General features: G+C 40.7%; 4 protein-coding genes across 5 annotated transcripts; 3 read left to right on the top strand and 1 right to left on the bottom strand.

Moving 5' to 3' along the window:
• The first annotated feature begins 241 nt into the window (after nt 1–241).
• On the top strand, nt 242–9,949 carry LOC121397220 (SLAM family member 9-like). Of its 2 annotated transcripts, none has more exons than XM_041573631.1 (3): nt 242–681; nt 8,571–8,834; nt 9,588–9,949. In XM_041573631.1, exons 1-3 carry the CDS (start codon nt 639–641, stop codon nt 9,767–9,769), a joined length of 489 nt encoding a protein of 162 aa, XP_041429565.1. In that variant the 5' UTR covers nt 242–638; the 3' UTR covers nt 9,770–9,949. The 2 variants fall into 2 exon arrangements, with proteins under 2 accessions (XP_041429565.1, XP_041429564.1); XM_041573630.1 differs by lacking the exon at nt 242–681 and adding an exon at nt 5,187–5,911.
• Nucleotides 9,950–19,403: 9,454 nt separating this feature from the next.
• On the top strand, nt 19,404–37,952 carry LOC121397219 (SLAM family member 9-like). The gene is made up of 6 exons (XM_041573629.1): nt 19,404–19,537; nt 24,252–24,299; nt 30,255–30,572; nt 33,169–33,420; nt 35,761–35,889; nt 37,747–37,952. Exons 1-5 carry the CDS (start codon nt 19,492–19,494, stop codon nt 35,877–35,879), a joined length of 783 nt encoding a protein of 260 aa, XP_041429563.1. The 5' UTR covers nt 19,404–19,491; the 3' UTR covers nt 35,880–35,889; nt 37,747–37,952.
• A 7,600-nt stretch (nt 37,953–45,552) lies between these two features.
• Nucleotides 45,553–56,098, top strand: LOC108699137 (SLAM family member 5). Its single transcript, XM_041573628.1, has 6 exons — nt 45,553–45,660; nt 50,091–50,402; nt 51,948–52,208; nt 52,355–52,485; nt 54,519–54,599; nt 55,767–56,098. The coding sequence occupies exons 1-5, from the start codon at nt 45,585–45,587 to the stop codon at nt 54,561–54,563; spliced, it is 825 nt and encodes a 274-aa protein (XP_041429562.1). The 5' UTR covers nt 45,553–45,584; the 3' UTR covers nt 54,564–54,599; nt 55,767–56,098.
• A 17,219-nt stretch (nt 56,099–73,317) lies between these two features.
• Nucleotides 73,318–109,327, bottom strand: LOC108699594 (SLAM family member 9-like). Its single transcript, XM_041573616.1, has 10 exons — nt 109,212–109,327; nt 107,918–108,247; nt 97,835–97,991; nt 96,327–96,433; nt 90,940–91,059; nt 88,126–88,172; nt 86,967–87,065; nt 84,063–84,152; nt 81,765–81,854; nt 73,318–73,471 (listed from the first exon to the last, which is right to left on the bottom strand). Exons 1-10 carry the CDS (start codon nt 109,258–109,260, stop codon nt 73,412–73,414), a joined length of 1,149 nt encoding a protein of 382 aa, XP_041429550.1. The 5' UTR covers nt 109,261–109,327; the 3' UTR covers nt 73,318–73,411.
• Between the last annotated feature and the right edge of the window lie 500 nt (nt 109,328–109,827).

Genomic DNA, 109,827 nt, shown 5'->3' with positions numbered 1-109,827 from the left:
TATTTATACATAGTTATAATATAGTGTAGGATCCAGTACAGAGGCCTGACACTCACTATTTATTGTTGCACAGGGAAGTGTATTTCTTACTCAGGATCAGAACAATCATTTCACAAGACAAGCAGCACAATCAATCACCCGTTATCTGAAAGGTATGATGTTAGCCAGGAAGGAAAATCATTATTATTTTAAAGGTTATCAAACTTAATTTTTAGTAAAGTTGTATGAGCACCACTGAGCAGCCCTCCATCTTTGCACTAGAGCTTCTCTTCTGTAAGAAATTGGCCAGACTGGGCAGCCTGTGGTGGTGCCATGTTGGCAGATCTGGTAGAGTCCTGGTTAGTAGCTTGGGTGACTAGGGCAGCACTGGGTGCATCAAAGATGGATTTTTAAAAGGTTAGAAGAGAAGGTGCCATGTAAATCACTTTACTGTATCAATCCCAACAGGAACCAACCACCCACATGTCTGTAACTGCCCAGACTCTCTTGTTTCCCATTATATCTCATATTGTTTTACTTATAGTTATCGCTACTTTAAAATAAAAGTCTACTTCCCCTTTCAATTTGTGTGGGTTTTGCTACAAGAGGGTTAGAGAGAGAGGAAGGCAGTTGAGAGAAGAGAGAGAAAGAGAAGAGGAATGGATCACATCAGATGGCTGCTGATCACTTTCCTACTGACAGGTAACTTTATACTGGGGAGGAAAGAGTTAATAAACTCACAGCCCATAGTCCTGTATTACTGGTGAGACTGGGACAATAGGATCTCAGCCCATAGCCCTGTATTACTGGTGAGACTGGGACAATAGGATCTCAGCCCATAGTCCTGTATTACTGGTGAGACTGGGGCAATAGGATCTCAGCCCATAGTCCTGTATTACTGGTGAGACTGGGACAATAGGATCTCAGCCCATAGTCCTGTATTACTGGTGAGACTGGGACAATAGGATCTCAGCCCATAGTCCTGTATTACTGGTGAGACTGGGGCAATAGGATCTCAGCCCATAGCCCTGTATTACTGGTGAGACTGGGGCAATAGGATCTCAGCCCATAGCCCTGTATTACTGGTGAGACTGGGGCAATAGGATCTCAGCCCATAGTCCTGTATTACTGGTGAGACTGAGGCAATAGGATCTCAGCCCATAGTCCTGTATTACTGGTGAGACTGGGACAATAGGATCTCAGCCCATAGTCCTGTATTACTGGTGAGACTGGGACAATAGGATCTCAGCCCATAGTCCTGTATTACTGGTGAGACTGGGGCAATAGGATCTCAGCCCATAGCCCTGTATTACTGGTGAGACTGGGGCAATAGGATCTCAGCCCATAGCCCTGTATTACTGGTGAGACTGGGGCAATAGGATCTCAGCCCATAGTCCTGTATTACTGGTGAGACTGAGGCAATAGGATCTCAGCCCATAGCCCTGTATTACTGGTGAGACTGGGGCAATAAGATCTCAGCCCATAGCCCTGTATTACTGGTGAGACTGGGGCAATAGGATCTCAGCCCATAGTCCTGTATTACTGGTGAGACTGGGGCAATAGGATCTCAGCCCATAGCCCTGTATTACTGGTGAGACTGGGGCAATAGGATCTCAGCCCATAGCCCTGTATTACTGGTGAGACTGGGGCAATAGGATCTCAGCCCATAGTCCTGTATTACTGGTGAGACTGAGGCAATAGGATCTCAGCCCATAGCCCTGTATTACTGGTGAGACTGGGGCAATAAGATCTCAGCCCATAGCCCTGTATTACTGGTGAGACTGGGGCAATAGGATCTCAGCCCATAGTCCTGTATTACTGGTGAGACTGGGGCAATAGGATCTCAGCCCATAGTCCTGTATTACTGGTGAGACTGGGACAATAGGATCTCAGCCCATAGCCCTGTATTACTGGTGAGACTGGGGCAATAGGATCTCAGCCCATAGTCCTGTATTACTGGTGAGACTGAGGCAATAGGATCTCAGCCCATAGTCCTGTATTACTGGTGAGACTGGGGCAATAGGATCTCAGCCCATAGTCCTGTATTACTGGTGAGACTGGGACAATAGGATCTCAGCCCATAGCCCTGTATTACTGGTGAGACTGGGGCAATAGGATCTCAGCCCATAGTCCTGTATTACTGGTGAGACTGGGGCAATAGGATCTCAGCCCATAGTCCTGTATTACTGGTGAGACTGGGGCAATAGGGTCTCAGCCCATAGTCCTGTATTACTGGTGAGACTGGGACAATAGGATCTCAGCCCATAGCCCTGTATTACTGGTGAGACTGGGGCAATAGAATCTCAGCCCATAGTCCTGTATTACTGGTGAGACTGGGGAAATAGGGTCTCAGCCCATAGTCCTGTATTACTGGTGAGACTGGGGCAATAGGATCTCAGCCCATAGTCCTGTATTACTGGTGAGACTGGGACAATAGGATCTCAGCCCATAGTCCTGTATTACTGGTGAGACTGGGGAAATAGGGTCTCAGCCCATAGTCCTGTATTACTGGTGAGACTGGGGCAATAGGATCTCAGCCCATAGTCCTGTATTACTGGTGAGACTGGGACAATAGGATCTCAGCCCATAGCCCTGTATTACTGGTGAGACTGGGGCAATAGGATCTCAGCCCATAGTCCTGTATTACTGGTGAGACTGGGACAATAGGATCTCAGCCCATAGTCCTGTATTACTGGTGAGACTGGGACAATAGGATCTCAGCCCATAGCCCTGTATTACTGGTGAGACTGGGGCAATAGGATCTCAGCCCATAGTCCTGTATTACTGGTGAGACTGGGGCAATAGGATCTCAGCCCATAGCCCTGTATTACTGGTGAGACTGGGGAAATAGGGTCTCAGCCCATAGTCCTGTATTACTGGTGAGACTGGGACAATAGGATCTCAGCCCATAGTCCTGTATTACTGGTGAGACTGGGGAAATAGGGTCTCAGCCCATAGTCCTGTATTACTGGTGAGACTGGGGCAATAGGATCTCAGCCCATAGTCCTGTATTACTGGTGAGACTGGGACAATAGGATCTCAGCCCATAGTCCTGTATTACTGGTGAGACTGGGACAATAGGATCTCAGCCCATAGCCCTGTATTACTGGTGAGACTGGGGCAATAGGATCTCAGCCCATAGTCCTGTATTACTGGTGAGACTGGGACAATAAGATCTCAGCCCATAGTCCTGTATTACTGGTGAGACTGGGACAATAGGATCTCAGCCCATAGTCCTGTATTACTGGTGAGACTGGGACAATAGGATCTCAGCCCGTAGCCCTGTATTACTGGTGAGATTGGGGAAATAGGGTCTCAGCCCATAGTCCTGTATTACTGGTGAGACTGGGACAATAGGATCTCAGCCCATAGTCCTGTATTACTGGTGAGACTGGGGAAATAGGGTCTCAGCCCATAGTCCTGTATTACTGGTGAGACTGGGGCAATAGGATCTCAGCCCATAGTCCTGTATTACTGGTGAGACTGGGACAATAGGATCTCAGCCCATAGTCCTGTATTACTGGTGAGACTGGGACAATAGGATCTCAGCCCATAGCCCTGTATTACTGGTGAGACTGGGGCAATAGGATCTCAGCCCATAGTCCTGTATTACTGGTGAGGCTGGGACAATAGGATCTCAGCCCATAGTCCTGTATTACTGGTGAGACTGGGACAATAGGATCTCAGCCCATAGCCCTGTATTACTGGTGAGACTGGGACAATAGGATCTCAGCCCGTAGTCCTGTATTACTGGTGAGACTGGGGAAATAGGGTCTCAGCCCATAGTCCTGTATTACTGGTGAGACTGGGGCAATAGGATCTCAGCCCATAGTCCTGTATTACTGGTGAGACTGGGACAATAGGATCTCAGCCCATAGTCCTGTATTACTGGTGAGACTGGGACAATAGGATCTCAGCCCATAGTCCTGTATTACTGGTGAGACTGGGGCAATAGGATCTCAGCCCATAGTCCTGTATTACTGGTGAGACAGGACAATGGGATCTCAGCCCATAGCCCTGTATTACTGGTGAGACTGGGGCAATAGGATCTCAGCCCATAGCCCTGTATTACTGGTGAGACTGGGACAATAGGATCTCAGCCCATAGTCCTGTATTACTGGTGAGACTGGGACAATAGGATCTCAGCCCATAGTCCTGTATTACTGGTGAGACTGGGGCAATAGGAGCTCAGCCCATGGTCCTGTATTACTGTATTGCCTTCTGAGCTGCTTTGCTTGGACTTAACATCATTGTTTTTGCTACAAAGAACTGGAGGCAAAACTTGGTGTGAAGGGGGAACATCCCTTAGCTCCACACTATTGCTGTCACAGCTCCGTATAACTGAGGAGCAGAACATGACACTCTACTGCTGGTACCTATTATATAACATCCTATATATTACATTGTATTTTATTACTGATAATTATGATTTAATGGTAATTCAGTGTTGCTAGTGTCTCTGTTGGAATTTGCTCACAGCCTTTAGACATGTATGATTGCTGAGCTTCCAATTTATGCGGCATCGCCTGATTCTCTTGCGTGGCACAGAAATTAGGTACCACCATCATTACTTATCCTATAAAGCTAAGCTTTCCCCAACCACAATATTTTCTGGACAAAGTCACGCAAAGCAAATACATGTGGAATGGACGAGACAGATAGTGAGCACAACAGGTCCATTTTTGCACAACCACAACAACCACAAAGAGGTCATAAACAATCATGTGAGGTTTTTTTAACTCTCATAAATTCAAATATATTCAAAATTCAATTGGGGGTTTATTTTATAAAAAAAATGAAATATCTATAATTCGCACTAATTTTACCGACTCTAAAACTCGATTCTAATTAGGCTAAACTCGATTTGAATTTTTTCTCTGGAAAAAAAAAAAACTTGAATGTCAGGAAGGCTAGTAACATGTCCAAATTGGTCCCTGGACCTCTCCTATTGACTTATATATGAGGTTTATGCAGGTTTTAGGTGGCCAATAGTGGAATTCGAATATTTAAAGGGCCAGAGTTTGATAATTTTTGAAATTGGAATTCTAATTTGAATTAAAATTTATATTGAGTTTGGATAATTCATAATTCGAATTTGAGAGTTTTGACCATAAAAAAACATTTGAAAATTTGAATTTTCAATTCGACCCCATAGTGTTATATTTATATAGTGTAGAAGTGCACTGGCCACCTCTGCAACTCTGCTGTTGTTTTTGATCTGGTTGCTATGCGCCACAGGATAGTTACCCTCTGTAACACTGTGGTGATAATATTCTTCTGCCAAGGGAATGGAAGTAAATATTTACAGTGGCATTTCTGAATGTCATGGCTTACAATATATTTGCCGGAGAGCAACAGGCACCCAGCGTGCGCTGATAAATATAGGGAGCTGCAAATAAAAGGCACAACGTTTGCCTGGGTCTAGTAACCAATGACAACAAGATGTTTGCTTTGAAATGGGTGAACTGCAGTATCCATGGTTTGCTTATGTTCCTCACGATGTGACAACGACACTGGAACAATATACAGTAAGTGATTGAAATCGGAGAAGGGTTGGGACTTTGGTGCTTATGAAATAAAATGTCTGTTTTCCCTTTATTAGATGTTTCATGTAACACCTCGTGTGGCCCCACAATACACGTGGCTGGCAAAGTAGGGGGACAAGCTACTCTACCAGTTAAATTAGAGGAGGAGGTAAACGAGATTATTTGGATTATAAGTGACGGTCGCAGACTGAATCATTTTGCTATAACAAAACCCAACGAGCCTGTTGATATCCGGGTTGATCAGTATGAGGGGAGACTGTGCAGTGAGACAGACGCCTCCTTAACCCTCACTGATCTGACCAATCAGGACCAGAGAATCTACTTAGCAAATATTTATCTTCAATCAAATCAGCGCTGTGTCCAACTGTATCAACTCCAAATCTATAGTAAGTCTGGATGTGGGACAGTCAGGGCCTGCACGGTGTTATTAACACAATCTCATACACAACGCAGATGAATAGTGATTCCCACAAAATACTTTGTCCTGGCCCATGGTTCAGCTCAAAGTCTAATGTCACACAGAGCAGTTTCTCATCCCATGTATTTCCTCTGGGGCGGGTTATGTATTTCCTCTGGGGCGGGTTATGTATTTCCTCTGGGGCGGGTTAGGTATTTCCTCTGGGGCGGGTTATGTATTTCCTCTGGGGCGGGTTATGTATTTCCTCTGGGGCGGGTTATGTATTTCCTCTGGGGCGGGTTATGTATTTCCTCTGGGGCAGGTTATGTATTTCCTCTTGAGCGGGTTATGTATTTCCTCTCGGGCGGGTTATGTATTTCCTCTGGGGCAGGTTATGTATTTCCTCTTGGGCGGGTTATGTAATTCGTCTGGGACGGGTTATGTATTTCCTCTGGGGCGGGTTATGTATTTCCTCTGGGGCAGGTTATGTATTTCCTCTTGGGCAGGTTATGTATTTCCTCTGGGGCGGGTTATGTATTTCCTCTGGGGCAGATTATGTATTTCCTCTTGGGCGGGTTATGTATTTCGTCTGGGACGGGCTACGTATTTCCTCTGGAGCAGGGTATATATTTCCTCCGGGGAGGGTTATGTGTTTCCTCTCGGGCGGGTTATGTATTTCCTCTGGGGTGGGCTATGTATTTCCTCCGGGGAGGGTTATGTGTTTCCTCTGGGGCGAGTTATGTATTTCCTCTGGGGCGGGTTATGTATTTCCACCGGGGCGGGTTATGTATTTCCTCTGGGGCGGGTTATGTATTTCCGCTGGGGCGGGTTATGTATTTCCTCTGGGGCGGGTTATGTATTTCCTCTGGGGCGGGTTATGTATTTCCTCTGGGCCGGGTTATGTATTTCCTCTGGGGCAGGTTATGTATTTCCTCTTGGGCGGGTTATGTATTTCCTCTGGGGCGGGTTATGTATTTCCTCTGGGGCAGGTTATGTATTTCCTCTTGGGCGGGTTATGTATTTCGTCTGGGACGGGCTACGTATTTCCTCTGGAGCAGATATATATTTCCTCCGGGGAGGGTTATGTGTTTCCTCTCGGGCAGGTTATGTATTTCCTCTGGGGCGGGCTATGTATTTCCTCCGGGGAGGGTTATGTGTTTCCTCTCGGGCGGGTTATGTATTTCCTCTGGGGCGGGTTATGTATTTCCTCTGGGGCAGGTTATGTATTTCCTCCGTGGAGGGTTATGTATGTCCTCTGGGGCGTATTATGTATTTCCTCTAGGGCGGGTTATGTATTTCCTCTGGGGTGGGTTATGTATTTCCTCTGGGGTGGGTTATGTATTTCTCCTGGGGCGGATTATGTATTTCTCCTGGGGTGGATTATGTATTTCTTCTGGGGTGGGTTATGTATTTCCTCTGGGGTGGGTTATGTATTTCCTCTGGGGCAGGTTAGGTATTTCCTTAGTGGAGGGTTATGTATGTCCTCTGGGGCGTATTATGTATTTCCTCTAGGGCGGGTTATGTGTTTCCTCTGGGGTGGGTTATGTATTTCCTCTGGGGCGGGTTATGTATTTCCTCTGGGGCAGGTTATGTATTTCCTCCGTGGAGGGTTATGTATGTCCTCTGGGGCGTATTATGTATTTCCTCTAGGGCGGGTTATGTATTTCCTCTGGGGTGGGTTATGTATTTCCTCTGGGGTGGGTTATGTATTTCTCCTGGGGCGGATTATGTATTTCTTCTGGGGTGGGTTATGTATTTCCTCTGGGGAGGGTTATGTATTTCCTCTGGGGAGGGTTTTGTATTTCCTCTGGGATGGGCTATGTATTTCCTCTACTCTACTCTACTGCTGGACACTGCTCGTACCCTTTGGCCCAAGAATGTAAATTCGAGTGAATTTCTGCCAGCAGAGAAACTGCCTTGTGTGACATCAGCCCAGGCATTTTATACATATAAAAAAGCAAGACAAAACCCAATGAATACACAACTGAGCATGCATCTCCATTCAGAAAAATACCAGCACCCAAACATGCTCCTCTGTAACTCATGGAGATCACCAATGTGCCCCTTTAGCCTGTCTTTAATACATAAAAGTCCCCCCATTGACACAAAGGAATCCAGGAATTATATTCAGCCTGGTCATTTTAAGGTTTCATTAGAGGGTCGTGCTGAAAAAAAAGCCTATTGGATAATAATTCAGTTATTGGTGCAACACTCTAATAGTGAAGATATTTGAACATAAATAGGAGAGTAAAATGTAAATCTGCAAGTGTTGTACCATGTCAGATGCTAATTTGCCTCCATATTGGTGCATCACATGAGATCAACTTACAATCCTTCATGCTATTCATTAGCTGATGCCATGTACCTGTAGCCCACTAATATTAGGTTGGTTGCCAGTCAGCCCAAATACACATAATAACTAGTGTGAGTCCATCTGAGTACATCAGCACCAAGTCAATCTTAATATGAGAATGATAAATAAACCCCATGTTCCACTTATACAATCTGTTGCTGCTTTCCCTGGGTTGACCCATTTTAAAGTTCAATTCCAGTTTGATGATATTTATTATATAATTATAGTATGTGACTTTCCCTTTATATAATACATACAGCTATAACAACTGTCCCCACATTCTCTTTCCATGTAGAAAATCTCTCATCAGAAGATATCCTGATCCACCCAAATGTCACCCACAATGGGACCTGTAATGTTACTGTGACCTTGTCCTGTGCTGTGATTGGATCAGATGTGACTGTCACCTGGAATAACACAAACAGCCCTGGTACAGAAGTGACCAATCACACGCTCCGTGTCTATAATGCTCAGTCACATGTTACATACACTTGTACCGCCCGGAACCCAATCAGTGAAGCCTCCAGAACTGCACATATTCCTGTCATTTGTCCTACAGGTGGGTTTTATATAGGAGACTCCTAGAATTTATATGGGACACTGGGAAGGTGGGAAGAGATTCGAAAAATTGGGACAAATGCTGCCTATCCCAGTGGTTCATATTAACCAAGTTACTATAATTTCACTTTTATAATGAAATCAATGCCTTATTGGTTGCTATGAGCTATGGCAGCTTTTATACCTTAATACATTACTCTGGTGAGTAGGTGGAAATGCAGAAACACCTACACATACAACTAAAATAAAATAATAAATTCAGCAGGAACAGTCCCTAAGTTTGCTCATAGTCTGTACAGAGAGATCCCATAAAACTATGGCAGCATAGGTATTCCCTGTACTAAGCACAATTCAGCAGGAACAGTCCCTAAGTTTGCTCATAGTCTGTACAGAGAGATCCCATAAAACTATGGCAGCATAGGTATTCCCTGTACTAAGCACAATTCAGCAGGAACAGCCCCTAAGTTTGCTCATAGTCTGTACTGAGAGATCCCATAAAACTATGGCAGCATAGGTATTCCTCTGTACTAAGCACAATTCAGCAGGAACAGCCCCTAAGTTTCCCCATAGCTTCTACAGAGAGATAGACCATTTCCCACTGATACAAATGCTGTGCCATACAATGTGATCTGTGTGGGACAATGTAATCACTAGACAATGTTAGCTTCATCTGTAAGCCGCATGAAAATATTTATGACATAAATGTGTAGTTTGAAATCTAAAGTTAAAATATTACAATGTACTCATTTTACAGAAGCACCAGTTGGAAATGATACTCAGCAGAACACGAGAGGTCTGCGTTGGACCTCATTGATACTGATAATATTTCTGGCTTTGGCCTCAGTGATACTGATTATTACTTCATATCTGATCGTCCGACACTTTCATGGCATGAAGAGGAAATCACAAGATCCGCAGCAACTTGTTGAATTGTGACTCCTCATGGGCGGGGCCTCTGAGCTCACATCTCTATTCTTGTTCCATCTTTGTTATTGTTTGGTTTCTGTCTATCTTTTTTTAATACAATGTTGAATATGTTGGCACTTAAAGTTATAATAATAGTTTAAAATTACAGAGATGCTTGTAACTGAGCTCTAATAAACAGGACCTTCTGTACCTCCTGTATCTGTCAGTATTTGTATGTTATATATATACTGCATGTTTTCCTTATATTGTCCAGTGATCTTGATGATGACAATGACTACGATGATGATGCATTGATGGATGGATGATGATTGGGTGGGTGATGATATATCAATGGATGGATGATGAATGGATGGATGATGATGGATGATGAATGGATGGATGATGATGATAAATGTATTGATGATAATGAATGGATGGGTATGATGATGAATGGTTGCATGGATGATGGATGGATGGGCGATGATGATGATGGATGGATGATGAATGAATGGATGATATAGAGGATGATGGGTGGATGGGTGATGATCAATGAATGGATGATGAATGGATGGATGGATGATGATAGATGGATGGGTGATGATGATGAATTAATGGATGGATGATGATATGGATGATAATGAATGGATCTATGATGATAGGTGGATGTGTGATGATGATGAAAGCATGGATGATGGATTGATGATGATGGTGGATTGATGGATGCTGATGGATGGATGATGATGATGAATGGATGGATGATGATATGGAAGATTGATGACTGATCTATGATGATGGATGGATGATGATGATGAATGGATGATGGATGGATGATGATGAATGGATGAATTATCATGAATGGATGGATGATGATATGGATGGATGGATGATGATGATATGGATGACGATGAATGGATGGATGATGATGAATGGATGATGATGATATGGATGGATGATGATGATGATGAATGGATGGATGATGATATGGATGACTGATGACGATTAATGGATGGATGATGATGAATTGATGGATGATGCTGAATGGATGATGGATGGATACAGATAATGGATGGATGATAGATGATGAAAGCAACATGAAATACAATAGACCTTTAGCCATCACATTACTCACAAAGAGACAAATAATTCCTGTTTAGTTCCTTGTTAATCTTAATTTCCTTGTTAATCTAAAGTCTCTGATATGTCTTTGGTAGCGTAATGCACTGTATGCTGCTCTGAATGGAGTTCCTGGATTTGCTAATGGAGAAACCCCACAGTCACTGGATCATGTGTGTGTCTGTAGTTACTATACATGGTTAGCTTGCTATAGTCACCCTGTTTTTTATTCACCTGATCCTTCCAGTTAAACACAAGACTTCCCTAGTAAAATACCCAAGGATATTGTGACTTTAAGGCTATGTACAGAGGGAACAATTCTGGATTCATCCAAGTATAAGGTGCCGACTATTTTTTTTTTCATTTTAAAGCTACAAATAGTGTATTTAACTAATTACTATAAATCACAAAAAATGTTTTACTTATTAAGTGATATATAAAGTGATTATATAAGGTGATATATTGTCAACTTGGCCTTGCCTCAGAATCTAATAACTACTGCTTTGCCAGTCTGGTATTTACTCTCTATATAAAATTAGAAATGAGATTCTAAGACCTCAAATCATTTAGCAATCATCTAACACTTCACCTAAAATCCTCGGTTTCCTTCCTTTTTATATTTTAAGCAGTTTTATATTCTTTGGAGATTTATTTCTAGATTTCTATATAAGCAGCCGGTTGCCATTCTGTTTGGTTGTGTATTATATGTTTCCTTCTTGATTCCTCAACACTGCAAAATCTCTGAAAGTAGGAAGCACCCCCCAGGAAGCCAGTATTTTTTTTATTTATTTAATATCATAACTTTCTTCAGTAGCCATGTCATTCTCATTTACTTTCTTACTTGTTCCCTTTTGCCTACTCTCTTGTATGGTACATGATAGTATTGTTACTAGTCTAGAGATCAGCAATAATCATACATATATTTTATTAACCTATGGGGAAAGATAGGAAAAGCACCAACATATAACTGAAAAAGCAGCACTTACGCAAAACCCTCAATTACAAACAAAGGGATAAGCTCAACTTTATAAATATTGTTCACTTATATCTGAAAGCAATGTATAATATTTAAAGGAATTATTTTATGGAAACATGTTCTACTGTGCTTCTGCCAGGACTCTAAAGGCCTCAGACCCTTCACAAAAGTGGCTTGCACTAGCATAGGAACTACTGACCACCTCCTTATGGAGTTTGAGAATCAAACCAATGCTGGTATTTACCTTCGGGGCCCTAAGTCACATACCTGGACTGCACAGTGAGGCATACAGTGGAAGGCAACAATAGGAGATATGGAGGAATGGTAGGACAGAGAAGGAGATATGGAGATATAAAGGAATGGTAGGGCAGAACAGGACATATGGAGGAATGGTAGGGTAGAACAGAAGATATTAAGGATAGGAATGGTAGAGCAGAACAGGACATATCGAGATATAAAGGAATGGTAGGACAGAACAGGAGATTTGGATGAAAGGTAGGGCAGAACAGGAGATATGGATGAATGGTAGAACAGAACAGGAGATTTGGAGGAAAGGTAAGGCAGAACAGGAGATATGGAGGTATGGTATGGTAGAACAGGAGATATGAAGGAAAGGTAGGGCAGAACAGGAGACATGGAGAAATGGTAGGGCAGAACAGGAGATTTGGAGGAATGGTAGGGCAGAACAGGAAATATGGAGAAAAATTAGGGCAAAACAGGAGATATGGAGGAAAGGTAGGGCAGAACAGGAGACATGGAGGAATGGTATGGCAGAACAGGAGATATGGAGAAAAATTAGTGCAGAACAGGAGATATGGAGGAAAGGTAGGGCAGGACAGGAGATATGAAGAAAAAATAGGGCAGAACAGGAGATATGGAGGAATGGTAGAAGAGAAGAGGAGATATGGAGGAAAAATAGGGCAGAACAGGAGATATGGAATAAAAAAAGGGCAGAACAGGAGATATGGAGGAAAAATAGAGTAGAACAGGAGATATGGAGGAATGGTGAGGCAGAAGATGAGATATGGAGGAATGGTAGGGCAGAACAGGAGATATTCCCTCGGTATAATAACCATCTAAAAGTATCCCTTGCCCCTACTCCAGCTGGTGGCCCTGAACCCTTGTGCTAGTTGCATGCATGTGGGCGTACATATCCCATGTCAAGGGATGATAAGTAAATATTTTCAGTGCAAAAATTTGGCATTTCCCAATTACAGGGCACACAATGTATTTGCTGAAGAATAACAGGTACCTAAGGTGAGCTGATAAATATCGGCAACTACAAATAAAAGGCACAAAGTTTGCCCAGGTTTAGTAACCAATATCAACCAGAAGTCTGAAATGTGATATTTGATATTTAATGTATATGGCACCTACTGATTGTACATCACCAGGCAAGTAGCAGACATTTCAATTTTTATTATTATTTGCCCCAAATAATAATAAATTATTTGCACCAATTAAATGTAAGGAGATATAGAAAGCTTCATTATATCATTGTAGTGAGTTTCCAATGAATGAGCTTCCAGTGAATCCCCACCAAGCAGTGAAGCTTTCATGAGTACATTGGGTAGAAATCTAGAGGCCCCTGTCATTTTTGGCAAATGGAAAACCCATATTTAGTATGTTTTTAACATGCCATAAGGGGTCCTGGACCATGGAGGAAAAAGAGTCCTGCCACTCTCAGTCCTGCAATCATGGACCACAGCTTCCTAAGAATTAGGGTGAACAGCCATATTAACAGTTTGAGGATGATCCTTTGGATGTTGGGCATGTGTGCTCATCAAAGCAAATTTCTGGTTTTCTTATATTACATATTTCATGTAACACTCGATGTGGCCCCACAATACACGGCTGGCAAAGTAGGAGGACAAGCTACTCAAACCAGTGAAGTCACAGGAGAAGTTAAAGGACATTGTTTGGGTTATAAGTGACGGTGAGAGACTGAAACATTTTGCTACGACAAACCCCAATGAGCCTGTTGATATCCTTGATGATCAGTATAAGAGGAGATTTCGCTGTGAGACAGACGCCTCCTTAACCCTCACCGATCTGACCAATCAGGACCAGAGAATCTACTCGTCAGAATAGTCGCGCACATAAACATTGTTGCGTGTCAAAATAATTCAGACACCCATTGACTTTAATGCATTTGCCCAAAATAGGCGTGCATATAACAATCGTCGCAGGCTTTGAAATTGACACGCGTCAGAATAATTTTGATCCCCATAGACCTCAACGCGTTTCACAAATTTTTCGTCTAAGCTAATGGGACAAATTGGCCCATCAGTAGCCACGTCCTTAGAGCAAAATCTAGGCTCACAAACTCTTCCTCACTCCTACCCCTTTATATCATTGCCATATGTTTCTTCTAGGGATGCACCGAATCCACTTTTTTGGATTCGGTCAAACTCCTGAATCCTTCGTGAAAGATTCGGCCGAATACTGAACCGAATCCAAATCCTTATTTGCATATGCAAATGGTATGGGAAAACATTATTTACTTCCTTGTTTTGCTTCAAAAAGTCATGTGATTTCCCTCCCCATCCCTAATTTGCATATGCAAATTAAGATTTGGTTCGGCCGGGTAGAAGGATTCGGCGAATCCAAATTCTGCTGAAAAAGGCTGAATCCTGGCCGAATTCTGAACCGAAAAACCTGGATTCGATGCCTAGTTTCTTCTTCCAGCTCCATTCCTAATAAAAACAACAAAGCACCAGTTTAACCATCTCATAATTGCCTCGTGTCTTGGCTTTCTGTGATTCTGATATTTATATGTTACATATGGAACCTGCGAGGAATTGTGTCCTCTTGGTCAGAACCAGCAGCAAAGAGAAAAGAAAGGGACCCACAGATACTGACTCTGATAACAGTTACATTTACAAACAGCCTAAAAACTATTGTCATTTAATAATATATATATTTCATATAAACAGATATGAGACCTGTCATCCAGAATACTCGGGACCTGGGGTTTTCCGCATAAGGGATCTTTCCATAATCTGGATCTTTATACCTTAAGGGGCAGATTTACTAAGGGTCGAATATCGAGGGTTAATTAACCCTCGATATTCGACTAGGAACTAAAATCGTTCGACTTCGAATATCGAAGTCGAACGATTTAGCGCTAATCCTACGATCGAACGATCGAAGGATTATTCGTTCGATCGAACGATTAAATCCTTCGAATCGAACGATTCGAAGGATTTTAATCCAACGATCGAAGGAATATCCTTCGATCAAAAAAACTCAGGCAAGCCTATGGGGACCTTCTCCATAGGCTAACATTGAGTTCGGTAGCTTTTAGCTGCCGAACTAGGGGGTCGAAGTTTTTCTTAAAGAGACAGTACTTCGACTATCGAATGGTCGAATAGTCGAACTATTTTTAGTTCGAAACGTTCGATTCGTAGTCGAAGTCGTAGTCGAAGGTCGAACTAGCCCATTCGATGGTCGAAGTAGCCAAAAAACACTTCGAAATTCGAAGTTTTTTTAATTCGAATCCTTCACTCGAGCTTTGTAAATGTGCCCCCTAGTGTACTAAGAAAATTTAGAATTAAATTTGCTTGCATTATACAAATGTTTGGGGTTTAGAATCCCATTCAGTGGCTCTTTTCCAAGTTGCACATCTTGACTTTAAGGGGCATATTTATCAAGGGTCGAATTTCGAATTGAAAAAAGGTCGAAATTTTAATTCAAAAAGACCACCCGAAATTAAGTCAAAGTTTTGTTTTTTTGGTCGAATAGGTCCGTTTTCGATCAAATAGGTCCTTATTCAGCCGAATTCGAAACGTACGAATCGAATCCCCAAAAAAACCTTTGATTTGTCAAGTTCACCAAATGACTCCAAATAGGTTCTAGGAGGTCCCCCATAGGCTAAAACAGCAATTCGGCAGATTTTAGATGGCGAACTGTCGAAGTCAAATTTTTATAGAGACAGTACAGGATAAATTTCCATATTCTAATTTTTGAATTTTTTTTAAATTTAAATGGAATTTGGACTATTCCCTAGTCGAAATACAAAATGCAAAAAAAAGCTTCCGGCTTTATAGCCACGCGCCTGCTTCCCCCGCCCCTTTAGTGACATCATCGGCACGGGTCTATAAAAGGAAGCCGGTAGGCAGGTGTGGGCGGGTGTGGGTGGAGGGAGCTCAGGCTTCGGGCAGGTGCGGGTCAGGAAAAAAACTGACCCACGCATCTCCACCCATTCTCCCCATACCTTGTCATATTTTGGGGGCACCCCCTTGCAGTGTAGGTGTGTTGTATTACTGGGAGAAGGGCTCTAAGTAGTTGAGCCAGTTAGCCAGTTAGATTTATCAAACGTCGAAGTGAAAATTCGAATTTAAAAAAATTTAATTTCGAGCTAATTTTTGTGTACTTCGACTAGGGAATAGTACAAATCCGAATTTGAAAAAAAAAATAGAAAATTCGAATTTTGAAATGTATCATGTAGAGGTCGAAGTGAAAATTTGAATTAAAAAAATTCGAATTTTGAGCTAATTTTGAGAGATTTCGCATTTCGAAATTCATGATGTACTGTCTACTTAAAAATTCGACTTCGACCATTCGCCATCTAAAACCTGTCGAATTGCTGTTTTAGCCTATAGGGGACCCCTTAGAACCTATTTGGTGTCAATTGGTGGACTTTGAAAAATCAAAGGTATTTTTTGGGAAAAACTTTGAATCGTAATGATGTGAATGTGTTATTACTTCGATTCATACAATTCAAATTCGATCGAAAACTGACCTATTCGCCCAAAAAAACCCTTCGATTTAATTTTAGTTGTTTTTTTTTAATTTTCAAAGTTTTTCAAATTTGAAATTCAACCCTTAATAAATCTGCCCCTTAGGGGCAGATTTATCAAAAGTTGAGGTGAAATTTTGAATTGAAGAAATTTGAATTTTCGCGCTATTTTTTGTGTATTTCGACTAGGGAATAGTCCAAATTCGATTTGAATTTGAAAAAAATTTGGAAATTCGAATATCGAAATTTATCATATGTTTTTAAAAATTCGACTTTGACCATTAGCCATCTAAAACCTGCCAAATTGCTGTTTAACCTATGGGGGACCTCCTAGAACCTATTTGGAAACAATTGGTGGACTTTGAAAAACTTCAAATCGAATTTGCTATTACTTCGATTCAGACGATTCAAAATTTGACCCTTGATAAATATGTCCCTTAGGGGCAGATTTATCAAGGGTCGAATTTCGTATTTGAAAAACGTCGAAATTTGAATTCAAAAAGACCAACTGATATTAATTTGAAGTTTTTTTTTTGGCTGAATAGGTCAGTTTTCGATCAAATTCAAATTGTATGAATCAAAGTAATAGCGCATTTGATCAAATTCGATTCAAAGTTTTCCCAAAAAAAATTTTGATTTTTCAAAGACGACCACTTAACTCCAAATGGGTTGTAGGAGGTCCCCCATAGGCTAGAAACGTCAATTTTCCAATTAAAAAGTTGTTTTTTTTTTCAAATCCTGTGAATGTTGATTTGTTCCTACAGTCCTAACTGATGTTGAACTACAACTTGGCACTCAGGTGTTTTTTCCTTTTGGAGTTGTGCCTAGGGATGGGCGAATTTGATCTGTTTCGTTTCGCCAAAAATTAGCCACCAGCGAAATGTCGCAGACGCTCATTAAAGTCTATGGGCGTTAAAAAATTTTTGTCTCGTGGCGAAATTGTTTTGACGCACGGCTTTTTTTTTTGTCGCACGCCGCCATACAAGTCTATGGGCGTCATTTTTTCGGCGAAACGAGGCTAAAAAATTCGCCCATCCCTACCCTCCTCATCATAATATATTTATAAATAAATAAATAAACCACTAATTTTATTTTTTATATTCTGGTGATGGATAAATATGTATTGTATTCAGCTCCATTGAACTTAATAGACCCGGTTGTGGTTTGGTTGGGAAGAATAACACAAGTAATTAAACACACAAAAACACACACACACCAAACATTATAAAAGAAAAGTAATTTAACATTTCCCAGAATAAAGAATAAGACAAATAAATGGGTGCCAGTTATCAGTTTTGAAAGCAGGAACAGGGAGTTCTACAGACATTGAACGTAATACACGTATGGGACATGTTATTAAGAATGCTCAGGACCTGGGATTTTTTGGATCCTCGTACTTTAAAGGAGAACTAAAGCATAACTAAAGAATTAGGGCAGAAATTTTGTGCATTATGGGGCAGATTTATTAAGGGGCAACTTGCGTTTTCCACAAAAAAAATCAGTTTTCAAGCTGATTTTTACAATCAAAAATCTTTTTTTTCCCAGGGTTAAAAAAAACAACTAACATTTTCCAGATTTTTGGAAAAAAAAACCAAAATTTTTTTGAGATTTATTATAATGAAAATTCATCATCTAAAACCTGTCGAGGCCATGTAGAAGTCAATAGCAGAGGTCCCTTGAACCATTTGAAGATGTTGATAGCCTTCATGATTTTCAAGTTTTTTTTGGAGGGTTTCACTCTAAAACTCGAATAATTTGAGCGATTCAAGTTTTTTCCAACAGAAAACTTTAATTCAAGTTTTCGGATTGTTGACCCCAAACCAAAACTGATTTGGGGTTTTTCCGTTCGAGTTTTTTCTTAAATTAGAAACCATTCGAGTTGTAACATATATTCGAGGTTTAAAAAGATCACATAACTCTAAGGGGGTTATTTATCAAAATCCAATTTTTTAAGTAAAAAAAGTCCAACCAAATTAGAATCCACTATTTGACTTACTGTATTTATTGTTGAAAAACTGTAAAATTGGTTCTGGAAAAAAATGCAGTATTTAAAAGGGGGCATTTTTAGGGTTTTGTTCTCTTTTAAGTCTACTAGAAAATCATGTAAACATTAAATAAACCCAATAGACTGGTTTTGCTTCCATTAAGGATTAATTATTTCTCAGCAGGGATCAAGTACAAAGTACTGATTTATGATTACAGAGAATACAAATTTGTAGAAGAAATTCGCAGTGAATTTCCTCGTTTTGCCCTGGTCTAATGAATTGGCTAAACTTCCGTTAAAATTCACAGGCGGAAAATCTGGTGTCTAAATAATTTGGCCACGTGTCAGAATAGTCATGTGCATAAACATTGTCATGCGTCAAAATTATTCGGACGCCCATTGACTTTAATGCATTTGGCGCCCATTCGCCCATTCACTTCAATGAGTTTCAAAATATTTTCGCAGTTTCACGAGAAATTCGCAAATTTTTTGGTGAATCGAAATGGGACACATTTGCCCATCACTACAAATTTGCATTATTTGGACAAAATGGAATCTATGGGGTAAGGACTTTCTGTAATTCAGAGCTTTCTGGATAACAGATCTCATACATGTAGCACTTTTTTTACACAGATACAAAATCTTTGCCAAATAACCTTTTTGAGAAAAAGAATTGATGGAAGAGAATAAATAACCCACTTAAATTGCTGATGAGGCTGTTTTTCTAATAAAGTATATGACATCTCACATCTACTCAGGTCTGGTTAATTTTTTCCCTTAGCTATGGGAGGGATTCAAGAGAGGTGGGCAGGACAATATTATTTTAGTACAGAAGAAGGTAACACGTTTAGTATCTGGAATCACAATTCATACGACACTAATACAGTGTGGGGAGCTGACCAAATAAATTCTGTATAAAGAGAAAGAAGAAGAAGGAAATGATTCCTCTGTACCGGAGCCTCCTGCTCTTTATTCTGCTGAAATGTGAGTTTTCCTCTTGCACTGTATTTGTATATTCTTGGCTTGAGTTGTACTCAATGTGTATAACAACAGTACTGCCAGGACGGTTAATGGGAACAAGTTTATAAACCTGTTACATGACAATTTTATGGCACATGTTGTCGAAGAGCCAACCAGAAAAAATGCTGGATTTAGTGATCTCAAATAACCCAGAACTTATAGCAAATGTGCAAGTCATTGAACCCCTGGGTAATAGTGACCATAATGTTATATCTTTTAATGTCTGGTGCAAAAAACAAAAATATACTGGGGCAACAAAAACCATGAATTTCAGAAAAGCTAATTTTAGTACCTTGAGGGCTGCCCTTCAGAGCATTGATTGGGGCATTAAGTTTTCGGCTAAAACACTTAACAGAAATGGTTGTCATTTAAAATGATATTAAATTATTACTGTTCTCAATTTATTCCCTTAAAGAGTTAAAAAGAGGTATAAGAAACACTCTATGTGGCTTAATATAGAGGTAAAGAAGTTAATAGGAATAAAAAGAAAGGCATTTAACAACTACAAGTCTGTGGGGACAGAAGCTGCATTTAATGAATATAAACACTATAATAAATGTTGTAAATCAGCAATCCATAAGTCAAAGAATGGAAATGAGGAGCTCATTGTGGCAGAGGCTAAGACTAAACCCCCCCAAAAACTATAAAGTATGAAAAAAGTATATCAATAGTAAAAAAATGCGGGTTGAGAGTGTTGCTCCTTTAAATAATGGTACCAGTATGGTTGAAACAGATACTGAAAAGGCAAATGTGCTAAATCAGTTATTTTCTTCAGTGTATACAATAGAGGAGTCAGAGTTCCTAGACCCACCTCATAGCTGCACAGTTGGCTCAGCTCAGTCTAGTCAGTGGCTGACTCAGGATAATAAGTACATAAATCTTTAATAGAAATTAATGTAAACAAGGCACCGGTGCCAGATGGAATACACCCCCGGGTTCTAAGAAAACTTAGTTCAGACCGGTGCCTATTTCTGATTTTCTCAGAATTGCTTTCATCTGTTATGGTACCTATGGATTGGAGGTAAGCTGTCATTTCAATATTTAAAAAGGGATTACGATCTCATCCTGGCAATTATGGGCCTGTAAATTTGACATCCATGGTGGGCAAATTATTTGAAGGCTTGTTAAGGGATCACATTAAAAGTTTTGTCCTAATAAATGGCATTATGAGCAGCAATCAGCATGGCTTTATGAAGGATAGGTCATGTCAGGGCTGTTGGGCTTAATGAAGTTATTTGCACATGGATAGGAAACTGGCTACAGGATCGGGTACAGAGGGTGGTTGTTAATGGGACATTCTCTACTTGGAGTAAGGTTCTTAGTGGGGTCCCCCAGGGCTCAGTATTGGGGCCACTTTTATTTAACTTGTTCATTAATGACTTAGGGGAGGGTGTTGTAAGTAATGTATCAGTGTTTGCAGATGACACAAAACTATTCAATTAATTCCATCCAGGATGTGGCACTTGCAAAAGATTCTTGGAAAACTGGCAATATGTGTGACTAAGTGCCAGATGAGATTCAGTGTTGATAAATGTAAAGTCATGCACCTGGGATGTAACAATATCCACTTATACCTTAATGGGACTGCACTAGGCAAATCCATTATGGAAAAGGACCTTGGAGTCCTTGTAGATGATAAACTTGGCTGTAGCAAGCAATGCCAGTCAGCAGCATCAAGGGCAAATAAGGTCTTGAGTTGTATTAAAAGGGGCAGAGAGTCACGGGAGGAGGGGGTCATTCTTCCACTGTATAGAGCACTGGTAAGGCCCCATCTAGAATATGCCGTACAGTTTTGGTCTCCATCACTCAAACAGGACATTATTGTATTAGAGAGGGGACAGAGAAGGGCAACTAAGCTGGTAAAAGGTATGAGGAAAGACCGGCCAAATTGGGGATGTTCATGCTGGAAAGTTGCTTAGACTTGGCCATTCTATAACATACTAAAAGTTAACGTTTATAGGTTTTTTTTAAAAAAAAACAAAAATTGCACCGAAGATTCAGAAATTCTCTATAGTGGTAATTTATGAACACAAGTGCAGGGTGCAAAGTGCAATTTTAAGTCTCAAAACAACATATATTTTTAACCATAATTCAGCATTTTTATTTAAAGGAGAATTCAAACTGTAATAAAAAAAACCCTCCCCCTACCCTGGGTAGACCCCCCTCCCTCCTCCCCCCCAGCCTACCTGACCCCCTCCCAGGGAAATGCCCCTAACTTTTTACTCACCCCTCCGTGCAGATTCTGGCCTCGGAGTTCACGGCAATCATCTTCTTCTTCTCCGGTAATCTTTGTGTCTTGACACAAACAATCCTTTTGGGTTTATGTTACGTGATTTTATTGCAGACTTAAGGCATGGTGATCCAAATTTAAGAAAGATCCCTTATCCAGAAAACCCCAGGTCCCGAGCATTCCGCATATTAGACCCTTACCTGTACTGTTTAATGAATAGGGAGGTAGTTAATGAGATCTCATGGGAGCAAATCAACAGTGCAAAGGCCAACATAAACTTGGGAGTAAGCCCAAATGAAGCCACCAATGAAAATACAAATACTGATTAAATTTAGTGAAGCCAGGATGGAATGATAAGGGTGAAGGGATGTTTGATAAACAAATTATATTGTTGATTTAACCAGGACAGAACCAAATGTCATCCTGGTCAATAGGGTAAAGTTCACTAGAAGTGTTGTGCATGTCAGCAAAAAAACAACAAAAAAACAGTTTATTGATACAAAGGGATAAGAAATATTATCATTGACTTAAAACTGAAATATAAAAGTGCAGATTTAGATAGAAGGATCCCTACCCAATAATACACACGTTCCCTGTATAACTCAACCTGCAGCCTTATGCCTTTATATGGTCACAGAACAACCCCTCAGTGACTTCTAATATCCTTATCATTTACAGTAGGGGGTACATTAGCCCTTATAATACATGAGCGATACTCAGAGTTCCCTGTATAACTCAGCCTGCAGCCTTGTGTCTTTATATGGTCACAGAACAACCCCTCAGTGACTTCTAATATCCTTATCATTTACAGTAGGGGGTACATTATCCCTTATAATACATGAGTGATACTCAGAGTTCCCTGTATAACTCAGCCTGCAGCCTTGTGCCTTTATATGGTCACAGAACAACCCCTCAGTGACTTCTAATATCCTTATCATTTACAGTAGGGGGTACATTATCCCTTATAATACATGAGTGATACTCAGAGTTCCCTGTATAACTCAGCCTGCAGCCTTGTGCCTTTATATGGTCACAGAACAACCCCTCAGTGACTTCTAATATCCTTATCATTTACAGTAGGGGGTACATTATCCCTTATAATACATGAGTGATACTCAGAGTTCCCTGTATAACTCAGCCTGCAGCCTTGTGTCTTTATATGGTCACATACGCCCTCAGTGACTTCTAATATCCTTATCATTTACAGTAGGGGGTACATTATCCCTTATAATACATGAGTGATACTCAGAGTTCCCTGTATAACTCAGCCTGCAGCCTTGTGTCTTTATATGGTCACAGAACAACCCCTCAGTGACTTCTAATATCCTTATCATTTACAGTAGGGGGTACATTATCCCTTATAATACATGAGTGATACTCAGAGTTCCCTGTATAACTCAGCCTGCAGCCTTGTGTCTTTATATGGTCACAGAACAACCCCTCAGTGACTTCTAATATCCTTATCATTTACAGTAGGGGGTACATTATCCCTTATAATACATGAGTGATACTCAGAGTTCCCTGTATAACTCAGCCTGCAGCCTTGTGTCTTTATATGGTCACAGAACAACCCCTCAGTGACTTCTAATATCCTTATCATTTACAGTAGGGGGTACATTATCCCTTATAATACATGAGTGATACTCAGAGTTCCCTGTATATCTCTGTCTATAATCATTTGCCTTTATATGGTGTAAATATTCCTTGGTGACATTCTAATAATTTCCTGTAGGGATATGCTAGTACAGGTATGGGATCCATTACCTGGAAACCCTTTAACGGAAATCTCTGAATTATGGAAAGTCTGTCTCCCATAGACTCCATTTTATCCAAACAATACAAATTTTTAAAAATTATTTCCTTTTTTTCTGTAATAATAAAACAGTAGCTTGTACTTGATCCCAACTAAGATATGATTAATCCATATTGGAGGCAAAACCAGCCTATTGGGTTTATTTAATGTTTACATGATTTTGTAGTAGACTTAAGGTATGAAGATCCAAATTACAGAAAGATCTGTTATCTGGAAAACCCAAAGTCCCATGCATTCTGCATAACAGGTCCCATACCTGTATAAATATATACACATGACAATATAAATAAATGCATATATATATAGTGAATAAAGTACCCCCTCTTGTAAAATATAGGGATATTATAAGTCACTGAGGAGTTTCATGACCATATAAAAACACGAGGCCGAAGGCCGAGTGTTTTTATACAGGTCATGGAACTCCGAGGTAACTTCTAATATCCTCATATTTTGCAACTGGGGGTACTTTATTTATTATAATACACAAATTTCAATGAACCATGTGACAGAAATGACATCAGAACTCACCGTTTATAACTGATGACATCAGAACTCACCGTTTATAAGGATATAATTTACAGGATATTCATGGCTTTTGTGTATTATATATATATAATTGTATGTTTCCTTTACAGGTTATTTCCCAGAAATGAATCTGTTCCCCGGATGGGCCAATGCTTCGGGTGAGTGCTTTTCCTAATGATGTTACATAATAAAATGCTTATAGCTCAGTAAAGCTCAGATGAACTGAATTGAATTAGCTGCTATTCTGGCCTATTTCAAAGTTGAGGACACAAATACAAAAAGTGATGACAATGGAGGTGTTTAAACCCCAAAGGGCCTAAAACTATAACTTTCATCACTTTAGATTCTGGATCAAATTGTACCAGCCAACATGCTAGCAGCCCTCTTGGAGCTAAAGGCCTAGGGTTACTAACACATTCTTGCCAGCATGTCCCACTGAGTGAGTTTATGAGCAGATGAAAGGTAATCTAGCTAGAATCTCAGCCATAAAGCAGGACAGGACTGCTGCTTACAATGGGGATCAGATAAGATCTGTGCAGCCACTGGGACAGAATGTTCTGTTATACAGATAGCTAGAATCTCAGCTGCCATAAAGCAGGACTGGACTGCTGCTTACAATGGGGATCAGATAGGATCTGTGCAGAACTGGGACAGAATGTTCTGTTATACAGATAGCTAGAATCTCAGCTGCCATAAAGCAGGACAGGACTGCTGCTTACAATGGGGATCAGATAGGATCTGTGCAGCCACTGGGACAGAATGCTCTGTTATACAGATAGCTAGAATCTCAGCTGCCATAAAGCAGGGCAGGACTGTTGATTACAAGGGGGATCAGTTAGGATCTGTGCAGCCACTGGGACAGAATGCTCTGTTACACAGATAGCTAGAATCTCAGCCATAAAGCAGGACATGACTGCTGCTTACAATGGGGATCAGTTAGGATCTGTGCAGCCACTGGGACAGAATATTCTGTTATACAGATAACTAGAATCTCAGCTGCCATAAAGCAGGGCAGGACTGCTGCTTACAATGGGGATCAGTTAGGATCTGTGCAGCCACTGGGACAGAATGTTCTGTTATACAGATAGCTAGAATCTCAGCTGCCATAAAGCAGGACAGGACTGCTGCTTACAATGGGGATCAGATAGGATCTGTGCAGCCACTGGGACAGAATGTTCTGTTATACAGATAGCTAGAATCTCAGCCATAAAGCAGGACAGGACTTCTGCTTACAATGGGGATCAGATAGGATCTGTGCAGCCACTGGGACAGAATGTTCTGTTATACAGATAGCTAGAATCTCAGCTGCCATAAAGCAGGGGAGGACTGCTGCTTACAATGGGGATCAGATAGGATCTGTGCAGCCACTGGGACAGAATGTTCTGTTATACAGATAGCTAGAATCTCAGCTGCCATAAAGCAGGACAGGACTGCTGCTTACAATGGGGATCAGATAGGATCTGTGCAGCCACTGGGACAGAATGCTCTGTTATACAGATAGCTAGAATCTCAGCTGCCATAAAGCAGGGCAGGACTGTTGATTACAATGGGGATCAGTTAGGAATTTTTTTATTAGTGAAAACTTAACAAATACAATATTACTTTCAATTCAGAAAGAAGCTAAATATTCAGACCATTTTCATAAAAGTTAATCATTTTTCAGGTTTCCCATCATACAAAACTTTCTCAGAGTCCTTCTGTCCATGAAATAGATGTTCAACCCGACCACAAAGTCCCAAGTCCGACTTCCTATTATTAGGCCGTCACACCACCCTCCTCCCTTTCTCCATACACAAAGCTTTGCATTCACACAGGCTAAGATATAAATGATACAAATAAGTCGGGTCTCCTGATGGAAAAACACCTCTGCGCTTGAGTTTGCCAAACTTTCAAAAGCCAGAAACCTAGACCTCTGGACTTTAACGCTACAACCATTTGAGGCAAGAAATCTAATTGGAGACAACGCCATCATGTACTTTTGGCAACATTTTAGTCCTTCTTTCTTTTGCTGAAGAGTCAGCCTTGTCTCCATATCTTTTTACCTGGGGCCCAAAGGGAAACTGTCCCTCATCTGCATCACCAGCTAAACTTTCCACTGGATTTTGGGAAATATCTGCAGTGCCTCCTATACCTTTTTTACTCACTGGCTGTTCACCACCTTCTCTAGTTCTCTTTTTTGAAGCCAGTTGGATTTCCATAAGCTCAGGCTCCAACTCTCTTTGCTCTCCCTCATTCTCTGTCCCCTCTTCCTTCTCCAACCTCTCAAACTCCTCTCGTTCTTCCTTTTCTGCCCTATCACCCCAGGACTCAATGTCTAGCACTGAGAATTTATTCCCAGTACTGAGTGAGAATGCAAGTACCTCTGAGCCACCTTCTCCTGGATCAAGCTGATGGGCATATTTTTGTTTTGTTTTTCTTTTTTGATAGATTTTCCAACCTGCTCCTTCCACATTCTCTTCACTTGCAGCCTTAACTTCCTTCCCTCTTACCTCCTTTTCTGGCCTCTTTCCTCTTTTCTGACTATTTACAGGTTGTTTAGCTCTTTGCTTTTTGGAAACACCTTCCTGTGATAGGGGCGGCTCTGTGTCCTGTTCCTGTTCTCTTTCTCCTCCCACCGGCTGCATTTCCCTTCTCATTTCCCTATCTATCTCAGGGAACAGCTTGACAATATTGTGGTAGGCTTCAGGGCACCTTCTATGGGAATGGCCCATTCTGTTACACAAATTGCACCTGACTCGGTCACAGCTTTCTGCCTCATGGCCTGTCGCATTACAAAGTGCACATTTTAGAACTTTACAGACTCTTGCCAAATGATTTCCAGCCCCACATTTAAAGCATCGGCGCGGCTGGCCAACATAAAAGCATGTACCTTTCTCCTTGCCTATGAAGAAAGAATTGGGCAGATGAGTTGGTACATTGCCTACTACTTCTAACTTCACCTGCGTGCGCCAAGCACCTGCCCAGACATTGTCTTCATCATATATTTTAACTAAAGGAGTCAAAACAGTGCACTGGCGCCGTAACCAAACCAAAATGTCCTCCTGGGGAATTGCATCATTTTTCATGACTATTGTTATATTTTTGGTTTCTGGCTTGGTCATCGGTATGACCACTAAATCATCCCAGTTTTGATGACCTGCTCTCTTTTGTACATTGTATATCTTCCAGAAATGGTCTAATGCTTCTGGCAATTTAAATGTAACATCAAAATCAATCTCTGTCTGTGCCATAACGGCCGATAAGTCATCTGGTGAGAACCCCATTCCATCTAATATGAGGGATCTTACAATAAAGCGCCTGGGGGGGGCATCCTCTTTAGTGCCATCCCACTTTATCTTAACCCAGTTCTTTCTCTTAAAGGGCTCATTGTCTGACAAATCTGGAACTGGGAACAACCTTCTTTTCTCCCAAAAGGATGCAGGGTTTCTTTGTACAGTATCACCACCTACTTGGATTGATTATACTTCTACAGAAGCTGTTTCTGTCTGATCCACCTGAACTTGCCTATTACCTACTAATTCCCTAGTAGAAGGGTTACCTGCATTCCCATTCACTTGCACTTCCACTCTTTCACTCTCACAGCTCCTTCCTTGCACCCCTTCACCCATCACACCATTCAAACCACTCTCCACTGCGCCACTCTCCATTGCGCCAATCTCCATTGCGCCAATCTCCACTGTGCCACTCTCCATTGTGCCGATCTCTATTGCACCGATCTCCATTGCACCGATCTCCACTGTGCCGATCTCCATTGCAGCAATCTTTACTGCACCACTCTCCATTGTGTCACTTTCCACTGTGCCGTTCTCCATTGCACCGATCTCCATCGCGCCACTCTCTTTCACATTTGGAGATGATTTTGTTGAAACTTCCATTCCACTTTCTTCTCCTGCTTCCAGGACTCCTTCACGCTGTTTCTCACTTCTCACAGAAGCAGACTTGCATGATGACTTCACATTAAGTTTGCCTTTAACCTTTGGTAAATCTGGAAAATCTTGATCCGATGATAACTCAAAAGATCTTTCAATCAGCAGATCTTGTTTCTGTTTATTTACTTTAAAGGTTTTAATTACAGATTTGCTCTTTTCCTGATTATCCACATCTTGCTGATCAAAAGCCATGTTTTGCCAGTTTACCTTTCCTCTGTCCCTTTGCATTTTTGGGGGTAACGGTTTGATAAACTCCGTTTCACTCTCGGATGAGCCGGGGCTATTGGATGTACTTGCTTGGTGGGATTTCTGCAGAACAGGCTTTGATACAGAACCACGGATATTAGATCCCATTGTTTCAAATCGCTGTTTATTTTGGTAGATCTCTTTCCATGGACCGACATCTTTATACAGCTCACTTATTTGAAAATCAATATCAGCAAGTTCACCCCTTAACTCATCTCTCTTCCTTGCATTTAATTCTTTCATGTCGCCTTCAGAAATTGCTAACACATGAGTTACAGATTTGATTGCCAACCAGTTTTTTCTTTTTATTTTGCAAGGTGGCTAGTTCCTTTAAGGCTTCAGCTACTTTTTCAGCAGTTAGCGTTTCTTTAACTTTGCCTTTAATTTTTGGTTCTTTTGTGTCTGTACCTTTAAGAGACAGTACCTTCTCTTCAGTCAACCCCTCTCCACACAGTCTATGTGCTTTGCTGAGTTTGCATAAACTGGGCTCCTGTACTGGCTCTTGTGCTTTACATACAACACCAGTGCAAGGTCTGGCAGCTGTATCTGGGGTCTCAGTCTCTTGGCAAGTCGGCTGTAACACATGCACTGGAGGGTTAATTGCTGCACCTGACTCCTCCCCCACCTGGCCAACTGATTCCAGCTCACACAGTGGAGCCTCTGCTTGTTTCTCAGCACAGCCCTGGATTCCCTGCTGCTCACAGGCCCCAGTCAAACACTTCTGGGGGGGATTTTGGCCAAGGTTTAATTTCTTCTGCACAGTTTCTTTATGCTTTACATTAATATCAGTTTGTGATACAGACACAGGTTGTTTCCCAGACACATCCACACTCACTATTGGCAGTTCATTTACAATTAAAGGTACAGATTGTGTTTCCATACCTTTGTGCTTTATTCCTTCATCAGTAGCCATTCCTTGTTTTCCTTGCATTTCTTTACTTTGCTTTCCATCCACTTTAACCAGAAGCTCAGTCTTTGCTGCTCCAGGGGGATTGATCCTTCCCTGTGGGGCACCTCTGCGGGCTTCCACCTCCTGAGCACCAGCTGCTGCTGCGCTTCTTTGCTTCTGCCTCCTGCTCTCAGCCACAAACTTCTCCACCTCCATCTCACTCTCACTGCTGGTTTTCCCCCGAGGTGTTGTTGGGGTCCCAGCAGATGAGGATCTTAGCCTTGGCCTTGAAACTTCAGCCACATGGCTAGGCCCCAAAGCCTGGGCCTCAGTTTTCCTGGTAGCCCGACCAGCCCTAGCAGGGCCTGGGCTTGTTCCAGACATTTACAGAGCTCACTGATACACCACCTCTTCCACTGGGGATCAGATAGGATCTGTGCAGCCACTGGGACAGAATGCTCTGTTACACAGATAGCTAGAATCTCAGCCATAAAGCAGGACAGGACTGCTGCTTACAATGGGGATCAGATAGGATCTGTGCAGCCACTGGGACAGAATGTTCTGTTATACAGATAGCTAGAATCTCAGCTGCCATAAAGCAGGGCAGGACTGCTGCTTACAATGGGGATCAGTTAGGATCTGTGCAGCCACTGGGACAGAATGTTCTGTTATACAGATAGCTAGAATCTCAGCTGCCATAAAGCAGGACAGGACTGCTGCTTACAATGGGGATCAGATAGGATCTGTGCAGCCACTGGGACAGAATGCTCTGTTATACAGATAGCTAGAATCTCAGCTGCCATAAAGCAGGACAGGACTGTTGCTTACAATGGGGATCAGTTAGGATCTGTGCAGCCACTGGGACAGAATGTTCTGTTATACAGATAGCTAGAATCTCAGCTGCCATAAAGCAGGGCAGGACTGCTGCTTACAATGGGGATCAGAGAGGATCTGTGCCAATGTGACATGGTACTTTGTGTCTATGTGTTGTTTGTTTTAATTTTACGCTGGAATTATTCAAACAGCAATTTTCTCTGCATTTTTAATAGCAATTAGCGAAGATAATCTATGTGGGCCCTTATCACATATAATAGTCAGAGAAGGAGGAGAAGCGATTCTACCAATACACAAGTCAAGGACAGGAACTTTTACTTGGCGATTTGATACCGGAAACTTCTTTGAAAGCTTTGCTAAAACAGAAGCCGGAGGGAAGATTTGGGACATAAAGGATCAATTCAGAGGGAGACTGAGCAGCACAGAGAATGGATCTTTAATCATCACTAATGTAACTATGAATGAACGAAATCAATACATGGAATGGGCAGACAAAGGTAGCTGTGTCCAAGCGTTTCATCTAATAATCTACAGTAAGTTGCACTAATTGATTCATCTATTATTCGTCGTTTAACAAAAAAAATAAAAATGCTTTTATACATTAAGGGGCCCATTTACTTAGCTCGAGTGAAGGAATAGAGGAAAAAAAACTTTGAATTTCAAATGTTTTTTTTGGCTACTTCGACCATCGAATGGGCTACTTCGACCTTCGACTACGACTTAAAATCGAACGATTCGAACTAAAAATCGTTCGACTATTCGACCATTCGATAGTCGAAGTACTGTCTCTTTAAGAAAAAACTTCGAAGTCAATGTTAGCCTATGGGGAAGGTCCCCATAGGCTTAGCAATCTTTTTTTGGTCGAACAAAAATTGTTTGATTGATGGATTAAAATCCTTCGAATCGAACGTTTTTTTCCGATTTTTTGATCGAACGAATAGCACTAAATCCTTCGACTTCGATATTCGAAGTCGAAGGATCTAACTTCGACAGTCGAATATCGAGGGTTAATTAATTAAAATATTCGACCTTAAGTAAATTTGCCCCTGGAGCTCATTTACTAAAGCAGTGCGTTGCACAAAGGGAAAAATGCCATGTTTCTTTTAACCCAGCGAGCTCACTGCATAAGAGGCATTGAGGGGATCAGATTGTTCCTCCAAACTAAATCAGTGTATTGTAAACTCTTCCTTATCTATAAGCCTGAGACACAAACAGCACTCATGGGAGGTGGCAATAATACCCACGGGGGCAGATTTATCAAAGGCCGAAGTAAAAGTTTGAATTAAAAAAAATTGGAATTTCAAGCTCATTTTCGTGTACTTCGACTAGGGAATAGTCCAAATTCGATTCGTATTTGAAAAAAAATTCGACTTTGACCATTCGCAATCTAAAACCTGCCGAATAGCTATTTTAGCCTATGGGGGACCTCCTAGAACCTATTTGGAGTCAAGTGGGGGACTTTGAAAAATAGAAGGTTTTTTTGGGAAAAACTTTGATTCAAATTCGATTGAATGCGCTATTACTTTGATTGGTACAATTCGAATTCGATCGAAAAAAGGACCTATTCACCCCAAAAAAAAAAAAAAAAAAAGAAGAAGATTTTTTGATCAATAACGATTGGCCTTTTTTAATTTGAATTTTGAAGTTATGGAAGTTCAAAAAAACTCCCATTACTGCAAAATTTGACCCTTGATAAATCTGCCCCATAGTGTAGATGCCGGCCTAAAGAACCCAAATTTGCTTCCATAATACAACGTCATTATACATACCTCCCAACATTTTGGAAATAGAAAGAGGGACAAAAAAATTTGCTGCGTGGAGAGCGGCGACAATTTTATGACCACCCCCATCTTGTGGCCACACCCCCTAATTACCATGTTCATTATACAAAATTGGGCAGGTTATGAAAGTTTGTGCATCCCTAGTAACAATCCAGGACTGCAGGTTGAGTTGTCAAAATTGGGACTGTCCTGCAAAAATGTGACAGTTGGGTGGTATGCCTTATACAGTATTAAAGGTTATCAAGGAAACTAGGAATATATGACAGCTGGGAAAGGTAATAACAGAATGACGGTTGGATAATCCCTTATGTAATCTCAAAATCTGCCCAGGTGCAAAACTGCAGCAAACTTTGCACCTTATTATGACAGAGCAAAGTGGAGGTCAGATGAGGAGAAGGACTTCCACTAATCACTGGGATCAGGAGTCAGGAAGGAGTTAAAGGGATACTGTCATGGGAAAAAAAATTTTTTTTCCAAAATGAATCAGTTAATAGTGCTGCTCCAGCAGAATTCTGCACTGAAATCCATTTCTCAAAATAGCAAACAGATTTTTTAATATTCAATTCTGAAATTTGACATGGGGCTAGACATTTTGTCAATTTCCCAGCTGCCCCAAGTCATGTGACTTGTGCTCTGATAAACTTCAATCACTCTTTACTGCTGTACTGCAAGTTGGAGTGATATCACCCCCCCCCCAGCAGCCAAACAAAAGAACAATGGGAAGGTAACCAGATAACAGCTCCCTAACACAAGATAACAGCTGCCTGGTAGATCAATTTTCTCCTAAAGTGCAGGCACAAGTCACATGACTGGGGGCAACTGGGAAATTGACAAAATGTCTGGCCCCATGTCAGATTTCAAAATTGAATATAAAATAATCTGTTTGCTCTTTTGAGAAATGGATTTCAGTGCAGAATTCTGCTGGAGTAGCACTATTAACTGATGTGTTTTGAAAAAAACATGTTTTCTGATGACAGTATCCCTTTAAGGGAGAAAGGCCGAAAATCAGCCAAACTTTAGCGTCAAGGTGTAGCACAGCCAGTCCCGGACTGGGGTCAATATATATTCTTATAATACACAAAACCCATGAATATCTTGTAAATGATATCCTTATAAACGGTCACTAGTGATGTCATCAGTTATAAAAGGTGACTAGTGATGTCATTTTTGTCACATGACTCACTAAAACTTGTGTATTATAATAAATAAAGTTCTACTTGTTGGAAAATATGAGGAAATAAGAAGTCACTGTGGAGTCCAATGACCTGTATAACTCCTTGGTGACTTATAATATCCTTATATTTTACAATATTCAGTACATAACAATTTATTTGTATTTTTGGCACAGAACCATTAGAAGCTGAAGATATCCTGATCCGACACAATATCACCGGGAAGGAAATGTGTAACATTACACTGACCTGTGCTGTGACTCAACCACAAGTGACCGTCTCTTGGGATGAAACAAATCGGACTGAGGTGGAAGGGGACACTCTACACCTCTATAACGTGAATTCCAATGTGACTTATAGTTGTACAGCACAGAATCCCATCAGCAGAGCCTCCAGAACGATCAATCCTTGGGATCTCTGTTATAAAGGTATTTGACTTCTATTCCACCCACCACCAAAACATAATGGTAGTCTTCCTTGTGAGGCAACTTTGGGCGACTTCGGAAAACCGAAGCAACGCTTATGCCATCCTTCCGGCGATTCACATTCTTGCTGGCGGGAAGGCATTTCAGGGAGATTAGCCGCCCGCCTGTCTGCCACCGCTCTTAGGGAGACTGAGGTTGTGAGATGCACTTTAGGGGGTTATATCCACAGTTGTCGTAGGCACTTTTATAGGTATACATTTTGAACAGGCTGCTTAAAGGGATCCTGTCATCGGAAAACATGTTTTTTCAAAACATATCAATTAATAGTGCTACTCCAGCACAATTCTGCACTGAAATCTATTTCTCAAAAGAGCAAACAGATTTTTCTTTTTGTCAATTTCCCAGCTGCCCCTGGTCCATCAAATATTAGACATTCAATTTTTTTCTAAAATGACCTCCCATTCAAGTTGTGAGTATATTTGAATTTATTAGAGCAAAAAAAATTCACATGAATTCAAAATTCAACCTTTGATAAATCTGCCCATTAGGGGCAGATTTTTTAAGAGTGAATTTGAATTCAAATTTTTGTTTTGGTGTCAAAATTCACACATTTGAATTTTAAACCCCCAATTTGAGTGTAAATTTGAATGTGAGATTTTTCAGACCTCCGCCATGAAATCAGTTCTAATTTGAATATTCAACACATAAAACCTGCTTTAGAAGCCAGTGGCTTGTAAATTGAATCACTTGAATATGTTAATTGCCTTCTTGACATTCGAGTTTTTGAGGAGGGAAAACTTGATTGGAATTCGATTCGATTTTCGGGTCTGGACTATTCGATCGAAGTTCAACCATTGATAAATCTGCCCATTAAGGTCAAATAGTAAATTGGAATTCCAATTTTTGGTGTCAAAATTCACACATTCTAATTTTAATCCCCCAATTTGAATGTGAGATTTATCACACCTCGACCATGGAAACAGTTCTAATTCAAATATTCCCCACCTAAAACCTGAGTTCATTTACAAGTCAATGACAGAATCCCATTGAAGCATTTAAATATGTTAATTGACTTCCGTTGAAGCATCGAATATTAGATCGAATATTAAACGTTGAGATTTCTTCTTAAATAACCTCCCATTCAAGTTGTGAGTACATTCCAATTTATTACAGTAAAAAATAATTCACAGAAATTTGAAATTCGACTTAATAAATCTGCCCATTAAGCTGCAGTTCCCAAAGTGGGGTGGAGGGGAAGAGGCAGTGGTTTGGAGGTCGCAGCTTGAGATTTTGAGAGAATGCCTATTTTCTAGATGCTTCTAGAAGCCCAGTTTGAAGGTTACAAATGGTGAGATCCAGTGACTACTTATGTGCTTCCCTAGATATTTTTGTGACTATGATTGAATGACAATATACCCCCCTTAGTTGACAATTGGGAATGGGATCATGGACTACTGCTTCATGAGATCCACCAATGGGCACCCTTATATATTTATAGGCAGTGGAGTGTTTATAAATTCTGGGACTCTGGATGGTTCTCAAGGCATGGTCCACACTCATCCATTGTATCTTGTTTAATTCTCATCCAGCGAGTCGTGTATCACCAGAACCATGAATATTCCAGCAGGAGCACCATTCTGGATGGTCTTAATCTTCTTTAAGAGGAACAGGCATTATAGGAGGTCAGACAGTGGTTGGTGTCCAAACAAAATAGAAAAGCCCAACAGGAAAGTAGGTTGACTTTAAGAGGTGGGCAAAAGGACCAATGAGGAAACAGTATGGGGTCTATGCAGATAGACGAAGCTGCCCAGCAATGAGGCCTCCACCTGGGAGCCCATCTCTATTATGTCTATGTACATATGTTTCATAGCTACTTAAATGCCACATGTCTCTGGGCCCTGGGCAACCCTTCTTATAATCAATCACTCTTTGTATTAGCACATTACTGGCACCTACCTGCTTTGCGTTGGCTTGATTCAACCATTGTAGGAGAGTCTCGGTTTGTAAATATGTATAATGTTGGAATGTCTGTTGGCAGTGAGGCACCATGTTCCTGATGTATTAATATTTGTGCAAAGCCCTAGGACTGTTCGTTCTACTTTGTTTGCAGAAGAGCTAAGAACTATCATAGGTCAGTGCCCCAGTACATCGTGTGTGTTGCCAATAACTGCTGAACACCAGCTTAACAAAGGCATTGGAATGACATGACATTAAAGAGATACTGACAGTTTTTTTAAAAAAAAAAGAATTATGACAAATCTGGAGATAAATGGGAATAAATGATCTGTGCTACTGTGCATGAGCTGCTATGGGAACCTACTTATTTGACCTGCCTGTTATTAGGAGCGGAACCTGAGGAACTGAGTCCTCCAACAGTTGTACCTCTGTTTGGGATTGCGTTGGATACCATAGACGTGAAGACAGGCCAGGGGTCCCTACCTCTACCTCCAGGAAACGTTTAATTTTTGTAAGGTAAGACTTCCTACTCTGGTTGATGGAGAACTAGAACAGAACTAAGAAGTAGGGCAGATGTAGCCCACCATTGAGTGTGTGAAGTTACAGTGTGTGGACAGGATTATGTTGCTTATGTGGTACCACTGACCCACTTGTACCACGGCGACTCCCGGTACCTTGTGTGCTCCTCAGGGCAGAATGAATTCCTGTCACAGGGATTTCCTTAATTGTTTATCAACAGTCAACCACGTACGTGCAATTAGTAGTCGCTTCTACTGCAATAGTGAAAGATTCCTCCCAGAGGTAAAGTAGACAAAGTATAGGTTAACACACTCCTCCCTGAGAGTAAAGCACCATCCTCAGCCTGGGGTCTTATATTTTGGCACCCTTAATATTATGTTTAAAAATAGCCCCTTTATTTGAGCTCCCTATAGATGTTCACTGGTCCCTGTTTCAAATGAGGGGTGGTCGTGTCCTAACAATCCCTGCCAGACGCACAGGAGGAGAGGGACAGCCAATCACAGCCCTGCAGTCACACAAGCAAAGACAGGTTTCAGTTCCCTATCAGGTCCTGCTAGCTGCTGATTGGTTCCTATTCTACAGTGTCGGCTCCCCTGCACAGCCTGGGAAAGGAGGCAGCAGGAAGTGGAACAAATGGGAGGGACTAGTGGGGATTTTGCAGACATTTTCAATAAAGTAATCAGAAACACAACTTTTTCAAGCACATTCCTTCTATATCTAAAAGAGTTTAATGCACTGGCAAATTCTTGTTTTATGAATTATTAAAGGGATCCTGTCATCGTAAAACATTTTTTTTTCAAAACACATCAATTAATAGTGCTGCTCCAGCAGAATTCTGCACTGAAATCCATTTCTCAAAAGAGCAAACAGATTTTTTTATATTCAATTTTGAAATCTGACATGGGGCTAGACATTTTGTCAATTTCCCAGCTGCCCCCATCTTGTGTTAGGGTGCTGTTATCTGATTACCTTTAGTGATGGGCGAATTTATTCGCCAGGCGCAAATTTGCGGCAAATTTGCGCGATTCACCGCCAGCGAATAAATTTGCGAAATGCCCGCGAAAATTCGCGGAAAAAATTCGCCGGCGGCAAAAAAATTTTTCCTAAAAAACGGGCGCCGGCATCAAAAACGGGCGCCAGCGTCGGAATTTTTTTGCCGTTTCGCGAATTTCGCAAATATTTTTGCCCCGCGAAACGGCGCAAATTCGCCCATCACTAGTTACCTTCCCATTGTTCTTTTGTTTGGCTGTGGAAAAAGGGAGGGGTGATATCACTCCAACTTGCAGAACAGCAGTAAAGAGTGATTGAAGTTTATCAGAGCACAAGTCACATGACCAGGGGCAACTGGGAAATTGACAAAATGTCTAGCCCCATGTCAGATTTCAAAATTGAATATAAAAAAATCTGTTTGCTCTTTTGAGAAATGGATTTCAGTGCAGAATTCTGCTGGAGCAGCACTATTAACTGATTCATTTTGAAAAATTTTTATTTCCCATGACAGTATCCCTTTAAAGATAGAACTGTATCTATATTATTTAGGGATGCACCGAATCCACAATTTTGGATTCGGAATCCCGAAACGAACCGACCCCTAATTTACATATGCAAATTAGGGGCGGGAAGGGGAAAACATTTTTTACTTCCTTGTTTTCTGTCAAAAAGTCACGCGTTTTCCCTCCCCGGCCCTAATTTGCATATGCAAATTAGGATTCGGATTCGGTTCGGCCCGGACAGAAGGATTCGGCCAAATCCTGCTGAAAAAGGCCGAATCCCGAACCGAATCCTGGATTCGGTGCATCCCTAATATTATTAAAAATAAACACTGAAAAATAACACAATTTTCTTTCTTTTTAGGGAGAAAAGGATGAAATAGAAAGAGTTCTGCTTGTTCTCAAGGACTGGCAGCCGCACTATAGCTGCTTTACTAGTAATTGTACAGCATATTCTGATATATTGATCTGAACTGATCATACTCTGTCATTGTATTCAGCACATATTACTTGTCCGTGACCCAATCCCTCAAGCCTTTGGGAGAGGGAAAATAAATGTAATAAAAATTATTTGTCTCTAATAATTTTATATTTTTCCCATTTGTCCATAAAGTATTTATAAATCGTCTCCTTACCTTGTATTTCTGGAACATGGGGCAATGCTGCATTGTGGCTAGCTCAGGTTAAGGGCTGGCTACATCAGCCCCATGTTCAGGTATCATGGGCGGGCAGGGAACAAGTGAGACCAATGGCATTAAGCAATGAAAGTCTCAAAGGTTTGGTTGCACCAACAAGTAATTAGTCAAGAGCTGATTTAGTGAGCTCCACTTTCACTGATGGTAATGGACATATTCCAAGCAAGTATCATGTGATCAGAAGTGCTGCCTTCTTGATTCTATATTCTTTATTGTCTCTGAGGGGCCCAGACATTTTAGTCATCTGTTCCATTGGCAATGAACAGTAACACTAACAACTGAAAGTGGTTTCAAATAATGAGAATATAATGCAGTGTTTCCCTGCACTGGTATAACTGGTGTGATTGCTTCAGAAACTCTACAATAGTTTATATAAACAACTGTATCCTGTGCTTGAATGGCTGCCCCATGGTTACACAGCAGCTTGTTTATATAAACTATAGTAGTACTTATCTGTTATCTAATGTGTATCATGTGCTTGAATGGCTGCCCCCAAGGCTACACATCAGCTTGTTTATATAAACTATAGTAGTACTTATCTGTTATCTACTGTGTATCCTGTGCTTGAATGACTGCCCCATGGTTACACAACAGCTTGTTTATATAAACTATAGTAGTACTAATCTGTTATCTACTGTGTATCCTGTGCTTGAATGGCTGCCCCCATGGCTACACAGCAGCTTGTTTATATAAACTATAGTTGTACTTATCTGTTATCTACTGTGTATCCTGTGCTTGAATGGCTGCCCCCATGGCTACACAGCAGCTTGTTTATATAAACTATAGTAGTACTTATCTGTTATCTACTGTGTATCCTGTGCTTGAATGGCTGCCCCCATGGCTACACAACAGTTTGTTTATATAAACTATAATTGTGGTTCTGAACCCACCAATGTAGGGCAACAGTACATATATATATTTTCATTTCTTTTAAACACTTTAATTTTTTGGTGTTCCTGTTGCTTTAAGATTTAATATTCAATATTGAAGCAGATAAGGTGACTGTAAGGTTACTTTTGGTCAAGTTGACCCGTTATCATCTGCTAAATAGCCCATAATTTGTCCCTAAATTGTGGGAAAATATGGTCCTAGTCTTTACAAAAAACATCGGAAACCCAAAATAATGGAAAACTGTGGGTAAAAACTAGTGTATTCTAACCCTTCTGTGAAACAGGGTCAATGGGCAACACCAGTCTTCATTGATGCCCCTTTGTCACCCCTTTCTGCTGCTGAATTGGCAGAGAACCTGCACACTTCAGAGTTAGGATCAGAGCAAAGGAAAGATTATTTTGATTAATTTCACCTAGTCTTCCTCATTAGCCCTCGTTCTCTCTTTACATTGTGACACATATGGTCCTTGTTTAAACACAAAACCCGCCACCTCCTACGCCACTGTGAAACGAACCTTAAATATAAACTTGTTTTGGTTAATTTTACCCAGTCTTCTAAATTAGCCCATTTTGGTCACTAAAATGTGAAAAATTCTGGATTTCACATAAAACATTAGGACCCTCCAATGCCGTTGTGAAATAAAGATCATAAAATCCATGGATTTCTGTTGGTATATTTCACCCATTATCAGAACTTTCAACTTTGTGGTAGGGGGAAATTGATGAAAATTTCCGGGTTTGTGACATCATGGGAAGTGACATCACGAGAGTGTGCAGAGCCTCTCCTGAAGCTGCAGAAACTGTTCTGCTGATGTCACTGAAGTAGCCAACGATCTTCAGAAATGAGGGGAGACGGGAGACCGGGGGAGACATCGTAAAATCTGGTAACTCCCGATACAATAGGGGGAGTTGACAGCTCTGCATTATATTCTCCTAAATTAGACCAGAATTTGTCCCTTAATTGTGAAAAATATTGCCTGGTCTTCACATTCGACACCCAACAAGACTCAAACAACTATAATAGTCTGAGGGTCACTAGGGTGCAGCTGGTGTGGTTTAACCCCTCTGTGTAACAGGGAAAACCCCAACACCCTTTTCAACCCCAGAACTTTGTGCTGTGGAAATGAGTGGGAATCTGCACACGCCACGGAATAAGGAGAATTTTGGGCTGTATGTGGCTATATAAGTGGTCCTTTGGATTTGGTTTTATGGAGGCGCATCTTCCCTCAGCATATTCCACATCCTAATACAGAGAGCAACCCACTCATTGACGCTGATACATCACACAACTACAAGTCATTCTATTCCCAATAGAGGGGCGCCCTCTGTTGTATTTTGGCCATACTAACAATACCCTGGTTATACATAATCATTCCATGCTGTAGAGCAGGGATCCCCAACCTTTTCAACCCGTGAGCAACATTCAGAAGTAAAAGGAGTTGGGGAGCAACACTAGCATGAAAAATGTTCTTGGGGTGCCATATAAGTGCTGTGATTGGCCATTTGGTAGCCACTACATTGAGGCTCTGTTTGGCAGTACACCTGATTTTTATACAACCAAAACTTGTCTCCAAGCCTGGAATTCAAAAATAAGCACCTGCTTTGTGGCCACTGGGAGCAACATCCAAGGGGTTGGAGAGCAACATGAGCTACTGGTTGGGGATCACTGCTGTAGAGCATTGAACAAATCTTTCCCCTCCCCCTTTATAAAAATATAAGTGGCTTCCAAAAAAGTGCTATGGATGAATGACTATGAGTGACAGTGACTCACAGTAAGGTGATTCTTAAAGAACACACACAATTCATGCAAAGTAAATAAATAAGTGCTACATTTTATATTTACTTTTTGCTGCAGTTCAGTTTAGGAAAAATATTGACAAAGTTTCGGGGGCCCCTAAAATGGTTGTGTATGTGTTAAAATGATACATTCATTCCAAAGGGCCACCATAATAAATACTGAGCTCACGTGTTTTAAATAAGAACAGATTTGGTCCAGGGATGTAATTTACAGTATTAATACAGGGGAGGTTTCACACTCTTCAGCACCTTAGCACTTGCTCCTGTGGCAATGATAAATGAGCCCTTATTTCTTGATCTAGATATGTTGAAAGAATCAAGATTCCAAAGTTGAAACTGGAAAATGTCAAAGTAAATCTCCTGGAGGCCTTGGTGGGGCTTGCACTAACTGCCACCATTCTATACTATATTTCACTATATTTCATATTTCAGTCCTCTTTCACCAGGCACCTCTCCCTGGTTTCCAGTAAGGTGTCCCCAATATCTTATGGTTCTGGCTTCTTCTTTAGTGAGGCCTTCTGCATCAGATTCTCCAGCAATATAAACCCCTCCATAGAGAGGCGACAAAGAGCAAAAACGAAAACCCCCTATTTCTGAAAATGTCTAGACTTGCACAGAATGACTTACTTATAAAACTTGGAGCCAACGAATGTGTATTGATCAATGTCTTCTAGAAGAATTTTGGTTGGTTGATCTTACTACCATTTTATTAGGCTAAGAGGGCTCTCACAACACCTTTGGTATTTTTATTTATCTATGCAGCTGTTGATTTTAATACAGTTAAAAACAGATTTTTATATATGGTTTGCCAAAACCCAGAACAATCCATATGGTTCCAGGCTTGGCTCACTCCTCCACTTATAACAATCAACTTTTGCTTTGGGAGGAGCCCTCAACTATATTTTAGATGCCGCTAGGCCTTAAAGTGAGAGGACCAAGTGGGAAAGAGTGTTGTAGAAGAACAGGCCAAGGTTGATACCAATCAGACAGTGCAGTACTGAATCAAAAGTTAAAGACGTAGTCAAGGTCACAAGTCAGGGTCAGAAACAACAGTAGCGCAGTACAAAATCATGATCCAAGAGAATGGTCACAAACAGGCAAGTGTCAAGACAGGCAGAAAATCAGAGAAGGTCAGGAACAGCCCAGATACACTTGAACCGCAAAGATAAACTATTAGAAATAGAACTACATTGGACAATGAAAATTTTACTTTGGCTACTAGTACAGGATGTGGCTTTCAAGAAGAATGACAAGAAAATGAGTATGAGAGAGAAATGGGTATGTCTCTTGGATGTAGTCTTCATCTTGGTCCTAATAGTCTCTTGTTTTTTTACAAAGGTAGGACATAATTCCTGCAGGTGCCTAGGGTTGTGTCTCTTCTGTCTTTGCTACATTAAAATGTTTGCATACAGTTGAGAGTAGGTTTACTAAACTGTTTATTTAAGCAGCAGGCTTTGCTTGAGGTCCATGTGAGATCCATTGTCTTCCTCCTTCTGTTTTAAGGCAGGGCAGACAAAGAATACCTTTGGTAAAAGTACAGAGTTGATATTATTGCCCTGTGCCCAAGCTTTAGCATCTGCCGGCTGTACCCATAATAGTAAAAGAGGCCTTCTGAGTAATCCAATAGCTCCTAAACTTTGTGGTTGGCCTCTCACAGCATTGGCTTAGGTGGCTGAGCCTGGAGACCAGTTAAGATGATCTAAAGTGATAATGCACCGTTATACCCCTAGATATTCAATTCCAATATAGAGGTTATCTTATGGGTGAGCTTTGGAGTGAACACTGTCATTGTCATAGTTGTCATGTTCCAAATTATTTTATCCTTTGTATCACATTGGCTTCGTCATAAGAATGGTTTAATAATCTGTGAAACAGTGCTTTACAAGGAAGCCCAGGGAAAGACAACAAAAAGAAAAAAAATATAGGAATATAGTGTAGTAAGTTATCTCCAATTTGGCCAATTCTTTGTTTGAGTAGTCAATTATTTGTGAAACCCACTCCAGCATTCACCATAGTTTCTAGGGGATCACCATCAGGGCAAGGTGGGAACTCATAAAGTTTAAGATTATTTTGCACCTATCTGGTGATTCTGTTATCCTTGTTATGCAAAGATCAATCCGGATATGCTATGAGAGATGTGCTTCATATAGTGTAAAAAAGTTTTTTAATAAATAAACGTAGGTTAAAAGTTACACTCACATAAAAACATGCAAAATGGGCACTTAGCAGTTGTTTCCAGTTTCCAAGCGTCTCTACCTGATCCGTTGTGTTGGGGTTTAAGTATGTTCAAGCTGGCATATTCCCCATAGGACCCCACCAAAAAATTGGTGGCCAAAATTGGTCACCCCCCCACATTCTAAGAAAATTGGTGGCCAGGGCCCCTTAAACGTCCATGCCTTCCCGAAGTCAGCAGCTGTCAGAAAGATGGGGGGCCCCGCTAATCAAGTAAGTGTGGCATGACCGGGCCCCCCTTACCCTCGGGCCCCCTACAACTCTCCCCCCTGTCCCCCCCTGATGGCTGCCCTGGACCTAACCGTCACCCCTAACTGGGGTGATAAAGTATTACACAAGTCTACATGAGTTTTAATATAATTTCAGATTTTTGTATTTCCTTCAAAACATGAAGGTTTATTGGGACGGCAATGGGCTCTGCTATGTGTCACCCACAATTAAGACTTCCTGTAACTGTTGGTACCTGTTGGAGCTGGAACTTGGATTCTACCATTAGTGATGGGGGCGAACACATTCGCGAGACACCAATTGGCACAGATTCACCCATCACTACCTGCCACCCATTGTTACTAACGATTAGTAGACCAGAGAGCTTACAATCTAAAACTGGCACTAGCTCCATTAACCTAGTGTTTTTGCCCTGCTAAAAATATACCCAGCAGTAGAATGCAAATGCCAACTAATATCTAAAATACAATAAAACAAAAGCAATACATTCCCCCCCCCAACGAGTGAGCTTGGTGGTCGAAAATCCCAGTTTCTATCACTTTAAAAATAAAAATTAAAGACCAGTTCAAAAGTTGCTTTCTATAACATACTAAAAGTCATCTTATAAGAGGAAACCCTTTAATAAAAAAAGGTCATACACTTCTTCAGCCTGTGCAGAAATAAAACAGGAAACATTTAGGGGCATATTTATCAAGGGTCGAATTTCGAATCGAAGAAACTTTAAAATTCGAATTCAAAAAGACCAACCGAAATCAAGTCGAAGTTTTTTTTGGTCGAAATGGTCCGTTTTCGATTGAATAGGTCCGTATTTGGCCGAATTAGAATCGTTCGAATTGAAGGAATAGCGCTTTTCATTGATTTCGATTCAAAGTTTTTCCCAAAAAACACTTAGATTTTTCAAAGTCCACCAATTGACTCCAAGTAGGTTCTAGCAGTTCCCCCACAGGCTAAAACAGCAATTCGGCAGGTTTTAGAATGGTAGAAGTCGGATTTTTAAAGAGACAGCACATGATAAATTTCGATATTTCTAATTTTTTTCAAATTCAAATCAAATTTCGACTATTCCCTAGTCGAAGTACACAAAAAATAGCTTGAAATTCATTTGAATATTCACCTCGACCTTTGATAATCTGCCCCTAAATATTATCATCTCATGTCTGGTAATTCAGAAACTGCCCATAAGGAACAGATGGAATGAGAAATCACATTTATCTAGCAGCCAAATACCAGAAATGCACAATATTCTGTCTCAGACTGTAAATAGCCTCAAGTGAGGTCATGGGAGGCCTTTTGATTGATTGGGGCTGGGGCAAGTAACATACTCACCAGTTCTTAAATAAATAGTGGAGGTTGTACAGAAGAACAGGAACGGCGATGGGCACATACTGTATCACAGAACAAAAAAGGAAAAATCACTCAGGTTAACTACAAAGGAGAAATTGTTATAGCTTAACCTGTCAAGGTCACCTTAATGGACTTATCTCTGCTTTCTTCTACATCACATTTACCATTCTGCCAGGTGTGACGTACGTTATTCCAGCTAAAGAGTCAACTTGCTATTTTCTTCTTTCTCTTATCAGCTGTGTTTTGTACTGCACTATGTGGGCCTTCAATAGGAATAATAAAAGCTGAAGGAGAAGATGCCCACCTACAGGTGAATGTGACGGGCACCATAGACGTCTACTGGAACATTATTACACAAATTTGCGGTGAATTTCCACATTTCGGCACAAGCAAATTAATTTGCGTGTCAGAATTGGCGTGTGCATAAAAATTGTCGCACGTCAAAATTATTTGGACGCCCATTGCCTTTAATGCATTTTGACCAAATAGTCACGTGTATAAAAACTGTCGCTTGCATCAAAATTATTTTGACGCCCGTTCAATAGGTTTCACAAATTTTGCGGCACAGATTCGCCCATCACTACCTGCCAACCATTGTTACTAACGATCAGTAGACCAGAGAACTTACAATCTAAAACCGGCACTAGCTCCATTAACCTAGTGTTTTTTCCCTACTGAAAATATATTGTAAGACCAAACCATGCTGGGCCAGTGTTAGTGAAGGTACGTCGGACCCTGAGTTGGTCCGTATGGTGTTTATCTCCTCATACTCATATCACAGAAGCTTGATGATAAGGAGAAACTAAGTGCAAACAGGAAAGGTTGTGGGAGCACTCCATGGCTTAATAAAAATGTAGTGAAATACAATGGAAGTGCTACTGATCTGGCCAAATTAACTACAAACATAGAGAAAAAGAAGAGAAACTTTTCTTGTGACTCTACAGTAAGTGCTGGGGAGGCAGGCTGTTTAAAAGAGGAAACGGAAACCAACCCTACATCATTTCTGGCTAAATCAGATGAGGGTACAACGCAGCATGTCTTCATTCTTTGTCTACTTCTTCTTCATTGTCGTACACATATCCCTACCTAAATGTAAGTACCAGCTTTTGACTGAGGCTTCAGTCTGATGGGCTTCACATAGCAGTACATTTTAACGGGTCCGGAGGGGGACTGTAAGATGGAGAAATGCGGTATGGACCCAGACGCATCACTGGGAGTGGCTATAGGCAATAAAGTAGAGGTGCACTTCATTGGTGCAAGTAGATAAGTCCAAAACTTAAATAACAGGCTGGAAAATAGATCTTAATGCTGGGAAGTTAACTTCTCTCTGTCGACTGCTTGTGGCTTAGCAAGTGCATCGAGATATTACAACACACAAAGCAGGGGCTGCCGTAAAGAGGAAGATCATAAATTATATCTGTTCTGCACCTCGGAGACTGACATGATCTAAGTGTCTTTGCAAATGATCCTAATTTTACTTTTTTATACTTATCGAGTTTAGTTGGACTGCTTAGAGGGGTTCCAGGCTACAGTTTCAGTTTGACCGAGTCCTGGACTGATTCAATTGCCTTGCGTATAACCCAAACTATTAACACTCACATTCATACTATTAACACTCCACTCAAAAAAGTATTTTGCATAATCAAAGAAAATATTTCTAATTCTAATCAACTCTCCATTATACATTTGTGGAGTACAGTACCTTTTTAATAATTGACGCCCTCCAAGCACCACTTATCCCATTCCCAACTACCAGATTTCTCTTGAGCTTCTGCCATTCATGGACATCTCTACCATCACCTATAATCTCTACCATCAACCTAAGCCCTCTCAGTATGGTGACGGAGGTTTTCTTATTGGCCCAGAGGTACTGAGTGTAGTTTCTGTTTTATATTCTATATAAGGGGAGGGAGCACCTGGCACTGGTTCTTTGGGCTCCAATTGGTGCCAGAGTGGGAAGTGCTGGAGGGCTTGAGGCAGGAGTCCTCAGTAAGAAGAACAAGTCTTAATGTAACCAAGGCTGTAGTGAAGCTGGGAATATTTGGTGTACAAACCAAGTACCTTACTGTCCAATAACTCTACAGTTCCGGTGCTACACCCTTTAGAGCAGCTGGAGGAGTGTATTATGTCTAAAAAAGGGTCAAGCTTCCAAACACTCCCAAAAACCCATCTGTTTGAAGAAGTCCTTACAATATACCCAGAATCAGCAGAACTCAACATGCCTTAAAGGAAAATAAACCTCTCACTCTGCTTTGGGTGTTATCCCGCCTTTGTAAATCCCTTTTGTATCAGGGAGAAAGGATTTGGACAGGTGATAGAGCACGGTGCTGCTTCTGGGCTGTACTGAGCACTATCAACCCCATAAAGCAGAATGGTGATCCAACTGTTCACAGTAAATTCATTTTTATATATATATCAGAAGGTTCATAAACATTTATATTATTTTCTTAATGTTTCTTCCTTTTAAGACCTTTTTCTATTCTACAGTGTTATTCAAACCCCATGCCTGGTTACTAGATCAAGGCAATCCTAGCAACCAGAAAGCACAGCTGCAGAGCAAGTCATTAAAAAAAAATCTAAAATAAGAAATTAAATAACGGCTACATTGTAAGAACTAATTGTAAGGAGCATTTAACATTTAACAGAAAACAGAAGTATTCTCTTGCACAACTGAGTTTTCAAGTCAAGGCAGCCTGTGGCCTTCTGTAATGTTGTTGAACTATGATTCCCTGCACCCACCCTTCTGCACATGAAAAACATGAAAACAAATTTGTTCTTTCAGCGGAAACAGTGTCAGCTAGAAGCGGTTGTGTGGGTGGGTTGGAGGAGCTAATGAAGAGAGGAGAATAAAGCACAATTAGCCTCTGTACTATTTCTCTGAGTGATAGGGAAATGTATAAGGGACTAAACTAAACTGAGCTCTGTGACTTGTGTCTAGTGATGGGCGAATTTGCGCCGTTTCGCGCGAAAAAAATGTTTTTGACGCCAGCGAATTTTTTCCACGAAGTTTCGCGGGCTTTTTGCGAATTTATTCGCTGTCGGCGAATCGCGCAAATTCGCTGCGAATTCGCACCTGGCGAATAAATTCGCCCATCACTACTTGTGTCTGTGGAGTAGATAGGAAACTACTGAATATAATTTCTTTCACTTTCAGATGGCATAGGGAAGTGAATTTAATGATTCAAGGTCATTTCGTTTTAGAAGCAGCACTTAGCAATTACATTTTTAGATTCTAGCTACGTTTATTACAGAGCATTGAATCACAGGGACACCGACTGTATCAGAAACCCATTATAAGCGGCCAAATAAGTCTAGTTTTATGCAGATTCCTGACTTTTAGAGATAAAAAAACACCCAGCAGTAGAATAATGAATTTTCAAAATGTTGCTCCAGAAATCTGAAAACTTCAGATCGCAGGGCAGAAAACAAGTTTAGCCCTATAAACAGGTATGGGACTTGTTATCCAGCATGCTCGGGCCTGAGGGTTTCTGGATAATGAATCTTTCCATAATTTAGATCTTCATACCTTAAGTCTACTAGAAAATCATAGTTCAACAACATTACAGAAGGCCACTGACTTATATACTGAACTTTACCAGCTGTGAAAACTCAGTTGTGCAAGTGAATACGTCTGTGTTCTGTTAAATGTTAAATTATCCATACAATTACAGGTATAGGATCCCTTATCCGGAAACCCGATATCCAGAAAGCTAAGAATTACGGAATGGCTGTCTCCCATAGACTCCATTTTATTCAAATAATCCAAATTTTTAAAAATGATTTCCTTTTTCTCTGTAATAATAAAAGAGTAGCTTGTACTTGATCCCAACTAAGATATAATTAATCCTTATTGGAAGCAAAACCAGCCTATTGGGTTTATTTCATGTTTAAATGAATTTCTAGTAGACTTAAGGCATGAAGACCCAAATTACGGAAAGATCCATTATCCGGGAAACCCCAGGTCCCGAGCATTCTGGATAACAGGTCCCATACCTGTAGTTCTTACAATGTAGCCTTTATTTAATTTTCTTGTTTTAGATGATTTTTTTAATGACTTTTTTAATGATTTATACTGTCATGCGTTCTGGGGTATTATACATGGAACTGGCACTGGATTAATACTTTGTGATTAGTCATATCCTTTTCAGCCTATGTAGAAATAAAACAGGAAACATTAAAGATTATCATCTCATGACTGGACCACTTTCATTTTGACTCTTAAAGGGGACCCTTCGCTCAAAACAATTATTCAAAATCCTATTTTATCACATTAGTCAAGCAAAATTAACTTTAATTATACTATAAAAATTATTTGAATCTTCTTTCCTTCGTTCTGGGAACTCATAATGATAGCAAGCAGGCAGCAGCCATTTTGTGGACACTGTTATTAAGACAAGTCTTGTATCATCTCAGAATCTTGTTTGTGCACCAGAATGGGGGACCTGATGTCCATCCCCATGTCCTGGCTACACAATTAAATGGTGAAGAGAACGGGGGGAATGTGGGGAGAGCAGTGACATTTAGAAAGTGCTGAACAGGGTCAGACTGGGAGGGCCCGGGGCCCACCGGGACTAATGTCCAGGGCCGCCTCCAACCTCCCGCCCAGGCCTGGACTGGGAGTCAAAATAGGCCCTTCCATTTCAAGTACACAGAGGCCCAAACAGCCCCCTACCAGCCCACTATATGGTAACTTTCTATGGAACCATACAGCAGCCCCTCTGGCATTTGCCAGAACCCACAGATTGCCAGTCCGGGCCTGCTCCCGCCCCCCTACTATGACACGTCAAGAGTGCCTGTGTGAATGCCTCGGGAGAGGGGACTGGGGTTGGGAGAGGGGACCATTAAGGGTCGGGGCCCACCGGGTTTTTTCCGGTATCCCGGCGGGCCAGTCTGACACTGGTGCTGAATGGAAAGTGAAAGTAATTGTCTGCCCTGCCCCTGAGGAGGGGCAGGCAATATTTGATTGACAGCTGAGATTTTCAAATGAGCTTACAACAGCTATGAATACTTTAATAAAAAATAGAAATTGGATTTCATGTTTAATTTGAAAAGGACTTTTATTATACAGCTTTTTGTGTCTGGGTGACTGGTCCACTTTGATTCAGAAACTGCCCATAAGGAACAGATGGAATGAGAAATTACATTTATCTAGCAGACAAATACTAAAATTGGACAATATTCTGTCTCAGACTGTAAATAGCCTCAAGTGAGGTCATGGGAGGCCTTTTGATTGATCGGGGCTGGGGCAAGTAACATACTCACCAGTTCTTAAATAAATAGTGGAGGTTGTACAGAAGAACAGGAACGGCAATGGGCACATATCCCAGCAAAAAAAAAAAAGAAGGAAAAATCACTAATGTTTTCATTATTCAACTACAAAGGAGACATATCTCAACCTGTCAAGGTCACATTAACGTACTTATCTCTTCTTTCTCCTACATCACATTTACCATTCTGCCAGGTGTGACGTACGTTATTCCAGCTAAAGAGTCAACTTGCTATTTTCTTCTTTCTCTTATCAGCTGTGTTTTCTGTATGTGGGCCATTAATAAGAATAATAAAAGCTGAAGGAGAAAATGCCCATCTACATGTGAATGTGACGGGGACCATAGACGTCTACTGGAACAGTATTCCCGGGGATAGAAACTTTGCCAAAACAAAACCTAATGGTGAATTGGAAATTCTAGATGATCGGTATCAGGGGAGACTTCAGGGCTTGAAAGATAGTTCCTTAGTTATAAGAAATGTAACCAGGAGGGACGAAGCCAACTACACCGCAGATATAAACAGAGGAGAATCCAAATGCAACCAGAACTATTTTCTCCGAGTCTACAGTAAGTATTTTACTCAAGTGATTGGCCCAATTGGCTTTACTGGATTGTGGGAAATCTTTGTATTGTTTGTCAATACTTGCACTTCCTACATGGTAATGCTTGCCAATCTGTGAAGTGAACCATGTGCAAAGTTTAACTGGACTCAATGCCACTATTTTACTTTAATCCATCTCTAACCTCTACTTCTAAAAATGCTCCAAAAACTGGTACATTATTCCATAAAACCCCTATTTATATAGTGGCCTGTACACCGTAATTGGGACAATACAGCAAATTTGCAGCACATAACACGAATAGTTAACTGCCCTTAAACCTTAAACCCTCCCCCCACGGCCTACTGCCGCCCATCATTTAACACATGGTATCTACTGTTAGCTACTGTGTGTTAGCCACAGGGCTGCAACTTCCAACCTCAATGAATTTCCTACAACAAATAGGATGGAATGTAACCTGTATTTATCCTGCCTTGTTTTCTGGGTATTATACATGTAATTGACACTCTATTTATCCTGCCTCGTGTTTTGGGGTATTATACATGGAATTGGCACTGTATTTATCCTGCTGTGTATTCTGGGGAATTATATATGGAACTGGCACTGTATTTATCCTGGGGTATTATATATGGAACTGGCACTGTATTTATCCTGCCTCCTGTTCTGGGGTATTATCCATGGAATTGGCACTGTATTTATCCTGCCTCCTGTTCTGGGGTATTATACATGGAATTGGCACTGTATTTATCCTGCCTTGTGTTCTGTGTATTATTCATGGAATTGGCACTGTATTTATCCTGCCTCGTGTTCTGGGGTATTATACATGGAATTGGCACTGTATTTATCCTGCTGTGTGTTCTGGGGTATTATACATGGAATTGGCACTGTATTTATCCTGCTGTGTGTTCTGGGGTATTATACATGGAATTGGCACTGTATTTATCCTGCTGTGTGTTCTGGGGTATTATACATGGAATTGGCACTGTATTTATCCTGCTGTATGTTCTGGGGTATTATACATGGAATTGGCACTGTATTTATACTGCTGTGTGTTCTGAGGTCATTATACGTGGAACTGGAACTGTATTTATCCTGCCATGTGTTCTGGGGTATTAAGATGGAATTGATTCTGTATTGATCCTGCTGTGTGTTCTGGGTTTCATAAATGGATCATGAAGGAGTCTGTAAAGAAAATCCCTTTAATCCGTATCACCAAATACAAAAATCACCCCCCATCTATGTCTGCCAGTACGTAAGGATTATAGCACATGGCCCCTTAGAGACTTCTAGTTCTTGGCCTGAATGTGTTCATTTTGGGGCTGAGATCTGCTTGTTCTCATAGTGACATGTGATTCCCACTGAAGGCAGTTTTGGGCACTTCTCCACCCTCTAACCTACTACTACCACCCACAGGCCTGCCACCTGCCCCTATATAGAGCAGAACTCATTGGGGTCATAAAACTTCTTCCACCAATTGTCTTACTTGCCCTTTCAAACTAAAATCAATTTGAATTGACTCTCCTTTGTGTGTTGTGTGTCATTTGTCATGTAGAAGTACTAACAGATAAAGACATCCAGATTTATAATGAATCCAGTGGAAACGAGACCTGTAACGTCACCTTGACCTGTGCAGTAAATGGGTTGGTTGGAGCAGATGTAACGGTAACTTGGAATAACACAAACAGGGAAAACACAAAGGATCCCACTATTCATCTCTACAATGGGGAAGCCAATTCTACTTACACCTGCACTGCGACAAATCCAGTTAGCACTGCCTACAGGAGTATAGTGCCATCAATATTCTGCCTGAGACGTAAGTTGATGTACCTCCTCTTATCAGTGCTTCCATGTTTCTAATGTTTGGTTGGCCAATCATGTTTGGACCCCAGCAATTTATCAATTAAGATTTCTTGAATTCCTCCTTTTAAACTTGCTTCATTATTTTTAATTTGGTTCCAGTGACTGATGATACTTCTTTAGAGAGGAAAGAAAGTCCAACAAAAAGAAAAAACAATCGTTATTATATATCATCGATTCCTATAGTTCTGATTTTGGTCGTCATTGCAACTCTATGTTGCTGGAGACAGAGGGTAAGTTGCACGTATTGCACTAATTCTTTTTTCTTTTCATCTGTGGATCTCATTTTGATGTGAATAAAATTTATATTGAGACTTGTAAGTGGATAATCTTCATCGTCAAGCAGATAGTGATCCATTCCCAGAGATGGTTTTGATTTTTTATTAAAAAATTCTTTATAGTTTGCTATATTGCTAATAAGAGCAGTTCTTTCATTCAGTAAGATTACTGTATGCATCCTTTGGCTTAGTGATTCCCAAAATTTTGGCTTGCTCTCCTGGGGGCGGGTGGAAGAGCAGCAGCTGAAGGCAAGGCCAGTTAATGTACGATTTAAAAAGAGTATTTTCATATATACCCTTCAGAACCCAGGAAGAAGGTCAGGTAGGGGTTTTCATATATCGGTGTTTATTAGTAGCACCACTTTGGGTTTCGACCGAACACTGAACTTCTTGTCTGCGCCACAACTGCCCTAGGTGGCAAGAAACACAAAGGCGATGCGGCTAATGGCGGAGCTCACCCGTAGTACGCCGGCTCCTGCTGAGTCGCAGCTCTCGCTATACATCTGGCTCCTTCTAGCCGGCTTAACACATACTTCAATGGTATCGCTACGGAGCGCCGATCAAAGCAGTCACGGAGTCAGGCGTTTGAATATCAAATTGTTGGCTTTATTAAGCGCATTAAAAGTACAGTGGAGGGGGATTACAACTAGCTGCCTTTCACACCCGTGGGAAGCCCCATTGACCTGACTTGCTTCTAGATAGCACCTAACAAGGAACAACCTAACCAACTGAGCAGGCTTTAAAGTCGATACCTCCACCAGTTGAGTCTTAGGCCAAAGAAGAAATGATTCTTTTTCAACATCCCTATGTAGGTTCTGGAACCTCTAGAAAGTTGGAAATCCCCTGCAGAGCCAAGCTGAAGGGTTGCTACTACCTGCTGGACAAACAAAGCATGATGGATACAAGAGCTAGACATATCCATCTTTTCTTGCTAACATACTCATGTTTTGACACCACTATAGCTTCTTCTCAAGACAGCTTCATGGAACTGTTACCTCCTTGCAGTTCATTCTCTAGATCAGGGGTCCAAACAGGGGCGATCCTGGCCCCTCCGCTGCCTGAGGCAACAGCAGTTGCTGCTGCCCCCCCTCCCCTGAAAATTCGCTCTTAAAGTAAAAGGAGCAGCATTTTTGCTGCCCCTGGTACCTAGTGGGGGGCTGCCGCCTGAGGCGACAGCCTCAACTCGCCTCATTGGCGTAGCACCCCTGGGTCCAAAACCTTTTTGACTCTTGAGCAACATTCAGATTTAAAAAGAGTTGGGGAGCAACACAAGCACAGAAAATGTTCCTGGGTGGTGCCAAATAAGGGCTGTGATTGGCTATTGGTTGCCTCTATATGGAATGACAGCCTACAGGAGACTCTGTTTGGCAGTACATCTGGTTTTTATGCAACCAAAACTTGCCTCCAAGCCTGGAATTTAAAAATAAGCTCCTGCTTTGAGGCCACTGAGAGCAACATCCGAGGGGTTGGAGAGAAACATGTTGCTCACGAGTTACTGGTTGGGGATCACTGCTCTAGATAGACAGTATTAGATGAACAACCTGTTTTATCCTCTTTTCTACGGTTTCAGAGTTGTTATTGCTTGAGTTGCTTACTATATGCTCTCTACAATTTGATGAGTACACAAGCAACTTAATAGGCAACAAAATGAGCTCAAAGGTTAGACATATTCAGCTTTCGTGTTACACCTTCAATCTTTCAATTAATGGAATGCCTTACGCCTCCCAAGGCCCTCATTGATTCACCGATTGTTTTCCTAACTACCTCTCCTATTCCCTCTCTACTCTCTTTTCTTTGCCCACCCACCCACTACATCACTTTCATCCCACTTATCTCCTTACATATATCTTGTCTCCTTCTTTTTCCCTCCTTTACTAAAGTGCAGTGGGAGCTCCATTGTGCCATTTTCAAAGTTTACTATGCAAGACATGTTAGACAACAGATTCCTTTAAAATTTAACTTTATCTTAATGTTTTAATTCTCCCTAGAAAAGAATTGATTGTCAATCCTATGATATCCAAAGGCAACATTAGTGTTGTTTCTTAATCAAGAAACACTTGTTAAAAAAGGTAAGTCTCCCCAATGGAACAAAAAGCATTATCCAGATTTTTATATCAGCAAACCTCAGTCCTCTCAAGTTCTGGCAGCAGATATTGTTTCCATTGATGTCCTTTGTAAGCACTGGAGCCCAAAACTGCATGGCATAATCTAGATGGGACCTTACCAGTGTTTTGTGAGGAGGAAGAATAACCCTCTCCTCCCATGAGTCTGTAGCCCTTGTTATACAGGACAGTATGCTGCCAGCCCTTCCTGCTACTGACTGGCATTGCTTTCTGCAGCCAAGTTTATTATTATTTAGTACCCCCAAGGCCATCTCCACAATGCATTTTCCTAGTTCAGTCCCATTAAAGGAAAACTATACCCCCAAAATGAATACTTGACCTAACAAGTATAGTTTGTTTGGTATGTTTATGTGCACTGTGAATCGTACAATCCCAAGGGGCTGCCCTTATTATTTGTCAAGATCATGTTGCAAGTGCCACATCCTGGATGGAATTAATTGGGCTGATAATTTTGTGTCATCTGCAAACACTGATACATTACTTACAATTCCCTCCCCTAAGTCATTAATGAACAAGTTAAATAAAAGTGGCCCCAATACTGAGCCCTGAGGGACCCCACTAAGAACCTTACTCCAAGTAGAGAATGTCCCATTAACAACCACCCTCTGTACCCGATCCTGTAGCCAGTTTCCTATCCATTTATTACAACTTCTTACTTACCTCATCATAAAAATCAAATTAGTCTGATATGACCTATCCATCATAAAGCCATGCTGATTACTGCTCATAATGTCATTTACCAGGACATACTTTTGATAGTGATTCATTAACAAGCTTTCAGACATCTTTCTCAATTCAGATGACAGACTTACAGGCATGTAATTGCCAGGCTGAGATTGTAATCTATTCTTATATATTGGACATGCACACATACACACTTTCCTCAAATCCATAGGTATGAGACTCAGAGAAAAAAAGGAAAAATGGTCTGTCTAAAAGCTTTTAGGGTGTATTTCAGAAAAGATTTGTATTTCCATGTTATGGGCCTGGCTAAGAATTTCTGAATTAGTAAAATTAGCTCTGAAAAATAAGCAGAATATCGGTTACTTGAATACTTACTGATACCTATAATGAATAAATGGAAAAAAATCATCTGTATTTTTATTCTTGTAGCTACACCAAAAACAGAAGATACAAAAGGATTTCAAAAAATTTAAAATCCTGGATGTACTAGATGACAAATTGGAATGGACATGGTATTCTGAAGAAGAAAGATGCAAAATAATACAAGGGTAGAAACCTCAACAAAATATGTTCTAGCTACTTAAACTTTTTTTTTGGGGGGGGAGGGTAGTGTGTTCATAATGATATTCCATAATTAACAGAGAAAAGAAAATCATAAATACACAAAGTGCTGGAGCTGAGGGGAGTTGTACCTTTTTTTTAAAGGATTGCCAATAGCAGGGGACAGGCTGGGTTCAGTCAGAGAATAGGGATGTAGCGAACCGCCGATAATGTGTTCGCGAACGCCATTCGCGAACACCGGCAAAAAATGCGAACAGTTCGCGAACAGTTCGCGAACTTCGAACATCCGAAAATCGTTCGATTCGAACGATCGGAGGATTTTAATCGTTCGATCGAACGATTTTCGTTCGAATCGAACGAAAATCGTTCGATTTTAGCGATCGAATGGTCGAATGGTCGAACGATTTTGACGCGAACGCCTATTGGCGAACGTCGCGCGACGTTCGCGAACTTGCGGCGGACGCGAACAGCCGATGTTCGCGCGAACAAGTTCGCCGCCGAACAGTCCGCGACATCCCTATCAGAGAATTAGGCATCGCTGAATCTAAATACAGACATGCACTGAAGGTGGCAGTAATTCAAGGGATCCTAATGTGGGCTGCATCGATAGGCACAAGCACATTTGTGTGTTATAATGCAATAGACACAATTGTACCAAGGGCAAATCCACAAATGGCTTCAACCACGCTGGAACTGTAATGGAAATTCTTTATTATTATTAACATGTATTTATATAGCGCCAACATATTGCGCAGCACTGTATTATGAGTGGATACCATTGCAGATTTTGCCCGAAGTTGCACTTTGCAAGGAGAGTTTTAAGATTAATTGGGCAGCTGGGACAGGCCTGGGACCCCATTGCTTATGTTCTGGAGGTGGATTTGGTTTGCACCAGGTGAGAACTGCATTTGTTAGATTGTGTCATTGCTATTTTAATTGTTTGTTATACAAACTGTTTTGTTTGGTTTATGCTAAGCTACCTGTTTGATATAACTTGCTTCTTGGAAGATATTGGACCACTTCTTTGTAAAATAAAATGTTTTGCAGCTTTTTTTTATTGTGCAGTATTTATTGTGGGGGTGTTGGTGAATCCATCAATGGGATATAAGCAGAACAACTACATAACTTGCCTATTTGCTCTCATGACTCCTTAATGGGTTATTCAGTGTTGCCTTTGCCTGGGTCTTCTCAAAGTTCTCTTCTACAGGTCAATATAGTATTTTATACATGATTCTCCACTGGCGATATTTAGAATTGGGGCCACATGCTCCGTACTGCATTTCTTGGTGTGAACAGGTCTTCTCTACAAGTGAGGGTCAAATGCCTCTGGTCTGGTGCTTCTTAATGTCCTTCTTTGGCAGAGATCCACTGAGGTACCATCTCCATTACATCCTCATCAAACCCAAAGCTTAGCCTATCTCTACCAAGCAAGCTATTTATGGACCAATCCTAATGCTAAATAACCCTCATTAACAGGGTCTCTCCTCCCAGCTTACTGTAAGGTGCTTTTTGACACTAGTACCTGTAATGAAAGGAATATTGTCACTCAACAACTTACTTGGATCAACTGCACTTATCAGTTGTAAAAGAACCTTCAAATACTCCCTTCACAAAGGGTAAACATGTGGGTAAGTGATGTTTAGCCTTAGTATAAAGGAAACTTTTATTATAAGCCCCTATGCAGGGCCCAGGGAGCTATTAAAACTGGCAGCATTTGTGATCCTGCCTGAACTAGGAGAGCGTAGGCAGAAGAGATATGTGCCCAACCCCCCACAGTACTAAGCCCTAGGCACGTGCCTCTTCTGCCTTCCCCTAGTCCCTGCCCTTTTCCAAAGCTCAGAAATAAAATTGCTATATTTTGGAAAATGCATCTTTCTTCTCTTCAGCTGTCAGTGGTTGTCAGGTCCTCCCACCAGGCTCCATGGAAGGTGGTACTTGGTACAGTTGCCAATAATCACACTTCTGGGTTGTAAAGAATTGTAGTTTATGGACAGACAAAGCAATATGGAGCCACATCACATCATGTTATCTATACTAACCAGCAGGTCCTTCCCATAGGATATATATTATAGAAGTCCCATGATCTGCTTCCTTTATAGTTATATCCCTGTATCTATGGCAGTACTAATCTGACTTCATTATTTTATGAAGTTAGTGATTCAGAAAAGGTCATTTGGTCACTGTGAGGCATAGGGAAATTTTCTCAAAAAGTACTCATCATTGAATAAAAATCAGAGGTTTATTTAATTTTGCAGACCTCCATATAAAAAAAAAAAACCCACAATAAGCAATTGATATTTACATTATACAGTAACGCTTAGAACCAACACTTCCAACTTGTGCTTTACAAATGACTCCCCCTGCTTGCACAGCCCTCCAGCCTTTTATAGGAGTCAGAACTCCCACCATGCACTGCAGCATTCCCTTTAAATTCCAGGAAGTGCTACTGGCCTGCCTCTTGAGAAGTGCAAGACACCACACTTGGCTGGATCATCGGTATAGTAAAATTTTAGTGCTCTTACTGACGAGCGTTTTTACCTGCGCTCCCCTGCGTTCCGTTTTTCTGCGTTCAGCCGCAGGGGAGCGCAGGAATAGACGCATTACATTTCTTCCAATGGGGCTGTACTCACACAGGCGCGTGTAGGCGCCGAACGCAGGTGGAGACGCAACATGCTACATTTTTCCTGCGTTCGGCGCCTACACGCGCCTGTGTGAGTACAGCCCCATTGGAAAAAATGTAATGCGTCTATTCCTGCGCTCCCGTGCGGCTGAACGCAGAAAAACGGAACGCAGGGGAGCGCAGGTAAAAACGCTCGTCAGTAAGAGCCCTTAACTTGAAAGCTGCAATTAAGCTGTATTTTAAAATCCTTCACAATATAGCTAACACAAAGCATTCCATTCCCTTTACATATATGTACACTATAGCATTTACCTTACACATTTAAATGTAACACAAATACAAGTAAGGTTTTTAACACACGCTATTTAATTACATACATGGTGCTGACAGATTCAGTGTAAAGAAAGAAAAGCGCATTAGGAGGCCAGCCTAATGGAGAAAAGGAAAAGTAACAAGAAAGGAATACCATTCACCTAGCATAGGTCTGTCCGTCCATGTGAACACTTGCATTAAAACCAATGTGACCGATTTTAGTACATATTACAAACAGAATGAAACGGTACCATTCACTTCTCCACAGTCACAAATGAAGGATCTGCACATTTTGGGGGAGTGCCCAAAGACATTACAGCTAAAGTTCAGACTATTCCCTGTGCCACATCAATCACAGACTAAACTTGATGTTCTCCATACCCTGTACTTTACCTGGATATTGGTACCAGGCTTGTTTGTTGAGGTAAAGAGAATGGGAAGAGGGTAAGTTGTTGAAAGAGGGGGGTAATGTGATGTATTGGGGAGGAGAACAGATTGGGAAATGCTAGTGTGCTTGAAAGAGAAACCGAGGGAGGAAAAGCCTGATATATTTGTGGGAGACAGAGAATAAGGTTGGTGTTGAAGGAGGGAGATACAGGGAAGTGCTGGATTGAGTGAAGGATGACAATGTTGTTGTGTGTTTTGGAGGCAGAAAAATGAAAAATCTAGATAGACCCTTATTAAAGGGACTGACTGTTCTATGCTGCACCCCTCACCATTATATTTGTGTTGACCAGTGATAGTAATCTGTACCCCAGCCTAGACATCCTCTCTTTCTTACTAACATTCCCCCTGCTCAACAGGTTGTGTCCTCCCCTTGTATCTCCAGCACCTGCCCACTTACATAACTCTGGAGAGGTGGAGATTTACTGTAGGGACTAATAATGAAGGAAGTCCTATAAATACATAAATGGTCAGCCTGGAAAATATTAAGGTCAGGATTAGGGCTTACAAGCTTTAATGAAGAAACTCCTCCATGGCAGAAATCGGAAACCTGATTGTGCCTTTTGTTATTGGCCAATTTCACCAACTCTTGTTCAACCAGCACTTGGAATTTACCCATAGGGGACATTGCATATAAATTGGGAAGAAAGTCTCATACCCAATGCAATGTGTATGGAAGTGTATTCCCAGGGGTAGTTTGTACATACAGTACTTCTGCAGTAAACTTTCTGAATCAGTGAGAAATGCCGGCCCATTAATTAGTTACCTTCTGCCCTACCACAACTTTATTCTCATTGCTATCTCCTCATCTGGACAATCAACTGAATGACATGCTGAAGATGTATAAACAAGTCTGGGTGCCATTATTATTATTATTATTATTATTATCTAATGAAGTAGCAAAACAGCAACATGATGAGTAGGGGTAGACTAACCTTTACTTGCGTAGGGATGAGGGCAATTAAGGATAAAGGTTCAATCTTATATTTCCAAAGCCTCCTTCCTCCTCTCTTTGATACGTTGCAGCAATCTTGCCTCCAGCTCTTTTAATTATTTCCATTTGTCATCTGTGATTGTTTGTCCCCCTTTGCTTGGGAGTTTTTTGACCTCCTGTTGTCCAAAGTGCTTGAATCCCAAAAGTCCACTGTAAGGGCTCTGTCTTTAATGCAAAGGATTCATTGTTTCCTAAGGATGTCTCCTCTGAACGATCCATTAGTTGTGCTTCTGCATTCTATCCATTAGAGGGCACTCTTTACACCATTACTTCTTGTACCCATCTAAATGCAATTCATAGGAAACAGTGGCACTTTCTGTATAGTCTTTATTTATATTAGATTTCCGTATGATTTATTTCTGTTCATGTAGATTGTGCTGGTTTCCTTAGGATTCATATTAATCTTGGGGAGTATGTATTATTATTATTATTATTATTCAGATTTGACTATGAAGATTTTCATTCATCCAGGTCATGGTATATCTAGTATAGGTCAATCTAAAAACCGAAAATGCCGAAAACTTCCCACACCAGTCAGTTGAACTGAAGAAGCTGCTCGGATGAGTCTTCATTGATGACTCAGCAAGTCCAGTTGTTTTTAGATTGACCTATACTAGATATTATTCAGATTTACTACAGGTATAGGAATTATTCTCCATAATGTTCGGGACCTGGGGCTTTCTGGATAACAGATCTTTTTGTAATATGGGTCATTATACCTTTAATCTATTAGAAAAACATGAAAACATTAAATAAACCCAATGGTCTTGTTCAGCTTTTAATAAGGATTAATTATATCTTAGTTGGGATCAAGTACAAGCTACTGTTTTATTATCACACAGAAAAAGGAAATGGTTTTTAAAATTTGAATTATTTGCATAATATGGAGTCTATGGGAGACGTCCTTTCCGTAATTCGTAACTTTCTGGATAACGAGTATAAGCTGTATGTGTTATGCCCCCTTGCCCTTTATAGCCTGATCACGGATTTCTGGGAATAAAATCACTAATTTTTTTACCCAGTACCATAAAAAAACGCACCGGCCAGAGCACTGTGCCAACGTTTGAGGGATGATTTGGGTCTCCCTGTTCTGGTGTATTTTTACAAGAAAGAAGTAACAGTCTGGGGTAAAAAAGTAATTTTATTAATTGGGGGTACCTAACAAATCATTCCTCCTTCCACACAGTGAATCTGAGTTCCATTGGTTAGATTTCCAACCTTCACCTAAATTCATAACTAAAGCATTTTTATCAAATCCCCAGTTGGAGGAGGCAACATGTGAACCCAAAGAGAGTTAGAACCTGGGGAGCAGCAGGTTGGACTAGGTCCTGGACTAGGATTGCCACCTTTATGATGGACCTTTACTGGTGTATAGAGTGGGTGCTAATAAATGATGTCATGGAGTGGGAGGATTGGCAGGTCTATGACATCAGGGGCAGGAAATGGGTGGTTCTGGGAGAATGTAAGTGGTTGGAGAGAGGAGGAAGGGTTTAGCAGAGAAACACTATCAGTGTCGCTAAATTCAGGCAGGGAGGAAACCCAAATCTGAACTCATTTTTATCTGAGATTATGAAACATTTGCAGTATACCCTGTCCCTCTCCAAAACCACTTTCCATGTCATGAGAAACCATGTGCAAGAAGAATGGGTGGAGGGTTGGGACCCCCAGGAGTTGCAGAACTTTAAGAACCCAACTATTGAGAAGATCTCAAAGATCTGAAAGACCAAAGGGCAGATGAACTAAAGGGCAAAGTCACTTTTTTAATGAAAATTCGCCAAAATGACCATTCGCAGGGACATCACCAATTTACTAAAAGGCGAAGCGGACAATTTGCTAGCGAAAAAACTCAGTGATAGAGAAGTTCTGCGCCAATTCGCCAGGTGAATTTTTCGCTCAGGCAACTGATTGTTACTCTGCAGATTAATCAAAGTACGACCTCTCCAATATGTTACTCTTTTCACCAGGTTCTACCAGGCGAATTGATAAGATGAAGCTAAATCGTCAATATTATTGTCAGTGACATCATTTCCTGTATGCCGAAAAGTCATAAAAAAAAGACAAAACGCTGGTGTTTTTTCATATTTTAATGAAGGATTATCTTTACAAGTAACTGTAATTGTTAAATATATGTTATTTACACATTTTTTTAACCATTTGAAGCTCATGCCACATTTGTTTTAGGGTGGGCTCATGTCTAGGACATTAAAGGATCTCTTTTGCCTTTATTTTGCTTCCTTGGGCATTTTTAATAATAAGTCGTCACTTTCAGCAATTTCACCAACACTAATAAAGAAATTGCCCCAAATCAACGTATAATAGGGTCTAACCCTAGTTCAGTAACCCACAATAACCAATCAACAACAAGCTATAAACACTTAGTTAGAACTAATATGAAAATGGTAGATGATGTCCTTCTGTGTGCAGAGAAGAGAAGAAATAGAATATGAAGATGGGGGGCTGTTTAGCATGTGGTCAATGAAATTCTTATGCACATTTTGCAACATTAATTCCTCTTCCCATGAAATGTTCCAGTTATAGAGAATGAATGAGTGACATCTACAGAAAGCTTGAGCAGTGTTACCAGATAATTGGCGCTGACACCTCTGTACAAGGCCTCAAAAAACCAGTATAAAATATATTCACCCTTTTAATAACTCCTGCCTGTGACTGGGCAAATACATTACCATAGCCCAAATCTCCATGCTAAATCCACTGCAGTTACTAACAACAGGTTGCATGGCAGTGAAAGTTAGGGGACTGTTCCTGCTGACTTGTGCTTAGTACAGAGGGAATACCTATGCTGCCATAGTTTTATGGGACTTCTCTGTACATACTATAGGCAAACTTAGGGGACTGTTCCTGCTGAATTGTGCTTAGTACAGGGAATACCTATGCTGCCATAGTTTTATGGGATCTCTCTGTACAGACTATGAGCAAACTTAGGGACTGTTCCTGCTGAATTGTGCGTAGTACAGGGGAATACCTATGCTGCCATAGTTTTATGGGATCTCTCTGTACAGACTATGAGCAAACTTAGGGACTGTTCCTGCTGAATTGTGCTTAGTACAGTGGAATACCTATGCTGCCATAGTTTTATGGGGCGTCTCTGTACATACTATAGGCAAACTTAGGGGACTGTTCCTGCTGAATTGTGCTTAGTACAGAGGAATACCTATGCTGCCATAGTTTTATGGGATCTCTCTGTACAGACTATGAGCAAACTTAGGGACCGCTCCTGCTGAATTGTGCTTAGTACAGGGGAATACCTATGCTGCCATAGTTTTATGGGATCTCTCTGTACAGACTATGAGCAAATTTAGGGGCTGTTCCTGCTGAATTGTGCTTAGTACAGGGGAATACCTATGCTGCCATAGTTTTATGGGATCTCTCTGTACAGACTATGAGCAAACTTAGGGACTGTTCCTGCTGAATTGTGCTTAGTACAGGGGAATACCTATGCTGCCATAGTTTTATGGGATCTCTCTGTACAGACTATGAGCAAACTTAGGGACCGCTCCTGCTGAATTGTGCTTAGTACAGGGGAATACCTATGCTGCCATAGTTTTATGGGATCTCTCTGTACAGACTATGAGCAAACTTAGGGACTGTTCCTGCTGAATTGTGCTTAGTACAGGGGAATACCTATGCTGCCATAGTTTTATGGGATCTCTCTGTACAGACTATGAGCAAACTTAGGGACTGTTCCTGCTGAATTGTGCGTAGTACAGGGGAATACCTATGCTGCCATAGTTTTATGGGGCGTCTCTGTACATACTATAGGCAAACTTAGGGGACTGTTCCTGCTGAATTGTGCTTAGTACAGGGGAATACCTATGCTGCCATAGTTTTATGGCAGTGGTCCCCAACCAGTAGCTCGCGAGCAACATGTTGCTCTCCAACCCCTTGGATGTTGCTCCCAGTGGCCTCAAAGCAGGAGCTTATTTTTTAATTCCAGGCTTGGAGCCAAGTTTTGGTTGAATAAAAACCAGGTGTACAGCCAAACAGAGCCTCCTGTAGGCTACCAGTTCACATAGGGGCTACCAAACAGCCAATCACAGCCCTTATTTGACATCCCCATGGACTTTCTCATGCTTGTGTTGCTCTCCAACTCTTTTTACATTTAAATGTGGCTCACGAGTAAAAAAGGTTGGGGACCCCTGTTTTATGGGATCTCTCTGTACAGACTATGAGCAAATTTAGGGGCTGTTCCTGCTGAATTGTGCTTAGTACAGGGGAATACCTATGCTGCCATAGTTTTATGGGATCTCTCTGTACAGACTATGAGCAAACTTAGGGGCTGTTCCTGCTGAATTGTGCTTAGTACAGGGAATACCTATGCTGCCATCGTTTTATGGGATCTCTCTGTACAGACTATGAGCAAACTTAGGGACTGTTCCTGCTGAATTGTGCTTAGTACAGGGGAATACCTATGCTGCCATAGTTTTATGGGATCTCTCTGTACAGACTATGAGCAAACTTAGGGGCTGTTCCTGCTGAATTGTGCTTAGTACAGGGGAATACCTATGCTGCCATAGTTTTATGGGATCAACTCTGTACAGACTATGAGCAAACTTAGGGACTGTTCCTGCTGAATTGTGCTTAGTACAGAGGAATACCTATGCTGCCATAGTTTTATGGGATCTCTCTGTACAGACTATGAGCAAACTTAGGGGCTGTTCCTGCTGAATTGTGCTTAGTACAGGGGAATACCTATACTGGCTCTTGTTCATCCCACCATTTCTACCATGTCCCACCTTGCCTAAGGTGATACTCCTGCAGGGGAAGCAGAAAAAGTAATTTTACCCACCAAGTCAAATTTCCCACTTCCTGAAAATATTTCTGTATTTACGCAGTGTCTTCTCTACACTAGTGAAAGTCTCCGGCACCCGCCACCAATAATAAACTCAGAAGAGGAAGCAAATGCTGGGGGAGTTCTCTCTGCTGTAAATAAACACAAACCATAGTAAATGGCTCTATTTAGCCCTGGTACTCAAAACAAATCTATTCTTTTTATCTGGAAATGGTGTTGCATTTACAAAGGCCGCATATACTGGCAGTGAGTTGGACAAGAACCCATTTGTTAAAGCCATTCCAAGTTATATAATGAGATTAATACAGATCTGTCATATTGGAAACCTACTTACATTTAATGGTTGGGAAGCTTAAACAGGTCCTAGAATTTCCCAGACATTGATGTTTAAACCTAAGATACAAATAGGTCTGGATTTACGGAGATCACTTGGGGTGGTCAGTTCCCTTCTGGTATAAGACTGGGCCTCTTAGGGGCCACATCGATGGTTCACCATTATATGGAAGCAGTGGCAAATGATATACAAGTTATAAAGGCTTATGGTGAAAATTACAAAGGACTAAGGGGCCCCACTAGGAGATCCTCTGCTTTTCTACAAGTTCAGTCCAACCTTGTGCTCTACCTTGGGATAGAGAAGGAGGAGATGCCGCTGCTCTCATGGCTGAATTTGGATTAGGAAGGTTGGCCTGAGACTGTGATTTTTTAGTAGGGATCCACCGGATCCACTATTTTGGTTTCAGCTGAACCCGGGAATCCTTCATAAAAGATTCGGCTGAATACCAAATCCTAATTTTCATATGCAAATCAGCGAGGGGGAGGGAAAAAGAGATCAGTGTGCAGAGTACGTGGCAAAATAATGTTTTTACTTCCTTGTTTTGTGACAAATTTGGTTCGACTAGGCACAATGATTTGGCCAAATCCAAATCCGCTATCTCTACCTGGATGTCGCAACGCTACCTTAAATTAAACCTCTCTAAAACTGAAATGGTTCTCTTTCCTCCAACTAACACCAGTAGCATCCCCGAAGTATCCATCATAGTTAACAATTCCACTATCACCCCCTCTCCCCAGGCCCGGTGCCTTGGGGTTATCCTAGATTCTGCCCTGTCATTCACTCCTCATATCCAGTCACTTATTAAATCATGTCACTTCCACCTAAGGAACATATCAAAAATACGATCATTTCACCCAAGACGCTGCCAAAATTCTTATTCACTCTCTCATCATATCGCGTCTAGACTACTGTAACTCTCTTTTAATTGGCCTTCCCCTCCAGAGACTGTCACCTCTCCAGTCCATAATGAACACTGCTGCAAGGCTCATACACCTCAGCAACCGCTCCTCCTCTGCCTCACCATTCTGTCAATCCCTGCACTGGCTTCCGTTACCTTTCAGAATCAAATTCAAATTAATGACCCTGACATTCAAAGCACTTCATAACTCTGCCCCACCCTACATCTCTGAACTCATCTCTATATACTCACCCAATCGCTTACTACTCTCCTCTACTGACCTGCTACTCAACTCTTCTCTCATTACCTCCTCACATGCTCGCATTCAAGACTTTGCAAGGGCTGCACCCCTCCTCTGGAACGCTCTCCCACGGTCTATCCGACTTTCTCCCAACCTTTCTGCTTTCAAAAAATCTCTGAAAACGCACTTCTTTTGAGAAGCCTACCCTCACTCTGCTTAACTACCAAACACAACACCACATACAGTACCACATTTCTCACCCATTTACTTCGATCTTGCCCGCCCCCACACCTTGTGTATTACTCCCTTCCCTTTAGACTGTATGCCTATGCATAGGGCCTTCCTCACCTCTTTGTACCTGTATTGATTGTGATGTTTGTTACTCCATATGTTCTATATATGTAATACATGTGATGTAGTTGTATAATCACATTTACTTTACAGTGCTACGGAATATGTTGGCGCTATATAAATACATGTTAATAATAATAATAATAATAATCCTTCTGAAAAGGGCTGAATCGTGGCCGAATACCAAATCGAATCCTGGATTCAGTACATGCCTAGTTAATAGCTTGCTGCCTGCTGCTTCCCTCTCTCTCTCTCTCTCTCTCTCTCTCTCTCTTTCTCTCTCTCTCTCTATATCAGGGATCCCCAACCTTTTGAACCTGTGAGCAACATTCAGAAGTAAAAGGAGTTGGGGAGCAACACAACCATGAAAAATGTTCTTCGGCTGCCAAATAAGGGCTGTGATTGGCCATTTAGTAGCCCCTATGTGGATTGTTAACCTACATTGAGACTCTGTTTGGCAGTACACCGGGTTTTTATACAACCAAGACTTGCCTCCAAGTCTGGAATTCAAAAATAAGCTCCTGCTTTGAGGCCACTGGGAGCAACATCCAAGGGGTTGGAGAGCAACATGTTACTCACGAGCCACTGGTTGGGGATCACTGCTCTATATCATCAGAACACCACAATGTGGTGAAGGTTCCTGTTTGTGCTATTCTGGGTTTCCTTCCTTTTAGTTGCAATAACAAGTAAATATATAGGCAGCTGCACATACAAACATATCCAGGTGCAGATACCAACACAGTCACATAGAAACTTGTGTATATATACAGGCACAGAGACACAGAAAACCAATGAGTGTGAATGGTGTAAATAAAGCTCTGTCCCTAAAATGAATTAAATTAAATTTCAAAAAGTCTTGAGAGAAGCAACATATGGTCTCACTACAGAAACCCCAGTCTAAGGTTTGTCAAATCATTATGGTGTGGAGACCAATAACCGTGAAAACAGTAGCAAAAGTATTTCTAACAATGTTCTTGGACACTATGGGCACATGAGTAAGTCCCCATCGGCATGAAACGCGTTAGGTTTAACGTGTCCAAATAAATAACATGATATTTATAAATATTTTTGCTACTGTTTTCACTGTTATTGATCTTCATACTTTAATGACTTTTTCACAGTGGCACATACACAACTAATACAATGCAAAAAATACTGCTACACATACAAAGAAATACGGACACAGAAACATACATCCAGGGTACACACATAAAATGTGGCTAATGGGACTAAATGAGGCAAGTTTTCTCTAGTTTAATGCAGGTCCGGACTGAGAATTAAAATAGGCCCTGGCATTTCAGGTACACAGAGGCCCAATCAGCCCATATAGAAGCCCAAACAGCCCCCACCAGCCCACTAAATACTGACTTTCTATGGGACTTTATAGCAGCCCCTCTGGCATTTTCCAGAACCCATAGATTGCCAGTCCGGGCCTGGTTTAATGGGACAAGTTATCTCCATCAAAAATATCACACTACAACCTTTGTCCTTGGCCTTTTATATGTGAATAATCATCACACGGCTTTGCTCATAATCATGTTACATACAACAAAACTTCCTGACCTGCTCAAGTACAAGTCTTGTGACAAAAAAAACACATGTTGTGGCTTTGGTAGAGCCACAACTCTCTGCAGATGAATTCAGAGCTGGTTTAGAACATGAGCCTACTTTTCTTTTGTAGGAAAAGAACTTTGCTCAACCCATTCCAGTTTTCTTACATTTTCTCCTATGGGATCCAGGCTACATCCCGGAGTCAACGTCACCGGCCAAGATTAAGTTTAGAATCAAAAAACACCTTTTTCATGTAGATGCCAACGCCACTGGATTTTAGGGTAAAGCTGCCCATCAGTTTGTGATCTACCAGTAGCTCCTAAACTGGTAATCTCAATTCATTCACCTTTCTGGGCACTCACTATTTATTCAGATATATATTTTTAATGATTCTTAGGCAATGGGTGGCTATGGATGGTAAGGCATCATGTGATCACTTTAGTAAATTAGATCCCACATAGGTAAAGTCTTCATATCCAACCCTTGTGTGGTTTAACATTCCATAAACTATTGTCATGAAGTTCTCTCTGCAGCCTTGTAACAACAGAACAGGAACACTTTACTTTCATACCTCGCCCATCTCCTCCATCATCCTCCTTTGATTCAGGTCTCCCTTACAGAGTTTACATATGAGACACACTAATCGTGGAAGAAATATAGGACAGCAGATAAGGGTTCATCCAAATTTCTTCCTAAATGACTTTCAGGCTGGAGCTTCAAGGTCAGAGAAACCATTCACAGTCTGGGAACATATTGGGGATTATTTATCAAAATCCAAATTTATCGCTATTTTCTGAAATATGCTCCCCTTATTTATTAATATATTCTCCTGAAAAAATTCCAGTTCAGGATAAAAATTCCAAAAAATTTTTGAAAATCGTACGAAAATTTGAATCGAATTAGAATTTTTCTGATTTTCTGCCTGAATATTCTGATTTTTCAGATTTTTGCCTGAAAACCACAAAATCTTCGGATTTTTGCACGAAAGGCAGTGCAGATCTTTGTTACTTCTCCCATTGACTTACAGTATATACAGTAGGTCTGAGATGCCGAATTTTCGGATTCAGACTTTTTCCATCTTCGGGCTATAATAAATTCCGATAAATTCGAGGGTTTTTTTTCCCACTAAAAATTTGGATTTCATAATAAATAAAACTAGAATTTTTCGAGTTTTTGGAATTCACACTTTAATTAATAACCCCCGTAGTGCCTGTGTATGATTGAGCATTAGAAGCAGTAGTCATAAATGTGACACACAAAGTCAGCATAGCGGCTGGAAAACTCAGTATCAGTAGAGGAGACCACAGACCATCAGAAGCAGTGAAGTTTGGTAGCTGTGAAAAGTCATTTCAGGTAGGGTGTGGGGTTTCTCAGAATCCTAGTAGATTTACTGTTACAGTTTTTCACACAGTGCACTGAATGGGTTTCCGTTTTAGCACCAGCACTTTCGGTTCAGTAAGCCTTGTGGTCATGTGCAGTTCTGCCACAATCTATGCAGCTCATGTCAACAATTTTCAGCTTTCTACCTTAAAGGAGAAGGAAACCCCCTGGGCGCAAAAACCCTCCTGTGTGTTGCCCACCCTCCCTCCTCCCCCCTGGCCTACCCGTCCCGCTTGGCAAATGCCCCTAACTTGTTACTTACCCTTCTGCGCAGGTCCAGTCTACGGAGTTCACAGACGCCATCTTCTTCCAAGTGATCTTCTTTCTGCTTTGACCGGCGCATGCGCAGTAGGATCATTTCGCCGGTACGATCTACTGCGCATGCGCCAAAAGTCACGAAGTGAAATCTGAAAACATTGTGACTTTTGGCGCATGCGCAGTAGATCCGTACCGGCGAAATGCTCCTACTGCGCATGTGCCAAAAACACTGGTCAAAGCAGGAAGAAGATCGCGTGGAAGAAGATGGCGTCTGTGAACTCCGTAGTCTGGACCTGCGCAGAAGGGTAAGTAACAAGTTAGGGGCATTTGCCCAGCAGGACGAGTAGGCCAGGGGGGAGGAGGGAGGGGGGGCATCACAGGGGAGGGGGGGTTTCCTTCTACTTTAAGGGTATTCTGTCATGATTTTTATGATGAAGTTGTTATTTCTAAATGACACTGTTTACACTGCAAATAATCCACTCTACAATATAAAATGTCATTCCTGAACCAGCAAGTGTATTTAGTTGTAATATTGGTGTGTAGGTGCATCTCAGGTCATATTGCCTGGTCATGTGATTTCAGAAAGAGCCAGCACTTTAGGATGGAACTGCTTTCTGGCAGGCTGTTGTTTCTCCTACTCAATGTAACTGAATGTGTCTCAGTGGGACCTGGATTTTACTATTGAGTGCTGTTCTTAGATCTACCAGGCAGCTGATATCTTGTGTTAGGGAGCTGCTATCTGGTTACCTTCCCATTGTTCTGTTGTTAGGCTGCTGTTGGGGAAAGGGGGGGGAGGCAGATATCACTACAACTTGCAGTACAGCAGTAAAGAGTGACTGAAGTTTATCAGAGCACAAGTCACATGTTAGGGAAAAATCCAAAGACCAGAGATCACTTGAGATGAAAGGGTTAACCAAGTTTATTATTTATATAATTAACATACACAAGCTACATGGATCCTGTACTTGAGAGAGACAGAAGACAGAACAAAGGATTGACCAGACATTTTATACCCTCTGGTACGAAACGTCATGGGAAGGGAGGTAGAAGGGAGTAGAAGGGAGTACATTTCAGTGTCCAATTAACTCGTATGGGAAAAAGAAAAGAGTAACTTCAAGGATGATTCACCTAGGAATAAAAAACAATTCAGGATACTGATAAGAACCGACTTGGCAGATGTTACCTTGAAACAGTTTCTAGAAGGGCCTCATGAGCACTTAGAAACTGTTTACTCCACTAAGGGGGGCAGGAATCTGCAGGTAAAGTGTGGCCTGCAGAACGTTTCATCCACACACATGACTGGGGGCACCTGGGCAACTGACAATATGCCTAACCCCAATGACAGATTTCAAAATTAAATATAAAAAAAAATCAGTTTGCTCTTTTTAAAAATGGATTTCAGGTAAGAATTCTGCTGGCGCAGTACTAGTAACTGATGTGTTTTGAAAAAAACATGTTTTCCCATGACATTTTCCCTTTTTCTACCTGCAGCTGAATGAAAAAAAAGTAACCACTGATTGGTAGCTATGGGTTACTGCCCAGGTGCAAATATGCCCAGTGTTTATGAATGAGCCCCACTGTGTCCCTCATATTTGTTCTTTCCTTTGTGTACTTCTGCACAATACTCAGCACCCTCTCCCTACTCCATGGGAGGAAGGTTAGTGGTGGCGGAGCATCCAGGAGGGGGTTCAGCTTTGCCACCACAGATTCCAAACAGTCCTGGCTTCTTATCACTGCCCCCTGGAATAAGAATGCATGTACATAATGCCGACATAATGGTTCCGGGTGCAGGCGGTTTTATAGAGGTGACACTGTTAACACTTTTAGTGTGAAGGATGATGTGCAATTTACCGTACTCTCAGTTTCGTTTTCAGAATTTGCCTTTGAAACTTCTTTGAAACGTTTTTGAAATTTGAAATGTGCTTTGATAGCAACTACTGTCCTGTGGATGAGGAGATTAGAAATAACTGTCAAAGACAGTTTTAAAGGGGTTCACCATCTACTAGAAGCACTGTTCCATTGATATGCCAAGAGGCAGACCTGAGGCCCCCTAAAAAACCAATCCAGAAGAGTCTTTTAGAGTCATTCTTGAAGTACTCCAACAATGAGTCCCTTTAAAAGAAAACTAAAGAAGTAGGTAGAAATGTTGTACATGATGTTTTGTGCTTCTGTACCAGCCCAAGGCAACCACAGCCCTTAAGCAGTAAAGATCTGTGTCTCCAAAGATGCCCCAGTAGCTCCCCATCTTCTTTTCTGCTGATTCACTGCACATGCTCTGTGCTGCTGTCACTTACTGAGCTTAGGGACCCACTCACAATATACAGTACACATAGAATAGAAATGTCACAATATAAGGCTGATTAGTAATTAATACAGATAATTACTACATGGCAGCACAGAAACCAGTGCAATTAGCATCAGAATTTAATAATCAGCAAACCTGTAGCATCAGCTTATATTACAGCCAGGGAAGCTCATTTTCTGCTGGATAATTAGTGACGAGCCCTAAGCTTAGCTTCTCAACAGCCAATCAGAGCCCACTGAGCATGTGAGTGTCACAGACACTTTCCAAGATGGTGACCCCCTGTGACAAGTTTGAAGTCCTGGATCATTGCTGCTATTGACAAGCTGAAACTTTAGCCTCGTGCAATAAGTTCACTATATTCATACAGTATTTAGGGTTTAGTACTCCTTTAAGAAAATCTAATGGTAAATTATAGAGATGCAAATCCCTAAATTCTTATTCTGGGCAGATTCTCAATGAAATTAATCATTTCATAACATAATTACCATAATTACACCTGTAACACTATTGGGGCTGCCCTACTTTGGACAGAGGATACAGGGGCTCATTTATACACTGGGTAGTAACCCATGGCAACCAATCAAAGGATTCCTATTATTGTATAGCCTGCAGCTGCCTGAAAAAGACAGTCACGGATTGGTTACTGCCCAGGTGCAAATTAGCCAGGTATAAATGAGCCCCACTGTATTACATGCACTCAACCCAGCAAGGTGAGTGGCAACTCAAAGCAACTCCAAGCAGAGTGACAAAGTGAGTGAGGTAGTTTGGGCTGGTCTGCCTTGGATTTCTGGGTAAATAAAGTTACCATTTCTTATAAATGTGATTTTAAAGGCAAAGAACATGAACATGAAATATTCACTCAACGTGCACTGAGTCTAATGCCCCCAGTGAAGTTGCATTTGTTGACAGACGAGAAGGATGAAATTTTAGCTTGGGGAAGTTTTACATTGGAGGACTTACCCCCTGACTTTATTATTCTTCACTTACGTACACTCCCAAACCTCAATACTGGACTTTACACTACTTCGTTGTAGTACGGTTTCATAGGACTATTGCTTGATGGGTCATTGTGTGCCTGTCAAAATAAAACATTACATTGTTATTGACAAGAAACCAATGCAGGTCAGTAATGTATTTTAGACCATATTAAATTGACACCCAAAACATTTATTATGTGTCAGTGCCTCACTCCCTCCATGTGGCAGAATTGCCCTGAATTACGGAAAGGCATAATCCATAATCTTTGTAATAATAAAACAGTAGCTTGTACTTGATCCCAACTAACATATAATTAATCCTTATTGGAGGCAAAACCAGCCTATTGGGTTTATTTAATGTTTACATGATTTTCTAGTGGACTTACATTTTAAAGCTTTAAAATAAGTGAATATAAATTTGATGAGGGGGCTATTCTAAGAACTTTGGTAATTTACATTCATTATTTATTTATTTTTTATTCCAAGATATCATGGGATATATGTACTGTTAATATGAATGAGTTTTGTTACAACAGCGCCACCTGCTGGTCAGTTTCTGACCAGTCTGACCACCAAGTAGTTAAGGAAGTTGTCAGGAGAAAGAAAGAGGCTGCTCTGATGTTCTTCTGCTTAGGAAAGATGTGAGAAAAGTTTCTAATTCTTTCCTAAGCAGAAGAACATCAGAGCAGCCTCTTTCTTTCTCCTGACAACTTCCTTGACTACTTGGTGGTCAGACTGGTGGGAAACTGACCAGCAGGTGGCGCTGTTGTAACAAAATTCATTTATATTAACAGTACATGTATCCCTTAATATCTTGGAATTTAAAAAAAAACAATGAATGTAAATTACAGAATTTAGAATCAATTTTACATGCACTTAAATTAAAGGTTTACTTATCCTTTAAGATCCAAAACCCGGGTCCTGAGCATTCTGGATAACAGGTCCCCTACCTGTATTTGCTTTCAAAATGATGTCTGGTAAATGCTGGTTACTTGCCCTGATGCTTATTTATATGTCATTTTACTAATTTATAGTCATTTCTGGGGTCAAAAAGCAGATTCATTGTGGACTAGATTATTGTAATTATGTTCTTTTACAAACAGTACTATCTGAAGCGTAAGCTCTTGCAGGCAAGGAGCTCTCCGGAGTTATTCCAGCTTCATGTATGTTTAACATTGAGAATGGCGCTGGGTTCACAATGAATACATATTTTTTTAAAACTGAAGATGGGAGTTTCATAATATTTCTTCTGCAAAGGAAATCAGAAGGGCTGCAATATAATTATTTGCGGTTGGTGGTGTTTTGGAAAAAGTTGATCATATCAGCACCCTGAACTACTATACTAAGCTTGTTAAGCCATCCTGGTAGATATCCAAAAACGTGAATTGTAAACCTAAAAAACGAAACCTTTATTCAAATACCAAGAAATTATATTCACAACTATTAGTTGAGGTCTGACGGATGTCAGAAAAAACAAAAATTATTTTAGAAAAGAAAAAGAAACCCCACCAATTGTTATGATTCTAAAATTGGCCAGAAATACTGCAACGTGATTTATTACACTTGTTTACTGACAACAATTCATAGAGAATTGTAATAGAATTAATAAAGTGCTAGTGCTGCTATAAATTCATCCATAATTAGAAAAATTCATGGATTTAAGTAAAGTGCTGTGCAATAAATTAGAATATTAGACCCCAAAGAAAAAAATCAATTAAAAATATATATAGAAAAATGACCAACTTTAGGTAGTGGGTTAGCAATTGAAGTCACAATCCATAAATTTAGATTACAGAAAATAGAAAAAATAGATGGTGGAGTTGTCCCATAAACTAACTGCCTGATTTTTTCTAAAGCCTGGGACACCACAAAGATAAGGCAGGACAGGGTAACCGGGGCTGTGGCCTTGGTATTTAACTTGCCCTAAGTGTTATTAAGAGGCTAGGTATCCCTAAAAAGCCACAAACCGTCGGTCCCTTAGAAAGGAAGGAAGATTGTAAGAGGTTGTATAGAATAAAGAAGGATTAGACCCCGAGCTCTCTTGCCCCCACTTCCGTTGAAAAACCCAGCCCAAATATTTCCTATAGATCGATTTAGCAAAAATTCAATTTGACCACAAGAGGATCACTAAAAACGCCGACGTACGTTTCGCTGAATAGCTTTGTCAAGGCGAGAATGGCGAGCATACCCGGTGTGCGTGTAGAAATAGACTTCCGCAATGCGCATCACTGATCTTGCCTCTCGCGTGATTTGCGTCCGTGATCTCGCGTCTCGCGAGATTACGCTTAACACGCATGCGCCGAACTTAGTTCAGTAGTTTATTACCGGTATACTCCATCTTAGTACACCCATTAGAGTCAAACAGCGCATTGGTGTACTCCTCATGAGGACTCCTGCGGGAGTACAAAGATGGACTCTCTCAGCCATTATACTTGATTATGAAGATGGATTAAGGTTCCTAATATTAATTTAACCAATTAAAAACAGATTTATTTATTTATTTCAAACCATAAAAATAACTACTGAGTAGTATTCTGTATTCTGAGTTTAAAAAACCGGTGAACCTGATTTATAAATTATATAAAAACCCATTGGGGGAGAAACAGTTTACACATATGTAAAAAAGGATCATATGTATATCACTATAATTAGATAAAAGCAGTATACAAAATATTTTCGTTCATTCCCTTTGGAGCAATGGTATCTAATTTAAATATCCAGTGGCTTTCTCGTCTTAGAAGCGCTTGCTCCAGATCACCTTTACGTACCCCTAAATTGATTTTCTCTATCACCCCAAAATTTCAGTGCTGTTGGATCCCTATTATGATATTTTAGAAAATGATGGGCTACTGTGGATAATGTTTTATCCTTCTTAATTGCATTTTCTGCAGTTCTTATTGTGCTACAATGTTGTTGTAGTCTCTGTTTTACCATTTGAGATGTCATTCCGATGTATTTCTTGTGGCATGGGCATTCAATGCAATAAATCATACCTTGTGTCCGGCAATTTATGTAACCATTCACCCTGTGATGTTTGCCAAAACGGTCTTCAAAAGAATCCATTTTTAACATTTTGTTGCACATATTGCAATTTCCACAGGGGAAACAGCCCCAATTTTTATGTTTTATTCTTGAGTCAGATATCTGAAAATGGCTTCTTGTAAGGATATCTTTTAAGTTTGGACTTCTCCTATAACATATAGAGGCTCTTTCCTGTAATGAGTTTTCCAGTGTTACATCCTCTAACAGTACGGGCCAGTGTTTGTTTAGGATTTCCTGAATTTGGGGGCTGTTAGTATTGTAAGTGGTAATGAATCTTACAATATTATTTTCCTTAGTTTTTGTTTTCACTTGCAGAAGTTCTGCTCTCTCAGTCCGTAGGGCTCTATTATAAGCCTTTTTGACTATTTTGCCAGAATAACCTCTATTTTTTAGTCTCAATTTCAGGTCTTTGGCCTGTTCTTTAAACGAATCCATCGAAGAGCAATTCCTTTTGAGTCTCAGGAATTCGCCCGTAGGAACTGCTTTTTTTACTGGATGGTGATGGAAGCTAGAGTATGTTAGGAGGGAATTAGTTGCTGTAGATTTCCGATCCCTCAGATCCCTCCCCTGTCCTAAAAAAATCGGATACTTGGTGATCTCAGTATTAGTGTGTGTAGGCTTTCCTATAGGAACTGTGGCAGTTCCTGGAGTGGGGAGGAGACCTCGATTATCGACTACTGGATGTTCAACAGAGGATACATCCTCTCCCGAGGAGTTATAAGGAAATCCTGGGAGATCCTACTGAAAATTTCTTGGAGATTTACAATACTATGCTGAATGAAGCCTTAAAGGACAATCTCATTTCTAAAAAAGAGAAAGTATTTTTAACTGTAAACAACCCTAGAGTAGCAACTTTTTATTTACTCCCTAAGGTTCATAAGAATCTTCAGAAACCCCCAGGGAGGCCTATAGTATCTGGAAATGGCAACCTTACGGAAAAGGCGAGCCAGTATCTAGACTTAAGAATACGCCCAATTGTGGAAGGTCTAGAATCTTATGCAAGGGATACCTTAGACGTCCTATCTCAGATAGAAGGTATGGTAGTGAGTGACACTACATTGCTTATTACATTGGATGTCGAGTCATTATATACATCCATTAAGCATGATTTGGGTTTGGAAGCCCTGAGATTCTTTTTAATGGGTTATGTGAGCGATAAGAATGACATGGTGGATTTCCTGTGTAAAATGATGAAATTTGTGTTAAGTTACAACTATTTCACATTTAATGGCAGGTTTTACCTACAGACACAGGGAACCGCCATGGGAACGTCATGTGCTCCCTCCTACGCGAATCTTTTTTTGGGCTTTTGGGAACAGACCATAGTACAGAGTCAAACAATGTCCTTATATCAATCCAAAATCCGTAAATGGATTAGATATATCGACGATATCCTGGTGATCTGGGAAGGTACACGGAATGAAGCCTTTGACTTTATTAACCAATTAAACCAGAATCACCTTAATATCAAACTTACCATGGATATCTCTGACCATACAATCTCATTCTTGGATCTAATGATTGAGATAGATAAAGAAGGACATTTGTCGACCAAAAACTATCGGAAATCTACAGCAACTAATTCCCTCCTAACATACTCTAGCTTCCATCACCATCCAGTAAAAAAAGCAGTTCCTACGGGCGAATTCCTGAGACTCAAAAGGAATTGCTCTTCGATGGATTCGTTTAAAGAACAGGCCAAAGACCTGAAATTGAGACTAAAAAATAGAGGTTATTCTGGCAAAATAGTCAAAAAGGCTTATAATAGAGCCCTACGGACTGAGAGAGCAGAACTTCTGCAAGTGAAAACAAAAACTAAGGAAAATAATATTGTAAGATTCATTACCACTTACAATACTAACAGCCCCCAAATTCAGGAAATCCTAAACAAACACTGGCCCGTACTGTTAGAGGATGTAACACTGGAAAACTCATTACAGGAAAGAGCCTCTATATGTTATAGGAGAAGTCCAAACTTAAAAGATATCCTTACAAGAAGCCATTTTCAGATATCTGACTCAAGAATAAAACATAAAAATTGGGGCTGTTTCCCCTGTGGAAATTGCAATATGTGCAACAAAATGTTAAAAATGGATTCTTTTGAAGACCGTTTTGGCAAACATCACAGGGTGAATGGTTACATAAATTGCCGGACACAAGGTATGATTTATTGCATTGAATGCCCATGCCACAAGAAATACATCGGAATGACATCTCAAATGGTAAAACAGAGACTACAACAACATTGTAGCACAATAAGAACTGCAGAAAATGCAATTAAGAAGGATAAAACATTATCCACAGTAGCCCATCATTTTCTAAAATATCATAATAGGGATCCAACAGCACTGAAATTTTGGGTGATAGAGAAAATCAATTTAGGGGTACGTAAAGGTGATCTGGAGCAAGCGCTTCTAAGACGAGAAAGCCACTGGATATTTAAATTAGATACCATTGCTCCAAAGGGAATGAACGAAAATATTTTGTATACTGCTTTTATCTAATTATAGTGATATACATATGATCCTTTTTTACATATGTGTAAACTGTTTCTCCCCCAATGGGTTTTTATATAATTTATAAATCAGGTTCACCGGTTTTTTAAACTCAGAATACTCAGAATACTACAGAATACTACTCAGTAGTTATTTTTATGGTTTGAAATAAATAAATAAATCTGTTTTTAATTGGTTAAATTAATATTAGGAACCTTAATCCATCTTCATAATCAAGTATAATGGCTGAGAGAGTCCATCTTTGTACTCCCGCAGGAGTCCTCATGAGGAGTACACCAATGCGCTGTTTGACTCTAATGGGTGTACTAAGATGGAGTATACCGGTAATAAACTACTGAACTAAGTTCGGCGCATGCGTGTTAAGCGTAATCTCGCGAGACGCGAGATCACGGACGCAAATCACGCGAGAGGCAAGATCAGTGATGCGCATTGCGGAAGTCTATTTCTACACGCACACCGGGTATGCTCGCCATTCTCGCCTTGACAAAGCTATTCAGCGAAACGTACGTCGGCGTTTTTAGTGATCCTCTTGTGGTCAAATTGAATTTTGCTAAATCGATCTATAGGAAATATTTGGGCTGGGTTTTTCAACGGAAGTGGGGGCAAGAGAGCTCGGGGTCTAATCCTTCTTTATTCTATACAACCTCTTACAATCTTCCTTCCTTTCTAAGGGACCGACGGTTTGTGGCTTTTTAGGGATACCTAGCCTCTTAATAACACTTAGGGCAAGTTAAATACCAAGGCCACAGCCCCGGTTACCCTGTCCTGCCTTATCTTTGTGGTGTCCCAGGCTTTAGAAAAAATCAGGCAGTTAGTTTATGGGACAACTCCACCATCTATTTTTTCTATTTTCTGTAATCTAAATTTATGGATTGTGACTTCAATTGCTAACCCACTACCTAAAGTTGGTCATTTTTCTATATATATTTTTAATTGATTTTTTTCTTTGGGGTCTAATATTCTAATTTATTGCACAGCACTTTACTTAAATCCATGAATTTTTCTAATTATGGATGAATTTATAGCAGCACTAGCACTTTATTAATTCTATTACAATTCTCTATGAATTGTTGTCAGTAAACAAGTGTAATAAATCACGTTGCAGTATTTCTGGCCAATTTTAGATATCCAAAAACATATTGGACAGTGATCAGCGTTACCCCAAATCTCACCCACCCAGCTTCAAAAACAGAAATTAATCTTTCAACCCACATGTCATGTTAAAGGGACGGTACATCTTTAAGTTAACATTTAGTATGTTATTAAATTCTAAGCAACTTTTTGATTGGTCATCAGTATTTATTGTTTATAGTTTTTTAATTATTTCCCCTTCTGAGGCAAATTGGAGAGGCTTCAAATTGGGTTTTTTTTTTGCCTTCCTGTGGATCAACTGACAGTTAGGCAGGTTAAAATAGAGTTCAAAGGTTGACCTTGATGGACTTGTGTCTTTTTTCAACCTAATTTACTATATTACTATGTTACTATATTACTATGTAGGTTTGCTTCTTCTTCTGACTCTTGGGGAGTCACTGACCCCATCTAATACTCTGTAAGGCTACAATGTATTTTTATTGCTATAATTCATCTTACTATTCAGGCCTCTCCTATTCATATTCCAGTCTTTTATTCAAATCAGTGCATGGTTGCTAGGGGAATTTGGACGCTAGCAACCAGATAGCTGCTGAAATTGAAACTGGAGAGTTGTTGTTTAAAAAGCTCAGAAACCACAAATAATAAAAAAAATGAAAACCAATAGCAAATTATATCAGAATATCCCGCTCTACATCATACTAAACGTTAACTCAAAGGTGAACAACCCCTTTATTTGGTCATCAGGTCATTAGTTTACTCCTTTTGGGACCTGTATCCTTGTATCATCCATTTATTTAATTCAACAACAATAACAACAACAATAATCTTAGAAGATGGTCAGCCCATTACCACATAGAAACTAGAAGTAACCAATCGTCACCAGTTTCAACTTACAGATATGTCAATGGGTAACAGTCTGCAGTAATTAAAAAGATATAGCCCCTTATTTCCCTGACTGTTATGTATAGGAAACCCAGATTGGCAAGTCATGAAAATAGTTGGGTGAGCACCTTGTAATGGGATACATAAAAAGGAACTGTATATTTCCATAACATATACAGGACATTAATTATTGTATTAGAGAGGGGACAGAGAAGGGCAACTAAGCTGGTAAAGGGAAAATCTTAGCTATGAGGAAAGACTGGCCAAATTGGGGATGTTCACGCTGGAGAAGAGGCGCTTAAGGGGTGATATGATAACTATGTATAAATATATAAGGGGATCATATAATAATCTCTCTAATGATTTATTTACCAGTAGGTCTTTCCAGCTGACACAAGGTCACCCATTCTGATTAGAAGAAAGGAGGTTCCAGCTAAATATTGGGAAGGGGTTTGTTACAGTGAGAGCTGTGAAGATGTGGAATTGTCTCCCTGAATCAGTGGTACAGGCTGATACATTAGATAGGTATAAGAAGGGGTTGGATGGTGTTTAGCAAGTGAGGGAATACAGGGATATGGGAGAGAGCTCATAGTACAAGTTGATCCAGGGACTGGTCCCATTGCATCTTGGAGTCAGGAAGGAATTTTTCCCCTCTGAGGCAAATTGGAGAGGCTTCAGATGGGTTTTTATCTTCCTCTGGATCAACTGGCAGTTAGGCAGGTTAAAAAAGTAAAAAGGTTGAACTTGATGGACGTGTGTCTTTTTTTTAACCTTACTTACCATGTTACTATGTTACCATCATAGACCCTTGACATTATTTGTATTGAAATAGGTACAAAGAGAAGTAACGTAGAATTACCTGGATCAAAGCATAACATGATTCTAACTCTTCTGTCTTCTCTTTGGTGTATGGGTTGTCCTCCCTTCTTTCAGCTTGGTTGCCCGGGCCCTTTAATTTTAAAAGACCATTGTGTCACTATGTGTTTCTTTGGAACAAACACTACTATCAGCAATATCAATGGTCAGACATGTGCCCAAGGAAATTAGGGCTTATTTACCAAATACAATCAAAATTATCAAAAGTATTAAAACATGACTTTGGTGCAAATCTGCTTATTTGTAAGTTTTATGTCTTAAACACTGCACAGTTGGAATTTATTTTACATGCGCAACAATTTTTCTTGCTCCAAATGCCGGTGGGAGTTTTTTCTTGTGGCAACTTTTTTTTTGTCCCTGCGACTTTTTTGTCCAAATGCATTAAAGTCAATGGGCTTTTTTCTTATGGCGACTTTTTTGTCCAATCGCATTAAAGTCAATGGGCTTTTTTCTTATGGCGACTTTTTTGTCCAATCGCATTAAAGTCAATGGGCTTTTTTCTTATGGCGACTTTTTTGTCCAAATGCATTAAAGTCAATGGGCTTTTTTCTTATGGCGACTTTTTTGTCCAATCGCATTAAAGTCAATGGGCTTTTTTCTTATGGCGACTTTTTTGTCAAAATGCATTAAAGTCAATGGGCTTTTTTTCTTATGGCGACTTTTTTGTCCAAATGCATTAAAGTCAATGGGCTTTTTTCTTATGGTGACTTTTTTGTCCAAATGCATTAAAATCAATGGGCTTTTTTCTTATGGCGACTTTTTTAGTCCAAATGCATTATAATCAATGGGCTTTTTTCTTATGGCGACTTTTTTAGTCCAAATGCATTATAATCAATGGGCTTTTTTCTTATGGCGACTTTTTTGTCCAAATGCATTAAAGTCAATTGGTATTTTATTTATGGCGACTTTTTTGGCCAAATGCATTAAAGTCAATGGGCTTTTTTCTTATGGCGACTTTTTTCTCCAAATGCATTAAAATCAATGGGCTTTTTTCTTATGGCGACTTTTTGTTCAAATGCATTAAAATTAAGGGGCTTTTTTCTTATGGCGACTTTTTTGTCCAAATGCATTAAAGTCAATGAGTTTTTTCTTATAACAACATTTTTGTCTTATTTTTGTAGAATTTTTCTACTGCGGCTGGTGAAAAAATGTGCTCATCACTAGTGCCAAGCTATGGAAAGTCAACTGAATGTGGAGTTTGGGCAGGTCACCAATTTAGCAGAAGTTTCGCAAGAGATTTGAGATTCCATAACTGCCTGGTGGAAGCCATGTGCTAAAGTCTAGGGTTGCTGGTGATCTGCTGCTGGCATATGGTCACTATTAGAACTTCTGTCAAAAACCGAGTGGAATGATTGAGGCTTCCGTGTGGCTTTGATCCCTTTCTACAATAGCCTCATTGCATACAGGAGAGTCATTACTGTCATTACTGTCTTCTTCATTAAATAAGCAGCCAACCAAAAGTGCAACCATCTGTATGTAAAATCTTGTAGAATGTGAGAATATATTATATTGTTGCATACTGTATGAATACATAGAGAAGACAGGATTGGCTATGCTAATATGTAAATGTGTGACTTTGCTGGTGGCTTGCTCAGTGGTGGAATATATAGGCAAAGCTTCCTAAATGAAGGCGTCCTAAATTAAATGCATGACCTCATGGTGCAAAAATCTATTTTGAAGTGACATGACTTGACATCAGGTATAACCACTGGCAAAGCATTAAAGGAAATCTATACCTCCAAATAATGTAGGTCTTCATAAAAAGATATTGCATAAAACAGCTCATATGTAACACTTTATGTAAATAAATAATTTTCATAATATTATAATGTTTTTAGCAGTATGTGCCATTGGGTAATCCTAAATAGAAAATCGCCATTTTAAGTACTAAGTACCGCCCCCTGTGATCCTACAGTCCATAGAAACAAGTCAAGGTATGGATGCCATCGGGGTGGCAGTTGTTTCGGGCCTGGTTGATTTCAAGTGTAAAGGTGGGAAATAGCTCATAGTACAAGTTGATCCAGGGACTGGTCCCATTGCCATTTTGGAGTCAGGAAGGAATTTTTCCCCCTCTGAGACAAATTGGAGAGGCTTCAGATGGGTTTTTATCTTCCTCTGGATCAACTGGCAGTTAGGCAGGTTAAAAAAAAAGTAAAAAGGTTGAACTTGATGGACGTGTGTCTTTTTTTTAACCTTACTTACCATGTTACTATGTTACCATCATAGACCCTTGACATTATTTGTATTGAAATAGGTACAAAGAGAAGTAACGTAGAATTACCTGGATCAAAGCATAACATGATTCTAACTCTTCTGTCTTCTCTTTGGTGTATGGGTTGCCCTCCCTTCTTTCAGCTTGGTTGCCCGGGCCCTTTAATTTTAAAAGACCATTGTGTCACTATGTGTTTCTTTGAAACAAACACTACTATCAGCAATATCAATGGTCAGACATGTTCCCTAGGAAATTAGGGCTTATTTACCAAATACAATCAAAGCCAAAAGTATCAAAACATGACTTTGGTGCAAATCTGCTTATTGTAAGTTTTATGTCTTAAACACTGCACAGAATTTATTTTACATGCGCAACAATGACCTCATGGAGCAAAAATCTATTTTGAAGTGACATGACTTGACATCAGGTATAACCACTGGCAAAGCATTAAAGGAAATCTATACCTCCAAATAATGTAGGTCTTCATAAAAAGATATTGCATAAAACAGCTCATATGTAACACTTTATGTAAATAAATAATTTTCATAATAATATACTTTTTTTTAGCAGTACGTGCCATTGGGTAATCCTAAATAGAAAATCGCCATTTTAAGTACTAAGTACCGCCCCCTGTGATCCTACAGTCCATACAAACAAGTCAAGGTATGGATGCCATCGGGGTGGCAGTTGTTCCGGGCCTGGTTAATTTCAAGTGTAAAGGTGGGTCCGGCTGTGCTGCACTTTCCAGATTAGTCGGCCCCCCAGGAGATCGCCGAAGAGCTGAAGCTGCCCTAGAGTTGAAGCTGCTGAAAAGCCACTGAAGAGATGAAGTTTAATCTGCCAAAGAAAGCCAAAGCCACAGAAGAAGCTTCCATCACTGATGATAAGGACGAAGACTGCACGACCAACCTTATAAGTAAGATCCACCAATTATTTTTTGATTAACCGACTGGCCACTAATTTCTTTTTTAAAATCTTTTATGACACCCCTGACCACCAATATTTTTTAAAATCTTCTATGGGGCCTTGGCCACCAATGTTTTTTGTTTAATCTTCTTTTATGGTGGCCACTGACCACCAATTGTTATTTATTTAACTTATAGGTTTATAGGGGGACCCTGGCCAACAATGTTGTCTTTTAACTTTTATGGGGGGGCTTGACCACTAATGATTTTTTAACTTGTAGGGTGAGGGCCTGGCCACCAATGTTTTTTTTTAATTTGTAAGGTGGGACCCTGGCCACCAATGGATTTTTAGAGCTCATGATTTGGCACTTACTGTATGTTTGTGTGGCTTTTTTACTTCGGTGTGGGGTCTGTGGTGGGGCCTGTGGTGGGGGTAGAGGAGGCAGGGGTCCCAGAAAATCGTATGGGGGCCCCGTGATACATACATACATGTTAGGTCACATGAGCCACTGACTGTACAAAGTTCTGACTTTTGCGCCCACCATTCTCTATTTACAGTTAGAGCTTCATTATTTCTGGGGGATCTCTGAGGAGCACACAGACCATCATAAAATGGTGGCTCATGGGAAAATATGTAAAAGAGCAATAATTACTTAAATATATATTTCAGTTTGGTGAGATTCTTTAATATGCCATTTAATATGATATAAACTATCTAATTCATTCTGGGGGTATAGTTATTATTTAACAAAAATATTCAGAATACTTCTTTTGGAGGTCTGTAATGGAGAAATGGATTCGGCATAGACTTCATAGACTAGACACAGAGTTTCATTTATCTCTTTGTTTGGGCTTCCTAATTGTATTTGCCAAAAATGGAAAGATCTAATTAGCTTTTTTATATTATACTTTATAATTCACAGTGAAGAAGTTCAAATATTAATGTGAAATATTTTGTTGGGGCATGAGAACATCCTCACCAACAAGTGTTTCTTCATTTTCACACTTGAGTTTTGCAACTCCCTTGGTACATATCTGTAATACAAAGTGCAATGTTTTCCTAAGTGTGGTTAACCATAGTAACCAATCAGCTGTTGCTTTTCAAATAGATAATGAATATATATAGTTCTGCTGATTGGTTGCTACGCCTGAATAGACCTTTGTACCTTTCATCACTTTACCCTCCCGTGTGTCCTTCAAAAAATATAACAATGTAATTAAATAATAATAATAAAAAAAAATAATTACATGTATGGGACCTGTTATCCCGAATGGGGGATAGCTGGGGTTTTCCGGATAATGGATCTTTCCAGAATTTGGATCTTCATCCACTAGAAAATAATTTAAACATGAAAAAAACCCAATAGGCTGTTTTTTACTTCCAATAAGGATTAATTATATCTTAGTTGGGATCAAGTACAAGCTTTGAATTTGGATTATTTGGGTATAATGGAGTCTATGGAAGATGATTAGTGATGCACGAATTTCTCCCATTTCCAGTGAAATTCATGAAACAGCGGAAAAATGTGTGAAAAAAAGTGAAAATTGACGCCCGCGCCCAGTTTTTGTGAAAAAGTCGCTCGTGTCAGTTTTGACTCTGGCGTTAAAGTCAATGGGCATCTGAAAAGTGTTGACGCGCAGCGAGTTTTTGATGCCAGCAACTTTTTGGACGCGCGTACAAAATTTTTTGATGACGGCGAATTTTAGCCGGTGATTCGCTAATTTATTCACCGACGGCGACATGATTCATTAATGCCAGGCGAATTTATTCGCCCATCACTAAAGACGACCTTTTCATAATTCGGAGCTTTCTGGATAATGGGTTTCTGGATAACAGATCCCATACCTGTCTTTAAAAGCTGTGCTATGTAGGAGTAATTCTCTCATATAAAAAGTGTACACGGTCCTGCTTCGTGTTTCCTTGCCAGAAGCCCGACATGAAGGGGCTGAATTAAACATGAGGAATTTTATATTTCTTTGTCCATCTCTGCTTCCAAGGCTGAAATGGATGGAAATTGGATTAACAACCCAAAACAAATGAATTCACTTTAATGTTCTGTTTTCTTGCCTTTGGTAATTGAACTTCACTATACAAAGTTACTACACTCTCATCTCTTTCATCTTCTGTGCCAGAACCAGATCCAGTCTCTCTCTTGTGCTTTTGGACCTGCAAACAAAAAGAATGGGATATGATATTAAACTACATACATATTTATATTTAGCGGGATAGTCTTCCTATTTAATGTAAATAGAAATCCTCTGAAACCTCTTTCTCAGACACACCCCGTGTAACCACTTCTGCATTTATGAGCTTTATGAGAAATTATACAGACTAGTTATGAAAGCTTTACATATTCGGAAGGGCTTGCCGTGGTCAGTTGGTCAGTGTTACTCCTATAACTTGGATGATAGGAAGCTCCATTAATATTTATAGAATATGGCAAATAAAGAGTGCATAAAGAATCTTTCTGTTAAGACAAGTCTATAGATAGGGGTGGATGGGGGGATAGATAGGGGTCGCAGTTATCACATCTCTGGGAGCAGAGAAGAGACTATAAAAGCCTCTGTAGATGTTCTGCTGGGATTCTACAGCCAGATGCTAAATCAGTGCTAAGCAGGGACCTCATCAATACTGACTGTATCACAATACTTTATAGGGTAGCAAATTGCCACAAGCTTTCCAGTGAAGACTTTGTGCAGGCTCAACTCCTCTGATCACCCCTAGAGCCTGATAATGGGGCTCATGCAAGTAGTTCATAATGAAGCCGATCACATAGGGTAATGCTGGGTGACCCAATCCATAGAGTTTACTCGCCATAGACAGAGAAATGTACTCAGGTTAGGACTGGGCCCGCGGGACACTGGGCATAATCTGGTGGGCCCCACCAACCTAGACCTGCTCCCCACCTGAAACCATGGGTGCTGCACCTTGGCCACAAGAAGAGAAAACAAGGTTTGTGTGGGGGGGAGGGAGGATGCAGTTGGGGCAGGGGACCCCCAGTCTGACCCTCATTGTATTTAATGTGTTTGCTTTCCTTTCTTTGTTATGCATCACTTTAGAACTACACCTCTTACCCAAGCTTGATGTGGCTTTGCCTAATGAACTCCAACATACAGAACTGATTTAGGGCACCCCCTTAAATGGCATCTTCTGTCTATCTGCCTAGCTTAGTATATACATGTCGCTTCTGCTCCACCTCTCCATATAAACATCATGAGCTATTTACCTCAGCATTGACAGTCTGCCCTTTAATTGCTGCCGGATTCTGCTGATCTAGAATAAAATGAAAAAGTGAGTTTAGACTTAATTAGTTTCATTAATAACAAGCACCCATTGCTATAAAATGCAAGCACAATATGGTACACTAAGCACTGTTACTCAACCACTTAAATTGATTACAAATAATATATTATTAAGGTTTAAGGAATGGTTGTATACTTAAAGCAACATTAAACATTTTACTAGCTCTCCAGAACCAACAGCCCCATTAAAATACAAAATAATCCTCCAATGAGAATCCTACCTGATCTGTGTAAATCTGACTTCATGCAACTGGAGTTGGAAACATTAATCACAGTTTCTTAGCACTGAACCAGTCTGTAATTTATCCCCCATGTCTGATTACAGGGTACCGTAATGCCCCAAAAATGTCTCAGTAATCCCTATTTATCAGATAACAGCAAGATACGAATTTTTATTCTCATTAGTGAATTCTATGCTTTGCCCAGCTTCTTTAGAGAAAGTGGTGCAAGTGGTACAGTCTAATGGAGGACCTTAAACACCATTGCCAAAGTTAAGCAAGTCAAGTCAATAAGCATTACATAAATAATTGTATTAAATACTGGTATATCATTATATGTATAATACTTCCTTAGTATCAAAGTTTTAGCCGCCTGTATTAAAAAGCGTAAAAAAAATAAAATAATTAATTTATTGTGTATCACCTTGTGGGTAATTGTATAATACTGAAGAGTTATCAGCACAGGCCTGTCAACTTGTGAATGTATTAAGTTTTAGGGGTTATTTACTAAACCCCAAATTTTTCTGGTTGGGCAAAAACTTGAAATTTTCATGGAAAAAAAAAAACCTTGAATTTTTCGAGATTATTCCCCGATGCTGCAAAAGTCTGAATCCGAAAATCCAGCATCGCAGACCTGTCAAGGTCCTTTATAAGTCAAGGGGAGATGTCCCTATCCCAATTTGAAGATATTGTGGTTTGAGCTGGGTTTAGACCGATAATCAGCAAAATGTGGGGTTTTCCGGCAAAAACCTGAAAAAAAAATCAATCGATTCGGGAGAACATAGCAACATAGTAACATATAAAGTTAAGTTGAAAAAAGTTTTTTACCGATCCGTTATTTTATTAATAAATAAGGTAAAACCAGGGATGAGGGTTTGGTTGAGCTTTTTTTAATTTAAATTATGAGATAAATTTAGTAAATAACCTCTAGCCCCTAACTGTTGCATTTTATCAGCTACCTCCTTCCAAAACATTTTAATCTTTGGAAAATCTCTTAATATTTCCACTAGACTAAAATAACTTGAACATAAAAACCATGAAGGTGAAACTTATTGAGGGGGAACCAAAGGGCTAGTAGTGCTAGTATTAGTAATAAGTAGTGCACTAGTAGTGCATGTATTATTTCTATAAATAGGGACTAAAAAGGTTCGCTTTGACCCTAGTCCATGAGGAAAGAGTGCTCAGTTACGACTGTCCCAATGTTTTTTTTCAGGGCTGGAACTAGGGGTAGGTAGAAGAGGCAGCTGCCAAGGGTGCAATGACAGGGGGCACTGGGCAGCAACCTCTAATTGTCTTCTTCCTTCCCCTAGTCCACACCCCTCAGTCTTAAAGTGGCCATACACAGAGAGATCCGCTCGTTTGGAGATGTCGCCAGGGCTCTAGGGCCCAACGATCAGATCCTAACGCATGGGAACGGGCGGTCGGATCGCGGGGCCGCATCAACAAACAGATCCGGCCACGATCCAACGGGATTTATAGTCCCATCCGATCGAGATCTGGTGACTTTCAGCCAGATCTCAATCGGGGAAGCCCGTTGGGGGGCCCCATACATGGGCCAATAGGCTGCCGACTCGGTCTGTCAGTAGCTTTTATCGGGCCGTGTATGGCCACCTTTACTCCGCTTCCTTCACTCTGTCACTCACCCCTCCGTCATTCTCCCCTCCCTTGTGTCACCCCCCCCAGTCCAACGATTCCTATAATGTTGGCCGATATTATGAATAATTGTGCAGTGGAGCTTGCACAATTTCAGGCACTCAGTGTTTAAAGGATGTATACTTGTGATTCTCAAGGTGCAAGTCTGCTGTGCCTGTTGACGCAGAATCTACGGAATGGCCATAGCTCCTGGGCTACCATATATAAAAAGGGACTCTGCATACAATTCATCACAACAGACTGGACGGATGCAATTGCATATGCCTCAAAGACAGGGATGAGTTAGGAGTGTGTTTAGGCACAAGTACCTAAATGAATGTGTCAATACATGGAGATATTGCACCCATTTCTGCACAGAAACAATTGCAGCAGGGTTCATAAATGAACCCTATGGTTTCCCAATGCAGGGAATCAGGGAGGGCACAAGGATGAGGAATCCCCATTAAAAACAAGGACAGTTTGGCACAGGTTTAGGAAGGAGCATCAAATCTTAAGAGTATAAACCTGCTTTTCAAAGTAAATGTTTCGACTGCTAGTGGAATATTAAGGGAGCACTGTAACGGGGGTTTATCCAACACAAGAACCATCTACTCTCTCATTGAAACTAGGGGAAAGATAAAAGCAGGAACGACATCCACAACTTCACTTTTCCATTAGACAATCACAAAGGGGAAAATAAAGAATGGGATTGTGACCCTTTAATGCAAGTAAACCTACAATACAGCAGCAGAACATCATATGCATAACCTACATTATATCTATAATATAACTGAGAAGCTATTCAGCTAAGTCATATCATAAAGATAAAGGAACACAATTACAGTTGAATAAAGAGTCTAGCATGATATCATTAGGAAATACACTCACCCCTCTTCTTCCTTTTAGATCGGTAATGAACTGCAGAAACAACAATCACAACTGCTACTACAATCAGAGCGATCCACCATTTCAATATAGAGGGTCCTGCTACCATTGCAGATGTGGGGCCTAAATAAAAGATCAGTAACAAAAAATGTTGTTTAGAGTCAGACATGAAACAAGATGTTTGTCTGCAGGTGAGCCCAGGTGCCGGATACATATTGGGAAAGTAAAGGGAAGCCGGTACTACAGCTGGCTGAGGGCACATGACAGGTTGTGGGACAAAGCAGTCAGTCGTTTGTAGTTGGGGTTTAATGACATAGTGTGGAGTTTAGTTGATCAATAGCCATCAGGGAGGAGATTCCATTTTGGATAGAGAAATCAGAGTCCCACCCGCCCTCCCTTGGGGTTACTCCTTTTGTGCTAGTTGTCACAATGGTGGCCAACGGTAGAGGGATACAGGTTGAGTTGAGTAGATTACAGTAGAGTAGAGTTCTGGGTTAAGGGCTCATTGTCCCTGGCAGTGATGATAGTTGGTTGGCAGGGCAGGCTTTACCAAGTCCCAAGTTGTAAGTGGGACTGGTTGGTTGGTATCTTATTTAAGAGAGTTGGTCTCTGGGAGGTGTTATTTGTTGAGGCATGCAATCCAGTATACCCACCATGCTGGAAGGCACAAGTGGCTGGTGGCCTGGTACAATTTGCATGCAATTATTTTTGGTCCATTGCCAGGGACCTTGCAGGTTTTGTTTAGTGCTGTTGTGTTTATGTTATATACAGTATATATATGTGTGTAAATGCTTATTGTTATAATACTGTTATAATGTATTTGTGATTTATTTATGTTTATGTAATTTATTGCTTATGTTTTTTATAATACAGCTGTGGCCAGAAAATTCAAACAAAGAAAGGGGTAAGTTGTGATTATTTCTAGACCAGTTGGGGGGCAAAAGACTCAAGTACTGTATTTGTCCCTGCCCAGGTCATGTATAGTTACTGTATACCTTTTTACACAAACATACAGAACTGTATTTGTGTTCACATAATATAGCAGTGTTTGTAAATCTTTCAGTAATCACATCAATGGACCAGAGTTTATTGGCTCCATTGACTGTAAACCCGGATGCAAGTGCAAGAGATCCAAAAGGGACCAAAAAACAAGCCCCTTCGTTCTCACTGTAAAAGCACTTGTGTTATATGTCAGGATACACTCAGAACCTTCCAGCGGATAAAAATCCATTGCAGCCTGTGCATGGGGATGAAAAAAAGGGATGCTTATTGTTACCCCTATCCATGTATATCCGATACACATGCATTTAAATTTTCATGTAGAAGGGAGATTTACTAACATTCACAAAAATTCTCAACGTTTACCCTGAGTCTTCCCTACAGTTTACTATTTTTTGCAAATATTTTTCCTGTATTAAAGTGGACCAGTCACCCAGACACAAAAATCTGTATAATAAAAGTCCTTTTCAAATTAAACATGAAATCCAATTTCTATTTTTTATTAAAGCATTCATAGCTGTTGTAAGCTCATTTAAAAATCTCAGCTGTCAATCAAATATTGTCTGCCCCTCCTCTATGCCTTAGGCAATTACTTTCACTTTCCATTCAGCACTTCCTATTTGTCACTGCTCTCCCCACATTCCCCCAGTTCTCTTTACCATTTAATTGTGTAACCAGGACATGGGGATGGACATCAGGTCCCCCATTCTGGTGCACAAACAAGATTCTGAGATGATACAAGACTTGTCTTAATAACAGTGTCCACAAAATGGCTGCTGCCTGCTTGTTATAATTGTGAATTCCCAGACTGAAGGAAACAAGATTCAAATAATTTATTCAGTGTAATTAAAGTTCATTTTGCTTGACTAATGTGATAAAATAGGATTGTGGCATAGAGGAGGGGCAGACAATATTTGATTGACAGCTGAAATTTTTAAATGAGCTTACAGCAGCTATGAATGCTTTAATAAAAAATAGAAATTGGATTTCATGTTTAATTTGAAAAGGACTTTTATTATATAGATTTTTGTGTCTGGGTGACAGGTCCACTTTAAAGGGGAAGGAAACCTAGTCGGCGCAAACCCCCCACCCCCCCTCCCGTTTGTTGCCCACCCTCACTCCTCCCCCCTGGCCTATCCGTCCCGCTGGGCAAATGCCCCTAACTTGTTACTTACCCTTCTGCGCAGGTCCAGTCCAGGGAGTTCACAGACGACATCTTCTTCCACGCAATCTTCTTCCTGCTTTGAACGGCGCATGCGCAGTAGGATCATTTCGCCAGTACGATCTACTGCGCATGCGCCTGACTTTTGGCGCATGCGCAGTAGATCCGTACCGGTGAAATGATCCTACTGCGCATGCGCCAAAACTACGTTCACAGCAGGAAGAAGATCGCGTGGAAGAACGCTAGGTTTCCTTCCCCTTTAAGAGTGCATCTGATTTTGCTTTTGCACTTTCACTTGCTTTCATAATTAAATTCTAAAATTATATGCAAATTAAGATTTTCTACAGACACCAAACGCCCCAAAAAGTATGTTAACCCCAGAACATCAAATACTTTTGAAAAGAACATATCATGAAGATTTACACCTACTGTATCTACAGTAGGTTGTTCTAAACAAAAACATTCCAACCAATAAATGTCGGTTTTATTGATCTGGTAGGCATGTAGGAGTCTTCAAAAGACTTCAATAGAGTTTTTACGTGATAAACCACGAGATACGTTTTTCTCCTCGAATTGAATTTTGTCCATGAATTTTCACTTGACTGTGAGATATTTCTCTGAATTGAATCTGGCCCAATCTGTGCTATAGATTTTTATGTGTTGTCCTAACTGTTAGCATTAAGTTGTCTACTGCCCCATTGTAAGTGCAGTGCAATGCACAAAGTGCAATTTTTGCCTTGTGTGAAGCTTTAAAAAGCAAGACCCTAAACTAAGAATCTTGGCTAGAAATACAGTTCTGTGGAAACTTAAAAAATATATTTTTTTGTAGGATTAAGACAGTCTACAGTAAAATGTACAATAAGGGATTGTAATAAAACCTACCTGCCCTGGTGGTCTAGTGGGGCGGCGGGGACGCCCGCCTCGTGGTCCTCTTCCTGTGCCATCTTGCCCTCCTTAGGTCGCGCCCGGCGCGCCTGCGTGTTGTTTATAGGCGCAAGCACGCTGGCGTGTTTGCGCCAGCGCGTTTGGCGTGAATGTGCACGTTTTTGCCGCAAATTCTTTCCCCTATAAAAGGCCCATTCTGACTGCAGACAGATGCCCGTGATAGAACTTGGTTTCTAGTGGTTTCCTAAGCCTTGTGCATCTGATCCTGAATCTGTTTGTCCTGATTATCTGGTTTTGACTCCTGCCTGTTCCCTGACCCTTGCCTGCCTACGACAACTCTTCCAGCTTAACCCCTTGATTGAAACCTGGTTTTACCCTTGCCTGCCTGATGATTCTGATATCCGCCTGCCTCGACTAGGGATGTAGCGAACGTCGGAAAAAAAGTTCGTCCGGGCAAAAATGCAAACGGTTCGCGAACGTCGCGAACCCCATAGACTTCAATGGGAAGGCGAATTTTAAAAGCTAGAAAAGACATTTCTGGCCAGAAAAATGATTTTAAAGTTGTTTAAAGGGTGCAACGACCTGGACAGTGGCATGCCAGAGGGGGATCAAGGGCAAAAATGTATCTGAAAAATACATTGTTGACACAGCGCTGCGTTTTGTGCTGTAAAGGGCAGAAATCACACTACGTCACTCAGGTGATGTTTCTGGACACGGAATGTGAAAAAGCTCACACAGCTAGGTGGCACTTGGTTAAAGACTGGGCAAACAATGCCTGCAAGGGCAACGTATACAGTAGTGGATACGGAATATATTATTGCTGCTGTAAAAACATCACTCAGGTGATGTTTACGGACACGGAATTATTATTGTTATTTAGACAGAATGTGAAAAAGCTCACACAGCTAGGTGGCACTTGCATACCTCCCAACTGTCCCTCTTTTGACCACTCAACCCCCTGTCCCTCTTTTGTACTGGAAAGTCCCTCTTTTCTCTGCACTGAACAGCCAGAAAAAAAACAGTTTCTAACTTAATTAGCTTTTGGCAGAGAGCTCAGAACAGCTAACAGGTGCAAATAAGATACTTTGTAACAATTTTGACTCTGGTTGGTGCTGGTGGTGGTGAACTACTAGGAGGAGCAGCACACCAGTCCCTCTTTTCTCTGAACTGAACAGCCAGAAAAAAAACAGTTTCTAACTTAATTAGCTTTTGGCAGAGAGCTCAGAACAGCTAACAGGTGCAAATAAGATACTTTGTAACAATTTTGACTCTGGTTGGTGCTGGTAGTGGTGAACTACTAGGAGGAGCAGCACACCAGTCCCACTCCCCAACACAGCTAGACTAATAGCACTGGGCTCTAACAGTAGCAAAGTAAAAAAAACAAAAAAGAAAATAAAAGCAGTCCTTACAAGGACTATTGGGTTACAGGCAGCAGTCAGCAGATGAGATCAGCAGCAGTGCCCACAGCAGCTACATACAGAGCACTGCAGTAGAAGGTAGATTACTAGCCAGCAAAGCTACCTAACCTAAAATGTTCTGTCCCTACAATACAGAGCAGTATCAAGTAGATTACTAGCCAGCAAACTTACTATCAACTGTCCCTCAAATCACTAACAGCTCTCTCCCTACACTAGCTCTTGCAAGCACACACAGGCAGAATGAAAAAACGCTGCAGGGCTTCAGTTTATATATGGAAGGGGAGTGGTCCAGGGGGTGTGGGGGTGGTCCAGGAGGGAGAGCTTCCTGATTGGCTGCCATGTATCTGCTGGTCTGGGGTGAGAGGTCAAAAATAAGCGCCAGCTATGGCGAACCCAAATTGGCGAACGTCGCGCGACGTTCGCGAACATTCGGCGGACGCGAACACCCGATGTTCGCGCGAACTAGTTCGCGGGCGAACAGTCCGCGACATCCCTAGCCTCGACCCAGCCTGTCTGACCATCCTTCTGCCTGCTCCATTTGTACCGTGACCTTCGGCCCAAAAGACTCTGCTAACAGCCGTGCCCCTTTGCCAGCCAGAATATCTCGCCTTGTACCTCTCTTTAAGTCCAGGTGGTACCCAAGTAAGCTGAGGGCTCCTCCCGAAGCCCAACGGTGGTCACACTACTGGTGAAGCTGAACCGAGACCAGGGTGCTTGGCACTTGTTCTGGTATTGGGTGCCGGCCATGACAGGGATCTAGTAACCCATAGCAACCAATTAGGTGTACCTTTTACAGCAGTTTTACTACAGTAACTGCTGCTTGGTCACTATGGATCACTGGGACTGGGCAAAACTTGTCCACACAACATTCCCATCTCTCCCTAATGTTGGCAAATAAATTCTAGAAGTCTCTTATATAAACCTACCTTCAGGGCATGATGCAGGAATATGTGCAGTTCTGGAGGCTTCACTGACTGGGTTCTTGGCGGCACAACTGTATGTAATTTTGGACGGAGCATTATAAACACGGAGCCATGGGCGTCCACAGAGGGGGGCAAGAGGGGTCAGTGCCCCCCCCTGGGACCAGCAGACTGACCATCTGTTTATTCGGGCATTTTGTAATGTGGGCCGCTCCTGATCTATAATGTTCATTTCAAACTGTGGGCTCTAGGACCGCTCCTCCGTCCCAGCTCCCACTGTGGCTCCGCCCCTTCCACTAGTCTCCGTTCTCATGCTGTGCTGTGTGCAGGCCTGCCTGCCTGCCATCAGGGGGGAACAAGGAAGAAAGTTTTGGGCCAGGCAGGATTTAGGCTCAAAGGGGGATTAGCCAGCCCCCCTTACGAGCGTGGACATCACTGATGCCGAAGACGGAAGTACAGGAACTGATGTGGTAAGAAGGGGAAGCCAGCAGTCACTGTAATTCTCAGGAATCTCTTTAGCCTGCACTCTGTCTCTCTCTACCCCTCTCTCTCTCTGAGTCTTTGTTTCTCTCTCTGCCTCTCTCTCTCTGTCCCTCTGTCTCTCTCTCGCTGCACTCTTTCTTTCTCTCACTGCACTCTGTCTCTCTCTGTGAGTCTCTGTCTCTCTCTGCACTCTGCCTCTCTCACTACACTCTCTCTTTCACTGCACTCTGTCTCTCTCTGCACTGTCTCTCTCTCTCTCTCTCTCTACTCTGTCTTTTTCTCTCTTTGCACTCTGTTGTTCTCTGCACTCTGTCTCACTGCACTCTGCTTCTCTCTGCACTCTGACTCTCTCTGTGAGTCCCTCTCTTTCTACAGTCTCTATCTGTCCACCAATGAAGTTTTTTTTTAACTTTTATGGGGGGCCCTTATCCTAACCACCAATTGTTTTTTTTAACTTGTATGGGGGTCCCTGGTAACCAGTGGGTTTCTAGTGTTTGTTTTATCTCCCATGTTTGTGTGGCTTTTATTACTGTGGTGTTGGGTCTGGGACTGTCATCTAGATTATGTAGGTACCCAGCAGAATGAATTGTAAAAAAAGAACATGTGGCTACATGGGGTATTTATGCATGTACTTGCCCCTGTGCTATCTGTTTGTGAGTTCTGGGGGTATTTATACATGTACGTGCCCCTGTGCCATCTGTTTGTGAGTTCTGGGGGTATTTATGCATGTACTTGCCCCTGTGCCATCTGTTTGTGAGTTCTGGGGGTATTTATACATGAACTTGCCACTTTGCCATCTTTGTGTGAACTAGGGTTGCCACTTGTCAGACAACCGGTATTTTGAAGGGTTGCCCGGGTCAAATTAGGGAAACTGTGCAGGATTCCCTTGATTGACCCGGCGATCGGCTGATCGCCGTGGCATAGCTCCACCCCTTGATGGCAGTGACACACCCACCTATCTCACAGGCCCGCCCACAGATGCCTCCTTGCCCCACCCTGGAAAATTTTCTGCGGACACCCATGCACGGAGCGTGTGATTGGTCACTTCTGTGTCAGGGCTGTCTGTGCTATTCCAGGTGACAGTCACATCTGATGCATTGACTATACAGGTCAAGGTGACTGTAATGTTACAGGTCTCATTGTGGGTGATGTTTTGATGAATCAGGATATCTGCTGATGAGAGATTTTCTACATGCAAAAAAGATTATGGGAATAATTGTGATAATCTCTTTATTATGCAAGTTCATTTTACATAAATTCTTTACAAAATAAATATAATTTGAACATTAAAAATGGACCATGTTTTAAACCCATCCAAACCATTCACAGAGACACGAGTATTTTTCAAACTAAGATGAATCAGTGTTGAAGTTTGGCTTCAGCCTGATGTTAAATAATTACTTATATAGTAACATAAAAGTTCTGGTTAAAATAGATAATCAGGGTCAGACTGGCCCAACAGGATATCGGGAAAAATCCCAGTCGGCCCCAATTCTATTGGGCCCTCCCGCTTTGCCCACATTTGCGGAGATATTCCGATTATAAAAAGAAAATTAAAGATGGTCATGGGTTCAACTGTGGAGCACACGGCCATCTTTATTTTTTTCCCTGGAGGTTTGAGAATGTAGTGAAGCGGGGGCTGGTAATGGGGCGGAGGTGGTTGGGTGGTAGGTCCTTGATTTGGGATCTGGTGGGCCCTTGGTACCTCATTCTGATTCTAAAGATAACACATACATTGAGTTCAGCCCTTTATTCGTCATACTTTATTTTTTCATTGGCAAATGGCATAACCATTAAAGGACAAGGAAAGTCTAAAATAGAATGAGGCTAGAAATGCTGTATTTTGTATACTAAACATAAACATGAATTTACTGCACCACAAGCCTAATCAAACAAATGATTTATGCTTTCAAATTTGGCCACAGGGGGCTGTCATCTTGTAACTTTGTTATACATCTTTGCCTGACCCTGACTCTGCACATGCTCAGTGTGGTCTGGGCTGCTTAGGGATCATCATAAACAAAGCTGCTTGAGTTCTGCATGGCTGGTAAGTAAGGCGGGGCTCCCCCTGCTGTACATAAGTATGATTGTTTCCCTGCAGAGCAGTTAGGGACTGTCTGACAATTCCTATCCACAGCAATAAATGAAGGGAGAATTTCAATGCATACAGTCAGGTTTCTTATAAAAACGGTACACATTTTTTAATTAAAGTATATTGGAGATAGGTTTCTTTTTCATTAAAGAAAGTAAAAATGGGATTTTATATTTTTGCCTTTCCTTGTCCTTTAACAAGCCTGATCTTATTATTCAACCAGGTACATAATGGCAGATGAAATAAAGTATTGTAAACTATTACACAACTAGTTATGCATGTCTGATGAGAAATGCTGGTGTAATTAGCATACGTGGGTCCTTCTTTGTACAGTGCTAAAAGCATCAATTCCTATCTGGATATCCTCCCTTGGCCCACCCTTGTGTTTAAAAGTGAATTATTATGATAACATAGTGAAAGGATGTAGTGTCTTGTTATATCATAGATAACTTTCAAGTAACAAAAATAACAATAATGTTCTATTAGTCTGAGTCATTGATTGAAGTGGTTTCTTGGACCTTTTAACTGTGGCAGATAGGCTCATGGGTTTCCATACTGAAAAACTGACTGAACATATATGGGACAATGGTGTACTAGTACTAATAGGTGTAACAAGCCCAATTACAGTCAAAACCATCTCCCCTGCCCACAGCCACTTTCTTTTCATGTAAATGATATGAGTGTTGGCCATAGGATGATGAAGAATGAAAAGCAACAGTTGCTTAATTAATGGTGTTGTTATTAACACAATTATCTCTGTGAGGACCACAGTGGGGTCAAATGTACAATGTTCCTGGGGATGGACACAGTTGGCAGAGGGCCCTGGTCATATTAGTGTAAGGTTGCCCAATTTACTTACCCACGAATAAAACGTGATGACACAAAGTATAAAGGCAGTACTGGGACCAATGTTCTGATGGTCTAGGGCAGGTCAACTTGGTAAAGTTTAATTTTCCCTTTATCAAGAGAATCTTTCAGCCTCTCTATGATTCAATGTTTTGTCCTTCAATGCCTGTTTATCCTCTTTCTACTCACTCTTATGGTTTTCTAGTGCTTAATTATTACCTTCCATTTACGTTTCCTCTTCCTCCATTCTTACCTTTTCCTAATTCATTCATGTCATTGCCTATTCTTTTCTCCATGGCTTACCCCTCAACGCTGGTCATAATATTTACTCTCCATTCGCTTTTCTTCCAATTTGCAATTTAGTTCCGTTTCTACTCCCTTTGTGCCATTCTTTTTTTTCTTTCACCCTCCTTCAATCCCCACTACCCAAATATTTTTTATTCTCCCTTGTGTCTCTCTCTCCTTCATTCCTACTCATTCTCATATTCTTCCCTGTGTGCATTGAGTAATAAGCAATAGAAGGTCTGTCCAAAAGGGCCAATCTTGTTATTAAACCCAAGGAAGGAGCCATCATAGTGATTGATTAGATATAAGGACTATTATGCTGAAGTATATCAACAGTTAGAAATCCAAGTAGTATATGCCAAACTTTGTAGGGGTGCCACGTTTAAAATCAACTGACAATATAAAATCTTGCTTGACAAATATGTGGAGTTACGGTTATTGATATGGACACAGCCCAGTTGCTGGTAGAGCACCCAGTTATTCCAGTGTTCTACATCTATACATATATACAGGGCAGCCATCAGGGGGGGACAGTGGGGAGAGTTGTAGGGGGCCCCCGAGGGTAAGGGGGCCCGGCCATGCCACACTTACTTTATTAGCCGGGCCCCCCATCTTTCTGAGAGCTGCTGACTTCGGGAAGGCATGGATGTTTAAGGGGCCCTGGCCACCAATTTTCTTATAATGTGGGGGGGGTGGCCTGGCCACCAACCTTTTTTCTCATGTGGGATCCTAGCCACCAATATTTTTTAATGGGGGGGCCCTGGCCACGAATGTTTTTTATGAGGGTGCCTGACCACAAATGTTTTTTTATGGGGGGCCCTGACCACCAATATCTTTTTATTTTTTATTAACATGTGGGAAGCCTAGCCTCCAATATTTTTTTTGTTTTTTTACTGTGTGGTGGTGGGGCGGACCTGTAGGTGGGGCTTGGGGTGGGCTCAGCTGTGGATGAGGTTTATGGCACTGTCACACATGGAGATTAGTCCCATATGATAAATCTCCTCTTCCCGGGGTGACTAATCCATGCAAATGCATTCCTGAGAAAACTCATGCTTCAACATTGCATTTCAACATTACCCCTGATCATTTTCATTGCTGTGCAAGAATAAAATGTGTGTCCATTGTGTTCCAAGTATTCTCCCTCATTTTTGCTCAACCATCATTCTTTCTTGTTTTCTCATCCCCTTTTTATTCCCCAACCTGTCATGTATGATACTTGGTTACAGTTTATTTTGGGGCAAAGCCTTGTAATGGGCATAGTGTGATAAAATAAAAAAGTGCATGACCAGTTGGAAGTGAGCATATATGTGTGAGAACTGGCACATAGGTGTTACACCAGCTTCCTTTATTAGCTCATAGTCTGAACAGACTGAATAAACCAGCATATCAGCACCAACAGTTCCTGTATATATGTTGGTCGGCCTTATGGTACCTATTATGTATTGTGTATGTGCTACATACAGTAATGTGGGGCATTATATGCTCTGGTTGGCACATAGATATTTAATGTGAATGGGCTTTCTAAATGGCATTTGATAAATAACTAGGACACATAAGTGTAAGCCTTTATGCTTAGCTATTATTTATCCTAACTTTCACTGGGAAATTCTCAGTTTTTAATGGGTCTTTATATTTACAATAACTGTTCTACAAGTAGTGTAAGATCATAATTGTGATATCATCATCATCATCATTTATTTATATAGCGCTGTCAAGATACGCAGTGCTTTACTGCAGTTCTAGCAAACAGGGAATAAATGGTGGATAACAGACAAGGATTACAGAGTACAATAGGGTTAGAAGGACCTAGAGATTAGAGTTTACAAACTAAAAGGTTAGGGTACAATTGAGACATTAGGATTGTACAAACACTTTGTCATTTTTGATACAGCAATGATTAATTAAGGTACATTGAATAGGCCTCTTTAAACAGATGGGTCTTTAAGGAGCGCTTGAAAGTTTGGAAAGAAGGAGAAAGTCTGACAACTGGAGGCAGAGAGTTCCAGAGAAAAGCAGAAGCCTGAGAGAAGTCTTGTAGACGAGAATGGGCAGAAGTGACCAGAGGAGAAGTGAGGCGAAGATCAGAAGCAGAGCGAAGGTTTCGTGAAGGAGTGTATTTGGAGATTAGAGATGAAATATAGGGAGGGATTTCATTATTAAGGGCCTTAAATGTGAGTGTAAGTAATTTGAATTTGATTCTAGAGGAGATTGGGAGCCAGTGAAGGGACATACATATGGGAGCAGCTGATGTTGAGAGGCGAGTCTAGCGGCTGCGTATAGAACAGATTGTGAAAGGTGACTTGTTGGAATACCTGTGAGGAGTAAGTTGCAGTAATCAAGGCGGGAGATGATGAGAGACTGAATCAGTGTTTTAGTTGATTCTGAACTGAGATAGGGTCGTATTCTAGCAATGTTGCGCAGTTGAATACGGCAAGATTTTGCAAGTGTTTGAATGTGTGGTGAAAAAGACAGATGCGAGTCTAAGATAACTCCTAGGCAGCGTGCCTGTGTGGTGGAATGAAAGGTGGTGTTGTTTCCGGTGAGTGAGATCTGAGGGACAGGGGAAGATTTTGGAGGAAATATAATGAGTTCTGTTTCAGGTGGAGCTGAGACATCCAGGAGGAGACAGCAGAGAGACAGTCTGTGACTTGGGAAAGGACAGAATTAGAAAGATCAGGAGTAGACAAGTAGAGCTGGGTGTCATCAGCATAAAGGTGATACTGAAGTCCAAATGACTGAATAAGTTTTCCTAGTGAAGTTGTATAGAGCGAGAACAGCAGGGGGCCAAGAACAGAGCCTTGAGGAACTCCAACAGAGAGTGGGAAAGTAGTAGAAGTAGAGTTAGAGAAGGAAACTTTAAAGGAACGGTCAGACAGATAAGATGTAAACCATGAAAGAGCAGTGTCCCGAATGCCAGATGAGTGTAGAATGTCAAGGAGGAGTGTGTGGTCAACTGTGTCAAAGGCTGCAGAGAGATCTATATATTGTATGTTATGGTTCTTATAGTATTCCATTTGTGATGTCAGCCTTGCTCCCCTGTTATATACACTGTGTAGGATTGTCAGTCTCGTGATTCCTCTTATATATATGCTTTGTGTTTTGTCACTCAGCAGCATCTGTAGCAGAGAGATAAGCAACTTTATCAGCAACTTTATTAACAATGTTTTGTCACCTCACTCTCATATTACATTTAAGGAACTACTGAGAAGCTATGGACTGACTATGGCGGCCGTGGGCACCTCCATTTTGGGAGCGACGCCGGCAGGGGAGGACACGCCGCCCGGAGCTCCTGGAACTGCTCCGGGCGGCGATCGTGACAATATTGACCTTTTGCATCTTTTCCCTAGAGCATTCTCTGTGCAGCCTCAGAGATCACCTGACCAGAAATACTGCAGCTCTAACTAGAACAGGAAGAAGTGTGGAAGCAAAAGTTTATTATTGGCTCATGTGACCTAACATGTATGTGTGTCCTTGGTTTGTGTGTGTGCACAGTGAATCGTAGGATCCCAGGGGACGGCCCTTAGTTCTTAAAATTTTAATTTTTTATTTAGGATTACCCATTGGCACATATTTCTAAAAAAGTATATTTTTATGAAAATGATTTACGTAGCTGAGGCAGGATTTTACACATGACTTGCTTTATGCAATATAATTGAGTTGTTGGGGGGTATAGATTTCCTAAGCAGAAGGAAACAGGATTGTAGGTAGTAGTAGGAAAAGTGCAAGTATAGGTGAGGAAATGCTTCCAATTAGGGATGGGTGAATTTGACCCATTTCATTTCGCCAAAAATTCGCCACCGGCGAAATGTCGCCGACGCCCATTAAAGTCTATGGGCGTCCAAAGAATTTTGTCGTGCTGCGAAATTTTTTTGATGCGCGTCTTTTTATTTTGATGCACGACGCCATACAAGTCTATGGGCGTCATTATTTCAGCGAAACAATGCGAAAGAATTCGCCCATCCCTACTTCCAATCTATCCATTTCTGAACTGATCTAACTGGTATGTCTGGAGTTAATGGAGTGCTTATTGGCCATTTCTACTGTGATCTTACTGACATGTCTGGGGTTAGTATGCTGATTATCCAATTTCTGTAATAAATATACTGGCACATATAGGGTTAATATACCATTATCAATTTAATTCAGTGATTATACTGGCATGTATGGGCTTAATATTGCTCTTGTCCATTTTATTTAGTAATTATTCTTGCATGTCTGGGGTTAATATACAGTTTTGTTTACATTTTATTTAGTTATTATACTGATAGTATGGGGTTATTGCTGCTATCCATTTTATTTTGTGATTATGCTTGCCCATCTTGGGTTAAAATGCCCTTTATCTATTGTATTAAGTGATTATACTGGAACATCTGGGGATAATATTGCTGTTATTCATTATATTTTGTGATTATACTGCCATGTCTGGCGTTAGTATACCCTTTATCCATTATATTAAGTGATCATACTGGCACATATTGTGGTAATATTGCTATTATCCATTTGGTACATCTGGGGAAAAAACAGCTGTTATCCATTATATTTAGTGATTATACTGGCATGTCTGGGGTTAATATGCCCTTTATCCATTGTATTTAGTGATTATAATGGCATGTTTGGGGTTAATATGCCCTTTATCCATTGTATTTAGTGATTATACTGGCAAATCTAGGAGTAATATTGCTATTAACCATAATATTGAGTGATTATACTGGCCTGTCTGTGGTTAATATGACCTTTATTCATTTTCTGTAGCAACTACACAGGCAAGTCTGTGGTGTGTAAAATGGGTGTTGTATGTAGGGACATAACCACAAAGTCGATGTAGTAAAAAATGTTAGCTGCGCGCACTAGATCTTTTTGTCCCTCTTTTCATTTTGCAAATGTTGGGAGGTACGTTAATGATCAGCTATAATTTTGTGTACAGGTATGTAATCTGTTGTCCTAAAACCCATTATTCAGGCAGAAATACTAAAATATGGCAATGCCAATTTCCATTTTAAGCAGCAATTCCTATATTTTAATGATTTCTTTTTTTCTGTATTAAAAAAACTATTATAATAAAACAGTAGCTTGTACCTAACTAACCTACATGAATCCAGATTGGTGGCAAAAACAATCGTTTTGGGTTTAATTAATGTTTAAATGACTAGATGGTATCGCTATTTATATTACAGAAAGACCCCATATCCAGGCCCCAATCATTTTTTATAATAAAACTGGTATTACAGTAAATCTATTGGACCTTTTTAAGAACTACTGATATCCAGGATTTCTCGTGAAAGTGTGTGAAACAGTTGCAGTTCAGCTTGGAGATTCATACCTACATTGGACCATGAGAGGCCAGAAGAGAAAAGGAATCGCATGTGTACTGTGGGGCGGGTTACCCGCAAAAAAAGTGGGTACCCTACGGGATGAGGGTAGGATTTTCGGGTGCGGGTATAGATGCAGGTCTGCCGGTTGGGTTGCGGGTCTCATCTATATTTCTTATCTTGAGTTATATTGTCTATATTTTACTCCTTTTAAAATTTTACAAAAAGTTGCTTCTGTCTCTGCCCACTTTTGATGACAGAACTTCCTGTTTAATGGTGGTCGGCGGGTTAGAGGATCGTGTTGTGGATAAGGCAGTTGCGGAACGGGGTCACGGAGCGGATGCAAGTGGGTAAATATGCGGGTTGCAGTTCAGGTCATGGGCTGTGGGTTCGGGTCGGGTCTAGTGATGGGCGAATTTGCGCCGTTTCGCTTTGCTGAAAGATTGGTGAAACGGCGAAAAATTAATTTTTGACGCCATTGTCCGTTTCGCGAATTTATTCCCGGGAGCGAATCGTGCAAATTCGCCACAAATTCAAGCCTGGCGAATAAATTCGCCCATCACTAGTCGGGTCTCAAAAATTGGTTCAGCGCAGGACTCTATCGCATGTAGCAGTGGTCTACCTTGTAGAGCAGCCTGAAACAATCTAATAGGGGCCCAGGCACCCCCAGCAGGCCCCTATAGAGGAAGTAGATGTGGGTGCCTGCAGCCACTGGGTCTGCTTTTTGTGTAGTTATGGCACTGGCTGTAAAGTAGTGCCCCTGTGTCTATACTTCTACATCAACTTTCTCATTTAAAGCCTCTTTCCACAAACATTCACACATTTGGTTCAGATACAACACAGGCTATCAGACCACAGACTAAAAATAACTATAAATTAAAAATCTGCACTATGTTGCAAAAAAAAAAAAAATAGTTGGTCTACTTTCAATTAGTTTTGAATTGGCCTTTTATGTTTTTTTCTGAACAACTTTTTTTTTTCTTTTTATATCTCAATGTAAAATGCCCACCGGTGGCTGATTTCTGTAACAAGAAAGACCCCCATTTTCTCATCTTTCAAACTTCCCAATCGAAGAGGAGCAGCGCATAAAGTTGAATATTAAAAAAACACACAAAAACAAATAAACAAACAAAAAACAGATTATTCTAGATTAAAACTGGACGATCCCTTTAAATGCAAAATCCAGGAGTGAACAATTATGCAAAACCATTTTAATAGCTGTGAAATATATCTCAGTGATTAAGCCTATGATTAATAGGCACATTTATCAAGAATTGAATATTGAATTCATGTGAGTTTTTGTTTGGCTCACATAAATTCGATTTTACTCGAAATACGAATAGGGGAAATTTTATTTTAAAACTTGAATTTCAGGAAGGCTAAAAACATCTCCAAATTGGTCACTGCACCTCTCCCATTGATTTACAGTAATTCAGTAATTCGGCAGATTTTAGGTGAATTCTAATTCTTAAATTGCCAGAGTATGATAAATCTCAAAAATCAAAGTAAATTTTTTTTAAAAAAACTCGAATCGAGTTTGGATGATTCCCTAGTCGAATTTGACAGTTTTGACTATAAAAAAATTCAAAAATTTTAATTTTCAATTCAACCCTTCATAAAGCTGCCCTATGTGTCTCTCTGGTGACTCAAAAGGCTATTGTTTTTAAACATAATGTAAAATAAAAATTTTAAATAAAGTGAAACCTCAGTTTTACATCCCCTGATTTTAAGTTCTCCCTCACTTTACATTGTTTTTTGTGACCCTACCTATATATTATGCATAATACATTTCCCTGCTTTTACATGATTTTATTATGGTCCCTTGAAAAACATAAAACCCCCAGTTGTACTGTATTTTAACTGGCTCCTGGATTCTACTTCTGATGTTCTGGATTGGTGCCTGCCTGTCACTATAATTTTCTGTGGTATATCTTAATGTAGTTGAAAGTCTAATTAAAGGAGAACTTAACCCACCATACAACCCCCCCCCTTAACTGCCTGGTATTGTCTCCCTCCCCGCACTGTGTTTTAGTGAAAAAAAAAATCTGTAAAATGCAGAACAGTGCAGCGGAGCTCCAGGGCACCATCTTCTGCCGTTTCATATTCTTTCAGGACTCAACGCCAACATGAAGTCTGCTGGAGCATGGGCAGTTGGGCCAAGTCAGGAATCGGCTTCAACCCAAAAGAATATGAAGCAGCAGAAGATGGTGCCCTGGAGCTCCACTGGACTGTTCTGCATTTTACAGTCAGATACAGTCAGGGAGAGGGGAGGGAGGTGATGCCAGGCAGTTAAGGAGGGATTTTTTGGTAAGGGGGGATTAGTTCTCCTTTAAATGGCAGTTTAAAGGACCCCCTCCCCCACAGTGAGCCATTTCTCTATGTATTGTACCTCCTTCTTACCTGTTTCCTCAGGCAGCACGGTGATTTGTAAGAAAGAACTCTAAGATAGTGATCTTCATGATAACTAGGGGAAACCAGACTAAATGGCACCCTCAAGGTATTAGCCTTTCCTTGCCTTTTATATAAATATATATACTGTATATATATATTATTGTATACATGAGTATAATGTATGTACTTACTATAGACTTGGAGATGATACAGTTGGACACACCGCTTATTTGATCGCAGACGGACAGCTGCTGAGTAGATTCCCTGGTCCTGATTGGTCAGATCAGTGAGGGTTAAGGAGGCGTCTGTCTCACTGTACAATTTTCCCTCATACTTATTATCCCAGATATCAACAGGCTCATTGGGTTTTGTTGTAGCAAAGAGATTTGGTTGGTCTCCATTAGATATAATCCAAGTAATTTCCTTTATCTGCTCCTGCAGCTTCACTGGTAGACTGGCTCCTCCCCCTTCTGCTCCACTCACATTTATCCTGGGGCCACATTCCTTGTTACATGAAATATCTAATAAATGAAAAAAATTGAATTGTAAATTGTTAAACGCATATATATTATACTGAGCATAGTGTGTACCCTGTATGTCTATTCCATATAGAATGTTGAGCCTTCACATCAGTGACTGGTTCCTCAAGGTGAAAGAGTGAAGACAGACCTACCAATGACATCAGTACCCCTTTACTGAATACAAGGATGGGATGGATTACAAATGGCCTCTTGGAGACTCATAAGAGCCAATGGTAGATGAGAGACCCTGCAATTTCTACAAGTTGGGGAGGCTAGGAAGTGCATACGCTGCATATAAGCTATTCATGACAACTTATTATTTATTATACATCTTTTCTTTTGACTAGTGGTACAGGTATGGGATCCATTATCCGGAAAACCAATTATCCAGAAAGCTCCAAATTATAGAAAGGTCATCTCCCACAGACTCCATTTTATCCAAATAATCAAAAAAGCACCTTGTACTTGATCCCTTATTGGATGCAAAACCAGCCTGTTGGGTTTATTTAATGTTTACATGATTTTCTAGTAGACTTAAGGTGCAAACAGCCAAAATACAGAAAGATCCGTTATCCGGAAAACCCCAGGTCCTGAACATTCTCAAAAACAGGTCCCATACCTTTACTGAGTATTAATCCTACTATGGCCATGATTTTGCCCAGTCAACAATAACTGTAGCCCATTCTGATTTGTATTGCACACCACTGGCAGTGCATTCTTAAATTCCACGCATTGAAGTCATCTTTTCATTGTTTATCACGTCTTCTTTTGGCCAAACAGAATTCTTTAGGGTTACAGCTCCCTTGGCTGACCCCCAGACTTTTGGTGAGTGTGTGTCAGAGGAAATATCAGAATAAAGAAGCTCCTGGACCATAGCAGTCTTAAGCATACATCTAAACATACAGCCCTAGTGCCCACCTTGTTGTAGCAAGAACGCAGCACAGGAATAAAAAGAGACACTTACATTTGTACCAGGAGAGGAGAATCAGAGTCTGGTATAAAAGGAGCTTCATTTTTCTTTTGCCTTCAGAATTGGAATGACATATTTTATACTGAAAGTGTAAACTTCTGAACAGCTTCCGGTGGTTGAAAACTTCTTTTCACAACTCCATTCCAACTTCTGCAAAACAAGATAAATAACCTACTTGTGGTGTCACACATAACTGCAGTAGAGTCGGAAAAATGGTGTAGAGGGCTGCTGCTTACAATGGGGATCAGATAGGATCTGTGCAGCCACTGGGACAGAATGCTCTGTTATACAGATAGCTAGAATCTCAGCTGCCATAAAGCAGGACAGGACTGCTGCTTACAATTGGGATTGGATAAGATCTGTGCAGCCACTGGGACAGAATGTTCTGTTATACAGATAGCTAGAATCTCAGCTGCCATAAAGCAGGACAGGACTGCTGCTTACAATGGGGATCAGATAGGATCTGTGCAGCCACTGGGACAGAATGTTCTGTTATACAGATAGCTAGAATCTCAGCCATAAAGCAGGACAGGACTGCTGCTTACAATGGGGATCAGATAGGGTCTGTGTAGCCACTGGGACAGAATGTTCTGTTATACAGATAGCTAGA

Source organism: Xenopus laevis, chromosome 8L, assembly GCF_017654675.1.
Source record: "Xenopus laevis strain J_2021 chromosome 8L, Xenopus_laevis_v10.1, whole genome shotgun sequence".
Classification (NCBI taxonomy): Eukaryota; Metazoa; Chordata; class Amphibia; order Anura; family Pipidae; genus Xenopus; species Xenopus laevis.
Note: the sequence above shows the minus strand (reverse complement) of the source record. Positions and strands in the feature narration are given on the sequence as shown.

Excerpts from the sequence above, each read along its gene's own strand:
- LOC121397220 (XM_041573630.1), top strand. The coding sequence starts at position 5,560 with ATGTCTGTTTTCCCTTTATTAGATGTTTCATGTAACACCTCGTGTGGC. Across the intron at positions 5,912-8,570 it reads GTATCAACTCCAAATCTATA|AAAATCTCTCATCAGAAGAT; the intron begins GTAAGTCTGGAT and ends CTTTCCATGTAG. Across the intron at positions 8,835-9,587 it reads TCCTGTCATTTGTCCTACAG|AAGCACCAGTTGGAAATGAT; the intron begins GTGGGTTTTATA and ends CTCATTTTACAG.
- LOC121397219 (XM_041573629.1), top strand. The coding sequence starts at position 19,492 with ATGATTCCTCTGTACCGGAGCCTCCTGCTCTTTATTCTGCTGAAAT. Across the intron at positions 30,573-33,168 it reads GTTTCATCTAATAATCTACA|AACCATTAGAAGCTGAAGAT; the intron begins GTAAGTTGCACT and ends TTTTTGGCACAG. Across the intron at positions 33,421-35,760 it reads TTGGGATCTCTGTTATAAAG|GAGCGGAACCTGAGGAACTG; the intron begins GTATTTGACTTC and ends GCCTGTTATTAG.
- LOC108699137 (XM_041573628.1), top strand. The coding sequence starts at position 45,585 with ATGAGGGTACAACGCAGCATGTCTTCATTCTTTGTCTACTTCTTCTTC. Across the intron at positions 45,661-50,090 it reads ACACATATCCCTACCTAAAT|CTGTGTTTTCTGTATGTGGG; the intron begins GTAAGTACCAGC and ends TTCTCTTATCAG. Across the intron at positions 50,403-51,947 it reads CTATTTTCTCCGAGTCTACA|AAGTACTAACAGATAAAGAC; the intron begins GTAAGTATTTTA and ends TTTGTCATGTAG.
- LOC108699594 (XM_041573616.1), bottom strand. The coding sequence starts at position 109,260 with ATGAAGCTCCTTTTATACCAGACTCTGATTCTCCTCTCCTGGTACAAA. Across the intron at positions 97,992-107,917 it reads GTATCATCTCCAAGTCTATA|AAAATCTCTCATCAGCAGAT; the intron begins GTAAGTACATAC and ends TTTTGCATGTAG. Across the intron at positions 87,066-88,125 it reads GGCAGACTGTCAATGCTGAG|GTCCAAAAGCACAAGAGAGA; the intron begins GTAAATAGCTCA and ends TTTTGTTTGCAG.